This window comes from Aulonocara sp. 'chitande type north' Nkhata Bay, linkage group LG22 (genome assembly GCF_057382095.1).
Source record: "Aulonocara sp. 'chitande type north' Nkhata Bay isolate Kocher_YH1m ecotype deep benthic linkage group LG22, A_spYH_male_GT1.1, whole genome shotgun sequence".
NCBI lineage: Eukaryota > Metazoa > Chordata > Actinopteri > Cichliformes > Cichlidae > Aulonocara > Aulonocara sp. 'chitande type north' Nkhata Bay.
This window is the reverse complement of record NC_141364.1, coordinates 11,131,530-11,249,471: the sequence shown is the minus strand read 5'-3', so window position 1 is coordinate 11,249,471 and position 117,942 is coordinate 11,131,530. Positions and strand designations below refer to the sequence as shown.

Sequence of the window (117,942 nt, the reverse complement as noted above, 5' to 3'; positions counted from 1 at the left end):
ATGCGTTACCTCTTATAAAGCACATACATTGTCCCTGTGCTCATCTGGTGGGAGGTAGAGGAGCACAGGCTGGTTTTTTTTCTTTGTTTCTTCCTCAAATTTAGGATTTATTGTGCCTCGTGCAAATTTTTGCCTACTGCAGCTTTAGGTGTTGGATGCAGTCCTTGCTATGACATTTCTGTTGGAACTTTGCCCATGGGGATCAATAAAAATAAAAGGCACAGAGATTTACAATCAAGGCAAATAAAAGCAGTGGCCAGTACCATTCAGCTGCACCTCAAGGTGCTGTTGTTGTTTTTTTTATACTGTATCAAAAACGAGAAACTCCACCACTCAGTTCTTAATTCTTTAATAATATATTACATTTATGCTGTAATACAATAATAATAACAACAGTAATAACATTAATAATAAACATACACAGAAAGTACAAAATGATTTGTGTTATTTTCTTAAGTTACCAACACTCAGTACTTCAAAATAAAAGAAAACAAATCTTCTTTAGCTGCCTCTCGTGCCTTCCTTCACCCTTGCTGCTAGAGAATCCAGAGAACTCGATTTCCCATGACCACCCACCATGAAGGACTACAAATGGAAGCTGGGTTTGTCCAATCGGATGGATCAAAAAGGCTTCCAAAGTTCCAGAGAGGGGCAAAGAGCAGGTTTTTGTCTCGGATATGGCTTATGGCGCTTCCCAGATGAGTTCAGTTAAAACTTTCTTTGTGTGTGTGTGTGTGTGTGTGTGTGTGTGTGTGTGTGTGTGTGTGTGTGTGTGATGACAGCGGGGGCTTCTAACACACACATAATAGTGGCATGTTTACCAAAGTAAATAAAAGGCAGGGGGAAATAACCAAAAGCATACTGCCATAAGTGAAAACTCATCCTGAAAAGACGCCATCGTGACACCAACCAGCTACTGAGAAGAGAGGTCCATGCGTCATTTTGAGCGAGGTGGCTGTGGACACACATTACAGTACAGATATCATCATAAGCCCCGCCTCCTCAGTGAGAGGGGAGGGGCTATAGAGGTTTCGAGGAGGTAAAAGTCTCAGTTTGTATCCTGAGGGCAAAGGTAAAGATGCAGAGGGTGTCAGTCAAGTCTTTTCTCCCTCTTTTCTCTTCCCTTCTGCCTCTCATCCATCCATCCATGCATTCATCCACACATGTGTTCCCCTCCCTCTATTTGCGGTGCTTCATCTCCTTGTCGTGGTGGCTCTTCCCTCCACCCTCTCCTTTGTCCAGCAATTTGATCGCCTCCATCAGGTAGCTCTGGAAGGCGGAGAGCGCCGCGCAGATGGCGGGTGTACCGAAGCCATGGGTGAGCAGGCTGAAGTGGGTGAGGCTTCCCTGGACGCCCGGCTCCAGGCAGGGGGTGGGTCGACTGGCACCTAGCGGGGAGCGGTCCTGGGACATGAGGTCCACAAACTCTTTACAGATTTCCCTGAGAAGAAACAAGATCAGCCTTTTAGAAGCATTCAACCGTGATCTGTTAGACCTTCATACCTAACAGGAGTTCTCTTTAAATGGCAACTATAATGATCTCATCATTCTTCTTGCAGTCCACAAACAACACACAAACTAACTTTTTAAATCTTCATGTCTGACCACTTCTGAGAAACAGAATGGCGCTGGTTTTTGTTAGTTGAAAGCAAGAAGAAACGCTGAATATCACCAGCCTCATGCTTTAAAAGCTATTTCATGCAAGATTAATTCAAGAGTGAAATGAGCAGAAGAGACCAGCCACTCACTTGGTGGCGAGCAGCATGCTGCGTCGCGTTGGGAGCTGGTCCGGCTCGCTCTGCCTGCACAGATACTCGGCCGTGGCTCTGGCTGGGAACTCTGTTTCACACACGTAACCGAAATCGCGTGCCAGATGGACGGCCTCACCTGAACGAGGAGAAGAGGGAGTTTGGATTAAAAAGAAGCTCGAGCTGAAATTTGCACATGGATTTATGGGTTGTTTTTTTTTTCACGTTCAGGGCTTCAGTTTAGTTTAAATCAAGTAATTATTCAGATAAAGACTTTTAAATATACACAACTGACTGTTCGGGTCAGGTCAAGATAAACTCACTAACCACTTCGCTCACTTTCACCACTCAAACAGTTCACTGCTCTCTGGCTACAGCTGCAGTTTTTTAAAGGACACCCTCCATGTCTGTGTGTGTGTGTGTGTGTGTGTGTGTGTGTGTGTGTGTGTGTGTGCGTGCACTTGTGCGCACGCATGCAGCCATCCATGCTGTGGCTGTTTATTCATGTGTGCTCACGCAGGGATTTTGCTGTGTGAATATGTGTCTCTATCTGTCAGGATGTATGCAGGTCACTGTATATGTGTACGTGCCTCTGTGTATATATGTGTGCGTGTGTGTTTGCATGTGTGTTTTTCCTACCCTCCACTAGAGATGTTAGCAGAGTGACGTTGGCTGCCTTGCGTCGCCCGGCGGGCAGGTTGAGGCCAATCTTCTCCAGACGCTCTCTCAGACAGCGGCCACCATTCTTTGACTTCGCCCTGAGGGGGGGACAGGGAAACAGAGGGAGCAGTTTTAGGAGATGCTTCTTGTGTATTTGTGTGTGTGCGTGCGTGCGAGTGTGTTTGTCTTTATGACTTTTGTTGTGGTGTGCTTCTTTGTGTCCCTCTGTACGTGTGTGTGTGCACGAAGCTAAACTCTCCCTATGTTCCCTGTCAGCTCTGATGCTATCCAGTATTCTTCTCAATGTTTTTCTGCTTTGCCTCTTTATATTCAAGTAAAATTTAAAGCCAATGAATCCTGCTCATTGTTGATTTACTAAAGCTCTTCAGACCTCAACACATAATTCATATAGACTTTATGTTTGGAGACACATACGATTTTCTTTGCAATAACCTTTAAATTTAAGGTAGATGATGGGCAGTAATATATGAAATAAGTAATTCTACAGTGTAAAAAGATATTTTGCATTAAAAATACTACTTTAGAAGAAGCATAATAAGGCAGTGTTATCAAAAAATCCCTTAAATATTTCTACATTTCATATTAATATGAAATAGGGACTGATTTATGCATCATATGCGAGTTTAAGCCACTTTACAAACTGTAATGTTTTACACGTTAAAATATTCATTTCTCATAAATTCATTTATTCATAAAAATGAACCAAATCATAACAAACATACAGAATAAAACAAATATCTTCAAAATCTGCAACATTGCACCAATTTCCAAAGTAACCAGGTACCAAATAATTGGAATAGGGTTCATTTCTTAATCTGCAAAAGCATAAAGTGGATTAAGCAGCGGTACCTCAAAGTGATAGGCAGCGATGTATTGTTATCACTGGGGTATCTGTATCTCTCTGCAGGGGAGGCACTGGGTTTTTACGGCCCTTTAGATCTTTTAATTATGTCCTCTCAAAGTATTTCAGCCTGCAACTCAAATCACGAAGTTGTTCTCTCGCCCCGAGGCCGTAGTTCATTAAACCGCATTGCTTCTCTTGTGATTTAGTCTCATGACCTATTTTGGGTCCTCGGCGCTGGTCCTGTAGTTAGACTAAAATCAATCTTATTCTGAAAAGCTGAAAGCAGAAACGTCCTAATGTATGGCGTGTATTGTAAAGAGTGAGACCGTTACAATAACTAACGCGACATGATTAATGTGGCCAAAAAGAATTCACAATAGAGATATTAATGAAGTGCAGAAGAGAGAACTGAAATGACAGCTGTGTGATTCATAATTCATAATATCATAATATTAAACATTATTAGACTCTGTTTATTATTGCCATTATATAAATATTTCATTTTTAAATATCATGGTCATTGTTGGTCCTCGTTTATTATTTCTCCTCTATTTGATGATAAAAGAGCCTGACTGGAGTGGTAACTTGATCCCACGCTCAAAGGTCAAAAATACGGAAAATGTAGTTCCTGTGTCGTTTTCTTGTGCTGTTGTGTTTCTAGACTACATTTCCCATAAATCCTGGTTATTGTTTGGTTTTTTATACCTCTCTGAAGAAGATAAACAAGTCACATGTGCATTTTCCTGCTTTGTGTTGTGTCATAAAGCAGCACCTAGAAGGTAAAGCGTATTATATAGCAGGGGTACCAAACATAAGGCCCAGGGGCGAGAATGGGTCCAGCAAAGACTTCAATCCGGCACAAAGGGCGGCCCATGAAAATTTAGAGAAGAGCAAATATTTTGGACTTTAAACTGTATTTTGTATCATGTTTTAGAGCTTTTTCCTACAGATGAAGATCTCCTCCATGGACACTCATACTATACCAAAGAAATTTATTAATTATAAACATTTAAATGACAGAATAGTTCTTGTTTTTTCACCGTCAAATGCAGAAATTTATTATTATATACAGATTTTTTATTTTTATTTTTTTACATTTTCTGTGAATTAACAAAAACTTTCTGTTTTATAATTACCTAACAGTCTTGGACTTGAAAGCTACCAAAATCTTTTCTGTAATTTTACATATTAATTTCTTACAAATTAAGTCCAAAGAGTCGGGCTGTCGGAGCTTCTTCTTATCTCTGGGATTAAATGTGTAGTTGAACTTCTTTACACTGACAGAAAGAAGAGTTTCACTGGCCTGACGCCTTACTTAAGATCAAACTAGGTTTCATGTAGCCCATGATGTAAAATTAGTGTGACATCCCTGTTACAGAAGATCAAATTCAACCAGTTCAACCAGTAACAGATGCTCCTGCTGGGGACTGCTCCGTTTTACCGCATTTTTGGGTCCTAATGAGGTAAAGTTAGCATTTTTCCATTCATTAAAAAAAGAAAAGGTTTGTATTTTTCTTGTGCTTTAATCTTTAAAGCCCAACTAAATAAAAACATCTTTACATCTAAGTCGCACCCTCTCGTTCCCCGTCTGCTTCTCACCTGCGGAGGACTCCTCCCAGCAGAGAAGCGTTGAGGCACTCAGGTGGGGAGAGGCGTCTCTGCACCTCCCCAACTGTCACCTTGTACTTGGAGGTGGAGCTGAGCAGCGACAGGCGACCCGGGACTGAACAGAAGACCTCTGCCGGGTTGGAGACGCACCCCACTCCGAGACCCTCCTTACCGATGGACAAGGCGGACAGGGACGAGCCGTTCAGCTTGGACGGGATGGGAACTGTGGGGCAAAAGGGGGATGAAAGGTGATTATTAAAGCAACAAAGACTGGATGAGGAGGGATAAAAGGATACAGATCATCAATCTTAACATATGTCATGTGTGGCGACGATTGTGTTGTGTGAATGACTGTGTGACAGCGTGCTCCTCCCCTCCTGATTAATCTATTCAGTGCAATGTTCTCCCCTGCGTCGACAGCTCTAATTCTGGAGCGCTGCTTGTTGATTCTGTTCCTTAAGCTGCAGGTGGTTGCATTTTAACTGCGCATTCTTAAATAGCTTCACTTCGCACCTCGAAGAGCTCAATTTGCACTTAACTATTTTAAATCGAGCTAAGAAGTTACACAGAGAAACCTTCAGGTGACTGGCCAGAGTCAGCAATCGAAGGCTACTCGGGTGTAACACTCAGTGTACCTGTTGCTACCTGAGCAGCAGGGGCAGGGGCAGATTTTGTTTTCTCCAATGTTTATGTTGGGCGATGATGAAATTACTTTCTATTTGAGCAGAAATCCTCTGAATTGAGAAGAGTGAAGGAAGTCAGACGATTTGCTTTAAGACTGCATTTCCTTGGAAGGATACAAAGAGTCCTTAGATCTGCTCCTCGTCTGTTTAATGTGTTCTCATTGTGCTTTAATCTTTAGTGTTTTCAGATTTATATGTCTATAATTTTCGCCTCCTGCCACAGATTCAGTTTTCTCCGTATTCACACACTGTGGCCAAATGACTTTTAAAACATCAGCATGCTCCTTTAGAAACGATTTATGTGCACAGTAATAAAAACTGCTAACTATATGTCATCCAGAGTTATGAAGAGACTGTCTTTGGTGAATTATTTTGCTTTTAAATTTGAATATAAGCAGCACAGACATATTTCCATCCTCCTTCACTGCAATGTTGTGCGTGCAAAATCAATAATAAACTCAAACTGTTGGGATTTAGTGAAGCGATGTGAGAGAGATAGACATGTTTATATAGAGTTAACGGTAGAGAGAGGACAGGAAATGAAGACAGAGAGAGCGAAATGAGGGCTGACAGGCTATAAAGGTCCCTGGATAGTCTCAAAATGGGGATTATGTGGTTTGTGATGAGCGCTTTAAGTGACCAAAGAACATGGAAATATGTTGTTTTATTTTATTTATTTTAATTTAGGAGATCCAGTCCTTTAAGGTGAGATACACACAGTTAAATCTCTAGTCTGAGTATCACCGATGACGATGATGATGACGAGAAACTTTAAATCCTAAGCCAATATTTTTGTGGAGGGGAGCATAAATAGATTTTGATGCTCATCATTTTGAGTCTTATAATTATTAATAATTATTCAAAAATCTCATATTCAGATACCAAGGACATGCAGAGGGTTGGTGTGACAGAGGATGAGATGGATGCAAATCAGTCAAGCAGGCAATCCCTGAAGGGAACATCCGAAGGAGGAGAAGAAGAAGGCATACTGCGATAACACACAGTGTTAGGCTTAGCTGTCCTCAATGATCAGGACTCAAAATTTTGAAGGTTAAGGAATAAAATGACGCAATCAAAGATCTTAGAAATCCAAAAGAATCTCTGGTTAAAGAAACCTTGAATCAATCTGCACGTATGTCTCTTTCATGTGAAAGAATCAGATCTTTTAGTTGAAGGTTGAAGTTGAGGACTTATTTAACTCATGTAATAATAATTCCCTCAGCCTCACTTCCTGTGGTCGTTCCATGCCTCATGGCTCTGCAATCTATCTTCTCCTTTCAGTCTTTTGAAAGAAACATTGTCTGTAAAACTGTACTAACGCTGGCGTGCCAGCTCCCTCGTTGCACTGAGAGGGTGCTCAACGGCGGGTGGCCTCTTTGCAACTCCCTGCTGTGCAGCGCAGATTCCCCCAAACTGCACACAATCTCTAAAATCGCCTCATTCACAACGAGCCGATTAGCCAGGCGACGAGGCCGCAGAGTTTTTCTCCAAAGCTCCCCTCCTTTGTCATCTCCCTGCCCCTCCCTCTCTTTCTCTTATCATCTTTCACTCTCTTGCTTGACTCTTTCGTGTGCCTCCCACTTGTCGTACCCCCCCCCCCCCCTTCTCCCTCCTTGCTTGTCTTCTTCCCCCCTTATACTCTATCTCATTTTTTTCTCCCCCATGGATTTTCTTATTCAAGAGGGCTCTAGGTTTGCTCTGCTATCTGCTGCGAGTGCTCGCCGTGGAGAGTCTCGCTGCGGTAATTGATCAATTCTAAGCGTTTGGCAAACAAGTGGAATCACTGTCACTTCATCAGATGACTGCAGCAGAGAGCTTCAGGCAGTCTGAATGAAACCAGAAATGTGCAAAGCCGCTCCCAGGGCTTGATTTGGAGAATTACACCAAATCAAGCAGCAGTTTCGGGGGAAACTTTAAGGTGTGGACGGCCAGACCAGTTAGGATTTTTAAGGTTTTGTGCAGTAAAAGAAGCACAGAATGTTTTTGTTTTGTTTTTTTATTGTGCATGCATGTTTAAATTTGAAGTTTTTCTCGTTCTAAAGAAATACAACAAAGAACCAATGTTGCTTAGTGTTATTTCTCTTATTCTGTCAGTCATTTCATAACACAGTGGGTGCCATCTTTAGCCTGTTTTTGTGCAAAACCTCCCTTTTTTTAAAAATGCACCTGAGCAGGGCGTCTATCTGTTTTCAAAGCATCGCGCTCGACACCAGCTACAAATCCAACATGAATTTTCTAATCGCGCCCCTGTGTCTTCTGCCACTCGGAGTCGGTAATATTAGTGTGATCGTACTCTGCAAATTTCTCCACAACTCCTCTTTTATCATGTTCCCCTCCCTTTTCTTCCTTGCCCCACTTCTCTCTGCTCCTCACTCTAAGCCTAACACACACACACTCACAGACACACACGTACACACTCTCATATGACCATGAACAGTTCATTAAGAATGTGTGCCTTTGGGGTGAAGTCTGCAGCTGAGTATTAGAGGACTTCTTGACTTCAAATGAAATAGCAAAACAGAATTATTTATAGTGTGTGAGAGAGTGTGTGTTCATGTGCGTGTGTGTGTGTGTGTGTGTAAGAGAGAGAGAGAGTACAAGAGAGTGAGAGAGGCTGGTGTTGGAGTGCCCCTAAACACAAAATCCCCTTCAGCGTGTATGGCACAATTATATAGGTGCACACTTAGACACAAATGCACACATACACAATTGATCTTTTCTCTCTTGCTCTCTGACACACACACACACGCACACGTGCACACACAGACGCACACGCAGCTCTTCTACCTCTTACCTTTTTTAATGACAGAGTGGTCGAGGATGCCCAAGGCTGATCCTTCCTCCATTCCCTGTGTCAGACAGACAGACAGTCACTATCATTTATCCACCGGCCTCAGAGCCACCACACACTCACACACAGAGACACACACAGAGATATACAGCTTGTCTCTCTCAGGCCAAAGCAAGATGGAAGGTCCAACATTTACTTTCCCCTCACAGCACATATGAGCACCATCAATATCGAAGTAAATAATAAAAGCAAATTTGATTTAGTGCAAGTTGTTTTGTGCAACAGAGAAAGTAAATGAGTTGAAGTTGTGACGCACAAAGCAGTTTACATTTCTGTTTAATCAAAAAGAAGACATGTCACTTCATTTCAATTCTTTTAAGCCTAAAGCAATAAAACGTTTGGAACAAAGGCTATTTTTTGGACAGAAAAAGCAACATAAAGCAACATAAAAATCATTAATACATCTGCATAATATGTGTTAGGTAAAAATAAATAAATATATCTTTTTAAATCTTAAGAAAATGCGATTTACTGATAAGTGAAGTGTGGCTCAGCGATTCAAAGACTAAATTAGAAACATTTGGAGTTTTCTCTGATTGAAAGTAAAATCATGTTGCAGGGCCCGAGTCTCATGTTGCCTCCTTTGTGCTGACACTATGAGAGGGTTCAAACGCGGAGGATATAATCCATTAATCAAATAAAAGTCCCTGTCAAGTGGGAGCGTTTAACAGCAACATGCCCGGGTTGACTCCTCGCCCGGCGCTCCTCTCAGACGTTTCTTTTCTATTAATGACCGTGCAGATCAATTGGTCTCGGTGTGTGTGTGTGTGTCTGTGTGTGTGTTTTTTTTTCTTCTGCGAGGAGGCAACAAACAGCGTCTGCAGCTGCACCTGCTGCAGGGAAGCTGACTGCTCAATAAACCATAGAAACTATTCTTCTCCCCCTAAAAACCTGCAGAAGGCAAAAAGGCTGCAGAATCACTTTGTGTCTGCGCGAGACGGAGGATAATGCTGGAGTGGATAATAAAATGGAGTGAGGCCAAATTGCTATCATTCATTTAACGAATGCAGTTTTTTATATTCATATTTTAGGGTATCGTTTTTATTGTGGATAATCCATTAAAAAAAGCTTAGAAAAAAAACGTATATACAAAAAGATTTCAAGTAATAAAACTGAAACATTAACTGATATAAAAACCATCTAAGACATGTCGTTATTGATCATGTCCAGCACAAACGGATAAAGCAGGAAAACAGACAACTGTAAGATGTAGAGATTTAGAAATTTAAAGAATATTTTTCTCTTGTCTTGAGAAATCAGCGTGCTGCTGTTTCCTTTGCTGTTTCTGTGTCAGACGCTAAAATTAAAGTATCAATTTTTAGGGAAAAATATAAAACTGCAGCTCTGAAGGTGTTTTAAAAAATAAAAAAACAAATAAATAACATAAAAAATACTTTTAAATTAATTACCAGAGTTGTAAATTACACGTTTCGCTTTTTATGTAGATGTTTTAGTGTGGCCTGCATCTTTATAAACTCTTATTTGGAATTAAAGATAAATTGCCCTGAGGCCTTTTCGCCGCACTGCGCGTTTTCTAGTATTTAGTAGAATTTAGTAGTATTTATTTACATAAGCTAATTTTAAAATATTTCATTGTCGTAAAGGATAATTATTGAAGCACAACAAATACGAGCGTTTTAAGAAAAAATGCGTGCGTCTTTATCGTGTGCCGATTGACTTTTACGCACGGACTTCTGGAGCAGCAGTGCCAACGCAACACAAGCGGAAAAACAAAAAAAGTCACCTGAAGATCATCCAGGCCGTGATGTCCCAGGTGCATCCCGAGAGGACCGTCTCCGAGAGCTGCAGCCCCTTCCCCGAGACCGTGCAGCAGCCGCGGGACAGCTGGATACTCCCGACGGGGGTCCAGGCTCAAAGCCCGGTGAGACTGTGATAGTAGCCCCCCTTCCTCGGAGCGCGACCTCTGCGAGTGCCACGCTGCTTGCTGGTGCTGATGGATGGAGTTGATGGAGGGGTAGGGGTCTGACAGGTGGGAATAAGCAGAGTCCTGGCTCTGAGAGTATGGCAGTGAAGACTGTGGATAGGGGGGTGGAAAGTAGGGAGGCTGGAAGTCTGAGGCCGGAGTGTGGCAGAGCGGGGGAGCCGAGGAGTAGGCGGCCTGGTTCAGGGAGGACAGCTGGGAAAGGCGCCCGCTCGGCGAAGAGCCGCTTAGTCCGTCTGCGCGGTCCTGCAGAGAATCAGAAAGTTTGTTTCATATCAGGAGCTCAACGTGCTCAGAGTTTCAGGGTTAAAAACATTGAGCTCAGAGAAAAAATATTTTAAACCAAAGCGTTATTTCCATAAAGGAATCGAGATTTTAAAAAGGAAAAATAAAAGAAACAAATAAGTCACAAAAACGCAAAATTAAAATATGAAAAAAAGTTTTAATGTGTCCAAAATAAAAGTCGTGAATCCATAAATAAATATTTCCATTTCATTAGGGAGGGATGGAAATAGCAGCTGCGCTTGAAGTGATGCGCCGTGGCAGAAGACGCCCTTGGCATCGCTGTTGAAAAGTGTCAGAAAGGTCACTGCCACCAAGGAACTGCACAAAGGACAGGTAACGCACAGCAACAATAACAACAGCAGCACGTCGCTCCGGGAGGAGGCTCCATCTGTAAATAATCAGGGACTGCGTCAACAAACACAAACTGACCCCACGAGTGAAAATTAAAGCAAAAGAGGGGTTCATTCAGGCTGGCAAGGCGCGCGAAACCAAACGATAATTCAATGTGACTTCACAAGTTTGACCTCTCTTATTAAAAGAGATGCCAGTATGTTCACGCTGTGTGTGTGTGTGTGTGTGTGTGTGTGTGTGTGTGTGTGTGTGTGTGTGTGTGTGTGTGTGTGTGTGCAAACATGTAGTCCCCTAGCCTACATTTGGGCTCACACACACACGCATCCCGGTGAAATTTGATTTTTTTCTCAAAGCTGGGTCAACCTGATCGATGCTGTTGTGGTGGAAACAATGTCCATTATCTCCCTGCCAAAAATGCCGCCTTAAAAGCAGATATCGGTCAGCCCGGCACAGCTTTATTCGTGCACCGCCTTTCACCCACAGATGAATGAAAAAGTGCATTTCGGGCAACAAGGAAAGAATGGGCAAAACAATTAACAGACAAACAGATATTTGCAAAAGTTTTATAACAACAAACAGCAAAATGTTTTTTTAATTAAAAAATACACTGTAAATATCGAAAATGTCAACAAACGAGAGTCATAAATAATAAAGAAAAAATAAAGAAAGAGAAGAAAGGTAAGATTATAAGGTAACTGATGGGCCACAAATGAGAAGACACCTTAAGTAAAAGTGAAAATAATTATGTCTTCGGGTTTCTTCTTCTTCTTTCTTTTTCTTTTTTTTAAATCTCCACTGAGGTGCAGTCCACCATTCCCTGAGGCAGACTGTTCCTGAGACTGGGACCACAGTGGCTCAGGGATGGTTCCCCATGCGTTTTTATTAAGATCCTTGGGAGAACCCGGAGGCCGGCTGCACAGAATGTAAGCCGGGATCCGCTTTGGTACATAACTATAAAACATGTCAGAGAGACTGACTGCTGCCAGGCCATTAAAACCCACTCAAATCATCTCTCAAAGAAATGCAACCTAATAACTTTAAATTAATATTATTATGGGCTTTCATATTTGTGATCAAGGTCGATATTCAGTACTACAATTACTCATACTGATTGTGCGTACTTGTGCATTTCAAATTTTATTCCCCAAATTCTCTCTATATAAAAAAAACTGCAAAACACAGAAAAAGATGAGCATCTTTCCACCGTGTGGACTCCTCATGGTCACTGTCTCAGCTGCTGTGACCGTGTGCAGACAGACAAAGAGCATCTCTGGGACAGATGCGCGGCGCAGTGTCAGTAAAGTCAAATTTTTTGAAGTATCTGTGATTCTTTGGAACCACTTCTACAGGAAACCGAATTAACAGCAACGGTTGAACCACAAATCTTATATGATTTAGAAAACAATAAACATGAATTACTATTACTCTGTAAGCTGACAGCTGCTGTAAAGAATTCAACGCACTGTTTAAGTCTTTTTCTGTATCTTAATATACTCCAATTTTGTTAATTTGTTTTACCGCCAGCTGCAATTGTTTTACGCCCGTTCTATAAGGTTTACTGACATTTCTAATGCAAAAAACAAAATCCTTGTAAATTTGTGTTACAGTAACGACTAACAGACACCAGCAGCCCTGAAAATACTAAAAAAACAAACAAAAAAAAACAACAACCCAGAACGACTCTGTCTAACTTACCATAGCTGAATAGGTGTGGATTAACATCTGGACCAGTCTGGACAGATCCCCAAAATTTAAAATTCAACGGGAGTCGAAGGCTTCCCACGGCTCATAAGGTGTCACAAAAAATGTTCCCAGATGTAATCCAGGCCTTTATTAAAGGTCCATTCAATTCAGAGGTGCTGATATTTACTTTTCCTTATCTCTCTGTCTGCCGGAGCTCTTTACGCGCAGATGAAAAGCAGCTGGCAGATACGAACACGCGCGTACAACACAACACAGAGTCCTGCAGCCTCTCCATGAGCGCACTACTTATAGGTTTTGCGCGCACCCGGCAGAATAAGGGGAGGGGTCGAGAGGAGCCACTTCTCTTAAAGAGATATATTCCTTCGCTTGCTTGTTTTGCCCCACGCTGATTGTACCGTTAGCTTTATTGTTGCCTTTTAAAATAGCATCATGCAGGCTTTGCGCACGAAGTAAGACCCCAGATGGGTTTTATTAGTAGTAAATATCCCTCAAAAATTCACATTTTCAACAAGGAAATCATCTCCCGTGATTCTTTTAACGTCTACGTTAAAAAGTTTGTCTTTTTACGCACGAAATTTTAGAGGGATGGTTTAAAAATCTAAATTATTTTAATTGTTTCAACTTTTTTAATACACCTTGAGTATTTCACGGTTTGAACCGACTTAAATTATCTTCTGACATAAAAAAAATAAATACATTTTAAAAAGACGTGTGCACCTTTTTACGCGCTTCTATATAAAACATAACGGACTCACAGAGCCCACCAATGAAAATAAAACTTTACCTGCGCGTTGTCAGTTTTAGTTCGGGATTTCCAGAGCATGATGGCGCTCGGGCTGTACGTCAAGCTGCAGCTGAGGGGTTAGAGATGGATGGAGAGAAGAGAGGAGACAGGCTGAAGGTGCAGAGGGGAGTGAGTTACTTTGAGAGACGATGCAGTAGTTTGTATGGATGAGTCAGAGAATAGAGCCGGGTGTGAGGAGGGGGGGTGTTAGAAAAAACACAAAAGAGGGCGGTAGGTGACACGAGTCGAGGAGGGGGGCAACTGAAAACTTTTGTCACGGTTGGTGTGAGGACCATAGGATCAGCGGTGGAGGGGTTAAACATAGCTGATTGGTGATAATGGCCTGACAAATTATCAACCTAATCAAAAATTCACTTTAATACTTAGAAATATTCCAGAACTCAAATAAAAATAAAATTTTCCCCGCATTTCTGAGTAAGTCTAACATCCGCTACAGCATTTAATTCTTGTTGCTAGATGACTGATATGCGCCAATTTAAGATTTTCAGCGTCCAGTAAAACGATGTCATAACTAAACACTTTGTTCTCTGTGCTGAGGTTTTTTTTCCACCACATATTGTTTTATTAATAGCTTCACTATAATTTAATTACCAGCCTAATAATTGAAACAACTAAAACTCTGGAAATGTGGATAACGGAAGAAGTTTGCCAGTAAACAAGAACTTCACCACACATTAAGTGTCATTGCGCCATCTAGTGGAAACCGACTGAATGCCTGTTCAGTGATATAAGGAAAATGTGCTTGGTATAAATGTACACCAGCCCAGTTCGCATTACACTGAACGTTTGACATAATACTTAAATTACAAGATTCTAATCAAATGATTTAAATTTAGCATTATTTTAAGTTCATGTAATGGCCAATGCAATAATATGACCTTTGAACAGGAAATTTAAATGTTCACATCCAACCTCATAATGCAGACCTGCATCATATTTAATTTATGATGCAATTACAGCACAAAACTGTCCTCAAAGCAGCAGCTAGTAACAGACAAAGCTGTAAAAACAAAAAAGCAAACCCAAAACACAGCGTTCTCTAACAAAAATAGTTCTTTATTAAAGGCATTTACATTTTCAACAGTTGCATTTAAGAAACAGCTTGTGTGCATTTTCAGCTCCTTGTGACAGGTATAGCCGTCTCTGTAAGGATTTACCTGCAGAGCTCTCAGATGTTTTCAATGATTTATGATGAAAACAATAAAGTAGGTCAGTCAAACGGGGCACATTCAGAGAAATGTGCACAGAAATGCATGATCCTCCTCATTCCTATTAAAACTAGACATTTCGGCAGACATCCCCAATTTATTAATAAAAAAAAAAAAAAAAAAAACCATCAAAGCAAACACATTTATAATACGAGTTTGGTTTCAGCAGTTTCCCTGGTTTATTGGTTTCATTGTGCGGTTTCACTAAAAGTTAAAAGTACTCGATTAGAGAGTACACCATTTCTCCAGAGCAGCTGGTTTTACTTCACTCCCACCGACTTCTTCAGCTTCTTCATACTGCTCAAAGCTCCTTCGCTGGATCTCGTCATCATGTCTCCGATTTCTTGTTTGCACACCGGGCACCGCTCTGCCAGGGCACACAGAGCCTCCTGCAGCGCATCCTGGGTCAGCTGGTCAGGCAGAGCGCTACACTGATGAAGCATGGCGAGCATGTGTCTGAGCCAACCCTCCTCTCTGATCAGGGTGGTGATTGAGGGTTGGGCACGGGCACAGCCTCCCAGGGCCTGCAAACTCAACCTCCAGAGCTCTGCAGCGTCGTCCCAACTGTCCTCCCAGCTCAGGCTCACCTTCGCTGGACCTGGACTAGAGCTCGAGTCCAGGGCGCTGCGAAGGAACCGGAGAGCTGAAGAAAGGAAACGCCGCTGGCCCGCTTCCACTGAGCCTGCAGAGAAGAGCTTTGTTGAAAACTATTTAACAAATAACTAAACCATTAATTTATTTGTTCATATCTAAATGGGTCACATTCGTCATGTTTCACATCATAGACCAACATTGTGCAAGGCTTAGGAATCTTGCAGGACCACTACGAGAAAGACTGCAGCTAGATTCTTGCAAGTTTTCCTTCTTGTAAATTTCCAGCAGAACTGCTGAGCAGAAGCAGAAGGAGCTTTGGGCCACATCTGCCTGTGTGTGCAAGAGTTTGTTCTGTGGGTGGTGGTTCAAAACAAAGAAAACTGCACAATGTCAACAACTCAAGGTTACTTAAGTTTGTGATCACCTTATCGCAAAGGATTGAGATGGGAACATTTGTTGGCTAGCTTGCTAGCATTATGGTGACACAGCTTTGCCAGTCAGTGCAGGGTAATCTCTATAAACTGGTTCTGTGTATAAATAAATACAAACTGTAGGGAAGGGAAAATTTACCATCTTTAGCCTTTTAAATACATTTACACTTGTAAACTATGAGCAGTTTGAGCCAACACTAAGTGGAGGAAAACCGAGGTCATGGCATAGATTCCCGTGGTTACACTGGAAAGCCCTGAAAAACTAGCTGTTGTTCCAGTAGCTAATAGCTTTAAGCAGTGTGCAGATATGTCAATGGAGAATCTCTATACAGAGCGTTTCTAGATTAAATGACTTGAAGGTTATGCAAAAATAAATTACACCCCCCCCCCAAACCTAAGAGTATAAAGAACCAAAAACCACTTTCACCTCCTTCCTTTAATCTGCCAATCATGAGTCCCAGAGTGCAGCAATTTGCTGTTAGGACCAGGAGGCGGGGCTTATTCACCAAGAGGGGGAGTGCTTCACTCAGAAGGACCTCAAGGCTTCTGAAACACGAGTCCTTTCTAGAAGACAATAAATTTACAGGTTTGCATTTTTAAACACAGATTGTGTGATAAGTACTGCTCATAAACATTTGGCAGACACTCAGAAACAGACGGTTTGCTTGTCACATTGATGATTATGATGATAAACCAGCTACCTGACTCTCTCTGGCTCTGTAACAGTGAAGTTGAGCAAAGCAGAGCAGGCTGTCTCCATGCTGGGATCCCTTGTGGATGCGACACTGGTTTTTCCCCTGAGGAAAGTCCAGCTCTGAGACAGGAAGTCCACCAGCAGGGCCGGGGTGTCGACATCGAGCAACACCTTCCTGGGAACTTCCTCTGCTGACAGGTGGCACAGAGCTGGGAGGAGATACCTAGGGAGGAGGGAAAAGGAAAAGAGGCAGTGCAACATAAAACCAGCAGATTTTCTCTAAATGTTACCAATCTCCTCTCAGACTTCATCTTTACCTGAGAGCCTCTCTGCCCGTCCACGCGCCCCTGTCCTCACCAATAGACATCTTGACCATCCAGTCAGCGAGGCTATGCTCTAAGATCCCACCCTGCAGGTGGCTTCGGGTGTAGTTTATCAGAAATGGCAGGAGTTTAGTCACTTCCTCCTTAAGACAGGAAGTCTCCTCAGCCAACCACGAGCACAGAGAGCGGAATGTGGCGAAAACGAAAGGGTCGCCATAGCGGCTCGGCTCCACCTTTAATATCATGAATAAACGAGTCATTTATTCACATTTAAATTTTCTCTTTACTCCTAGGCTCTACACGTCAGCACAACAGAAATAATTTTGTGCACAATAAATGATCATATTTCTAGTATCACCAACAGATAGCTTGTTATGTTAGTTTTCTCATCATCTCTTTACCTGCTGCAAGAAGTACATCAAGCCAGAGAAGGCCTCCTCCAGGACCCCGAGGACCTGCCTGCTCTGCTGCAGACTGAGGGTAGCAATTGAGCTCTGAGAAGGTGCAGCAGCCTGCAGGACTCCCGGACTGCAGGCCTGCTCTATGGCCGCCTCCATGATTCGGTAACAGCCTACGAGGAGCACAGTTCAGATTAAATGACTGAGGTGGTTAACTTTGATTAGATCTCAATACCTAGAAAATGACTTAAGGAGTCAGATGATGCCTGTTTATTTAATTAAACTTCAATTGTACTTGCTCCCAACAAGAAACACTGTTACATGACAACCAAAACATGCAAATGAGGACACCAAGATGACTACTTTAAATCAGCTGAGTGAACAGTTACATGCAAATCATACAGCAGAAATGAGATTCCAAGTCAACTTCAGCTCTAAGATTAAACTGAAGTAAGAAAGCTTTACAGCAAGATTTAATCAACCTTTTTCCTTTTTTATGAAGTGTCATCCTGGAAAATAATAAACTTAAAGTTCCAATCAACATACTATTATGAGTAAGTACACTACCTGTTATTGTGTGTTGCACCTCAGGGGTCAAATCATTACCAGGCAGTTCTTCCAAACCCATTCTGACCTCCACGCAGGCCCGGTTCACCAGTAAGCAACAGAACTTTGGAGGTCCCGCCATCTCCCAGCCATATAAATCCAGCAGGCAAGCACTGAGGACCAGGATTGATCCGATATGTCTCGGTGTCAATTTAGCCTGCACCATAGGTCTCAGTATCTCCCATAAACTGCCCACGACTGCCTTCAGCTCCTCACTCTCCACTGCCACGCCGGCTGGGGGCAGAAACTGCGCCAACTGACCACACATGCCTAACCTGGTTTCGTCTGTGGACTCGCAGAAATCTTTGGAGAGTCTGACCAGCAGCGAGAGGAGCTCTGGAGTGTGTTTGCTCCATGCTTTGTCCTTGTTTTTACCAGAGAGGAGCGAGCCCAGCAAGGTGAGCCCTTTCTCGTGGCTCAGAGTCTGGTTCAGTTCCACCGCTTGGCACAAAGCCGAGATGGCGCCCCTGCTCAGGAGCTGCTCCGGGCCTCTGGGTAAGGCACACACAACTGTCAAAACCAGGTAGCAGTCAGCAGCCAAGGCCGCATCAAGGCTAGACGAGGGAGGGTTCTCCTGAGACGTTGACACTCTGTTTGCTTCACTGCCATCATCGCCTTTTTTCCTGCTGCTCTCAGTCTCTTCTGCAGATTGTGCCACACTGGCAGGATTACAGTCTGGGTTTGAAATGATTGCTGACTGGACTTCACCGTCTGGACTCTGCCCTACTTGGTGCTGCTCCCGGTCTTCCCGTTTCTGCTGGTTAAATACAGGACCATTTGCTAAGATGCCCAGCAGGAGGGGGATGGTGGTGAGGAGCTGGGGACTGGAGGCCATGTCTGGCTCTGTGCTCAGGGCAGCCAGCAAAGCCGTGCCCAGCGAAAGGAGCTCATCTGGGGGTAAGCCAGAGTTCTCGTCCCCTCTGACTGCTGTGACCAGAAGCCGAGCTGGAAGATTGAGGCCCACCGCCTCAAAGATGCGCCTCAACGTGGGTTTGTCCAGTTCACTGGCTGGGCACAAGCGACTTATCTGAGGATGTGAAGATAGAGTAGAATTAGTCTTTGTTGAGGCACAATTTAAAATATAACATCAGTAAAATCTGTCTACTTAAAAAAAACAACAAATAAAACAGTGTTATAGCGCGCAATTTTTAATGATACTTTGATCTGTTTGCAATTCCTTGTTGTCCATTCATCCATCTGGCATGCCAGCTGTTCCAGTGCAACCTAAAGGTGTTTGATGGTGAAGGCTTTGTTCCAACCAGTCAAGTTCTTGCCCACCAAACTAATCCAACCATGCCTTTATGAGACCTTGCTTTCTGCACTGGGGCAGACATGCTTGAACAGAGGAACCTCGATGCTAACTAGTCCCACAAAGCTAGAAGCGTAGTTGTCCAAACCTTCTTGGTGAGCTTAACCATGAAGATCTCATTCACTGGAACCAAATACTCCAAAGCAACAGCCGTCCAAACTTTACAGTTAGCACAATGCAGTCAGGCAAGTAACTGCTGTGGCATTTGCAAACCTAGACCCGTCCATTAGATTACTCACCACTTCTCCAGAGCAAGATTCCTGATTTCCTTGGAGTAACAACAAATATAAATGTCTTGTTTCTGTTCAGTTCTATAAAATAATATCTAGACATCCAGCAGTTAATCTCATCAGTGCAGCTCAGTGTGTGAACAGGGGCTAGATTAGAGGGAAAAGATAAGTACAACTGTGTACCATCTGTATAAGAATGAAAGGTATTATAATTCTTTATGACAGTACCAAACAGAAGCTTTAAATTCAATCCAAGAAAAGACCCTTGAGAAAACACTGTTTCAGCTTTTAAATTGGCTGGTTCCTTGATTTTACACACCTGTGACGATGAGACTGAAAACCCCAAAATTCAAAGATTAAGAGGTGTGATCCAATACTTCTGCCCATTCCTCTGCTGCAGAGGTAGTTTTAAGGGAAAAAAACAACAAAAAAAAACCCCACAATGTTTGCAAATAACCATTAGTTTGGTAAACGCAACTGTATTTATAAAAATAAATAAATTAAAAAAAAAAAAAAAAAAAAAAAAAAGGGAACATGCAAAAAGCTCCCATAATTTCTTAGTTTTATTTTGGGGAAGCTTAACCCCCAAATAGTTGAAAATCAATTTTAAAACAGTTTTATATGAACTCCTTTAACAATATTTTTGTTTTTATCTCGATTCTTAAATTAAACGAATACTTACCAGAAGAAGAGCAGCCAACGTTTGACTGTCGTTTTTAGCGTGCTTCAGCGCATGCACACACTTCTCCAAGACGCCTCTTTGGGCATCAGTCAATCCGTCTTTTACATCCCCTTCTGAGCCTCCTCCACCTTCACCTCCTCCCTGCTCCTCTTTAGCAGGAGACTGGCTGTTCACGGTAGGTGTAAAGGCAGCACTGTCAGCCATTATGAGCCCGGTAACTATGCGACCGAGAGAGATGTAAAGAGGAGAAAAACTTTTTCAATGAATTTCCAATCAGTCTTTCGAGCACTGATTGCAAGAAACAGCGCCACATCGCTGGGCCAACTTACCAATTTACTGGCTGTCAGCTGTCCCGCTAACGGCTGACAAAAATGTATATGTATATCAATTTAACATTTGAACAGGTGAACGTTAACAATGGAACTTACTTTGTTGACAACCCTCTTGCACGCCGCAACTGCTCGTGCTCACTCCCCCCGGAAACACACTGTCAAGCTAAAGATGTCACGAGCCAATAAAAAGGCTCGAAGAAAATCAGGCAACCAATCATCAGGCGGATTGTTGGAAGGCGACACCGCCATTTTAGCCCGTGTCATAACGTCAGATAAACGAGGTTATCCAGATTTATCGTTTTAATTTTATTTTTTAAAAATGTTATTATTTTTTTAATATAAAAGAGAAAAAGTTTATTAGCACTCGTTGAGTTGAGCATTTACCTTTTTAAACGGCTCCTCGTTAGGGGGCGTAAACCGGAACTAGCTGGATGAACGTTGAACGTTTTCAGCTTAAGACAACAAATTAATTTAATTTGTATTGTGTTTTCATTATGTACCAAAAATCCACGTGTAAATAAATAAATAGATTAAAAAATAGAAAATGATAAAGAAATGCCAACTGGTTAAAAAAGAAAAATTAAGAATAACCTGTATCGCAAGAAATAAAATGAGCTCATATCCAGGTTATTAAAACTATATAGCTATTTAGTTAGGACTTTCGGTTTTACTTACAGATGTACCACGTAACTGCTCTAGCTAACCATCGCATAACTGCTGTTTTCACTGCCTACTTTGTTTTGAAAATCTCATCACCGGAACCTTGCGTAAAACGTATTGCATTGACAGTCAAGCACTCACTCACGGCATATCAGCTGTATCAGCGAGAGGAGTACTGACCTAATTTGGAGAGCAGGGGACAACAAGAGACAAGGCTACACATCGGAACGAGCAGCTGAAGAGAAACTCTACCATTTTTTGTTTGTGTAAGTCCGTGCACGCATTCTCTCTCTTGTGTTACTGGGGGCAGTTGCCGTTAAAACGCATTGTGTAGGGTCCGATGAGAGATGTCAGCAGCTGTTAGCCTCAAGGTGCCTTGGATGCGAGTGATCCCGGGATTAAACAGGTGAAATACCTTACGGTGCACTACTTCAACCTTCCCGTGTCAGTGCTTGGACGTCGACATGCCTTGTAAAAACATAACATCTGCTAAATGCGCGCAAGTGGCACTTGGGTTTATACATCAACCCCCCACACAGTTGTTTATAATATTATGACAGTGCAGCAGACTGTGCTGTGGGCAGATACCGGCCTGTATTGAATTATCTGACAGCTGAACACGTCTTGTCCCGTCTTGAGTAAATCTGAGTGATTTGTCAGTTTCGCAAGATACATAATGCACGAGCCCACCATTTTGTCTTAGTAGTGTGAGGGTTTTTTTTTTGTTTCTTTGTTTTTGTTTTTTTCAGTGCGTTTACTCACGCGTCTCATTTGACTTGACAGACTTTCATTCATATAGTCAAACATGCACCAATTTGCGCTTTAAGCAGTCCATTACGCGCTGCACGGGAATAAGAAGAGACAAGAGTGGAGCTTAGTCAGCAAATCAGGGTTATTTTGTTTGTTTTATCAGTCATTTAGTTGACAAAATAAAATAGGCCAGCAGAGGCTGAAGTAATGTTCTTTATTTAGTCCCTCTACGTTTCATCTCTGATATGAAGCTGGCAGTTACTGAACGTCTTTTATTCAGTGAGGCAAATACTTGGTGTTATGAAATTACTAAGAATGACTTTTAGTTGTTGTTGTTGTTGTTGTTGTTGTTGTTATCATATGATTAAAATGTGTACACATGTCAATAAAAAACCTAGAACAGGCAAAATAGACCATAAACAAAATAACTGAAAGCAGATAAACGGACAGTAAAAAGATATCACTGATGACAAGACATAAAAGGCCAATTTAAAAGTATGAAAAGGACTTTTTAAGGAGATTAGCAAGCATTCTCTCCTCAGGCTGGTCACTCCAAAGCCAAGGGGACTTGATGGCAAAACCATTAGATTTAAATCTAAGGAGCAACCAAGAGCTCAAACGGGGGTCAACATTTCTGCTATGTAACTTGAGACCCAGACCCAGATGTACTTTAGAAGTGAATCCAGTTTCAGTTGCTTCGTTTAAAATACATGATAATTTCACGGAAATCATATGAGTGCTTGCAAATGGCACACGTTTGTTACCCAAGATTAACTTGAACTAGAATGATGTGAAGAGAAAATTATGGAATATGATCCAAAGCATACATTATCTGTCTAACATGATAGAGGCAGTGTTGTGGCATTGGTGTGTATGGCTGTGGAACAAAGTCACTAGTGTTACCTGAAGATGTGACTGCTGATAGAAGTAGCACCCTAACTTGATCTAAACCCAACAGAGTGCGCTTTTTCCATTGTCAAACACAAACAAGCAGCAAGTGAAGGTGGCTATAATAGAGATCTGATGGAGTAACTCAAGCAAGGAAACTCAACATTTGGTGTTGCCCACGGGTTTAGACCTCAGGTGAAGTTTTTCTTTTCATAAAGGTATTAAAAAGAGTGTTTAAATTTATGTTCATTAATTTTGAATCTCAGAATTTGGGGGACTGTGTATAGCAATCGCTGTAATTCTTAAAAAGTGCATGTAAAATTGTTATAAAGCTCCTTGAATTAAAGCTGAACGTCAGCACTTCAGTCACATATTGATTGATTTGCAATCCGCTGTGATTGGGGCAGAACTACAAACTGTCTTTGTCCCAAACATTATGGAAGGCGCTGTATATGCAATAAGTGAGAAAACCCTAAAGCCAAGATCTTGGAAAAGAGTAAAGTTTAAAGTGAGTTAAAGACTAATGTGATGTACTCGTACTTTCTGTTGGGTCTTTGATTTGTAATCTTATTTTAGGATTAGTGTAGTTATTGCTCTAAGGATATTTGTAGAGTTGTCACAACAAAATAAGCAGTTTGTCATGATTATTCATTTTATTAAATGTTTTCCTGGGTATGCTGCCTGAAAGAGACATAAAAACTTGATTTTCCTTCCCTGTGGCAGCCGGAGGAAGCTGTGCGTGGGACAGAGAAAAGCTACATCAGCCTGTCTGCGGAGAAGCCGATGCAGAGCTGACTGCTCCTGCTGAGAGAGGAGGAGGAAGAAACAAGTCAAAGGGAGAGAATTTGCCAGATGTAAGAGGAGGAAAGAGAGAGAAGGTGGGCGAGGGTTTCGGTGACAGAGATCATTGTTCTGCAACAAACCCCTCATGGGTGAACTGGCCATTAAAAAGTCAGTAATGGCCAAGCTGTCATCAGCCCAGGTGACCGTGTGCACCTGAGCGTTACTGCTGCAGCACAGTGAAAGTCACCACGTGCCTCGGGGCAGCTGCTGCATGGTTAAAAAAAAAATCCAGGCTGCCGGATCCTAACTGATTCCTGCACGTTTTCTGCACTGGATCATTTTCACCTGGAGCTTTTTCCCCTTTTGGGAGTTCACTAGGGAGAGAAAAATAAGCAAAAGCGGGATACGGAGCAGTTTGGATATTTGGACAGACTGAGCCAGTGACTACAGCAGAGAAAGAGACTGCTCGGTGCTCCAGTGTCACGTGCAGGAATGCAGATTTGAATAAGGAATCGGACCAGCAATCCAGGTTTGATACTACCACGTTTTCCTTTTAAAAAATACAGTAAGTAACATAGTTGTAGGTTTGTCTCAAGAAAACAGTGCTGCTTAAGCTTTTAATGCTTGCCTTTGTTTAAATAAGATCATTATCAGTTTAGTAAAAGCATCAGGACATTTGTAACAGTGCCTTACACAAACATGACTTCTTTCTCTCAAACTATATTTTCTGTTTATTCAATTTTTGCAGAGGCTGGCACCGATGGCACAGGGTAATTACTAATGTGGAAGATTAGGGATGTGCTTCCAGCCATATGGATACAGCATCTAGCTAACCTCTTTAGAGTGTGATCATAACAGATAGATATGAAAGCTTGATTTATTACTATATTGCCCCACAGTAGTTTCCTGGTGAGGCCATGTTGAGAAGAGGCCTGGCCGTGCCTTAAACATTGTGTTTCAGGAGCTTTGGTATTTATTTGACAGGGACCATGCACAAAAACACTGACCTCACAAAACAAAGCATGCTTCATACCTAATTTCCATATACAGTCCCCAGAGGATGGCAAACACAATATTAACTAATCCAGCAGTTGAGGTGGGCTCGAGTCCAACTTGGAAGGGACCTTAGGGCACACCCAGGACACACTGGAGTGATTATATCTCGGCTGGCATGCAAACTGTTATCTGGGTATCTCTGCTTAGACTTTTGCCAGCCGTTTCCTGCTGCTTATCCAGCAGAAGGAAGTAGGTGGATGTTTGTATACATGGACAGACTTATCCAACTTAACAGTGAGGATGAACCTAGCCGAGCCGTCACAAGGCAAGAGACGTGGTACAGCCTGTCTCCTAGAACGTTGAATTAAACTAAAGAATGCTCAGGACCGGCCAGGAGGTTTAAACTTCTAACCTTCTTCCTGTGGGACACCAGATACAACTTAAAAATGTATATACATACGTACCTCCAGCCCACTCCCACTCCCACACACAAACACATACACACTGTAAAACCTTCCTATATACACCCCCCTCATTCAATATTCAGGATGTTCCATCAGTGTATATAAACCTATCATAAAATGAGGGTATTATAAGGAAATCTTAGCTTCACCGGTTACCTACAAGCTTTTTTTGGATCATGAGAAAACATACAAATCTGCACCAAACTGTAAGGGAGCGTTTCCCATTGATTTCTTAAATGAAAACCATTTTTCCATAGCAGAACGTCTTTTAGGAACTTCACGTCCACGTTTCCCTTGAAGCTCTGCTCATCTGTAATCATCTGATATGCACACAGAGGTCTTTGCAGTGGTGGAGGTGCATTCATTTTTATATATTTTGCAGACAAGAACATCAGAGTACAAGATTAGGCTTTCGTAACTGAACATTTTGTACCTACTCAGGATATCACAGTGGTGATAATGCTGTGGTTTCCTTGTAGAAATGTTAAGGAAATTAGTTTTAAAGTTGTCACACCTTCTTGACACTAGCAATAGACACAATAGTGTCAAGACTATTGACACTAGTCTATTGACACTATGTTCCCAACATATCTGAAGATAACTGTTTAGTGTTTCAGTGTGCTACCACTCATGCTTAACCCTACTTTTATGATTTCTGCTGCAATAACCTAAAGGGAACCATGTGTACCAACACAGCGGTTAAATATTGCGCATTCTCAGATTTTTATCTTTGCATCAGACGAAAACCACAGAAGCTGAACAACATGAGGATTACACCTTCCCTTCAAGCAGCACAGTAATCTGAGTCTTGCCTCTTTTTTGGTGACTCATTTAGTCATTATTCTGGAGGTAAACATGAAACTAAAGGCTTCCTCCTCACACTTCCTGCACAACGGGATATTAAAGATGAGGAAGTTACTCGGGGTCCTGAAGGCCTGTGACTAAGGGTATTTGTAGCTTGAATTTTGGGTCATGGTTTTGTTCTTTTTACAACAGAAGGGCGTACTATGAAGCAAGATTATTGGGTTAGCAAGCTCCGTCAAGTTTAAAGTCAGAGTTGTCTCTCTCCTTTTACCTGGTTAAATCACCATGGTAACTTATGCTGAACACATGACCTAGCCAGAAGCAGGTTATGCTTTGACTTTCACTTTAGAATCCGGTTGAAGTGCCACATTTATGCTTTTATTTGCAGCATGTTGTAAAAGCAGTACAGATTCTCTGCTGGGGCGAATGTGTTTTATATGTGCACCCTTTTAAGATGTACCTTACTAACACCACTGAATCAAACTCATATTGTCACAGGAAGGTGCATGTATTAAATGTTTTCATTCTCGATTCTAATCTGCCGTTAAGTCTCTGTTACACTTCTGTAACCGCAGTTACTAGAACAACAGCACACACACCAAGAATACCTATCCAGTCAGTAACATTAATTTGAATTAATGTTCAATGAATTTCTTTGCTCCACCAACAAAACAAAGCAATTTCCACATCTCCTTCCTTATGCTGTGGGACAGGAACACATAATGTTTATCTCTAACCAGTTTAAAGCAAAGCAGAGAGAGCACTCAGTGATCAAATAATTAACTTGAATTAAAATGTTGAGTTTACTACTCTAATATTAGTGATTTTCTGCAGCATTAAGCTATTGCCGTCAATGCAACTTTGTTGCTTAATCTTTAATGTTCTTTATAGAGTTTAATCCCCCTTTTATCACTATCTTCATCTGAGAAATTGTCTGAATGGAGTAGGTGGCACTCAGGGATCTCATTTTGTGTGGAAGAAGAATCCAGAATCTTACATCATTATTGGAAATAAATAAATAATGTGCTTAGTACCAGTTTAGTCAGAACCTGAAGGATTTTTAAATATTACAACTTCCACTAGACTGGCAGAATTTAGCCAGGCTTTGGGAGCGCTACATGACGTCACAGTACGAGATGATGCAACAGCAATTTGTCTCTCTTTAAAGAATTGTTTTAGCCCTTACGTGTTTCTGTGTCCCAATCATAGATTACCATACGATACATTGTTTTTATATATCTGGTGTTAATACCTTTTAATATATTGTACTGATGAAATTGTCTCTCAGAAAAGGTCAATGTGATTTCTGCAAGTTGTTCGTTTAGACGGGTCCTAAATGAAGAAAGGACAGAAAACAAAAAATGTCTGTTGTTCCCAATAACAAAACCTTTTATCACTTAGAATCCTCTTTGGTTAACAAACTGGATTCTTTGAGTTTTTTCTTCAAAAAGTATAAATAAGAATCTGTATAGTTCAGCATGATTCAGGCCTCTGTAGCCTCCCTGGAATTGAGCAACCTTTTCTTGGCCTGAGCTGAAAAACAAATGAACAGTGAGAGGGTCAGTGAAGACTCTAGTCATGTACTAAACTTTTCCCCCCTTTTGGCATGTAGAAATTCTCTAGTTATTGCCAGATATTAACCAGTGTCTACTTTCATGTTCACATAGGCTAAAGATTTGCATAACTCATAATGTTATCAAGTTTGCCTTTAGGCATACAGAAGGAGTAAAGAACTGTTGTATAACTTCAGAAATTTGCTTATGATTAATTTTCCTGTTTCAGTTCTGCATAGTTACCAGGACATAGCCCAAAACTGTGTGAATCATTTTACACCTCCTTAGGTGTTGCTGTCAACAGGATATTGACAGAATTGCTGTGTTAGTTACACCCTCAAACCGATGACAGATTATAGAGGCAGACAGAAAATTCCTAGTAAGTGAAATCTGCTGTGTATTTATGGTAATAGAATTTGTGGCTTGTTTGTTCTCTTTTGCAGAAAAGGCCAAAAACAATGAAAAGTCCCTACAGTTTCAGTGAAGGTGCCTTTTCTTTAGTTTCTCAGCACAGTATCTCCTGGTAAAGAGTCTCATTTTCATTAGCTTTTCTTATCAGATTTAGAAATTACAGACTTAAAATTCTTCTCCTCTAAAAAGCTGAGGCAGCGTTGGACATAAGCAATCAAAGAAGAGAAGGCACAAGACCTGAATAATTTAGAATACAGATGAAATTTCAGAATATATAATCGTGTATGTCCACATCCATGTGATGTGAATGATATTGAATGATCAACAGCTGAATTCATTTCTCTCTCTAGCTTAGTGTTGGAGCAGCTGAGCCTGTGAAGGCCCCTGAGGCGGCCATGTTGGATCTCTTCGTCAGAGTGCTGGTGTTGGCCCGTCTTCACCTGTCACCTCACAGCACCTTCCTGCCAACCTAACTCCTCACTCCTTTCTTCCTTCACCTTTCTTCCACTGCTGGATTAGGGGAAAGGTAAATCTGACAGTTTTTGGTTTCTTTTGTTTTTTTTTGTTTTTTTTGTAGCTATACTTTTTTTGTTTGTTTGCTGTTTTGTTTTTTGTTTTTCTCAGATAATAGTTGACTATATCTGTGATTCTGGTTCTGTATTGATTTGGGTAAACATAGTGAGTCAGACATCAGCTCTTGTCTAAAGATAAGAAACAAGAAACTTGGGAAATTACTGTGCTACAGTAGCAAATTAAATAGAAAACACCAAAAATGTGGAGTCCAGTGAATCAAAATCTTTGTAGGTGTATTGTCAGCAGAGCTGAAACAGATGTTGGAGTAAGCATTCAGCTGCATGTGCAGTTAGTGGCACAGAGGGCAGTCTGAATCCATTAAATAGCTGATGCAGAGGTCATCCAAATGACCTCTGCTTAGAAGAAGCCAAACAGTGAGTTGCACTTAATTGATAATTATACAATGATTAATTCTCTTGTCAAATAAAACAGATGCATAGTAACAACTGTTTGCAGTTCAGTATTTAGGCCACAGAACTTTAGACAAATGTGCAGGATTATACCACAAACAAGTATTTCACCTTTGCAATATCACAAAGAACAAGAACAAAATCAATGTGATAAGGTGATAAAGTCATTTAAAATAGCAACAGCATCAGCATTGGATTTGGGAAGTAAAAAAGTTGGGGTATATCCAATGGATACACTGAAAAGGCTATAATCTACCTTTTTAAAATAAAAGAGTGGTTTTATTTATCCCACACTGTCTGACAAATCCAGTTTACTCTTTCAACGTAAACCATAGACATTTGACCAAAATTCAGTGTTTTGTGGGAGTCAACCATGTTAGCGTATGCAATGACTGAGCTGCATTTAATTCTTCCTCTGTCTGCTTCCCAGGTCCTTGTACAAAATGTCCTATGCACACCACAAGCTGCTCACCTGGTGCTTACCTCACCTCCTCCTCCTACCGCTGACCTACCTCTGGCTCCTGGCTCTTCCCACAGGTAAAGTAAACCAAACATCACCCTGGACTCAAAATACACATGGCGTGAAACTGATAAAGAAAAACATGTGTGCGTGTTTTGCTTCCAGCACTCATCTTTACACGCCTTTGATTACTCAGGGTGGGTCTACATCCTTCTTAGTGTTATTATGATGCTAGGGTACTTTTAGCTTGGTTGGTGTTTACTGTCCCTGTAATCTTAGGCTGAGAGATGGACGACTGTTGGCATCCCTGCTGTGTGAGTTCTTTCTGATGCCACTCTGCTCAGTGGGTTACAGTGTGAAAGAGGACAATAAAGGCTCTGTGAGTAGACATAGTGTGTGTGTGTGTTGAGTGGTGGGAGACAGAAGAAAAGAGGACAAGGGGTAGGATGACTAAACAGAGGCCAAAGGGGGGTCCTTCCTTTCTCAGACAAACCACAGAGCCTTTGTGTGTTGTCATATGAGGTAAAATCCGTTTTTTCCAGACTTGAGTTACACTGATGCACCACAAAGTCACCCTTGCCTCTCGTGTTGCTATGGTAGCAGTAGTTGCCGGTTGCTGTAGCAGGGTCTAATATGATCTGATGAACTGTGTTTTTGTTTGGTTTTGCTTTTGATGCTACCGTAATATATTAATAGATATGCCAAGCTTTCACTCAGTCAGTGCACACTCAGCTGAATGTTATCTTATAAACATCTAGAAACATTGTTTTTCCTGTTTTTGCACAACACCGGATTTTAGAAAAGGGTACTATTATACTTCTGATCATTTTATGAATGTGCTTTATTTTTTTCATGAAAGGTCCTGTTACCTTTAGGTATTTTGCATTCTTTAATTACCTCTATATATTACACTTTTTATTGTAAGTGGTGGAGTAAAAAAAATGGCATCTAACTCAAATGATCAAACAGTGTTATTTGCACATAGTGGGCATTCTTGGCAAAGAACCAAATTTAAATTGTCTCAACAATATATCACTTTGTTACTAGATAATTAAATGGATACTTTGATCCCACAAAGGGAAATGTTTTGTTACAGCAGCATGATAAAGAGTAAAAATAGTACAGTCTACTGTAAACTGTGAATAATAAAGATAAAATAGTGCCACTAGCACCTGGTAAGGACCTTATAATATGAGATAATACAAATACAACAGTGATTAAAAACAAAAAATATATAGTATAAATGAAGTTAGTTAAAATAGAAAAAGTAAGACTGACATTGTGTAAGAGAGAAGTGGAAATTGCATTAATAAATAATATGCAGCCTGATGCAACAACACTTAATTTTTTGCCCATTTCTTCAGTTGAACCTATGAAATTCTACAAACCTATAATAATTCTACAAACTGACAGGCATTAAAATTGTGTTTTTACCTCAACAAGGTGATTCCCAAAAACTATTAGGTGATAACTTGGCACATGTCGACATGATGTGCAGTGTGTTCTACAAAGTTTGAGGAAACTGGAGAAGCAGAGAACAAAAGAAGAATCGGCAGACCTAAAGATCTATCTACAACAGATTACCAGTATTTGAAAGTCATGTACTTAAGAAATACTACTGTTTCTTAAGTACTGTAAGAGTGGCTGTCAAAAAAACATTCTTCAGTAATGGAAACTGTGGAAAAAAGGGCCAAGGCATGCCAAATGACACAAAAACTAAACTGTAAATCAGTGGCAACAAGTCTCATGGAGTGATAAATCCAAATTTGACTTCTTTGGTTCAAATTGCCATCAGGATTTACAACATGGGTCAAGAGAGAGGTACAACAGCCATCTGTGGAACACAAGGGTGTGTTATGATTTGTGGCTGCATTTCTGCCAGTGGTGCTGGGGATCTAGATTTTGTTCTGACATACAGTACCATCTGGAATGCATCTGATTGACAACTGCTTCATTTTTCAGCATGACAAGGATCGTAAACACACTGCTAATGTTGTCAAATGCATAGACCGGCCTACCCAATGCAATTTAACAACAGGCAGCCAAAATAAGACAAGTTAAAGACATTACGAGAAAACCTGCCTAACAGAGTTCATGCTGTGTTGAAGAATAAATGTGGGCATTCTAAATATTGACTTTCAAGCTCAAAAGAATTGTACAAACTGTTTTTGCCTCATATACTTCATTTTCATACTTTTGCACAATACTGTAGATTCTCTGCTGAAAGAATCCATTAAGGTGTAGCATACTAACACCACCGATGGAAGCCTGGTCATCACAAACTGTATGTGTTGCATTTTTCCACTGGAAATTGCAGTTAGTAATGGAGATTGCATATCCACATGCTTTTATTCTTGGCCCTAATCAACCATTTGAAAATTGGTCAGTCTATTTGAAAGCTGATTACCAGGAATATTCAATCACTAAAAATGATTTCACTTTAATCTGGCTGCAAACTAAAGTGATTTCCATGTCTTCGTCATTGGGCTGTGGGACTGTGCAAGTCCTGAGCACACAGCATAATCTGTAATACTTAAAAAATGATCTAGTTTAAATTTTCAGACCTCTAATGTGCACCTGGCTGTCACGTTAGAAGTACATGGCAGCATCTTTTACGTAAGCACACACAGCCTGAAGCGGAAATACTGGCTTAACAAAGAAAGTTGATTAGCTTAAGCCATCCACTGCAAAGAGAGCCTGACTGTGTTGAACTTGCAGCTTAGTGCACTGCTCAGAAACCAAATCTTGTAGACCGTAACTTTCAAAATGCTAGCTGGTGTGAACATGAGCCTTAAAAGCATCAGAGAAGATAGCATTAAACACAGCGTTTAACAAAAGTGAATTTAATGATATGGACATTCACATTAAGTGTGCGCAGTTGGCCTCAGTAAATAGGAGCATGTTTGAGTTATGTCTGTGAGTGGTGTGCCTCGGAATATTTCTTGTATATCACAAATATATTTTGGCATGGCACGGACCTGCTCACGAGCGTTTACTGAATAAGATCAGTAACAGAAAAATATTTAGTTGTCTCTTCATCGTGTGTTGTACTCTGCAGGCGGAGGCTTATAAACAGAGGCCACTAAGCATAGTACAGTAACCAGTTCTTGTGCTGTATTCATTAACAAACCTTTGCAGAGGAATGCTGTGGGTTTCAGATAAATTACACTGGCGTGTATGTGTGTGTTTGATCTGCTGCAGCAGTGAAGAACTTACAAGACAAGATTTAAAAAGCATTTTTATTATGTTGTAATGCCGCTTAGTTCACAGTGACTTGGCTGTACCATTTTCGTTGCTCGTTTGGCCTCTTTGTGCTGGTGACATATAAATTCCCTTCGCTCCCTCTCTTACTTTAACAGTCTGTGGTATTTTAAGGGTTGTGCCCTTTTACTGTACCTGGCTGCAGAGTAAATCGCTTGTCAACAATAATGGATGGATTGACCTGAACCCATTTGAGACTATAAAAGGTGTAGGACAGTAATGTAATGTAACACACACACACACACACACAGGGCAGCTAATCAGCTCACTGCGTTGCTGATATTAGTCTGATAATGTCTGGCTCAGAGGGCAGACTTTAGTTTGTACTGAACACTGTGCTTTGGTTTTTAATCAGCGTCCTGTTTTCTCAGGGAAAAGCTGCACTTCCTCTCTCCGCTGTAGCCTTGGTTGGCTCCTCAAACTGCTGCCTGTCGACTTTTCTAAGAAATGTTCAGTCAAAGCTGAATCTGAAAGTCTCAGTAGCTGTGGCTGGAAGCCACTACCCTTTTCCCTTTTTTAACAATGTTGTTGTAGTCATAAACATGTGAAATGGTGAAAAGAGTAGAGGTAGCCCTATGATGTCACCTTCGATGCCGTTGATTTATTTAATAAATTTTTTTAATGAAACAATCCATCAAGGACTAGATGTCCATGAAGGTTGTTTTTTCCAGGCTAAATTCAGTCAGCTAGGCATGGCCTTTATTAGCCCCAAACTACTTTTCCTGATCTCTTAGCAACTTTTAAAGGTGAGAAGTCGGCTTTTCTTGTTCTTTAAGAGATGCTGTTGTTCACCTATATTGTACTGAAAGGTGAAGTGATTTCATCATTTCTGCTGTCCCTGTTGGTTGTATAATAATGTTTGGGCTTAAACAAAGCTTTCTTCAGCCTTCATTTCTGTCTTTCAAGAAATCGGGTTCAGATTTACATATTCGGTTTCTCTGTGGTATTTTCGATTGGCATAGTGGTGTAATGATTAGCACAGTTGCTTCAGAGAGGTCTTTTTCCCTGAAGCTTGCAGAAAGGTATGGACACGTTGAATGATTTCTGTCTCTCCAGGTTAAAACTGTGATATATCAATCCAGGTTCAATCGGGACAGGATAAGTGGTGAAGAAAATTAGGGACGTCCTTTCAATTTGCTGTCCAATATAGATGTAAGAGAGAGGTGTTGTTTTTCTATGTTACGAGAGGTTGTCTTATTACCTTTCCTTTTTAAACCAAATGTCATCTTCTTTTCTGCTAAGTCCTTTCCAGAATGTATCTGCAGTGAAACCTTCAGTTGGTATTTCAGAAGAATTTATCTTCTTTCCTCAGTCTGATTTTGAACATGGATACAGTCCATCATAGATCTTGACTTCCTTCTGTCCTGGTCCAGGTGTGTCAGCAAATCACTGCCGGGTCACCGGTGGAGTTCTGGGCATCCATTGGAGCAGCATCATAAGCCTGGGTTGGTACCCTCTAGCAGATGGGAGAGCCGGAGCGAGGTGTTGGGAGTTCTGCTGCCTGGAGCCAAAGTGCAATGCTGTTTGGAGTCTCGGCGGTCGCTGTGTGTTTCTTAGCTGCTCGCGTGAAGGAGGCTGCCCCATCTCCATCCTGCCTCAGCCCCACGAGGAGTCCCTCGGTCTCCTACAGCTGCTCTCCAAGGTATGGTTGTAAAAGAAGAGATTGTCTGTTCTAAGAAAACAGCATCTGTCTGCCTTTTTTGGATGATACAGTCATTGATTGTGATACTGCTATCAGATGAGAATTTTTTTATTTTATTTATTTATTTATTTTAAAGACAGATTAGGGAACTTTTGTCTAAATGCCACTGTTTTTGTAACTTCACTTTAAGGTCCCTGTCAGTGTGAGGCGGAGAGCGATTCGCCGTGCACCACCTACAGGAAGCCACAGAATACACAAAAGACCCCATATCCGCTCGGTAACGTGACAGAAAACTGTTGTGAAACTCATGTTAAAAAGTTTTCATATGACTCAATGCAGTTCTGTACAGCTGCATTTTCTGATTTCAGTAGAACATTTTCAAATTTCATAATACATTTGGAGATGCTTTTCCTATTCTGTGATAGCATTTAGTATGTCCTACTCGTAAACTGTATAAGTTATTTGTACACAGGTACAATTTCAATGAGACAAAATGTTAAAATAAAGTACGTAGTTTTTTTTTTTCCTCCATTAAAATTACTAGCTAATGCACTCTCAGTTTTATAAAGCAGGCCATTCCTCCTACTCTTTTTGACTTGTCACATTTCTACCCTCTTCCCTGCAGTCACACTTATTGGTTAATTTGAATGATACATACATATCTGCAGATATGAACCCATACATTTCTGATGTGATTCCTCAAATCTCCCCAATTCCAGACACAGATCTGCTCTGATTTCTGACTTTATAGCCTGAGGTTTTTACTTTCTGCCTACAGGGAAGCTCCAACACAGAGGCAGCTCAGCCAACATCAGCAGCACCCAGCACCATCGCTCTCATCCAACTCTCCCAAAAGAACATAAGCCAAATAACGAATGGGAGTTCAGGCACGCCTCCTGCTCCATCGCCGCAGAACTCAACGATCAACGTCGCCCTTGATGCTGCTGCGTCGTCTTCCAATGACAGCGATGTCAGCACGCCCACAGCAGCTTCTTCGACCATCAACACAACCCCGACACAGGCCGGTAAGTGAGGAATCTGTGGGTAGCAGTGGGTGTCACGTCCCCTGACAGCCATCGCCTATTTTTGGCTTGTTCAGTAATATGTCTTCATGTATTAACTATGAATTAATTAATAATGTAACAGTACTGAACTGGTGTGAAGTCAGACGAAAATTCCTCTTCTAAATTTGGTTTAAGCTTTCAGCTTGTATATTTCAGGCTCACATACTCATAATGTACAGAAGACGCTTCACCGTCCCGTTTGAAATAGTTTAACAGAATGCAACTGTTTACTTTGCCCACACATTTTATGGTAGACTGCTCACATGTTATTTTTCCCAGATGAAATCAGTGTGCTCTGTGGGTGTGTAGCTGAATGAGAGTAAGCTGGAGGAATGTGTTTTGAGAGAAAGCGGCTGGGCTTCTACAGACAGGACTAACTTGTATGATCAGTCTGTCCTCACTTACAGAACCGTCTCTGTAGAGAAACTGGAAAAAGAGCAACAAACCAATCTCTGCATGTCCACACTGAAAAAGCCTTTTGACTTTAACAATAGAATTGCTACACTTTAAATGCGGCTTGTGGTTTTATAGCCACAGTCAGTTTATTTGAAATTCATAGTAGTTACACTTTTACACAGTCAGTGTATTATTCCTGGAGAAAACTAGCAAAACATTTTTGAAAATTGATATTATAAACTCTCCAGTTTCCCTGGAGGAGCTTTAAAACATCTGAAGAAATCATCTTGATGATGCCACCAGAGTTTTAAAAAAAATAGTGTTTTAAATACAAAGCCTGTTGTGTAAACTGGGCCGGTGGATTGAAGGGCAGAGGTGTTTACCAGGCAGGGAACATCTAGCACTAGGGTTCGTAATGCTTGGCCTGGGGGCAAATGGCAGCTTTTGGTAAATTTTTGTGTGCCCCGCGGGCATAACAAGGAAACATTTCACTGCTGATCATTAATTAGGGTTTCTCCTGGTGTCTTATTTCCTTGTATTTTAAATAGGGCATAAAAAATATGACTAATTCATTTACTCAAAATTGACCCTGATTCTTCAGAAAAGATTCTCTGTGCAAATGTTGTGTATCCATATAGTGAGTGTGCCACAAAGAAATTACAGTTTTTCTCAAATGCTAAAACACATGTCACAAACGTTACCACCAGGTCCCCCAATGTCCAAACACAACACCCTTCTCTAAAGCTACATAAACACAACCACACCTTCCCACTGCAAAACTCAAACTCCCACACCAAGAGAGCAGCTCGAAGCTGTCAAAACTGTAAACACTATACACAGCATTACACACTACAGCAAAACAATTGAAAACACAATGCTCAATTTGTGAGAAGGTTCTTTGGTTCATAACTGCCAATGCATATTTTTATAAACTGTACAGTAACAGATCGTCATAGAACCCTGCAGAGGATTAGGCATTTAGATTTGTGAGTTTCACATGAAGACTATAAATCTATAAAAACATCCTGCATATACGTACACTACTGTAACACAACTCAATGCAAAAACAGAATCTATCGCACACAACAGTACTCTCGGAAACATGATCAGGGTGTGAAGTCTTTTTTATTGTCTACACGGTCTTTTTACAGTATTACACACAGTCACTGTGCGGCATCATGTCGCCGAGCTGCATTGGGCCACATCACCTCATCCACATCACAGGCTATATTGTCCCTTGCTAGGCACCGCGGGAAAAACGCCCTGGAATGGCGAATCCATCCCTGGAAGGCCTCCACTGGGATGTCAGCACAGGCCAGCTCCATTGCCCGTACGAGGTTCTCTCTTGTGTATGGCTGTCTGTCATACACCTTCCATCTCCATGATGAGAAGAACTCCTCTATAGGGTTCAGGAAAGGGGAGTAGGGTGGCAGACAGACGTTTAAAAAGTGGTCACTGTTGGTGGTGAACCACTCTCTGATTTGGTGTGTTTTGTGGAAGCGGACGTTGTCCCAAATGATCACATACATGTGATGTGCTAGCCTAGGATGGTGTTGTTGACGGTCCAGGAGGATGTCTTTTAGCTCCTCTAGGAAGGTGAGGAGACGTTGGGTGTTGTAAGACCCAAGGACAGCATGCCGGTGGACAAGCCCCTCCGTACCCATAGCTGCACAAAGAGTAATATTACCCCCCCGTTGGCCAGGAACCTCAGTGATGGCTCTTTGGCCAATGATGTTACGGCCTCTTCGCCTTCGTTTCTGGAGGTTGAAGCCAGCCTCATCCAGGAAGAGGTACTCATGGGGTCTGGCCATCGCGTCCAACTGCATTATCCTCTGTGAACATGGAAAAGCGTACAGGTGTTCAGAACGGTCAATCAGGTAGCACAGTATTGTCCAGAAGTAATGTAGGCCACTAAGCAACACAGTATGTCCACTAACTGTACTGTGGACATGGATGTATATGTACTTGCACATACTCGTAACGTTGTTCTATGTGTCGCGCAGAGTTGCGCTCAAAGGGAACCCTGTAGACCTGTTTCATCCTCATCTGTTGGCGCCGGAGAACTCGGTCTATTGTGGACACGCTGACAGCATCAATGTTCTCAAAGTTTACATTATCTGCAAATGACTTTGTCTCTGATCTCTCGGAGTCTAATGCAGTTGTTCTCACGGACCATATCCGCAATGAGGATTTCTTGTGCCGCTGTGAATATGGCAACCCTCCCACCTCTATGTGGCATTCTTTCAGCTCTAAAGAAAGAAACATGTGTTGTCAATTGACTGATTTATATGTAAAACTACATGTAAAGTAACAGACCACTTTCACAGGCCTGTAAAACTGTAGTGTGACAAAGAAAGCAATAGCGTACTATACCTGTTGTGTTGTCTAAATGCCTTGATAATGGTGGCCACGGTGAACCTACTCAGGTTTGGATGTACTCTTCGTCCCGCTTCAGCCATTGTCATGCCATGGACAATGACATGATCAATTACTGTTGCTCGCATATCATCTGTTATGATGGTGCGAGGTTGTCTTCTTCTCCCACCTGGACCTTCTCCTCTCTCTTGTTGGCCTCCTTCTCTTCCTCCTCTACTCCGAACTCCTCTTCTTCTTAGGCCTTCACCTCTTCCTCCTCTGATCTCAACCCCTCTTCCTCTTTGGCCTGCAGCTCTTCTCCTTCCGCACGCTCGAATGCCTTCATCCATTGTGATTGTTTGGCATCTTCACCAAACTATGCTTTTATAGGTGGGGTCACATCATTAGCAACAGGTGTCTTCAATTTTGTGTGTAGTGACTGACGCCAGGTGTGTTCCCTGTGTTCAAAGATTGGTGACTGTGGCAAGCATTTTGCATCACATGGGCTTTCATTTGAGAATATGAGCAGAGTTGTTTTGCAACATGTGTTTTAGCAAGGAAAAATGTGTTTAGATTTATGAGTACAGAGGGTTGTGTTTTGTGAATTGTGTCTTCATGTGACATGTGTTTATGGTACTGGAATATGGTGGCTACATTTAGTAAATGTGTTTAGACTACTGGTCATTTGGGTTACAGGATTGGCTTTTGTGTTTTAACATTTGAGAAAAACTGTAAGCAGGTTTTTTGGGGGGAAAAGGGCAAATTTGCAAGAACAGAACTCTAAAAAAAAGAGTCCAGGAGCAATATATTTGAACATCTTCTATCAGAAAACCAAAATCACCCATTTTTACGTACATCACTATGACAGGAACAAACTACAGGCTTGATTTCATTGAAATGAGTCATCCTCAGGGTGTGCAGGAACTGTCAGCATTTCACAAAGTTGGACCTTTTTTCCTTTACTCGTTAGATTAACAGCTTTTAGCTCATCTGGTTAAAGGATCGATGAGCTTGTGGAATGGTGATGCATCTTCCACAGTTCACAAAATCTGTCCACAGTTCACAAAAATTGCAGGCCTAAAACCTAATGGGTCTTCACACAGATGTGTGTGACTCAGGGTCAATAGATGTTCATTCGTTTGTGCCTTAAAACTAACCACTGTTTTATGCCACTGTATCAGACTAAATGCAGCATACAATAATTAATTTTCTTCGGGAAAGAAAGTTTCAGAGTCAGTTTTTAGTCTTTAGAGTCAACAGATGTAACAAACTGACAGTTGTTGAGTTAAAATGGCAAACAGTTGCCGACATGCACATTAAGTTCAAATATTACAACTGATTTTGAATCTAATGTTTCTATTTGTCATGCTTAACTCCAATATTCACCCTCCTTTTAGTTCTTTATGTGGTCTCCATCTGCTCTCGGGGAAATCTTTGTATCTTAAACTGCTAAATGCTCCAGTCTGTTCAGCAGCGAGTTAATCGGCTCGTTAATCTTTGTGCACTTGGTGTTTTGTGTACAGTTTGTGTACACAGTTTTTGTCTCTGCCTGCTGCTTCTGCAGCAGTTACTGCTGTCAGCATTAAGAGCAAATCGAAATGAAGACAAAGACACTGAAATGATTAATAAAGCTGTCAGAAGCTGCGCAGTCTGTGTATCGCTGTGAGTTGTGCCTGTCACATCTGTTTATTGCCTTCATTGTAGATATCTGATTACTGATAATAACAGTTTTAACCATTGCAAACAGTAGATAACACTCGTTTATGTCGTCTATGGTACATGTGTAAACTCATATATATTCATCTCTTCCTTGAAGTGACTGAGTGCTGTCCAAATCACTCAGAAAGGAACAAAGGAGGGAAGTTCATCTATATTTGATCTATATTTTGGTGTTAAAATGTCTAATATATGGCCACGTTACAGTACTCTGTACCCTGTTTGAGCTGTTAGCAAATTTATTTAGTTAATCACATTGAGAATATTTTAATGTATTTGTTTTTTTAGGGGGGGTTAATGTAAAAATGTATTATTTTAAAAAAAAAAAGAAAAAAAAAAAAGAAGGTAATTTTACCCCATTGCCAGGTGGTTTCAAGGCAATGTGATGAAAACTTGTCATGCGCAGTTTTTTGTGTGGATTTTGTGAATATAAATATGATTCTGTTGTCGGGAAATAAAAATGATCCTGTCCTTTTTATCAAGTGTTACAGGCACATCATGTCATAATATCTGTTACATATAAGAACCTCCAGGGTTCTACGGTGTGCCCGAGTGCCAGTTCAGGTTGCTTAACCACTGGTTAGAGGGGTTCACAGTCAAAGAAACAAACCAACACATACACAAAGTTTGTTTTGCAAGAAAGAACAGATAAGGATTGTGTAAACAAAGGCAGTGTTGTTTACACAATTTATTTTTTTAACTCCTTTTTGCATGAAAAAATGTTTGGAAACCATAATTAATGACGTTATAACATTATTAGAATATTTGTTACAACACAGAAAGAGCCAATGGAAAAAAACGTTCCTGTGTAAGATAAAACTGACCCTACTTGGGCATTTCTGTCACCAGTACTGGTTGGTTGCTTGAGGGTTAATTCTATCCATTTCAGTATTCATTTTCTAATTAAATATAAGGTTTTCGATTAAGTGACTGTTTTTTGGGGGGGGTTTTTTAATGTTAAATGTTCTGTTTTTTATCACAGTGAGGGAGCTGGTGGTATCAGCAGGAAAGAGTGTGGAGGTAACGCTGCCCCTCAACGAGGTCAAACTTTACGCCTATGTGGTCCCAAATGGTGAGACCAATGGAACGCTGTATGAAATAATGCAGTCTTTTCATCAGTTTCCTGACACCTGAGGAAAAATGAGTGTGTAGGAGGAGCTAATTATGCATGGAGTGGATTTTTCTATGTGTACCAGTTACTAATTATTATTAAACTGTGCGTTATTTGTGCTGTTCAGTAATGCATGGACTAAACTGCGCTTGACATGAGTCTTAATCATTTTGTACGTCATGCTGAACGCTTGTCAGAGAATTTCAAATCTATGCTGAAAAAGATTATAGAGTTCAGAAGAGTAACACACATCATGAGTCTGTTAATCCCTTGAGCCCTCCTTAACATGCTGCAGTGTAAAAACATTGTATCTAGTAGATTTTATTTGAATGCGTACATTTTTATTACACTTGGGTATTTATTTTTATGTATTTTTCTCTACAGGGACAAACTATGCATTTGACTGGCGTCTAAAAACTCATCCCAAAGATTACAGCGGGGAGATGGAGGGGAAGCACAGCAAGACTCTGAAACTCAGCAAGGTGCAGATCACAGTTTCATATTCATGTTTGCTATAAATAAAATCATGCAGGTGGCACTCTGTTGACCATGTAACCAAAAAGGATCACTTCTTCTTTCTGGTTGACTCGATTCCTTCTCTTTGGGTCTCCTCAGCTGACTGTGGGCCTGTACGAGTTTGAGGTGACAGTGGACGGGGAGGGCGCCCACGGAGAAGGTTACGTTAATGTTACAGTCAAACCAGGTATGAAAACTCTTTAGTTCCTGTCATGGCTCCTGATTTAGCTTCTTTTTACACTTGTTCTCAGTGGAATATTTATGATTTACATTTTTTTCCCTCAATAATATGATTTTGTAAGACTTTTGGGGTCTCTTCCTCCAGTTTATGAAGTGACTGTTTGTCTGTGAAGGTTCTCAGTCATCCAGGTCATCGTAGTCAAAGGAGCTTGCAAAGAAAAGCGTCTGGACTTCTTTAAAAAGAAGTCCAGACGCTTTTCTTTGCAAGCTCCTTTGACTACGAAGTGACTGTTTATTCTACTTTTGAAACCACCTTATAAAATCAAGGTCACGTGAGGACTGTAGCCAACTGTCACAGAGTAAAAGGCAGGGTGAATGTAGTGTTCACACCCACGGGCAGGTCAGATTTACCAGTTAAGCTAACGAGCATGTCGCAGACACTGGAAGAACGTGGCACCGCCACGCCGGCTCATCACTGTGCAGCTGCTGTAAATCACAAATGAGAAACGGTGTCAAATAAAGCTACACAGGAGAGAGATGTTTTAATGCTGAAGCTTTTATATATTAGTTGCAAAATTATGTAGTACTGTTAAAGGGTGTGGAAAATTAACTCTCTTCTGTAGCACCAAAACATCTCAAAACAGCTCTAAGCAAGTGATAATTCACAGCAGGCGCGTTCTCACTCCTGTAAATTAATCCTTTGTGTGTGGTGCTGCGTAGCTGCAGAGCAGTCAGTGTGGGGTTTGGGTGGGCGAGTGTGACTACACCAATCAGGACAATTCACTTTTACCTGTGCTACCCCCACACATCATCAGCAGGTTAATGTTACTGTTAATGTAATTGTTTATTGTGTCAGACGCATGCTCACGGGCACCTCCATGTGGTGACGTGTAGAAAGTTCGTGGTGTGAAACCCATAGACCGTATACAAAGTTGAGCAGTTAGAAGCAGGAAAAAATGGAAAGCGTAATAATTTGAGAGAGTTTGACAAGGATCAGAGCATCTCCAAAATGGCAGCACTTCCTGGGTCTTCCCGGTCTGCAGTGGTCAATATCTATATGGTTCTGATAGAAAGGTGTCAGAAAAACCTGTGCAAAGCAGATTTATGGGCCTGCATAGCTTCAGACCAGTCAGGGTTCCTATGCAGACCCCTGTCAATCGCAGAAAGCCCAAAAAATATGAGACATTTGCGCATTAGAACTGGACTTTAAACAATGGAAGGAGGTGGTTTAGTCTGATGGACCATGTCTTGATGTGGATGGCCAGGGTGTGTGCACTGATTACTTGTGCCACAGCACATGTTTGGGTCTAGTGGGTCCAATGGAGCTTTTGCACATCTGCATTCGCTTAATTTTGCAAAAGTGGACATCAGGACTTGGTGGAAAAACACTGGCGTGAGAGATGTAAATGACTGTTCGTGTGTGTAGTAAGATTATAATGTTGATGCTGCTTTACATAGCCATATTTGATTTGCAAATTACATGTGCTTTTGAATTATGCCAGGACTATTTTAATGTAACCTGTTTAGTTTATTTTAATTCATATCCATAAATCTTCATTGTGTTTGTTTCTTTTATAAAGATTTGCAGTTGTAATGATCTGCATGTTGCATCTAATGAAGCTAAGCAGTCATGTAAGGTGGTTAATCTTCTGCAGTGTTTTGAATGTACTGGTCCCCCCCCCCCCCCCCCCCCCCCCCCCCCCTTGAATTAATACAATTGCCCGCTAAAAAGCACTCATTAACCACTTATAAGGAAAAAAAACCCTTATTGCTGGAAGACAGCCCGGCTTTTCTCCCACACATGGTTGTATTTCTGTATTTGCCAGGGTATCCTCTAACCTGTTCTTACTGCCTCAGTCACTAATGCCTAATGTGCAGCTCAGTAAGCGAGTTAATTCCTTATTTTCCACCTGACAGAGCCACGGGTAAACAAGCCTCCTGTTGCCGTAGTTTCCCCAAAGTTCCAGGAGATCTCCTTGCCAACCAGCTCTACGGTGATAGACGGCAGCCGTGAGTCTCCCACATGGTACACACACAGTCATTTAGCACCAGTTAAAGAAAGGAAAACCAAATCCTTGTCTTCCCTTTACAGAGAGCACTGATGATGACAAGGTGGTGGCGTGGCACTGGGAAGAGGTCAAAGGTCCTCTGAGGGAGGAGAAGGTCTCTGCTGACACCCCTGTACTCACCCTCACCAGCCTTGTGCCTGGGAACTACACATTTAGGTAAACAGAAATCACACTTATCTCAATGAGATTAGTTGTGAAGTCTGAAAACGCACACCTGTTTTGTTGAAGTGTTGGCCTGCAGACAAATGCAGCTGAGTAAAACTGACTTTACAGATGTTACAGAGGTGTTGGGAAGCTGGAGGAAGTAATTATGCACAACCCGTGTAAGTGAACAGGAAAATCCGTAGTTTGATGTGAAAACATTTGGATACTGTAGCACATCTCTAAATACACTGGGCAACTAAAGGAAATCCTTTTTGTGATGTTCTTTTATTTAGCATGGACATAAAAAAGAAAAAGAAAATTCTCTCCTTGTTAAATAAATAACAGAAAAAGCAGTCCCTTTTGAAAATATCTGATTGATTCTTTGGTACTCAGCTTAACAAGTGCATTTTAGTTTCTCTAATATGGCCTCATTATGTGGGCAAGTGCGTGTCTTCATGACCTACTCGTATTTTTGAAGTGCCTCCATCTGGATCATTTTCAGAGAGAGATTTATGATTTACTTGACAAAGTGTTCTTCTTTTGATATGCTGGCAGCAGCAAATAATAACAGTGAGCTTTCTTTAAAACAAATTAAGAAATATAGACCCGGAGCACAGCTTTTAAGTTATGGAAGTCCGCTAGAAACCTCTGTGTCTTCTAAATTTATACAGTGGGAAGGTTAAATGTGATGCGACCAGTAAGTATAACCTCAGAGATCAGTTTTGTTAAATTGCTATTTATTTGGGTTTATATTTGAGTAGCATATTACAAATTGTGATATTTTTTTAAAATATAGTTCAAAAAGCAAAGAATAAATACTAAATACTTGTTGTGTAATTGACCTAAAAGCTAAAACAAAAAAAACAACAACCCCAAAATAGTGATGCGCTGGTTCTGAGTTAATGTCCATCATTTCACTGCTTGGCTTATCTGGGTTGACATCATAAATTTGTAGGTTTATATTTGTGCTATTTCAAATAAGGCTTGAATAAGGGCTGAAAGTCTTCAAACAACGTTGTTATTTATTTATGGTAAATAATGTTTTCCTGGCAGAAAAGTCGAGATGAATCAGAAAAGAAATGCAAAACTAAGCATCTTCTATGAAATTTTGGCAAAAAGATTTTAATTTCTGCAGCACACATGTCTATGGTTGTCCCATAACTGCATCTCCATCTTCCTTTTGTATCAGTTTGACAGTAACTGACTCGGACGGAGCTACAAACTCGACACAGGCCACTCTCTCCGTTAACAAAGCCAAGGACTATCGACCTGTGGCCAACGCCGGCCCAAACCAGGTTTGTCCTCTCTGTTGTATGATGCCCCAACCTGCAGGTGCTGCTATCACATGAAAATAAAGTAAGTTATTTACGCCAAACTGCGGCAATCCTAATAACTTTTCTCTTGCCTCTTCCAGGTCATCCAGTTACCACGCAACTCCATCACTCTGTATGGCAACCAAAGCACCGACGACCACGGTTCTCTGTCCTATGAGTGGTCCCTCAGCCCAGAGAGCAAAGACAAAGTGGTGGAGATGCAGGTACAATACTCCACACAGCTGAATTCACGTGTTTTGGGTTATTTTTCTGTGGATAAGATCATCGTAGCTAACAGTGGCGTATACTGTGCTTTTCAGGGTGTACGGACTCCCATCCTACAGTTGTCAGCAATGCAAGAGGGAGACTACACCTTCCAGCTGACTGTGACGGACTCAGCTGGACAGCAGGACACTTCTCAGGTCACCGTCATCGTGCAGCCAGGTAAACAGCTGGAGAGTTCATGCCACCTCAGCAGATATCACTTCCCAGCCATCACAGATGTCACACATTAGCTCAGGATTTTTCAGTGTTTGTTCAACTCTGAGCTATTGTTCACCATATGGAGCGAATAAATCTCTTTAACTTGACATTTAAGAGATGCCGTATCTGAACACAGTGTACCCTGTGTGGCTTCTTGCTCGCCCCTTGTCTCTTCCAAATTTACACATCAAAGAGCAAATTGAGCCAGTGTGTAAGTCGCCATTAATTTGTGACCTTTCATGACGTGTGAGGAGAATGTCGGCACTTAAACTGCTCCTGTTTAGCAAACAGTGACGGGTAATCATATGAGGGAGCAGAGTGCACTCAAGGTGATAAGCACTTTGTAGACTGGAAATGTACTGTTTTATGTTGGACCTCGAATGCGAACACACAACAAGGTCAAGGTCTGCTAGGTTTAAACCGAGGCTATCTTGTGAGTCATCGCACCTGAAAGATATGACGATGTTATTAGTCAGAATCTAATTCCAGGTACTTCAGAACATAACTGCTGTGCTTTAGTTACTGTCAGAAAGACACTGGTCCTTTATATCATAGAAGGGTTTTCATTACAGTGATGTTATTAGCTGTGTTATACAAATATTGGGTTTTCTTTCGTCTCAAGCTAGCTCGGCTTGAAATACTGGTCAGTCTCTCCAAATCACTGAATATTTTAATATTGACCCCCCTGAACGCCCAGAGCTTCCTAGTTTGAGGAGGCCTGCTCCCCAATCCAGGTTTTTCGGACAGTAATTGTAGCTCTGTGCTTTAGTAGTTTTCTCATAGTCTCATTATATACAACTGGACTTCTTTTTGTAACCAATGGAACCGGACTCTTCTGGTCATTAGAGAGATTGCAGATACAAAGCACTTTGTAATGCCTTCAGTTTTCTGATTTGGATTTCCATCTTCTACAACCTCAATTCGGAAAGAGTCGGAAGTCTGTGCAAAATGTAAATAAAAACAGAATTGAATCATTTGCAAATCTCATAAAACCAGACTGTTGTCACAATAGAACATAGAAAACACATAAAATGTTTTAACTGAGAAAATGAAATTTGATTTAGGTAAAACATCTAAAAACGAAATTGTGTCTTTGTTTAAATGTATTGCCTCTCTTCTATTAAGAGTCGGTGAACATTTGGGGACTTTCAGCATATCTTGATGGTGCCTTCCCAGATGTGCAAGCTACCAATTCGATTGGTACCGATACACCTCCGTACCACCAGACTTTTGAAAAGAGGGTTGATAATTTTCCTCTTTCGTCCAGAGGATGCAGTGTTTGTGTTTCCCAAAAAGAATTTCAAATTTGGATTTATCTGACCACAGAATAGTTTTCCACTTTGCCTCAGTCCATTTTAAATGAGCTTTGGTCTAGAGATGACAGCAGCATTTCTGGCTCATGCTCACACGTGGCATTACAGACCTTTAATCTGCAACCTTTGACCTGGCACACGATGATTTCTCCAAGTCTTCCTAAGTCCATGCAGTGATTTCATGACATAATCATGTCTGTTTTTGATGCAGCACTGAAGGCTCAAAGATCACAGAATTATAGATATATAGATAGAGCCTACACTTTTGATCATATTTTGTAATACATTAGATATTTTGCAGTCTTTGCAAATTTATGTTGAGAAAGATTATTGAAGTTTCACAGTTTGTAGATGTACCTTTTTGCCAGTTAACCTAATGAGCTGCAAAATGTTCCCCCAACTCTTACTTTTCAAATTCAAAACAAACTAAAAATTTTCATATAACACTACTGGTTTAAATAAATTCGCTTTGGGGATCTGCTGATACCAAGAGCAGATCCAATGTTAAGTCAACAAACTAAACAATTCACACATTTGCAAAATAACCAAAGCACTGCTACAGATGCATTGTAAACGTGGAACAACATAGATTTAAATAGAATGGTTTGACCCGTTGAGGCCTTGCCCAGTCAAGCTGATCCAAACACTAATATTGAATCTGTCCTTCTATACTGTAATTTAGTGTGGTCCAAATAATGGAGTTGTGTGTGTCATTTTCACATTTCATTCAGAAAATAATAAACCACCAGTAGCAGATGCAGGACCTGAGAAAGAGCTGACGCTGCCCATGGATCACACCACACTGTATGGCAATAAGAGCCACGATGACCAGAAGATAGCCACCTATCAATGGACAAAGAACAGGTCAGATGAATATGGATTAATGCAGTTTGTATTTTTTGTTGTTAAAGTCTAGAATAATAGTTTACATGATACCTCAATCATAGTTACTGAGAGGTTTATAATATAAAACACTTGAATTCACAGGTTTCAGTCGCTGTCACTAACATTTCCACATCCTCTTTAATTCCCCTTGTCCCTCCCTTCATGTTTCGATCTTTTTTTGGTCCGTCTGTTCCTCTACCAGTGGTCCCGATGGTGTGAAGATTGAAAATGCAGACAGCGCCGTTGCCACGGTGACAGGTCTCAAGGTCGGCACATATGAGTTTACCCTGACAGTAACTGATGAGAGGAAGCTGGAGAGCAGCGACACTGTCACAGTCATCGTTAAGGAAGGTACGGAGTTGTGTGTTTGTGTGGGTGTGGAATAAGACTTTCCCTTTAAGCAAAATAGCTGCTTTATGTCAAAGTCAGACAGCTGAGTATTACGGATGTTTTGAAATTTACATGTTAATTACAGAAGCAAGAGCTCAGTTATTATCTGGAATAACATAAACACACTTGGATATGTAGACAAACGTATGGTTTAATGCATGCACATACACACAGAGATCGATATAAATATAAACTAATTCACTCTAGTGCGGTATTTAAAGTATTTGTGCTAATACATGCCTTATTGCATCAAATGCCTTAGCTTTATCATTATATTGAATTTTAAATTTTAAGCACTTGGTAACAGCAGAAAGGAAGAACTCCCTTTTAACAGGAAGAGACCTTCTGTAGGGCCAATCGGTTACCCAATATGGGATAAATATGATCTCTCTCTTTCTAGTCCCTATCCAGCTCTCAGTGTAGCCTTTTGGATCTGCTGAAGGCTTTCTGTTTAGAACAGCCTGATTAAAATGGAATTACAAGAATGATTGTCCAATATTACTAAAATTAGGAGCAATCTGTTTATAAGCATTATCTTAGAATGCTTATTGGTCCTTCAAACGTAGGAGTGTTGTCCAACTATTACCTTAGGTGCCATTCAGAGGCCTGTTCTCTGTACATTTTTTTAAAAATAATCCCAGTAATCTGGATTTTGTTCAGATCTTTGAACCCATAAGAGAATTTGATTAGGAAAGCTGGAGATTATTGTGCACTCCCATTATCGGTGACCAGAGTATAAATATCAGTACTGGAAACCATAATCGGGTGGAGTAATGAGTGGAGGAAGCAACAAAGAGGGGGGAGTATATTCAGATGAAAGGTTAAAAGCAGCACAAATGTGACACACTCATTCATTCATTGCTTGGAGAACAATAGTAGGAAACTAAATGATGAGTTACTTTTGTCAGTTACTCCCTCTTGACTTATGCGCTAACTCTAATAATGACTCACAATATTCAGCAGTTTTTCCTGTCACCTGTGCACAAAATGGAACTGGTCCCCACCCTTCCTCCAACCTTGGTTGCGCAATATTTGCACAACCAAGGTTGGGCTGATTTCCGTTAAACAATTCTGGTAATTCTTGATCTTGTTTACAATGAACAGACCTGAGACAAGCAGGTTTGACCTCATGGATGTGTTGCAGTAAAATCCAATCCTATAGCTGAAGAACTGAAATATTCCACATCAAACCAAATCATCAGCAGTTTAAACCAAATAATGTGCCGATCTATGCGCTAGAACAATGAGAACAAGCCCTCTGTGAGCTCATCCTGTTATATTGTATAAACAAAAGACTGTGCTATTAATGGGAAACAGTCCAGAGGGAGTGACAGCTGCACAACAATCATAAACATGTGAAAATGGTCTGGCTGGAAACGTGCAGTGAAGTGGTGTAGTTGCATATAAGCTTTTGATTCTCTGAGTATTTAGAGGGAGAAGATATAAGGTCTCCTGTAGATCTGAGTGATCTGAATGTGCCTCAGTTTGAATGAGAAAAAGCATGATTGTGTTACTGAGATGCTGTTTTTGTTTGTGTGGTGCTTTCAGACAAACTGTAGGGGTTACAAAAAAGATGTATCCTGTGTCTTTGAAAGTGTGGGATTCTCTCTAAAATACTGTAGCACATGTACCAGTGACCAGCAGGGGGCTCTAACAGAGACACATTGTAAAGAAGTTTATGAAATTTTAATGTTTTTTCTCCAGAAAAGGACCAACCGCCAGTAGCTCGTGTTGTGTCGAGTCCACCCATCTCTTTGCCTGTCAGGACCGCCACTTTGGATGGATCTCAGTCCACTGATGACAAAGGTGGACTCAGCTACCTGTGGACCAGAGAAGACACCAGTCCTGCTGCTGGGGTGAGACGGACCTTTATAATCAGGCCTTTAACTGATGTTAGTTCTGGTTTAGTTTATTGCAGGGACCATGAGATTTATAAATAAATAAAAATGTATTGTTTTTTGTTTTGTTTTGTTCTGTTTAATAGGATGTGCTGAACAGCTCCGACCACCAGGCAGTGCTGTTTCTTGGAAACCTGGTGGAGGGCAAATACAGCTTCATCCTGACTGTAACTGACAGCAAAGGACAAAGCAGCAAGGGGAGGGGCACAGTGGAGGTCAAACCAGGTAAGCAGACCTACAAAAACATGCATATGAACACATCCCCAAGATATACTCATTATTTTTAACAATACGTTTCTTTATTTCATATAAAAATTACTCCTTATGTTCAACTAAAGAGAACACACATTCTCAAAAACAGTTCAGAAAACACATCGACATTCAAAAACGTCTCAAAATGGGCTCAGGTGTGACTACATGTCATTGGTCCACATATAGTTGAGTCAAGAAGCCTGTGCTAACTGAATAAACAGAAGGCTGCTGGATAGATGGACGGGCAGTCAGTCCATTTTAGACTTTAATAAGTTAAACAGCCAACTGTTAAAATATTCACACAGTGATGGTGATTTTTTTTCCCTATGATGAAAGGAAAAAATTATATCAAAATTGATATGAAAATGGATTCATATCAACCAAAAACACCACTTCTTTCTTATCCAGTCTGTATCATTTGGTTTACTTTTTTTTTATCCAAAAACAATCCTATAAGCTACTTGTGTAGAAAAAAAAAAAAGAAAAAAAAAAAAAAAAGAGGTTCATCAGTGTTTTATCACAACTTTGACCTTCCGGATCCAAACCAAGTAGAAAATGCTTTGAATGAAGTGAAATTTCTTTTGAAATAATCTTCTTATATGCCATTCTGACCCCTTCCTAAAACGTTTTAATCTTTTTCCACTAACTAAGCAACCTATGCATTTGTCTCTCGACATACAATTTGTCTGGTTTATTTCATACTGATTTAACTGTTTTACCAGGAGTGGATATCTAGGTATTAACCATTTATAGTGTTAGAGTGAAGGATGTTGAAGTGTAAAAGCTTAAACATTTAAAATATTTTAAAACTTCCCGGTTTGGGGAAAAACTATATATTTATTTGTATAGTGTAGCAACGTAACTTGATACTGATGCACTTAAAACCTAATAAAACTGCTGATTATTTTCCAGTGATCAGTTTTTTTGTGGTGCAGTGTCCCAATAAAAGACCTGTGGTTTCTATTCAGGCTTTTATTTTGTAGCCAGATAAAGATTCAAACGAGGGGAAAATAAATTCTTGTGATCGTTAAAAGACATTGTAGAAAAATATACTGAAACACAACTGCTGCATGGTTTATTTTTTCTTCAAACGACTCTGTGCATGCAAATGCTTTCCACACAGCAGGAGCCTCAACAACCAGCAGCAGAAGGTTGAGCAGGTCAGCACAGCATACGGTGCACAGACACACACTCGGCCAGAAACTAATCCGTCACTTGGCGCTCTGGACTCTCTCCCAGATTTCAGGGAGTCAGATGGATCCTGCAATCTGCCCGTTTTCCTCATGTCACTTTTTCCGTCTCACTGTCACCTCATGTGTCTTCCCTCTTCCCTATTTTTCCCATCTATCCATCAGACGTGCGGGAGCGGGACCTGGTGGAACTGGTGTTAGAGGTCTCCGTATCGCAGGTGTCCCAACGTCAGCGCGACATGCTGCTGCGACAGGTTGGGGTTTTACTGGGTGTGCTCGACAGCGACATCATTGTGCGAGAGATCAGTGCGTTTAATGAGCACAGGTGACTTTGTCTCCAGATTTTAGACAAGTGTGCAAACCTGATGATGAAAGTCATGAAACCAACTGTGAACAGAGCTGGAATTATCCTTTGACAGTTTGTTTGTTTGTTTTCCACCCTCTTCCTCCATTCTCAGTACTCGTTTGGTCTTCCTGGTGTCCGGAGGCCCAGGGCGCCCTCCGCTGTCGGGCCGTAACGTTGCACTCGGCCTGCGCAACAAACTGCGTAAACAGAAGAATGACTTCCTCATCTTCAAGGCCCGACGAGTGGATACAGTCAGTGAGTACCACATAAACGTTACGAAATGGAACAAGGAAAGGGGGAAAAGAGGTTTGATGCTTCTGTGTTACAGCAGACTCTAAAAGCCTTGGTTTTTGGACATTCAAGGTCACAGTTGCATTGATTAATTTCTGATAAGCTCTTGAAATCATCAAGACAGTGTCTCCCAGTTTTGTTTTGTTTTTGCAAAAATGTAAAAATTTGTCCTATTATTAGATTCCTCCTAAAAATTCCTGGATCCATATTTTGATCTGCATTGACTCCTAAAATGAATCACTGCTAAGATGGGCCAGACCTCACTTCGGCTAAAAACTCCTCCTATGCCTGAATAGCTCTACAGCTTTGTCGCCAAATTGTAGCTGTGGGGAGGTTTCTCTCTTTAAGTTGATGAATTTTCTTTCATTAGCTGTCAACTGACTAAACCAATCAGTCGTTGCATGCTGTTTTTATGATGTAGATAAAGCATAGGTTTAATGCAGAAGAATAAATCTCACCGGATTCATCTTTGAAGACTAGATGTAACCCTGACCCATAATCTTATGTTTTGGGGGGTCGTTATTAGAAAAAGTATTTTGATGGGAGTCAGTTACAATGTCTATTCTTAAAATATCTATTCTTGTCTTTGATTTCCAATCTTTTGTCTTTTTTTTCAAAAGCCTAAAATCACAAATTTTGTCAGCAAAAGGTTAAAATAAGGCTTCATATCAGATCAATTTGATTTATCTCAAAAGTATGGAAATTACTTTTACAGCAGCTAAAATAATAAACACAGTCTGTAAAAAAACTAATGTAGCTCAATAAAACAGAATATAACAAAAAAGCTCAGTTTGATCAAACGGAAAGATTAAAGAGCTCCATTAAACAGAATTGAAACCAAAAATTCAAATAAGATTGATCAAAAAGTAAATAATTGAATACAAAATAACAAAATGGCTCTATAAGGTAAAACAAATGCACTAACACAAATAAAATAAAATAAATTAGAATGAAAATAAACTTACTAAATGTAGCAAAAATAACAACAGTAAAAATTTTCCTTGACATTAAAGTGTACACAGAGTGTAAAACATGGTGTATTGATCACAGAAAATGACTCAGTCCTCACAGGGTTATGTTTTTGAGTAATCCCACCTACAGACAAACTGAACTTATCACAGACACACTGTTTAATGCATAAACCATAAAAATCAGACTGCTATTATTCAGTCATGCTCGTGCAGTCTGCAGTCTTTGGCTCGGTTAATGATGCAAGGTCAAAGTTTTAGATTTCTTAGCTATTTCTAAGTCATATAAGTATTTCTTTAGCACTTTAAATCTGCTGTTTACCAAGTTTTAAAGCTCTGACGGTTTATTGAACATTGCTGTCGCTCTCCCTCCTCAGTCTGCCAGCTCAACTGCTCCGGCCACGGCGAGTGCGACTCATTCACGCGGCGCTGCGTCTGTCACCCTTTCTGGATGGAGAATTTTATCAGAGCTCAGTTCGGAGACGCAGAGAGCAACTGCGGTAAGAAGGGAGGCATTACAGTAAAATATAGAGTCGATAAACAAAAGTCAATAAATAATCAATTTTATTGTTGTGAAAATCTGACCCAGCAGATTATTATTTTAATTCTGTTTATAAGAATCAGAATAATCTCTGTCGCTGTATTCAGGGACGCACGGCGAGTCTTTTGTGAATTTGTTGTCGAAGCTGCATTACTTTAGAGCTGTTTTAATATTACACACTTTTTACCACATCATTTTTTCTGTTTTCAGAGTGGAGCGTGCTCTATGTGACGATAGCATCCTTTATGATTGTGGTTGCTGCGGCAACATTTGTATGGGGGATAGTTTGTTGCTGCAACAGGTGAGTTTTTTACCTAAATTCTTTTTTAATATTCTGTCAGGGTTATTGTTAAATAACTTTATGGGGGTAATGGTCATTGATTCCCTGTGTGTTTATTTTCCTGTAAGGCGTAAGAGCAAAGTGCGCAGGAGTAAAAGTCGATACAAAATGCTAGAAGCTGACGATCAGGACTGTTTGGAGCTGCAACTGCCAAGAGCTGGTAAGATGGACGAGTTCACGTAAACTCGCACCACCGCCTGCATTTAGCCTGTTAACACTCACAGAAACAGGCAGACAGTAAATTCTGCTGCGTCTGTATTTTGACTGGAACTTGAACATCTTGAATCAAATTTTATAGAGATAACAACGATACCAGTACTTCCTTACTTTGTAATATGATTGCATGCACAGCTACGGTTTTTCTTTTGTGTATTTTTCTAAGATTATTTGTTTGGGACATTTTTTTTTTCCTTTATTAGATTAGATTAGGAAAGTATATAGACATGAAAGCGAGGGAATATGCAGAGCAAAGGCCTGCAAGTTGACCCGAGTCGATGCTTTTGGCCTTTGTGGCACATTGCAGCATGAGCTAAACACCGTTTTCCAACTTTAGCAAAACTTTTTTTTTTTTTTTTGTAAATGATGAGTGTGAATGTTGTTAGGTTAGTCATATTTACAGTTAATTTACCCAATGCCATTCAAAAATAACTGCCCAAATAAACACTGAAGGTGTTAACAAATGGTAAGACTCGACTTTTTTCTTGTGAAGATTTCTTTTGATAATTAACACTGATGTAAATGTTTAGCCAATGTTTCTATTTTAGCCACAATACAAAAAACTTGATGTTTCAAAGACGTTTCAAAGATGTTTTAAATTTTCTGCCTAGTCGATGTTTAGGACAGCTCCATCACACTGTTTCTTTCGCTTCTGTTCTCCTCTTTCTCGTTCAGCACGCCTGAAGCCTGTTCCTGCTCCCACTTCCTCTGCCCTCATGCACTCGGACTCTGACCTGGACAGTGACGAAGGGCAGGGCGGGATCCCGTGGACGGATCAGGAGCGCGGGCAGCTCCTGAGGCCTCAGAATGGCTCCCTGAGGAATGGCCAGGGGCCGGTGAGGGCCAAGAAGCAGAGAGAAGAGCAGCTATAGCAAGAGAGGAGGGGGGAGCTCACAGCTGCCCTCACACAGCTCTTCCCCTTCACGCCTCCTCTTTCCCCTTCGTTGGTCTTCAACACAAAAACCTCACACTTCTCCTCTGTGAAGACAGACTGGGAGATACCTGAGTTAGGAAGAGGGAGAGAGAAGGAGATGTTGGGACCGTGTTGTCCCACTGTCACAGAAAAAACACCACGATACTGAAGCTTCCCTGCACCCACACTGAGCCAGAACGACGTGAAAAAGAAACTGCCATTACACTGAGAACCAGGGGTGAGCACTGTGTTTTGAATGATATAAAATATTAATTAGACCCCTATTATTTAACACAGAGACATAAAGAATGTAGTGCTGCCCCTCTCCTGCTGCTGGCTTACAAAGGTTGGGAGACTGTGTGAGAGGAAGTAGCTCGAGTGACTTTTTAAGATGAGGAAAAACAAAACTGCTTCAATGACACGAAAACCAGCCACCTGGCACGCTAACACCTTGCCTCTTGTAGACACGCATGTACAAACACGTTGTATTCACGCCGTTTCAGGTCGACCTGATGCTACCAAACACTGCCATTTTTAAATTAATGGTTAACTTTGCTCTGATTGTTTCTGTTCATCTGAAGCATGACGGAGAGGAAAAGAAAAAAAAAGACAACCAACCAACAACCAAAACTGATCTGAGCTGCCAACGGCTCGGAGAAACCACCTCAGAAAATATTTTAAATAATTTATGTGCATGAAGAGCGACAGATTGCAGCTCTGGTACAACCTGATACGATCGGCTGCATGTTTGTATGTCAGCTGTATGTGTGGATTTCTGTGGCTGCTGTGCCAAAAGATGTTTCCTCAGAGCAGTTTGTATGCTTCTTTTTTGTTTTTTGCTTTTTTTTATGTTTTTATGAACCCACAGAAGAGTCACAGTGTTGTAAGGTTTTATTCTCAAGGCTTCTCTGTGGATTAAATAACTGGAGTACACAACTGTAACAAAAGTGGTCTCAGTGAGGAAGGCAGTTGGGAGAAAGATGAAGAACAGGAGATTGAAGGACAGACCGCTGCTTCCTCATCACCTTTGGTAATGTGATGACTGCTTCAACCTTGAAGACCACAGAGTTTTTGTTACTGTTTTTACAAACAACCTTTTGGCTGTGATTAGACGTGGATGCACTTTGATTTTAATGTCTGCTGTCTCACTTTGTCTCTTGTTGGTTTAAAAAAAGGGAGAGGTTCGTATGTGACGGTTGGAAGTTGGGAGGTTCAGCCATAAACGCAGGACTTTGCGGTACTGAATATGTAGGAAGAATGTCCATCAGTAATGTAATTCTCATGCTTTACACTCATCTCCATGATGCAAGCAGCTCTAAATTTTGCAGACTCGCAGCACACTTGGACAAGCATGCTCATTTTTTAACAAACTGAATGTTTAAATCCATCAAAAAGCCAAGTCACAATATCATTTTTCTGGATTTAATGGTATTCATCCTCTTCAGTCTGACCATTAAAAGATCTTCTTTTAAAGTGATTTTGATGTTATGGAGTTGGAGTAAAAATCCACAGGCCCTGTGCTGTGCAAAAACATAGAAACACAGTGGGGTTTTTTTTTAGCAAGGTTAAAACAGTTAAATCAGTTTATTTCTTCCAGAGTTTTAATTTTTTAATTATAGTCAACTCTGTGTTTTTTGAACAGTGTCATTATTAGGTATACAGAAACATTAAGAGTTTGTACTCTAATGGTTGTAAAATTAAGATATCTTAAAGTTGATGGAGTGTTAAAGTTGGCCGGGAGATGCAGATTTCAAGCTGGCTCGGATGTGAGGAAAATCTTTGAAAAGGTAAAATATGTTTTCTATTTTCTAATGCAAACTTACTTTAAGTATACGAGTGAGCTGCGCATCCGATCGGAGATAAAACTGTACTAAATCCCGAAAACAAATTATTTCTTCCCACGGACAGGACATAAGCAGGAGGTTAATCTGAAGGATGTTTGCGTACGCTTTGAGCAGATTACCAGAAATAAACCACGAACGGGGCCCAGCAGGAAGGCTTTGTTTGTTCATCAGCAGTAATCTGAGGTGTTTCTTGGCTGGACCGTACCGACAGACAAACTTTAGCAGAACGACTCTCCCCGACGTATCATCTCACAGTGTGATTGCTTTGCATGCAGAATGTGAAACAGACACATGTAAGTCCTCATCTGGAGGCACACTTTTCTATGTTCGTTGTTGAATGTTAAAAGGGTACATCATTGATTCAGTTCAGCTTGTACTCTGTGCGAAATAAGCTGGGGTTTGTTTTTGGGTTGTTTTTTTTCTCAAATTACTGCAAAAAGTCATCTCATGCCGATGTTGGATCTGCTGCACTAAATGTGTTTTATTCGCACCTGCTGAATTTATCGGGCCATCTTTTTTTGACCTCCTGTGGGAGGCAAATTAAAATCAAGCACACCCAGGTGCCAGCAACGTCAAACCACTGAAAAAAATCTGTTGTCTTGTCTTGTTTTGGTTTTCGTTTTTTGGGGGTTTTTTTTTTTTTGGAATAACAGCCAAATTGTTCTGATGGACTCATCTTTTTTTTTTTTTTTTTTTTTTTTTTGTCTCCAAAGCTCCTTTTACAGTTAAAAGGAGGACACAAAAATGTTGCGTTGTCTGCTGTTACGTTTGGGATTTGTTTAGATGCAAGTGAACTGACCTTGAGTCCACTGTGAAGGCAGAGATAAATGAGGAGAAACTGTTAAATGAAAGGGGTGTAATTGTTTTTGTTTTTAATATTTTATTATTAATAAAGTTTTAGTGAAGGATGACCCCTTCTTTTGTTCTGTGATCCTGCTGATGCAACTGGATAATGTGTAAATTAAAGTTAAAAAACAAAAAAACAGTGTTGGCTTGTTCTTGCTTTGTGTAATCTGAACAAAATTACCTCTGATTAAGGTAAAAAAAAAAACAACTTTTATTCTTTTTTTTTTTCTCTGTGCTTTCTCTGTGTCTTTGTATTAGTTGTTTTTCTCCACAGCCTGCACAATTCAAAGGAAACTCCTTTGTGTGATCTGAGAAAACTTTGTGGGAAAAAGTTTTGCCTGGATAAAACTTTTGAGGAGTTTGTTTTACTCTGAAATGGAGATGAGTCATTTTTTTATATTACACAAAAATTCTGCTTCATCACCTGGTTGGGAAAAAAAATCTAATTTCTTTGTTGCGCGTTCATTACATATTATAGGGTTGGTATAACATTTACTTTTCTGATTACAGGGGATCCAAACACCCGTGTATCGGACTGATCCTCTGGTTGGTCTTTTCATTTACTTTTATAAGCCTGCTGCCCTCGATGGTTTGTCCTTTGCACATTTTGGGAGATAATGGAGTCCTTAAAAGATTATAATCGAGATCTCCCTTCTCTGTCCTGTTATTCCTCCTCACTGTGGATCGATGCCTGTTTATAACACTTCCTATCACTGGATGGATATTTATTTTTAAGACTAGACAAGTGACATGTAAGATAAATACAAATGTGCTTTTAGGTGATCTCTGTGAAAATGGGACTTCTTTTTTGAAATCTTTATTTCGGCCAAAAAAAATAAGGTAAATAAGAAGACAGGATAAATATTTGCATGTTTTCAACGTCTCTGCAGTCAAAGTTTTGCTTCTTTTCTCAACTATTCGCAAATACAGTGTCTTAAACATGAAATGGGACAAATCATGAATGTGCAGCTGACAAATCTGTGTGATGCTATCATGTCGATATGGACCAAGATCTCTCAGGAATGTTTCCAGCACCTCCAATTTCACATGAATACAGTGTCTTAAACATGGGACTATAGAGAATTTATATTTATGTTATCATAATGTTTGTTTGTTTGTTTGTTTTTTCACTTCAATTTGAGTTAATTCGCAGAAGTATGATAGTGACTCCACCAGCTTTCTTCAGTGAGTGAATGAGTGTGTGGTGCTGATGATCCACAGCCACACTCCAGGATGGGGGCCTCTCAGGAAACCTGGGAAAGACTCAAAGAGGCTCCAGCTCCAGCAACACTTGTAGTGTAAAGAACAGCTTTATCACTTGACCAAGTAATAATTAATACTTGGCACGACAAGTGTTGCTGGAGCTGGGCCTTTTCAGATTCTCCATTCACACTGGAAGCAGGTGAAGTGCTAAAAGCATCTTTAGTGACTCCACACAGACCATATATAAATATATTTGTTTGTTTGAATATTTGTGGGAATAACTAAGGGGGGTTATTATATCCCGTTCTGTATAAAACAAACGCTAGATTGTTTGGTTATAACAATAAGAACCCTTAGTTGTCGCCCTTATTTGAATCAGTGAAGTCACTTCATTGCTTTTGTGCACATTTACACAGTTGTGTCCATGTTTTCTGTATGTGTGACAGCTTTTTTCCAGTCTGTAAAGTGGGGCAAACATGCCCAGACAAGAAAAAACGCACCACATGAAATACACAACTCTGCGTGTTTTTCCTGCAAATGTTCGGAGGAACATCTCCTTTAGAGGCGCTGCCTCTTCTGTTATTTTTATGATGTCATATCTCACTGCCTGCAGATATGTTGTTACGAGGGGAAGAAAAGTACTTAGTTCTTCTATGTTTTCCCCTCTGCCTCTCTTCGTATATTGCTGCCCTCTGCCTCTCGCACTCCTTATATGGGAAAGGAATTAGTTGCGCGAACAAGGGCGGAAACGTGGCGCGGTGAGCGCTGGGTAAATTCAGCGACATACAGGAAGAAAGAGACGAAGCCCAGTCTGCTTACTGCACACTCCCACAGCAGCGACAACATAAAGGACCGAATCACTGCTCGACCAGTTTAGCAGGTAAGCAGCCGGTGTGCTGTCCTTTTTGGTATTTGCACTGCGGGGTTTGTGACTCGATTTACAGCTTTCTGCAGAAGCGGAAAATCAAATCTGAGACGAGAGAGAGAGAGAGAGAGCGCACAGCCGCTTCCTCCTTCACCGAGAATCATTCAGAAATTACATCTTGAGTTCGGTGTGATGCTAACGCAGCCGGCTAGCCGAGGTTAGCCGCAAAAGCTGACGCTGGTCTGACTTAAATCGTTAACATGTCTGCAGCCCTGTAGTCAGCCTTTACTTCGTCTTGCTGTGCTCTCTTATTAAAAGTGGAAACTTCTCTTTTTAGTCTTTTTTTCTTCCCTTTCCTCCTCTGCAGAGTAGTGCAGCATTAGCTGACACAGGGAGGGGTGTGTGTGTGTGTCTCAGAGGAGAGAGAGAGAGAGGAAAAAAATCCAGGAAATAGTCAAACTGACAGCAGACGCTCAACGGCAGGGAGGGGACGTATAAAAACACCACCCCAGCTTTTTTAAATATGTGTCGACTTTGAATAAGGTGGTGTAATTAAAAAAAAAAAAGAGGTTTATCTGGGGTTACGTTAGCTAGCTCTGGTTGTCGGCGTTGGTGTTGTGGCACATTTTGTACCCCCTTTAAATAATTTCTAAGCGGTGTAACGGCTCTTCAGGACGGCTTAACGCTATTTCCTAATCTGTAACTCTTCAGGACACTATAACGTTACTTGAGAAAGGTGTTTCTTAACCTCAAGAGCCACGAGTACACAATAAAACTGTTTAACTGAGGTTTGAGTGGTGGGGCTAAAGTTGTAACGGCTAGCTTTAGCCGGTGATCGCATTATCAGCAGCGGCTTGAGCGCGATTTGTTTGAGCTTTGAGCCCACCGAAGTAGGTCTGGAAGGGCGCCCTGCTTTCCATGTCTGCCACGGTTACAAACAGTGTTTCCCTATGCAAATAGATTTGGAAGAAAAGCTAAGGTTGCAAATGCAGGAGTGGACGCTCGCTCCTTTATGTCTGGACGTCTTGCCCCCAGGCAGACACACAAACCCTCACACAGGCCTAACTAACCTACTTCACTGCCCCTGCGTGCTGATGGGAGCTCTGTGCACAACATTTCTTCCATATAGACAACAAATGAGGTCGATGAGATCAGTTTGATAGGGTTATAGGCAGATTTCAGATTTTTAGTTACAAAGGTATTATTCATTAGTACAATACACTAGAGGACTAATGAGAGACTGCCACTCCTCATCTAAAGACTACTTGGAATTTGTAGTCAGACGTTAAGATTTTGCATAGACTGGGGTCACTATTTGCAAGGAGACAGGTAGATTCATTTTAAGCTAATTTCCCATAGTGCACTGCGTGGAAATGTACAAAAAGCTAAAGTTGCTTAAGGCAGGCTTTTGGCCACACCTGCTCTTGTTTGTGCAGTGGTTTGTTCTGAAAAACCATCCCAAAAGGGAATAAAAAGGGGAGTAAATGCACCTGTTGGTTGTTGATAGTACTAATGTGTTTGAGTTTTAATATTTGCATAAGTTGAGACAAAAAAAAAAGAAATGCAATATGTAAACTACGTGAGGAAGACCATGCTGATTGAGCTTTATGATCACTTTACACCAAATGATTGAGATAAGAGCATGCAACAACTTTACAAAACTCCCAGTTTTATTGCAGCATCAGTCATTTGTTTGCACTGTTTGAAAGTGTGCCTTCATACTCCTGGTATGAACTACAAGCTTCTATAATTGTACATGCTACAGATTTAGCTTTAATCTAAGGAAAACAACTGAAGGAATGACTCCCTGGCTGCCGTCACATCTCTGGTTTTGTCTTCGTCTGTAGCGTTTCCTTGGTGGTCAGCACTTGGCCCGAGCCTACGCCGCCACTTTGCTTTGGTGCACATAAAAATAAGCATTTGAAGTGAAGTAACTGGGCATAAAGTAAACTCAAATGTGCTTTGCTCTGGGATTTGCAATTTGCTAGATATGGATAAAGTTTGTTAGTGTTGGTGTAAACAACAGTTAGCCATCTACAGGGCTGGGTTTGTGTTGTTGTTGTTTTTTTCCAGCTGTTACACCATTTAGGGGCCGCTCCCTCCCTGTGCTGCAGGTGAGTCATGTCTCATGAGACCAGGAAGTGCTGGACTCTGGTATATGCAGGTATAAATGCTCACTGCCGTGGTGCTAAACAGAATGTGGGTCAAGGGTAGAGAGGGCTTTTGTTTCCTGCTGTGATCTAATTCATCTCAGAGTCTGCTGCACAAATTAATGCGTAACTCTGTGAAAGACAGAGGAAAAGGGGAAGTTTAGGTATTGTGTGCTTCTTATTCAGTCTGCTGTAAAAGGAAGAAATAGTGCAGTCTTTTAAAAATAACTTCATGTAATGTCTTGCCACCTCACCTGCTGATAACTCTATTGAATGGATTCACCTAACAGCCTCAGGGTTGATATAATGCATAACTGCCTCTCCTATTTAATGATCAGAAATCAAGTCGAAAGGCTGATTTTTAGTGATGCAGTATTTTACCTTTATTTAACCAGGAAGTCTGACTGAGGTAGGAGTCATGCAGACTCAAAGCATTATTAAAACTGCAACAAATGCAACATAAAATATCAGATCCACACATGATACACACCCACATACACAATAAGTTGGTTCTTAAGGAAAAAGATCCATGCATCTTGTTCACCATGTTCCTTATGATGGTTTTAAACTTAAACAAGCTTTTGCATTTTTTTTTTTTTTTAAGTTTAAGATGTGGGGTAAGAAAATGCTGTTGTCATCAGATCTGTCTAAAACCTCAGCAGATGAACAATCAGCTGTTTGGAAGGGAAAAAAGAAGTATACAAAGTTAAACTAAATGGCTGCTTGAGTGACCATAACTCAAATCTCAAAATAGTTACTGATTATTTTGCTGCTGATAAACCGATGAGTGACTGTGGCTAATTGGAACAGTATTGAACACCCATTGATATGACTTCAGAGCATCTTCAGAGTGCCGCTTCTCAACATGAAGGATTTTTATAAGCTGGTCACAGCCAAAAATTTAACATCTCGGTCATTTGATATGTAAAGATTTCACTGAGGAGTGAAAGTGAGATGTTGGCTGCAGCATTATCTTGCTCATTAGTGAGAGTGGTCTGTGTGGATCCATTCAGCGACAGCCAGGTATAAGGACCCGAGACTGGAGGGGCTCTCAGTGGCCCAGGTAAGGGCAGTGTCAGCTTTCAGCTGCCTCATGTAATGTTAGCCTTTCTCTTCAGGTGTGCGTCTGGATCTGTGAGTACTCCTTTATGTGTTAGACTTGGATTGGAGTCAGTTACGGTAATCATGTCTTTTGAATAGTTAAATCAGGAGTGTGCATGTTTTTTTGCTTCAAAGGTGCTGCTGACCTTAAGTTGTTTTCTTGTGCGATGTACCTGGATGTTTAAAACTCATAGCTGGGATCTCTCTGTAGTAACTCGCAACGATCTACATAGCTTTACGCAGCAAGTTCTGGCCTGCTCTTCCTCTTTTGTTACTCAACCTCAACACTAATAGGTGGATTTTTCTGTGACTTCCTTAAAGCTTGCAAATGAGCATATTTACATCTTTTGGCTCAATTTATTCAAACAGTCGAGGGTTCTGTCCTTGTGGCCGATTCGGCACAAAACCTTCATTATGTCTGTGCAGACGGTTTGATTCCCAGCTGAAATTCACTCTGTGCTGTTTCTTAATGGGAGGATTTTATCATCTCATGACATCATTGTTAGTAAAGTAGTCATTACTGTTATACTCCAAAGGTGGAAATGTGGGTGTAGGGTTGTCCAGAAAAAATGTGCCAAAATCACATTTGATTGTGTGATGCCTAAGCATCAGGCAGTGTTTTGTTTTTTTTAATTAAATATTTAAATAGCGCTCCGTTTCGGAGGAAGTAAGACAAATTAAAACAGACAAAACTTAAGAGTTTACCTGAAGTTGTTGAGCTACATGTCATCACTAATGAAAGCGCCTAACCTTTCAGAGTCCTTTCTCGTTGCCAAAGAAAGAGGCGACAATGTAACCCTTGTCATAAAAATGCTGGACAATCGGAAGCTATCTGGTGGTTGCCAGGTAGTGACTGACTGGTCTTCAGACCTGACTGAAGCTTCAGTATATGTGCAGGTGATCTATGTGAGCCAAAAAAATTCAGGCTTTAGAGTACTCTAAATACTCAGTTTTTCCTAATATTGGCTCTTGGTGACATCATTGGCTTCATAGTGTAGTTAACACATTCACCTTACGCACAAATGGTCCTGGGTTTGACATCCAGATTTTAAAGTCACAACCATAAAAAAAGGAGAGGAATAAAATGTTAAAAGTTTAACAGTGTATAGGTGTTGCTTTAGCAGCTGGTGCATTTTGGAGCAGTGACTCCGTGGATGTCCCCACAGAGCCTTGGGCTCAGGACTGATGGAATTTACACCACATCAACGCAAGCAGACAGTCGTGTACTCATGGAAACTTTAACCTGTGGTTAAAGTAACCTAGGGGTTAAGAGTAGAGGCTAATCTCTTTATCTAGTACTCCTGTGAAGCTAGTACTGTCTGGTTTGTAGCAAGACAGAAAATTCATGATTACAATTTAAATCTGTTGTTGTGGTCATTGATTAATAGTGGTGTGGAGGGTACATTATATTGAGGATGAGGTCTAATTAACTTGAGGGATTTATTTATTAAATGAATAAATAAATGTCAGCACTATGTCAGATGGGGGAAGGATCCAACTGTTTGCCGTATGTGGTTGAAATGTTAGTTGTGACCTGTAGGAGGTTGTTATGCACGCAAAATGTTGTTAAAGCTTTTAAAGTTTCTGCAAAAGCACCTGTTGGAGACCTGTTGGATTAAGCAATAAATGCTTTGTTTAGTTTTAGGAGAAAAAGAAAAGCTTCAAATGATCCGCCACTGATTTTATCCTATATTATAATTATTAATATTGATAATCAGAAACATCAGTTTTTTTGGACTGTTTTCCCCACACAGTTTCTGGACAATATTGCTATGAAGGAGTTTAAGAGCAGCAATAGAAGAGCCCTTCTATTCTATTGCTGATATTCTATTGCAACATGATCTAAACCTGAAATATGGGACTTGTTGAAGTAAATGCACACATGTAAACTTGTTTCTGGTACAAAAGACAAATATGGGCAGCATTCAGAGCACTGTTGCTGTTTTTAATTTTTTTTAAAAATTGCATTGTAGTTTTAACACAACAAAAACAGGTTCTGGGATCGCAATACTGAATAAAGTTGTTTTTTCGAATCGAAACTGATGAAGGATAAACTGAATGGCAGTTAGTGATTCAGTTTAATGTAGTTCTGCACTACAGAATTTCCCAGAGGAACCCACCCGAGGGATTAATAAAGTTCCATCTAATCTACTTCACTAATGTAGGTTCAGATTGATGCAAGCACTTCTAAAGAAATGCATCCTCCTGTCTATGTTACTGTTGACTGTATATAAATAGGACGGATCAATGATCATTTTCTATCATGATTTCTTTCTTCCTGTGTTTTAGTCCCTGGGACTTCTCTCCCAATAGTGGTAGCCAGCGTGACACAGCTAACCTTTTTATCAAACACAAAAATGTCCTCTCTTTCTGACAGGTATGGCAGAGTTGGCGAGTCTGGTGCAGCGGTTGGAGGTGGCGGTGGGCCGCCTGGAGGCCATGTCAGGCCCTGGAGGCAGCGCTGGAGGTTCAGATGGAGGAGGTATTACTGTTAAAGAATACACTGAATAATATGTGTAGAGATCAGTGAGTGAAGTTTGCATTAATACATGAAAATGTATCACTGCGCTGAAGTCAGCTTCTGGCAGTGTGGACAGCGAAACCGGAGCCTTTTTGAAAACGATGACAGATTTTAGTCATGTGATGCAGTCATGTGACCAATTAAACTAAGATAGCGGAGGGCATTATATAGCTGTTGTTTTGTTTGCGCTCAATTTTGACAGCCCTATTAAAGATTAATATCAGTTTGTAAATGCTCCAGATAGCTTTTCTTCAAATTCTTTAATTCTCACTCACTTTTGCAACTTTGTACTTTTGTGTTACTCACAGCAACAACTCCACCTCATTGTTAGTCCATTTAAAAAACTGTGCTGAAGTCAGCTTCTGAGCTCACAAAAGCCACTAGATTATTTGACTGAGTGGGGTCATTTATCACTAAAATGTTCTGATGTTGATAATTATGGCTTTCAGTCAGTTACTGTTGGCGTTTGCAGCTAGGCTTCTGCAGCGGTAGATTTAGCTGCTCTTGGTGTGTTAGCCATGGTTCACTGCAATGTGTTGCTGTGCTGAGCGTTACTTGGGGAATTTCATGCAGATTAGACCCAAGTAGTTGTTAGTAAAGATATCAGTTCCACATTAATGTAATGTAAATGGTAAATGCACTATAGCGCTTTACTTAGTTCCTAAGGACCCCAAAGCTTTATACTACATTCATCCACCCATTCACACTGGGGATGGCAAGCTACATTGTAGCCACAGCTGCCCTGGGGCGCACTGACAGAGGCGAGGCTGCCGGACACTGGCGCCACCGGGCCCTCTGACCACCACCAGTAGGCAACGGGTGAAGTGTCTTGCCCAAGGACACAACAACCGAAACTGTCCAAGCCGGGGCTTTAATCTTTACATGTATTTCTTTTTAATCCCCGTGGTCTTCTTTATCTTTGCAGCTGTATCTGTGCACGTCGAGGGCTTCGATGAGATCATCAAGGGTCCTCTGGCGGAGTACCTCTCCCTCAGCCAGAAGATAGGGGGCGACGTCCAGAAACATGTAGGTCACAAGTTCAGACATTACACATTTACATGAGGCATTGGTCACCAGTCCTACTGGAGCTGAGTTTAATTCTTTCCTAGGAAAGATGATTCCTGAAAGGTTACTTTAACTGCAGCAGCCATTGTAGAAATATTTACTGTCTACAAGTAAACGTTTCTTCTTTCCTGATGAGCACATTGCAGTGTATCTTGGTTTTTTGCCTCCACCTGCAGATCAGAAGAGCAGGTGCAGCCTGTGGAAGGACTAACGCAGCCTTTTGTTTGTGCTTCATGCAAAACTCTGCAGGGAATCTCGTAATTGCAGTTGACGCTGCTGATTTAATCGCTTCTTTTATACAGCATTGTTTTACATTTACAGTGATATTCCTCATTTTCCAAGTCCATGATTTATTTTTTTTTTTCCCCTGCTGGCAAGACTTGAATATTTCTAAATATGAAGCCCCTTGAAAGCAGTTTCTGTTAAGTGTTCGTGAAAGATGATTAAAAAATGGCACAATGATAAATTAATGTAACATTTCTTTCCCTCTTTTAGGCAGAAATGATGAAGCAGGGGTTCACCACTGAGAGACAGCTTCTCATCACAGCCTCCACTTCCCAGAAGCCCTCTGATGTGAGTTAAACACACTCCGTAAAACTTTAAGTTGAGCAAGCACCGCATTGATTGATCAATTTCAACTTTGTGCATTATTTATTGTGTTCGTCTGCAGTTTAAATGGACGAACCCTTCTTTCTTTTTCCCCTCTCTGTACAGGTTCTGTGTTGTGATATTTCTGCCTCATTTTATTTCGATTTAAAAATCTGCTGTAAAGATTAAATATTCAAGCTCGGCTTAGTTGTGATGGAGAAAGCTTAGTGGGATTATTGGCCTTGTTAATTTGCTTCAGAAGTTGGAGAATTTGAAGAGGGTTTTTTTTCTTTCTTCTTCTTCCTTTTTCTTTTTTCCTCGAGTTGTGACTCAATTCTATACAAATTCTTAAGTTTCAGGTATCTGCTGATATCGAGTGCTAAACTTTTGTCCTTTTTCGACTCTTCAGGCAGTTTTGACGACTCTCCTGCAGCCCGTGTCCAGCGTGATCCAGCAGGTGCAGGCGTTTCGGGAGCAGAACCGCAGCTCGCCGTTGTTCAACCACCTCTCCGCTGTCAGCGAGAGTGTGCCTGCCCTTGGATGGGTTGCCATGGTGAGTCCAGGGGCTGAGAGAGGTTAACGGGTAGGAAAAGAGCCGTTTTGGCACCACTCTGTGTATGTGGATAAATGAGTGTATAATGGGCGGAAACAGGCCTCTCTTTGATTCTGTCAACAGTCTCTGATGAGCGACGGTTTCTTGGCTGACGTTAAAGCACCAACAACAGAGCTTTGCTGTTACAGTAAATGATTCATTCATTGTTTGCTGTTGTGTTTTTTGAGACTTATGAATAATGGATCAGATTTTCAGATACACATGATGAATGTCTTCATTCTCTGTCCGCCTACCTCTGTATCCTTAAACTTCTCATTTGTTTTGCAAAACATTTGTGACAGCAGTACATATTTCAGAAGAACAGTCATTCTTTTTTCTTTATTGCTAATGAGAGCTAGACAAGGAAGCTGATTAACTGATTAATACGTCTTTATCTTATTTATTTTTTTAGTCATGTTGAGACTGATTTTTTTTTTTACCTTTGGACAAAGCCTCTTTTTGCAAAGATTGTGGGTGTAGCTTTATAGCAGTAGGATGGATTAGTCTTTAATAGCTAGGTTTCATTTGACGTAGACGTGACGTCGACGTAAAGCGCGAAATTTGACTGGCGGTCGGAAGTGAAAAAGATAAGCGCAAAATCACAGACAGACAGTACGCAAAATGCCTATGTCCTGTTGTGTTTACGGATGCTCCAGTAGGTCGACCAGAGAAACTGATAAACGGTATTTTAGGGTACCAAAAATAGCCCAACGAAGAGGAGAAAAATGGAAAATTCTAACCGAAAAACGTAGGAAAAAATGGATTTTAAATTTACGTTTACAGTCGGGAGGAGCAGAGTCTGCCAATGCCCGTGTCTGCAGCGACCACTTCGTCAGAGGTAATGTTATGTTTGCAAACGAACTTATTAGCATTAGGTTGTCGTTAAATTCTCGTTTACTTAGTGCTTTTAAGTTAGTAGTCTAATATTGACTTGATTGGGACTATAGGCTGCCCAAGTGCTTTGGATGACGAAGAGTCGGAGGACTGGGCTCCGACGGTCAATCTCGGCTACGAACGAAAACCCAGATCGGAATCAGTTCTCAAACGAGAGAAAAGAATGAAGCTTAAGGCAGAACAGCATCGATGTGCAGAGGCGATTTTGGATATGCAACAGACGGCTGAGAGCCCGGATTTGAGCCTAGTGACAGTGGAGAACAGGCTACTAACCCTGCCATACAATTGCAATGAGCTGCAATCACTTCTCCATCCTCCTTTGCAATTACCCAAGTCTTCAGAGGTGTCTCGTTAGACCGCTGAGAATGGTTTACCTTGAAACAAACAACTGTCACTCTAACGAAGTCCTAAGGATGTGGCATGTTTGTTGACGTTAAAGCCGCTACCGCTAACTGTTAGCGTGTTTAAGATAAAGCAATATAAGAACAAACACTCACCCTTGCAAACACCAAACTGTATCCATCACGGAGACGTTTTGTTCCAAGGTTGTGGACCCACCCGCTGACAAAAAAATTGTACGCCTCCAGACTCTTGAAAGCTTTCATTTGCTGCCTAGTGTAGTAAGAAGTCTGGAGGACCAAGTAGTTGGTGATATCCACAGCCTCGATAGTAGGCAAATCCTTTACTTCTGTGGTGTATTCGGACATTTTCAAAGAATACGGATCACGTCCGATATATTTTTTAACTATCTGTTTATATCTCTCCCGAGAAACGGGGTCTAAAGTTGCACAATAGCTGCTCTCCTGACTCTCCACAGTGTCCTCCATGTTTACTTCCGCCCTCCACTCAAAAATCGCGCTGCCTCCGCACGTCATCAGAACCACGTGACCGCAACCCAACTATTAAAGGCTTCACTTGTGGGGAAGCAAAGATTTTAAGTTCTCAAAATGTTGAGCTTTAGTTTTATACTTCCCCTTTCTTTAAACATACCTGACTCCTCTGCATCCATTTAATCCGACTCTAAAAGACAGACAGGAAAAACCTGGCCCACAGAGTCCTAAAGGAAAACAAAACATTAAGGGGCAGGAGGCATGTCAAAGCAAATGACTGCAGTGATTCTCCACTGCTGTTTAAGTTGATTTTAATACTGTTTATTTCATCAAGTGACCTCTTTAGTGGTACATGTCAGGTAGGGATCTACCAGCAATCTAAATGCTGACATGGTGCTTGTGCTTTTAAATTGTTAGCTACAGGTTACAATTAAAATCTTACTAAGTTCAAACTTAGTTATCCAGTGTTTGGGGTTTTTGTTTGTTTGTTTTTTGTTTTAACGTTCTCTGTGGACATTTGGACTAAGTGGTTTCCCACCCATGATATACGAGATAAGACTGGCTCTATTTATCCCAAAATTTGGGGAAGTTCCTGTGTTACCGCAGCCAAGAACACTAAGTACAACCTAGATCAAAATGCTTAAACAAAGTGGACTGGACTGCTCAATATAATAAAAGCAATATGACAAAACAAACTGGCTCAGTTAGGCAAAAACTACACACAGGGTATGTTTTACGAAATGAATCTAAACCTTTTTACTTCGTGTCAGGCTCCCAAACCAGGCCCGTACGTTAAGGAGATGCAGGACGCCGCCACGTTCTACACCAACCGTGTGCTGAAGGACTACAAGGACAAGTCAGTAAAACCTCCACTATTAAAGCCTGTTTCCCTCATTGTCCGCAGCAGATGGGCCGTCCAAATTTAATTTGTATACAAAGCTGCTGGGATTTCTTCCAGTTTGTTCTTATCATTTTAAACTGTATCATATGTTTTTATTTTTTATGTTGAATCTAATAAACAAAAGGGTCAAAAGAACTTTTAAATGCAGCCAAACAGTTTGCTCGACCCATCTGTCTTCCATCCTTTCTTTTCCTTTTTCAAGTTATGGTGCCCCATGGTTTTACTGAGTCAGCACTGCCACATGATACACTGAAGCATGTCGGTGGCAGACTTCCTGGGTTTAAACTTGTAATAAAAGCCTGAAAGTGAGGCAGACTGTTTGTGCTCTCAGCTCGTGTTCACATGTCATACAGCAGGCAGGCAAATTGCACAATGAGAAAATCTGAAATAAAAAATAAAGTTGTGTTGAGTTCTAAGTAAAGGAAGAAAAACTGCTAGAGCTAAAAAACGATGCCATAAAATCATATGTCGTCTTCACAGGGACAAGGTGCATGTGGACTGGGTGAAAGCCTACATCTCCATCTGGACTGCGTTGCAGCATTACATCAAAGAGCAACACACCACCGGACTGACCTGGAGCAAGACTGTGAGTTTCCAAAGGAAGGAGGAGGAGGAGGAGGAGAGAAAAAAAATAAAAAAAGGAAATTACTGCAACTTGAAACATAAAAAGCAGCTCTCAAATGATCAAATGCAACCTGACTCATGAATTAACACATTTACCTTAGGGCCAGTTTTACTAATACTTTGTGCCAGAGCAAACTGGTCTTTGGCATTAGAGAAAATTGTACTGTCTGTACTTAGAGTTATAAGGTTGCATGATTTCTGCAGCTTGCCCTGTTGCATATGTATTTCTGGGACTTCCTTTCTTGTGGTGCACAATGAAGGAAAAGCAGGAGCTTTTAGGGTACAAAACAATCCTGAAACTGAACTTGAGCTCTGTTTTTGCTAAACTAAATTTAGCCCTTCAGAATAAACTTTATTTTTGTTTACACACAAAGTTGAGGCAAACACAGGGAGAAGTGGTGTAACTGCCCCTGATATGCAAACAGTCCTGTTTTAAATTATAGAGGGGAGAATTACTCCAGAGTTTGTCTCGTGAGTGTGCTCTCCTTTGTCTGCTTTAAAGGCTAAAAGTGTGTCCTTCATGACCTCATTCACCCTGTTAACCGTTTTCTTCTCTTCTTCCTCAGGGTGCAGTAGCTTCAGCCGGTGCTGCTCCACGCAGCGCTCCTGCTGGCGGTCCTCCCCCACCTCCCCCTGGACCCCCTCCTCCCGCTGACCTGAGCGGACCCACTGGCGGCGCTGGGGACGCCGGTGCTGATAATCGGAACGCCCTGTTCGCCTCCATCAACAAGGGGTCTGACATCACCCGGGGTGGGTAGCTACAGCTCCAACCAACAGTGATGAGAGGAGCTGATACTTTTTTTTTTTTTTTTTTCTGGCCTCAATTTTGAGGATTTGAGTGCAGCAGTAGTCATGTAGCAGAGCTACATGAATCAATACAAAAAGGCTTTGTTGATGTAAATCATATAAAGGAGTCTCTGGTCCTTCTTTCCTTTTGTTAATCATTACTCTATGTGAGGAGTAGTAATCAGTATTGATGAACCTCTCTGGACAAATAAGTTGATGGGAGAACGTGGTATGAAGGGCAGACAGTGTATTAAGACGGACCTTTTTATTTCAGTTATAATCTTTTATGCTCATTTACACTTACTAATATATGGGTTCCATTCCTTTTATTTATTTATTTTTGTTATCACATAAATTAGATGTGCTTTGGATTAAGTAACGCTCCCTCTCTCTCAGACTAACAGTGCATGTTTCATCTCTCCCTGACCCCTGCAGGACTAAAACATGTGTCCGATAACCAGAAGACCCACAAGAACCCCAACCTGAGGAGTCAGGGCGCTCCAGTGCGCTCTGGACCAAAACCCTTCGCTTCAAGCGCCGCCAGACCTGCTGCATCCGCCACACCAACCCGTACGCTCCCCCCTGTGCTGGAGCTGGAAGGAAAGAAGTGGAAAGTGGTACGCTGAAGGGGCCAAAATGACCAGAATAGATTTTTAAACTTGCTTCTGGCTCAGACAAACAGACCTTCTTTTTTTTTTTTTTTTTTCTTTCTTAATTCTTTTTCTCTGTTTTCTTAACTTGCTTTCTGCAGGAGAACCAGGAGGATGCTCAGAACCTGGTGATCAGCGACACTGAGCTGAAGCAAGTGGTTTATGCTTTCAAGTGTAACAAGAGCACCCTGCAGGTCAAGGGCAAAATCAACTCCATCACTTTAGGTAAGAAAGGAAACTCACTCCTCAGAAACACACACGTCGAGGGCTCTCGTATTGCCCCTGATATAATGCCCAAACATTTATTTATATTTGCCGACACAGCCGCCATAAGTGAATAAAAGGCAGAAGAATGAGCTCGGTGCTTAGAGTCTCTTAAATATACTTATTTATTTTTCTCTGACAGACAACTGTAAGAAAATGGGCCTGGTGTTTGATGATGTTGTGGGCATCGTGGAGATGATTAACTGCAAGGATGTCAAGATCCAGGTGTGATTATTTTATTTTATTTTATTTTTTTTTGTTTCTTTTCACTGTTTGTTGCATTTCATGAGATCACTGAATGATTTTTGCTGCCCCGTCATTCTTCGGCTCTTTGTAGTTTCTCTGCTGAGGATTTATACATTTTTCATGAGCTCTGTTTATTATTCATGTAGTTAAATATTGGAAACTACAAGCTGCTCAGTTTTTGGCAGCTTCACTGTCAGCTGGGTGCAGTGTTGGGCTTGAGGAGATTTGTAGAAGCTGATTGTAGATCGGCATTGTGTATCATCTACCTGATAAAGTTACTGGCTTTTAGCCAAAGGGTCTACTGTTTATTTTTTCCTTTTGTTTCCAGGTTATGGGGAAGGTCCCAACTATCTCCATCAACAAGACAGATGGCTGCCACATTTATCTGAGCAAGGACTCTCTGAAGTGTGAGATCATCAGCGCCAAGAGCTCAGAGATGAACGTGCTGGTACCCAACAAAGATGGAGAGTTTGTGAGTATCTCTGATTTCATTTGTTTAGCAGAGGAAGTTTAACGTGACACAAACAGGACCTCACCTGACTGTGATAACAAACCTTACTGCTTCTGTAAACCTTATGGGGTATTTTTGGCTTTGTAAATGCTGTCATCACTAAGTTTTCAGTGCTGCTGCTTTTATTTAATCCTTATTTCAACCAGAAAGTCAATTGAGATTAACATCTGTTTCTCAGGGAAGACCTGGACAAGTAGGCACATACCTCAAGTTAAAAATCAAATATACTATGAAAATAAAGTGAAAGAAGTCAATCGAATAATACAAATAGGAGCAGTAAGTCTTTATGAGAGCTTTGAGCTCTCCTGGGTAGACAAACACGTTCAGCCTCGTTAGGTACTTGTTAGTGTCTGTGAGGCAATCGTCACATCAATTATGAATTTCTCTATAAAAGGTCTTGGATAAAAGTCCAGCCTTGCAGAAGTTTGAAGTCAAAGTCGTTAACATGCAAACGGTCACATTGGTCCAGCGAGTAGTGTGCATTTGATCTTTTGAGCTGCTTTCAGCTTCGCATGCGCGGCATGTTTAATTAGACCATGAAGTGTTCCTTGAACTGTGCATCTTTGAGCAGGTTTGTGGTGTAGTTGCTTTTAGGATTTTTGTTAAATAATGAGAACATGAGGTTAAGAGCAAGGGGGCAAAGCTCTCCCATCCTCGTTTTAGTGCTGCTAGGAACCTTTGACCAGAACAGCCCGTTTATCGAGTCTTCATCCTGAGCCGAGCTGATCAGCTGCTGACTATAAACGACAAGAATTCAAAGCTGGTCTGAAAAAGCTTGTTGATCTGACAAAAAACCCCGTGTGTCTCTCCCTTTCAGACGGAGATCCCTGTACCCGAGCAGTTCAAGACAGTCTGGGACGGCAGTAAGCTCGTCACCACAGCAACAGAGATCGCCGGATAAACTGGGGCAGCATATTAAAACGGCCGCCCCTCCTCAACGCCATCCCCACTCGTCTATTTTAATTTTTTTTTTTTTTTTGCAGAGTCCTGTCTGACTGATCGACAACCCCACCAGCTAACTCTCACACTGTACACTGAGATTCAGACCTTTCCCCTTCTTCCTTATCAGCCAATCACAGTTTAAACTGTTCCTTCTGTAAGCCAATTAGAGGGCTGCTTGCCTTATCTGGAGCAGATCCTCCAGCCAATCAGCAGGGAGCAGCTTGTCATTCAAATTAGGGTTTCCCTGCAAGCACTTGAAAAGAGTTTTGCCAACAGCTGGGAAGCTCTGTATGCTTTTTTTTTTTTAATTTATCTGGATGATGCTGAGCAAATTTTAGAATAGGCAATGTTGATTCCTCTGCAGCCAATCAGGCTCATTTCTTTCCCTTCTTCCTGGTCAGCTGGGGGGCTGGCGTGTTTAAGTTGTGGCCTCAAGGTTTCTCTTCCATTATATGCAATTCACTGGTGAAGCACTCGTCAAAAAGAGCCCTCTTTAAAGAGGATAAAGGCATCCATATCATCTCCACTGATGACTGCAACCATGAGACTCATAGTGGATAATGGTGTAAAACAAGTTCTCTGAGCACATAAAACCAGAGTAAAAGCAAGCTGTGCAAAAACATTCTCTCTTAAATCATTTTTAAAGCATAAATCCATCTAGATGATGTTTGAACGGTTTAAAGTACGTTTTCACTTAAATCTACACAGGACATTCCTGAATGAAAGGAAAAAAAAAACATTCCATGTTAGGAGGCATTTAAGAAAAGTGTGATAAAGAGCAAAGATGTTGGAAGTCGGTGGAAGTGAATTTTAAAAAGTAAAGGAAAACAGACTGGAGTAAGTGATTGGAAACACCTGCTGTAATCACCTGTACAGCTATGAATAGTCTTTGAATATCAGCCTGACCATCAGCATCCTGCTCCTTCTCATGTCTGCAGCTCGCGTAGCTGTGGAGCTCTTCGCTGAATTTTCTTTTGTCTCTTGTTTTTGTTTACCACTTTAATTTCTCTTTTTTGGGGGGGTCCAAACTCAAATCTGCTCATTAGTACTGGAGACATCATTAAAAATGTTGCAATAAATCCAAGTATATGGGTGTCTTTATTTTGATGTTTTATTTGTACAGAAGCATTATTTCACAGTTAAAAGATCCAAATGAGGCAAAACGAAAGTGGCTTAAACCCCCCCCCCCCCCCCGTAAAACCTGCCAACAATGATGAATAGTGTTTGACCTCATCAGTAAACTGCACCTGTGACTGCTAAAATTATGATGGCATCACAAGACACAGATTAAAAGCCAACACGCTGGAAATGATCAGTGCAAAAAGAGTAAATGATGCTTTCTGCTAAGCTTGAGCGTCCTGTTAAACTGGCGTTATATTGCTCTTGATTTCAACTGCAGCTACAGCAATCTGAGACTATCAGTATGGAGCTGCTTTAGTGTAAATAAGGCAGCAGGTTGGCTTTGAACCACTCTTCTTTGAACTGGAGGTGGTCGCCTTCGGTGGCCAGAAAAACCAGCTTCCCTGCTTTGTCCATCGCCGCCAGACCCAAACGATCCTACACACACACACACACACACGGGGTCTGTTTTACAACCGGCATGTGCAACAAAGTTTGATTAATAAACATTTGCTGATGGAAAACCGAACTAAGATATGTCCTACTACATGCAGAACCATCGTAAGGTGGTTAAGGCAAAAAAAAAAAAAGAAAATCTTCTGAATTTTTGGAAAAGCATAAAAAGGCGAAATAAAAGCAGAGATCTATACTTATCAAGGTAATCCTAAGTGTTACAAAGGTGGTTCTTTTCCATTGCCATGGTAACTTGTGCTGCAGCTAACCTGCTCCAGGCCTTCCGTGTACTACAAACCAAATTGACCAAACCCAGTTAGGCTCAGTGCTCGCCTCAACTCGATAAGTCAACCCAAGGTCCATAATCTAGCTATAAGTACGTTCATAAAAAACATTTAGCTTTAGTTGTTGTTCTTGAGTTAATTGTAATTTTGCAGCATTTTAGTCACTATCTGTTGAGTTTCTACGAGTCATAAATAAATTGACTTGACAAACAGTCTGATACCAAATAATGAATAAAAACAGGGTTAGTCTGTGCGCAGACTTGCAGTATAAATATGTCCTGTTCTGGATTCTCACATTAATGCCTACAGAACAATAAAAGTGTAAAATTGCAACCAACGAGGGAAAAAAAAAAAAAAAAAAAAAAAAAAAGTTGCTCCTTTAAAAAAAGAAAAAAAGTCTATATTGTTGTAAATGCACACATATCTTCCGTGTGTCTAATTGGCAGATGCTGCACACCAGCAAACAAATATACTCAAATACAGACTGAGACCACGTTTTGACAAATAAATCTGATTACCACCTTCTTGTGACTGCTTAGCCTTCACATTCACAGGAAACACTGGATAATAAAGTGTGTACTGCTCACACCGTCAGCTCTCTTCCCTCATCAGAGAACCTGCAGTGATTACCTCCTTGTAGAGAACGCTCTCCTGTAGAGTCTCGGTCTCTTTGGCTTGGCCAGTTTTCAGGAAGCCGAACCACTGCGAGAAGAATCGGGACAAGACTGTGACTGGTCTTTAATCAGCACCTTTTTTTAATAAAAGTATTTTTTGAAACTGACTTGTGCAGAATTTTGCTAAAACTTTGGCCATCAGGGGACAGAATTTTACCAGTGTGTATGCTGGGATGATTTCAGTTAAGTGCTACTGCTCTTTCCTTACAAGGTGTTTCACCAGACCACTGGTATTGTACTTAATGGTAAAATAAAGGTTGCACTGACTCACTGCACCATCTTGTGGTGTAAACTGGTATTACATGAATGTACAGGCTGGCTCCAGTTCATTCAACTTAAACTTACATCTCTTCAACACATTACACAGACACTTTCAATAAGAAGTCGCTGAAGTTTTTTCTTCACATTGTGTTTTTAGTTCTGTTCATTTTTAAAATAACTACGTGCATTATGTTTGGTACCTCAGTATCGACAGGATCCACCACAGAGTCCTGCAGGAACTTGACCATGACGAACTTCTCTAGCTGCTGAAGATTCTTCTTGTAAGTCTCGTTCACCGCCTTTAGTAGAAAACAAAAACATTTTTCAACAAACAGAAAAAGAACTTTGCAGATGTGCACGAAGAGTTAAAAAAAAAAAAATAAAAAAAATAAAAAAAAAAAATAAAAATCAGATTCAGGAATTATATAAATACAATTAAATGTCTCCATGTGTCTTGTGTGGCTTTCTCTACCTCAAACAATCCCAGGCTTCTTCTTTAAAATGAATTAGCACCATGCTCTAATAAAGAACCCTTAAAGAGTTTAAAGGACATAATTAATGTGAACAAATCATTCTCTTCTGCGTCGTAGCTCAGTATGAAGAGAACCAAATTGTGAAATAGCTCTTTGACTGGTTTTTATTAAGCGATTATTCAGAAGTTGATTGATTTATGGATCGGCAGAGATAACCCTGCAGGTCAGTTTGTAGCCACACAGTCTAATCCGATCCTGTCTATTAATGAAAGGTTAAGCTCTCGATCTAAACAGCAGTTTACGTCAGTGGGCAAACTTCAGTTTGATGGCACGACACAGACTTTCTTCTTTCTGGAAATGTTGACCCTGGAGCAGACTGTTAAGCACTAATAGGGTGTAATCTCATTGTCTTTTAATTAATACCTTTCACTGGACTTAAGTATCTTATACAGTAGCAGCAGCCGTCTTCCTTCTGTGTTGCCTTCTGTTTTTTCACTTGTTTATAGTTTTAATGGAGAATAAAGAAATCTAAACGTGTATAAAGGTGTGTTGTACACCGAGAACATTGCATGGTTATAACTCATCTTTGAGACGACAATAAATCATTTATTAACGATTAACTAAACTCCTTAGGCACCAAAGTCCACTTCTATAGTTATTCATAGCTGCATCTCTTTGTCTCCGTCAGCAGATGGCAGAGACAGAGTAGATTCAGTCCTCCAGCTGCCGATAAACACCGAAATGCTGAAAAAAACCCCACAATCTCCCTTTTGTTTTCCTAACGCAGTCACTGTTTACACTTCTGCGACCTCGTTGTACTGACTACAGGGCTGTTCTGGCTCTACCGACCCGCTCTTGATTGATGTCGGCCAGGAAGCGGCTGTACTTCTTGTAGAGATCATCGTTCAAAGGGTCATGCCAGTACTGGGCCTGCACCAGGCTGATAACCACAAACACAGAAACGATTCGTCACAAGATGCTTGACATGACTTAACAGGAACAACAGGCTGATGCAAGACGGAAAACTTACTGCTTTTGAAACCAGCCCAAGTAAGCTTCCTTATTCAGAGCTTCACGAATCATGTCACAGATTTTAGAGCTCTCCCCAGGACACCTGGGCAGCCCGTACACACCTGAGGATTCGAAAAACACACGGGGTTAGGTGCCAGCTTGTTTGGAAGCTGTCAGGAATTAGTAGGCAGCATAGAAAACTGTCAGGAAATAACCTGGACCATTCACTCCCATAGCTCCCTGGTCTGGCTCACAGAGCACTTGAGGCTCTTAATAAGTCTCCAGTGGGAGACTGAGCTGTTTACATCTTTACATAGAGGCTTGAATGTGTTTAATTTGAGGAGAGGAGTTCTGTTTTCAAAGATCACCTGTGATGTGTAAATAGAGCAGAACAGAATAACAAGTCTGACGTCAAAGAGAAGGACCTACAGAGTCAGGTTAAACTTTTATGTGCAGCTGATTTAATGACAATAGACTGAGTTTTATTTTACAAGTTAACTACATCATAAAAGAGCTTTTAGTTTTGTTTTCAGTTTAACTTTCTTTGCAACTACTGAGTTCAGCTCTGAAAGCGAGGCCCTTCAGCCTCCTGGTAGATGCACTTATCGAATAAGTTTGAACATAGTAGGTAAGTTCCTTCGTTAGCTGATGTCCGACCTTGACATTTATATTAGGGTCACTGAGATTTAAAGCTGATACACCTGTGGTATCAATTTGAAAATCCTACGTCAACCTGTTCTCTAGTTATCATGTTCACGGCGCCAGGGTGATGGCAAAACCTCAGCCTTTTTTGGCTGAAGGGTAAAAAAACAAAAACAAAAAAAAACCAAAAAAAAAAAAAAACCCTAAACACTACTTTTACATCAGAATATGTGAGCTCTGCTCACAGGGAAGTGAGCTAAAGTTATCATTATAGTATCACCTTGGTGCTGACCGCCAACAGAGATCAGGTTTTTCATTGGTGGAGAGGCACAGCGCTGAGCCACAGCCCTCCTGCGAACAGAGGAACCGGGTCAAAGAGTCAGAGCGAGCTTCCTCATTTCAGTCAGGAGACAAAAACTACGAGCGGGAAACATGCCGAGGCCCGAGAGTTGGTTTTTTTTCAAACACACAAAGCTTCCAATTTCTCTTGCATAACAAGTAAGAAAACCAGAGTCCAGAACAGGAGTTACATACAGAAATTGCGCCCCCTGGGAGAAGCCCATCGCATTGTATCCTCCCTTCAACTTGGGGTCCAGAGCCAGCTGATTGCACACCATGGACACCTGCTCATTCACATCTGAGAAAAACCCATTTTCTGTGTCCTGCAGGAGGAAAAACATGAAAAGTTCAAATCACAAGTGACAGATTAAAAGAAGAAAATGAGCAGAGAGATAACGTTACGGCGTCACCACGGATCAAAGCCGTACCCGTGCAGGTTTGGTATAAATATTAACACAGAGGAGTCACACAGTGAAGCTGCAAAGGAGCCATTTTTCTGATGTAACTTATGTCACTACTACTGCAAATACCACAGAATAGGAGCCATCACACATGTGAAAAGCTGCTGTGGGACTGTTATAGAAAGAAAAAAAAAAGGCGTTCTTTATTAAACATGTCATATTCACTTTTACTGTGTGTTTCTGTGAGAAGACGAGTGGCCGTGAGTCATCTTCTGAAGGTAGTGAAGCAATGCTACGTCTTAATAGGATGACAGCGATTTTTTTTTAGCTGCGAAATAGCATTACAGGAAGTTTTATCTATGCGTCCAGTCTGTACAACAGCTTCAGCGTCTTAAAAAGGTACAGGAAGTATGTAATCTTTTGAAGTTTTTTAATTTAAAAAAATAAAAATAAAATAATAATAATAATAATAATAATAATAATAATAATAATAATAATCCATTATCATTCATTTAGAATGAATATCAAAAATACACAGGAGTGGGCGCTTGTTTGTGGAAGCTGCCGTGTTGCCTCACCTTGTAGAGACTGACATATAATACAGAGGGCGAGATGAACATCCGCCAATATTTCACAATTACTTATCGTCACCAGATTAAACATGTAACCCTCCCATTGCTGGACAAATGAGCCAGCTAAACAACAAGAGCTGGTTTTAAGCTAACGTTACGCCAGCTAACGTTAAGCTAGAGTGTCCTTAAAAAATTTAATTGTTTTTTTAAAGTTATCGCATTTTCCCTCTGATAAAAAAAAACTTGACATTGTCACATCATACGAGTGTCTGACACAATAAAAACATTAGATACATTTCAAAGAGTTTAACTAATGCCAGCTAATGGCAGCAAATGCCAGGTAACAGCACTTAACAAAGGCTAACAGCAGCTAATAGCAGCAAAAACAGCAGCACTTACTGACAGAAAAGTTCAGCATATCCTCAACAACTCATCTCGGTATCGCTGTCAGTGGACAGAAGTGGGCTTCACTGACTCGTTTCGGACTCCTTTTACTAATTTTTACAGAATCATCCAATAGTAAATCGTAAATACATATGGACATCCAGTATATTTCTAAGGTAAAGTAAAGACTAACAGCCTGCAGTCACTGTGAATCATGCACTTTAATAGGGAAGGTTAAGAAAGCTGAATTCTACAGTCTGCAATCTATTAAATCTAGTGGTGAGATTTCACACACTCTACCTTTAATGCCATTTAAATTTTTACTTTCATACTATTAATATTCCACTAATTACAGAGATGAGGGGAAAATTTTGCTTTTTAAAAATTGCACTTTTCAAAAAAGTGTGAGTCTTCATAACTTCTTAAGTACAGAGCAGAAAAACAGAAAACACATTCAAGCTCTGTTAAAATCTCTCTACCACTGCCACAATCTAAAGCTAAGTTATTGTTTGTTGTTTTTTTTAAATCAAAAAGAAATATTCTTTAATGAGCTCTGAGCATTAATATAATGAGAAATATCATTTTTTCAGGCACAAAGCTGCAAAATTTAATGTTTATGATGTAGAATTAAAAAAGCAACGATCGGTATTTCGTCTGTTTCCTGATGATTCACAGGAGAAAACTTCATGGGGTGTTTTTGGGTTGCATGCTCATATTAAATTAAAGCTTCCAACAATGAAATCAGATATTTCATTGTTTCTCTTCGTGACTCTGTAATACGGTCATCTCTGTCCAGAAACCTTCTGTTTATGAGGGGCAGCCAATCAGAAGAAAGTTGTCCTTATATAGGGAGGAGCTAAACTATCTTATTTCAAAGAGATGCATCGAGGTAAAAATAAGGATTATTTTGAACAGCGCAAACGTAGAGCCCAAAAATACAAATTCATACCTGAAAATTCCTTGAACTGTTCTAACATTACCATGTGACTAATGCAAAGACCATTTTATTCACAGAAAATATTTTCACTTTCATAAATGTCTTTACAGCGTGAGGTTACCTCCACTATGTTTTTCCCAATCATCACTGAGAACACGTAAACTCCTGGGATCTCCTGCTCAATCATTTTCTTTATATAGCCCATGCTCAAAGGGTTGCAACACGAGTCACCTGATGAAGAAAATACAAATAAACACAAGCCTTATCGTCCAACTTTATTGAAGGGAATCAGGCATATCCACAGTATTTTTATGGCTTATTTTAAATACATATAAATCAGGTAGAGGCTCAGTGCAGAGCACAGTCTTCTTTGGTTTAAGCTCTAAAATCTTCTGCACTCTGAGTTAGAGGTAGTGTCTTTTTTTGCCTGAGGAAGAAGAGAAAGTGTTTTTCTTTTCACTTCCTCAGGTGGGATTTCTCCATCTAGTATAGGATTTAATGAGCAGCCTATCAGTTTTAAGCACAATCCTCATCTCTCACATTACAGCTCAGGTTTTTATCTCACTGCAGTGTTGCTGTAAACATGTGGCTTTCACTTTCGTCAGCAGGAAGTGACGTGAATCGATGAATCACATGTTACCAAGGTAAGTTATTCAAATGTGTACTGAACAGTGGGGGCAAAGGCATCACAGTTAACTTTTTTTGTACTATTCTAGATTATTTTGTGTAAAACACAACACAATCCCAATAACTACACATCTGTGGATGCATCTTTTAAAACAAACAAACAAACCAAAAAACAGGATTAATTACCACACATGAGATTTTAAAGATCCTTTTCATGGCAGGTTTACATAAAAACATGCAAATTATTCAGTTCTATTTACATATTGTGGAAAAATGAGCTGAAGATTAAATGTGCATCTCAGTTTAAACATAATAGAGAAACTATGTACAGTTGGGTGAGTTTTTTCAATCTTAAAGCTTCTTAAGCCAAAATAAAAGAGGAACACCGGATGTTTCATGGTTTCATAAATCAATCTGGTTGTGATTTTGTCCACAATAAAATTAATTTTCGTTCATAGTTTTGATTAAACAACTTGCAGTACTTGAATTGAAAAACTGAATTAGAAAACAAATGACACAATTGCATGGGCCTCTACATATCAGACCTTTAACAGTCAGCAACCCCTTATATATGTCTCTGGAACTTAAAACACTCTGCATCAGCTCATAAGCTGGTGTACTGTGTTTTTATGGTTATTATGAATACTGGTTTGTAGTGTGGTTTCAGAAAGGTGGCTTATGCTTAATTTTTTTTTCTGTGAAGACTATAAAGGTGCCATTTTTAAGATTTTTTCCAATATATCCCTACAGTAACAGAGAACAGAGTCACTTACCCATCCCATGCCAGAGCACTAGTGGTACAGTCCCATTGTCGGAGTCATGAATTGGGCTGGAGGTAACAAGCAGCACTGGCGCAGCCAGGAGAAAACACAAAAGGACAGCTGCCATTCTGAGTCCTGACACATGGAAACAAAATGAACTAGTTTTTCCTATTTTATCAACATCCAAGAAATAACAGACCCCTGGAATCTCTCGGCAATATGAATTTATTAATGCCATCTCTATATAAGCAATATTTGCTGTTATTCAGTTAAATGCTGTATGCTTTTATTTATTACAAATCCCCTTTGTCATTTAACCTTTTTTCTAAACCCCTGTATGTCATGGTTGCTAATTGCACTGGTCCATGTTTGTCAAAAGATATCTGCTGTATGTTTGTATACAGTCAGTGGTCCTTGCATGTGAATGAATATCAAATAAATGGGAAAGTACAATAAAATGTTCGACAGGAAATCATCCCTGTGCTTCCTAGTATCCCCAGAGCTTCCAGTTTATTAGAGCTGGTCATCCCGGGTATATTTATATCTGTATTAGAAACTCAGCTCACTATAAGTGCGTCTATGAATTATCCTCATGTCACTTCGAACAAGCTAACTACAAACGAAAGAGCACATGATTTACATCAAACGCATACTTATTACGTACATTTTGGAATATGCAGTAGCGCATTGGTGCTGTACCAAAGGTTTAAATCTACGCAACGTATTCTTTAAAATATGTATGTAAATATAGTTAGATTAAATTAAATAAAAGATGTCCAAAATTCCCCCAAAACACTACTCACCGCTTCCGTATCCTTACTGTTTGTCTGTTGGACTGCTTGTCACATGATAATGTTTGGAGCGTGTAACCAATCACGTGAAAGGGGAGGGGTTAAAAGCTAAAGGGGGCGGAATCTCCAAGTTACGTTAAAGTTAGCCTTTTTTTGTCATTTCTTATCCATTTAGTTTGATTTAACCAACTTTACGCCTGTATTAGGATTGCTGAAGATTATGTCCACTTGTGTAGCAAGCTTCACATGGATACTCTAACATCTGGCCTCTTATTTTGAGACCTAAATACCGCACTCCAGCTACCTGCTAACGCTTAGCTTGCCATGCTAGCTCGTTGTGAAATTCCTGGACAACAGCATTCCTGCTCGGATTATTCAGCGAGTTTTCTGGAGGCTTGAGGCGGAATTGAAGAAGAACGAGCAAGTGAGATAATAAAGGACAGGATGAATATTCAGTACGAGGATACGACATTACCGGGGAGCTACGGCGTCGTGGGGTCGTTCCCCAAAAGTTTTGGTTATGGAGTGGAAGTGTCAGACCTTGAGGAGAGCCCGACATCAGCTGATAAACCCAGGATCCTGCTGATGGGGCTGCGGCGCAGCGGCAAGTCCTCTATACAGAAGGTATGGTCATTTATCTGTCCCCGAACACCATCCAGATCACCACAGGACAAGAAAATTCTGAGTTCATAGTAAACAAAAAGCGAACAAAGGAAACAGTTTGGTTACATGTACACCTAAAGGAGATATCACCGTGGGTCAACACACCTGAATGAAATGATTAGTTCATTACCAGGCTTCTGGAGAGCTTCAAGACATGTTGAGGAGGTAATTTAGCCATTTAAATCAGCTGTGCTGGATCAAGGACACATCTAAAACCTGCAGGATACCGGCCCTCGAGGCCCGGAGTTCGACACCTGTGATTTAAAAGATGGAGAATGAGACCTGCAATGCTGTATGATTTAGAGTGGCAGGCATGTGCAGAGGAGGGCTGGAAAAGGGTGTTGAAGGTGGAGCTGCCAGGCAGGAGGAAAGCTTCATGGATGTAGTGGAGGAGGACGCGTTGGTGTGACAGACGAGAAGGTTAGGGATAGGCTGAGATGGAGGCCGATGATCCACGGTGGCGACCCCAAAGTTAGCTTTGAGAGGTGGATAAACCTTTAGATCCAGGGTAGTGGTGAGAAATGACTCTTAATAAGTCACATGAAAATTTTGATTGTCAGCTTCATTTGTTATGGATTTAGTCAACTCAATTCAACAAGACATATGCAGAAGTTTAATGTTTTAAGTATTTCAGCTTCTTTCTGATCTCTAGGCAGTGTAAAGCTGCAACAAAAAAAGGGAGCCTTTAACTCATGAAACTAAAGAGCATAATCAGCTGAGCCTTGTTGCCTTTGATCAAGAACAACACAGCCTGCTCTGGATCAGTCTAACAGAATCCATTATGTAATGGATTTGTATTATTATAGCGCTTTTCCAGTATTAGTGACCACTCAAAGTGCTTTAGACTACAAGTCACATTTTAACCATAGATACATATATCTGTTATAAGTCCAAACAGGCAAACTCGACACAGAAAGGCCCGAGCTGGGGTTCCAACCAACAGCTTTATTGCTGTGAGGGGTCAGTGCTGACCACTCATAATAAGGATGTTGATAACTGATAATTCAGGATGTTGGAATGCTGTTCCACGTCATTCTTCCCACTTTAACCTTTCTCTGAACTCCATCTTCCTCCAGTTTCACAGTCATTAAAAGTTTCAGTCTTTGTTGTTGCTGCATTTCCGTTTATTTGTGAAAGATTTCATCACAGGCCTCAAAAATCAGCATAGCATGTGACTTTGTGGTGACTTGGAGTTTTTCACCCAGGATTTAGCGGACGACATGTTAGAAAAGTTTGTGACTTCTGAGAACTAAAGCCAGTCGAAATGTGGGAGTTTGTTTCAATATGACATATATATATATATTTACAGCGAATAAAACAAGTATTGAACACATCATCAATTTTCTAAATATATAGATATTTCTAAATGCCATTATGTCAGTAACAACCCATCCAATTCAGACATGTAAAGACATGAAACCATAGATGTTCATCAATTATGTGTAATAATGAGAAATGACCCCAGAAAAGATTATTGAACACGCTTACTGAAAATGATTTAGTGTTTCGTACAAAAGCCTTTATCTGTGACAGTTTAGGCGCCTCCTGTGTGGAGAAACCAGTCACATGAATGAGCCAGAATCACGCCTGAGCAAACAGTCTTCAAATCCCGTGGGCCCCTTCTATGACCTCTGACCTTTAGTTCTTTCCATAGATTTTCACTTGGATTCAGGTCAGGTGTTAGGCTGGGCCATTCTAGCAGCTTTATTTTCTTTCTCTGAAACCACCTGAGAGTTTCCTTGCTGTGTGTTTGGGATCATCGCCTTGCTGAAACGTCCACCCTTGTTTCTTTTTTATCAAGAATGTCTCAGTACATTTTTCCAACTTTGATTATATGAAGCATGCCAGAACACCATGGTGTTTCCACCACCAAACTTTACTGTTGATATGGTGTATTTGGGGTGATATGCAGTGGCGTTTGACAAACATGGTGTGTATTATGGCATCCAGAGAGTTCAGTTTGCCTCTCATCTGAGCGGACTATATTCTCCCAGTATTTCATAGGCTTGTCTAAACGTTGTTCAGCAAACTTCAAACGCGCTTCAGCATGCTTTTTCTTCAGCTGTGTGGTGAGTGTGCGTACAGTTCATGGTGGTTGAGTGCATTACTTGTCGTTTCCCAAAAAGTTGAATCTGTTCATCTGAATGTAGCAAATTGGTGATGTTTAAATTTCTGAGAGCAACTGTAATCTTTGTGCATCACTACTCAGGTTGTTTTCCACAAGATGTCACCCAACGAGACTTTATTCCTCGAAAGCACCAACAAAATCTACAAAGATGACATCTCCGGCAGTTCCTTTGTCAACTTCCAGATCTGGGACTTCCCCGGCCAGGTGGATTTCTTCGACCCCACATTTGACAGTGAGATGATCTTCAAGGGAGCTGGTGCTTTGATCTTTGTCATCGACGCTCAGGTACGGTGACTTAAGTGTGACTTGGTGCTTTGGGTGGTGAATTAAATCATGTGTTAACTAAATCAGCACATCCTGTCTTCTGTTACCAGGATGACTACATGGAGGCTCTCAGCCGGTTACATCTAACTGTATCCAGAGCCTACAAAGTGAATCCAGACATCAACTTTGAGGTGTTCATCCACAAAGTAGACGGTCTGTCAGACGACCACAAAATCGAAACGCAGAGAGATATTCACCAGAGGGCCAACGATGACCTGACAGATGCCAGCCTGGAGAAGGTTCACCTCAGGTGAGAGTCTGACGTGTCTACACAGGTGAAATACTACAGAGCTTCTTGTCATGGTTAAGGTGTAGTTTAGCATTCATACTAGTAAGTCAGACAGCTAAGACTGATCCCATTCAGTGATAGACTGTCCAGTTAGTCCCCTAACACAGTCATTCCTAAAGTGTGGGTCCCCCTGGTGGATTGTAAAAGGTACTGCAGGTGGGCTGAAGTAATAACACAAATTCAGTTTTAAAGTGCTCACATGTATGAACAGTTACATGTTTATATAAATGTGTTTATTTATATAAAAAAATGAATTAAAAGTGGTAACAGGAGGTGGTTAGTTTGTAATATTATTCACTACTCTGACCTAAATTTACTGCTTTTGTATTTTATTAAAGTTTGTGTCCCAGTGACAGGTCGGTCACACATTGGCTGCAACACTTTACATATGACTGGGTAGCATTAGCTGTTTATGGCCAAAAGCTGGTGATCATGTTTCTGTTTTCTGTTTGTTGTTGTTGTTGTTGTTGTTTAAATAAAATTTTCAACTAAATGAATCACTTTCAGTTGTATTTTCAATAGAGTGAACATTTAAGATTGGACAAGTACAAATACAGATACAGTATTTGAGATTTCTCAAGTTATTAGTCAGAGCCATCGTGCAAATATTCAACTATTTTAGGGGTAGGTATTCAGTTTTCAATTTTGGGATTCTCTGTTGTTGAAAGTACAGCACAGCCAATCTTTTAACTGTGAGGTCTACCAAACCTGACCCTCATCTCAAACCTGACCCTAGTCCTTTCTTTCTAAATAGTTCTTTTGTAACCTGATTGCCCAGTCCTGGGAGAACATTTTAAAAAGAACAGATGTTATATATTCTGATGCTTAGAGTTACAGTCATCTGTGGTGATAATTAGGCCTCAAAGGTTTTAAGACACCCTTGGAAAGCAGACGTGCTCAGAAGCTAAAATTAAAGCTTCTATCTCAGTTTTGGTAACTGTCTCGTCGTCTTTATTTTGTGTCCTCAGCTTCTACCTGACCAGCATCTATGACCACTCCATATTCGAGGCCTTCAGTAAAGTCGTCCAGAAGCTTATTCCTCAGTTGCCAACACTGGAGAACCTTTTGAACATTTTCATATCTGTATGTTTCATTTATGTTATTTGAACCACAATAAGAAGCCTCATTGTATTTTCTTTTTCGTATAATAAACATCCCTCCTGCTTTGCAGCACTCCGGGATTGAAAAGGCCTTCCTATTCGATGTCAGTAGCAAGATTTACATAGCCACAGACAGCGCCCCCGTGGACATGCAGTCCTACGAACTCTGCTGCGACATGATCGACGTGGTCCTCGACATCTCCAGCATTTACGGGTGAGAAAAGCTATCAGATTTGTTTTGAGCTTTGGCGAAGAGCAGCGTTTAGAGGTGCTTTTGTCTTTGCCTGCCAGGCTGGAGGACGGCAGCGGCTCTGCCTATGATGAAGAGTCTTTGGCGATCATCAAGCTCAATAACACCACAGTGCTTTATTTGAAAGAGGTCACGAAGTTCCTCGCGCTCGTCTGCATCCTCAGAGAGGAGAGCTTTGAGAGGAAAGGTGTGTACTTTTATTTTTTGTAATTGCTAGTGTTGGCTTTATCAGGAAAATCTTCCTACGTAAATGTGTAAAAACCTGAAGAAATTCACATAATAAACACACAAACACTATACACAATTGTAAACATGCTCACTAATTTTCTTTGCAGGTTTGATAGAGTACAATTTTCACTGTTTCCGAAAAGCCATTCACGAAGTGTTTGAAGTCGGCAGTTCGAACGACGGTGCCGCCTGGAGACCAGCGAGCTCGTCCAGCAACAGCCAACCAAGCCTTAAATATGCTTCTCTGAATGGAAGTGATGTTTAGAGGGGCCGTAACTCTGCGGTTTACATGAAGTCCAGTGAGGCTGATGAACGATGACTCTTACGTTTCACAGAGTCTTATCTATACGTGGTTCCTCCATCAAACGCGAGAGTTTTTCTGTTGTACCAGCAAGATTGTGAAAAAACTACTCGGCTGAATGTCACGAAATTTGGTGGAGAGGCCGAACGAGGGCAAAGGATGTAGAGGATTTACTTTGAATCTGAATAATTTTCTGGAAAACTGTGAGAGAACGCATTGGCCATGATTGAGAATGCGCTCTGCCCAGTGCGGGAAATACTGTCGCGTACGAATCGTATTTTTTTCTCTGCCATCCTGCAGAAATGTTCAAATTTTCAGTCAACTGTGTTTACCTTCTCGGCCAGTACTCTGGAACGTAGAAACACTTGTGGCCCAGTTTAAGTAGAAATGCTCTAAAGCCATCTGAATGTGTATTTCCTCCACATCCCGCAGGAGCACACACTCCTTCCTTGTTCCTCCTCGCTTTGCTGTGAAATCTTGAATTCTTTAAGTAATCCTTAAGTTTAGGGGGGGGGATACTCCTGTGCCTGTGGAGCACCATGTTCATTCTTCTGTGTGTTTCCTTGATAATGACATGTAATGGATCTCCTCCAATCAAAACTGTGCCAGTTACACCATCGCAGCCTTGGGTGATTAACAGAGAGGGTGATGGTGTTTTGGTCTTAATGGAGTCTGGGACTAACTTACGATGGTTTCACTCGGACAGCCTGCCAAACCTTTGGACTTTTGTAGCTTGATGAGTGTGTAGGCCAAACTGTTTGTAGCAGATGTTGAGGTTTTCTGTGTGAGCGCTGAGTGGGACCTGAATGATGTTTCAGAAGCCATGCAGATGTGTTTTCATTACTGTACATAAATCTTTAATAAAATATGTTTTCATACTTTGCTCAGTCACTGTTATCTTTGTGTAAGAGATGCCACTTCACACAAGACATTTAATTATAATGGGGAAACTTAAGCTTTATTATTATAATGTAAACAGACTCATAAGCTACTGGGCTGCACTTGTGTTTAATCCTCTACTAGCAGCTGCTTCCTTTAATGTCGCCACCACAGATCATCTCACTCTATCCCTACATCCTATTGCATGACCTCCTTCACTGTGTATCTCCTATACCTCCTCATCATGCATGTCCAAATCATCTCAGCCATGCCTCTCTGACATGCTACTCTGAGCACTCTCCACACTCCTCAGCCTAAGCTGCAGTTTTCCACCTCCTGTGTGCTAACATGCCTCACTGAGTGAGCCTTCCACTTAACTCTTGCTGTCTCCACCCAGCCTGCACTTTCTTCTTCACCTCTCTTGCTTTGGATGGTTGACTCCAGGTGTTTAAACTCCCCTACCTTCACTATCTCTGCTCTTCATAGCTTCACTTTTCCACCTGTCTACTGACTTCTCTACAGAGCATACCTCCACCTCTCCAGGCTCTCTTTCACCTACTTTCTACTCTCACGACCGATCGAAATGTTATCTCTAAACATCATAATGCGCAGAGTCTCCTGCCTGACCTCATCTGTCAGCCTGTCGGCCTCCACTGCAGACAAGAAGGGACTCTGACCCGATCTGCATGAACCTGTCTGTCTGTCGGTCCTTTTGCATATCCTGCACAACCCTCACATACTTCTCTGCCACTCCTAATTTCCTCTCTTGGCACGCTGTCATGTGCCTTCCCTAGATCGACAAAGACTCGGGCAGCTCTTTCTGACTTTCGTTATACTTTTCCATCAACTCTCTCAAAGCAAACATCACATCTGTATTGCTCTTTTTTACCACAAACAATTCATCGTCACACTATAACATGACGTCCTATTCTTATGATGGCACATGTGGATGAAGGAGCTGGACTACAGGTACCATGTTGTGATACCAGTAGCAGCAGAAATAGGAAAAAAATCAAGCAGGAGCGGCAAGGAGAGAGCAATGGTCTGTGGACACCACCTGCAAAATCTACTTGGGGGCTTGTCTTGTTGCCTCTCTGGTATACCAAAGCAGGTGGTGGGGAAAAAAAACACACGAATTTAATTTATTTCTCATGTGTTTTTAATTTAAATGGCAGTATTACGCTTCCAGAGACTTGAAGTTAAGAAATATTAGGTGAAGACAGGTTTACAGGTATATTTTCCAGGCTTTTAACTTAATTTATTTTAAATTTAATGTCACTTCTCCTGAAATGCTGTAACTATGAAGCCTGAACAGCAGATGGCATCATATTTGCATCTAAGAGTTTCATCCTAATTTATCTCGGTCAGTTCAAATTAAATGAATGATAAAAAGCCAAAATGTCTGAGGCACAGAAATCTATCAACAGGTCCAGTAAATAAGTAAAAGCTTTCATCATACCATGCTGTGTACATCCTGATGTAATGGGTAATGGCAGGATGGAGCCACAGCTGAACCCTCTAATCGTCCCCAGACCTCCTGCTCACCACTGTGGAAAGTGAAGGTCAGTGAGAGGGAAAATGATATCATGCTGTCCAGGATTTTCCTCTGTCTTTTATTCCAGGACCCTGCAGTTTGCTTCTAACCACAAATTAAAAAAAATGCATCAAACCGAGAAAACTCAGAAGAAACCGAATACTGTAAGGTGAAAGATAGCGCAGAGAGAAAGAGTGTGTGTGTGTGTGTGTGTGTGTGTGTGTGTGTGTGTGTGTGTGTGTGTGCAGGCTTTAAAGCTGATCTCAGCTCCTCATTTGTGTTTGATGGATGAAAAGTGTGCAGAGAGAGGACAGCTGTGGGGGTGATGCTCAGCTTGTCGGTAAGAGAAAATCACTTCCAGAGTTGAGATTAAGCCCCAACTCTGACTTCTACTGTGGTATTAAATCCAATAAAAGTCACAATAAAGCGTTCCTGCTGGAAAATTTATATTTAGATAGTATTTTATATGATCAGCAGGGCAAGGGAGTGTCCAAAGGCAGGCACAGGGTGGCACTGCCCCTTAGTGTATTATATTGATTTATTGATTTTAGATAGCAGTGTATAAAGAAATAAAACACCCCCAACTACGCTGAAGTGACAAATAAACACTAAGTAATGAATAATTATGATCCAAAGGGGTACTTTTACTTTGGGTCTTGTAATTAAAAGTTAAAGTTTTTTTATTATTAAACAGGACTGTAGTTTTTACGTAAGTCTAAACGCGTTTCGTCACTTTTTTATATACATAACCCTGAAACTCTTGTGCAGTATCACTTTTCATGTAGTAGACCTGTTTGAGGACACATGGGGCTGCTGCACATGAGCCTGAAAATCGTGCCCAGTTTTCTCCACAGTATTTATTTCCCCGCTTTTTGCCATCCCAAACAATCCCGGAAACGCCCCTGCACTAGCCCGAGGATCCCTTAAAGTCTACCATGTATTTAAAATATTCAGTTACGTCCAGAAAACACATGGAGTCTACCGTCTTTCAGCTCCCCGCAAAGTGAAATAAAGAGGGAGTGTAAGGACAGAGAGGTGGGTGGGGGAAAGGGGCGGGGTTTTGGAGGAATCGCTTTGGTTTTACGCACCAGAGACGGCGCAGATGCTTCTGTCAGTGGAAAGCCGTCAGCTTTCAGCTCGCTGGAGTCCACGGTGGATTTAACTATCTGTCATCTCAGCAGAGCAGAGCAGAGCGGCTGGCTGAGGCTGCAGGTCCTGCAGAGGCTGTAGAGTCTCCTGTGAGCATCTCCAAAAACTGCTGGTGCGCCGAGAGCGGTACGTGTACATTTACTGACAGCTTCACAGCATAAGGAGGGGGGTAAAGGAGCAGCTTTAGGTAGCTTTACTGTGTGAAAAATGAATGTTTTTGTGAGGTCTAATTTTATCCGCGGAGGCATAAACACCTGTCTTCGCCTGCTGCAAAACTAGTTACTGACATGTTTTAGTCATCGTTAAATATCTGCGTGGATTGAGGCTTTAAAATGAAAGGTTCCACTCTTTATGAAGACTCTCTTCATGACCCACTCATGGCTTTACTAATAGTTAGTAATTGATCAATTAAATGAGAAGCTTGCAGGTTGCCAGGTTGTAATAACTCACTCTAGTAATTAGGTTTAAAAGTGAATAACTGCTTAGTTGAATTAAAATGTGATAATTCAATGTACTCTAAAGCTGCACTGTTATCTTTAAAATGTGCCTTATTAGAAAGTGGACTCTAAAGTTATGTGGGACCGATATAAACCAAATCTTTGAAGCCAAAGGAAGTTCTTTTAGTGTGAGGAAATAATGATGCTATTTGGGGGTTTGGGAGCCTGAACATGGTCCAAATGAGTAACTGATACTGTGAATAAGTGCTTTTGAAGTCAGATTTATGAGAAAAAGAACAAGGAGACCCTTGAGGAAACACTTCCCCCCTCAAGAGCTGAACTGGCTCAGATGCCGGAGGCACACAAAGTAATATCTGGCCAATAAAATCCCACACAAACAAACATGTTTTGCACTCTAGTCTGTTTCGTGTTAACGAGGCCCTTCGGTCCTGTTCTGTTGGAGTGATGTCATGTCTCCATCAGATTACAGATTTTGTTCTGGAGACTCAGCAAACAGCTGCCCCCCCTGCCTCCGGCACTCATAGTTTCCATCACCGCACACCATCCCCATGTTCCAATCCATTAGGTCAAATTAATACATTCATTGAAACAATCATCTCCGATTGCGCTCTCACCCTGAAGAAAAGTGTTTTTGTTTCCTGCTGAATGGAATTCCTGACCTTTGTCTTTTTTTTAGAAAACAGAGGGCAGAAGAAGAAAAATGCCTTTTTGTTTTCTTTTCTTTCCCCTTCCCTTCATGGTGGAACCACACAGTGTTGCCACGTTTTGACCACAGTCACATTCCTCTGAAATTCTTGTGTTGGGTGAAGGTTGGTTGGCTCCAGCTCAGTGGAGATAAACCCCAGACTTAGAAAATAAAGGGAAAACTGTCAGAGAGGAGATGATTTTTACGACTGTCTGCCACACGTTCAGACCGTCAGTGTCATCGTGAGTCAGTCTCACACACATGCCTGTCTTTTCCATTTCCTAGTCCTGTTGTGCAGCTTGTGATGAGTTTGTTGGAATTTCAGGAAATTCTTCTTGCATAGCTCTCCTAAAAAAAAGGTTAAGCCAAGAGGCAGCTATCACTGTCATAATAATAAAAAACATTTAAAGTGTTTCACATAGATACATTAAAGAAGTGGACAAATCTCTCCATAAAAAAACACATTTAAGTACATGTTCATACATAAATTCATAGAAACAAGAAAGTGTGTGAAGAAGAGCCAAAAGTAAATGGTCTGGTTCTTATATAGCGCTTTTCTACTCTATTTGAGAACTCAAAGCACTTTATATAACTAACTCATTCACACAAGCACTTTTTCTAATCTGTTAGTGCGTATCTAACATTCATACACATTCACACTCCGATTGATGCATCAGAGAGCAACATGGCCAAGGATAGTTGACATGCAGACTGGGGGGAAGCCAGAAATTGAACCACCAACCTTCCGATCAGTGGATGACCGCCTGAGCTCCAGCCGCCCCAAGTAAAGCGTGAATTATTTGGAAAATATTTGGTTCACCTGGACGCAGCGTTTTCAGCAGGAGGAACATTTCCTCACCCATCCACGTGACTTTTTCAGTCTCATCTAACTGCAGGCTTCACCAAACATAACTAGATCAAAACCAGCACCGTCACATACAACGTGAGCGATGAGATCAGTTTCACATTTGCTGATCAATGGCCAAGAACTGGAGGATGGATTAGCTCAATCGTTCTAAGATGGTGAAAGATACACTTTCCCTTGGTTCACTCCCATTTCTATGGCTTCACTCACTGCTGAAACCAGTGTTTGTCCACGATGTGTACAACCCCATCACTGACAGAGTGGCCCCTTGGCTGTAGGTGTAAATAGATATCTGGGGAGTCCTGACACAATCAGGCATCTTTTCAGTGTTGTCCCATTTGTTTAGCACAGAGGTGTCAAACTCATACAGCCCACTTTCACCAGACCAGTGAAGCTCCCTTGACTGTCAATGTAAAAGAGTTTTTAACTTTTTCGTTAAGTTGCTGAAGAAGAGAAAGAAGTCCAGTTTTAACATTACGTCTCAATGTTGCTGTATTAAAGAAAGAAATCTGTGAGCACATCTCTTTTGGGCTTAAATTATAAGAAACCGTTGTGTACAATAAAGCAAAAAGTATCTGTTAATTCACAGAAAATGGCCTTTTTTTAAAAATCATTTTGAAACTAAAAAAATAAATAATTTATATGGAAGATAGTAGAAAATAAAAAAAAGATTTTTACTGTCATTTAATTGTTTGTCTATTACTCTGATGCAGTATGGCCATGGGTGAGGCTTTGACAGGTGGATTCTGGTCCCTAGACCTTATGTTTGACACCCCTGCTGAGGCCTGCAGAGTCTGAGATGTAGATCTGACCGGCTGCTACTTATCTTCTTAATTCCTGTGGAAACAGTGAAAGTATACTGAGTTTATACTGTCCTGGCTGTATTTAGTTAAGTGATGCGTATGACATGCACTTATGCATCAATGCTGCAAACAGCTAGCTTTGAGGCTGTGAGACAGAAAAAATACTTTTGACTATAACTGTCTCTACTTATTTACTCCGCAACACAAAGATGGAGCCCTGAACAAATAAATCCAATCCGTTTTCTTTTAACTGCTCATCCATCTCAGAGTTGCAGGCGTGGCTGGAGCTTATCCCAGCTGTCAGAGGGCACAAGGAAAAGCTAGACCGTGGACCGGCTGCCAGTCCATCGGGACAAATAAATCAAACAGTAAATATGAAACAGAGACAGCAGCTTCGGCACTCTGTCAGAAAACAGTTGTTACATTAACACCCAGGACTTGAACTCGATGTCCTCTGCTCGCTGACAGCTGATGGGAAAGTGTTTACTCGTGTATTTGTGTTGGATTATAGTCTTCTGTAGACTATTTAAGATCAAGCTTACTGTTTATTTTTTTTTCAGTCTTTTTCCAAGTTAAACAACCGCGTTGCCAAAACAAACCTAGTTTTAAGAGACTCCACAGGTCCACTTGATTGTAATCTTTGTTTTGAATCCTTCTTTCTACTTTCTTTCCTTTCATCTTTATTTCAGTGTAATATTTAAATGTTTTAAGTCGATTTTGGGCCGTACTGCTCAGCTCGGGGGTTTGCAGTTTCAGTACAGACACTGATGTTTCCTGAGGGATGAATTATAATGTCTCTTTGATGATCTCCTGACTGCTGTACAGTCAGTTTTAGTTAAATATCTCACAAACTGTTCAATTAATTGTCAAGACATTTGGTACGAACATTCATTTCCTCTCAGGATGAAGATTCCTCAGCTTTCTTCCAACTCATCATTCATTGTTTTAACCGTGTACTGAATATCAGAGGTTCACAGGTACTACATCAGGAACAGGTTTTGATACAGGTGAGACTGCAAGTCCTCAACAAAATGATGCGGCAATGGGAAAGGAATGTAAGCTGCACCTTTAGCAGGTGGTGCGCAGGTGGGTTGATGTAACTGGGATTGGTGAAGCCGTTTGTGGGCATTTGGTGGTGGATGAATGGGGCTGTTGAAACATCCATCCATCCATTCTCTTCTGCTTATCCTTGTCAGGGTCATGGGGAGGCTGGAGCCTATCCTAGACCCTGGACAGCTGCCAGCCTGTCACACGGCTAAACAACCATTTGCACTCAGTTTCACACCTATGGGCAATTTAGAATGACCAGTTAACCTAACCCCACTAACTGCATATCTTTGGACTGTGGGAAGAAGCCAGAGTACCTGGAGAGAATATGAAAACTCCACACAGAAAGGGCCCAGCCAGGTGGTGGAACTCAGGACCTTCTTGCTGTGAGGCAGCAGCGCTAATCACTGCACCACTGTGCTCCCCACACCATAAATGTACAGTTATTTAATCGCAGAGTCATTTAGTCCATGTGGATCCCCAGTGATCTGGAGCCTGTAGCCACTGGGTCATAAAAATAATTTGGAATAACTCATAAAAATTGTTTAATTTTATTAAATAGTGCAAAAGTCTTGCACCATCCCTAATTTCTTTATATTTTTCTTCCAATTACTTTCTTGTATTTTTGAAAGTGTTGTTGAGAAATATGTCTCTTTCTGAAGTCTTTAACACTTTTTCTTTAGACGCTGGCTGTTTTAAGTCCAGGCCGTGTATCTGACCGCTGATCCCTGACAGATGAATTATTCAAACAGAAAAAGGCACCTAACACAAGGGATGAACCAGTGTGTCTGCAGTTTTAAATGATATCTTTAGGCACTTTGTTAATAGCGGCCTGATGCAAAACAACAACAACACATGTTCCCATTTCTTTAGCTTCTGTAAAAACAAAAATGTCAAAGTTAACCCATTTAGACAGGAATGAAAGAGTAATTTTGGACAGCTTGACACGATTGTGACACATCACATCATTCTGTTGTCAAATCCTTCTCAGGGTGGAAAAAAGCTTTCTTGCTGTGTAGCAGTAAAGCTCTGAGTCAATCGACAGAGACGATGATGCTAACACTTAATTGGTGTTAAGCTTTTGAGGGGGACCTTATAAGGGATCCCTGGCCACAAAAACTTTGAGAACCCTTGATTTAGTCTGGCCAGCTGTAAAATCTCCAGAGACACCAGCAGAAGGCTAAAAACAAACTGATGAATTGAACTTAAACTGCATTTTTCCACTGTTCAGCAACATTTCCAGAGTCTTGTCAGTGGTTAAAGTTTGCTTGCGTGAACTTAAAGGAACGGAGTGGAAAATGTGGCTAATTTAATTTTTTGAGTAAAATTTAATCAACAGTGCTCATAAAATAAAGCACTTTAAAGGTTAAACTGGTTAAAATCATGCAATATTTAGCTAAATAATTACAAAAGGTTTGATACAAATATATGTAATATATATAAGTATGTGTATCAAACACCTCTTAAGGAGTGCAATCCCTGGAAGCACTCGTGTGGCCGTCACAGACCAAACAGAGTCACTAAAATCTGAAGAATTAAAGCAAAGAGAGGTAAAGTAATCTTTATGAACAAGTGATTTTATGTGACTGTGAATGGCAGCATAACACTGAGTGGGCTATGACAGAGTGGGAAATATAGAGCCAGAGCCTGCACCGTCCTGCGTACGTGGACAGGACCGCTCCTTTGTGTGCGAGTCCTTCAGGTCCGAGGGTGAAACACGTTTGCAGTAGTGACTCTTTCAATTGTTTGACTGTGAAATGTTTGTCAGCTGAGTCGACAGTAGCAGCTGCGGCCCACATTGTTTCCACAGATAAACAAACAGCCAGCTGGAGACTGAAAACTAAGCTACACACATCTTTAAAAGAACTTTATTTCCTCGTGTTTTTGGATTTAATGACGCAGGCTGGGTGGCATTAATATCTAATGATGCCTAATTAAATCACAGGTTTGAATCAAACGAACCAGACAAAGTTTACCTCACAGGAAATGTAGCTCTTCAGAGTTTAGCTGGAACTAAATGTATGATCTGCAGAAAGACAGACATTTATCATCCATACCAATCGTGTCGTTTTAATGGAGTTTAACCGATTACCAAAGACACAGTCACAGTTTGTTTATAATCCCCTTGAGTCGCTGATATTGAATCTGACCTTTCAAGGATTTCACAACTGAAACTGCAGCTTTTTTCCCTTCTTCTTCTTCTTCTTCTTCTTCTTCTTCTTTTTTTTCCATGTGCAAGTAACCAAAATACTGTAACCGATCTGCCAGCTCAGTGTCTCAAAATAACATCAGTGTTTACAGCAGCAAGGAGCAATTCATCCTGATGAGCTCTTTAATCAGAGCCAACACAAACGACAATGTGTGTTCATGTTGATTTGTGTGCCTGCAGCCGAAATTGGCCATGTGATCTGCAGGAAGCCACGCCACATTGAGCGTCTTTGTACTGGAGATGAAAGGAAGCAAAGTCATCTGACGGCCTTGAGAGACCGGCCTTGTTCTTTTTCATTTTACTTTCTATCGGGCTATAGTTGAAACCAAAAGGGTGTCGCTTTGTTTCCGTGCTGCAGGGCTCTATTGTGGGTGCTGTCAATATTCTCATTCACCTCAGACAAATCCAGGTTGTGTAATGCAGCAGTCGCACAATATGAGGACTGTTTGGAGCTTTGCAGGCCGTTAAAGCGCCCTAATCCATTTCGGGGGGGAATAAACACTGAAGTGGGGTGAGGTAATTGAAAACCAACTTTGTCACACACTTTCTTATAGTCTGTGGATTTTTAAAGGGTGTTACTATACAGAAGAAAGAGGCTATTGTATTGTTAAGTTTATAAGAGGAAAAAAGGCAAACCTGATATATTTAGTGAACTTTCTTTAGGATTATGAGACAGGACTATATACACTATATTCACATGGTTAGTTGCTGGTGAGACACAAGTGTTCACAGTTAAACCACTTGTGAAACTGATGAATGTGGGGTAGGAGATCACAAAGGCGGGAAAGAGAGAAAAGCAGGAAGTAAGACCCATGAGAAAACTAAAAGGAAGTAGCCAAAAGAAAAATAAGTAAATAACACCGAGTCATAAAGAGTACAAGTGTACTCACACTTGGGCTACCTGAGCGTGTTTAACCTCTAAAATCTAAATATGGTTAAATTATCTGTTCCGTTAGGATGGCTGTGGCTCAGGAGGTACAACGAATCATCCATATTGGAAGGTTGGTAGATGTATTCCCTGGCTACTACAGTCTGCATGTCAACGTACCCTTAGGCAAGACACTGAACCCCAAGTTCCCCCAGTGCATCCATGTGAGTGTTTCTGCGACTGACAGACAAAATGCTTGGGGATAGAAAAAAGGCTCGCATTAATGTGTGTGTGTGACTGAGTGAATGAGGCTTGTAGCTTTTGAGCGCTATGTAAGAATACCAGCCCATTTACCATTTACCACTCCATTGCCTGCTTCAATAACTGGACACGAGCATTGTTCAGCTGGACTTGGGCACAGTCTGCAGGACGTAGCATGATCGCTCCAACTCTTCCTCAACTCTGGCTGCCTCTAAAAAGTTTGTCCCCACTTATCCAATCAAGTGACAGCGTGCATAAAAGCATCATAGCATAATCTTTTATATTCAGCAAAACGACTTTTCAATGTTAAGATTCTGCGGTGAGCGGAAGTGTTTTTGGGTTGTTGCAGTGCAGCTGGGTGAGGCAGTCGAGTGTGAGTACAGCCTAGCACTAAACATTATAACTCAGATAGGAAAGAAAAGATACACAAATATAACAGGGACCATGGCAGGGTCAGTTTGTTGAATTGTCCAGCAGACAAACACTGTCACCCTAATGTTAAACCAAACTCAAAGGTCAACATTATTTTGGTGCTAGAGGAAAAGGCACCCGGGTCATACTCTTTAGCTTTTTTTTAAAGACCTTTTGTCTGTTTGGCACAGCCTAAAGAGGTTTATGTATGAGCCTTGATTTGAAGGGAAATATTCTTCCAGTTTCTGAAACTGTGCTTGTTTAGTGTGCGACTAAAACAGAACCTAAACGCTGGCAAACTGTTGGCTATTAAAAGGTTAAAAATTTTATGCGCATTTTAGTCTGGAACAGTTTCTCGACCATCATCGTCATCTCTGGAGCCACTAATTTAAAAAAAAAATTGCCTGTTTTCTTAGCTGCTTACCAGTTTGAACTGTTGAAAGAGGCTCTGTTTTCAAATGTGGAGAAAGCGGCGACTGTAATTTAAAATAAAACACATTAAAAACATCCTTCTTTAGACACACTGGAGGGTGTGCCGGTGAGTTTCAGGTGGCTGAGGGGAAAAATACCCAAAAAAGGCTCTGAGCCTCTTTTATATGGCATGACTTAATAGTTTTGTGCCTGTGACAGATTTAACACGTTCCTCATATATGCTTTGCTTGATTTTATTGCATGTGACAGTGGTTTTCATCATGGAATAATCTGGTTTGAGAACCCCAGACATAAGTCTAAATTCCTCCGCAGGGAAAGTAAACACTAACAACCAGACGAGCAGATTTCCTGGCTCCTGTCGCAAGAAACCGTCACATTGCTGAGGAGTAAAACGACAGAAGCAAGCCATGAAGGGACTTTAGACAGGAGGCTGATCCTCTACAAAGTGCCGCGAGCCGCGAGCCCGGTAAATCTCTCTCCAGGGCAGACGGCGTATCAGCGAAAAATTCAACATGTGCAATCACCGAGGTGAATTGTGGGTTTAAATGGTTTAAGCAGATGTGCTACTTGAGTGTGAGTTAGAGTACTCAGACAGGATGGATGACTGTTTGGTTTAATGTGTCATGAAGAGAACAGCGTGACATGAATTCCCGGGTGCGGTTGCAGAGGACACCTGTAAATTGATTACCTCTTAAACAAGGTAATTACTACGAAGTCAGTTGGTGTTTCAGACAGCTGAGTGTGTCAGCCTGTCTGGATGGTATGCAGATAAAGTCATTCTTGTCTGATTGGTTATTGCTACATAAGCATGGCGTTTCTGGAGGCGTTCAGAGGAATCTTGTCTCACACCTCATTCAAAATGGTTTGACATCACTCCTTATGAGATATCTACCTGCTTTCATTTTATATAGTTAATTTGTCATTTTGTGTCAATTTTGTGTCAATTTTGTGTTCAGTAAACGAGGTAGAAAAAAAGAAAGAAAGATAAAGTATGTGTATATCTGTGCAAAGGCAAGAGACAAGTCTCTGCAGTTCACAAAAGAAGGGAAAGGTCTGCGCGCCCACAGCTTCCGTTTGATGACGTTGAATCCCTTTTTAAAAAGCCTTGTGAAGGCGGCATTCCAGTTCATGGGCTCTCCTTCAGGCATGGAAAATGTTATCTGTGTAAATCAAAATCCGCCTCTTAAGAAATCAAAAGTTACACAGAAAAAAAACCCTCCAGGTTTTACTTTGTGGGTTTACTTTTCTTTACTTGGCTTCTCGTTCTATTTATATATGACATATAAGGTGTACTTAATATACACTTATTTGCATTAGACTAGTGATTTGGTCACTTGGTATGGTGGTCAGCTCTGGTGCCTCATAGCAGGAAGGTCCAGGCTGGAGCCTTTCTGTGTGGTGTTTAGATCGGTTCTCTCCGGGTACTCCAGCTTCCTGCCATGGAAACCAAGACATGCAGGTTAATTCTAAATTGGCTGCAGGTCTGAATGTGAGCGTGAATGCTTCTCTATCTCTAGAGTGGCGACCTGTCCAGGGTGTACTCCGCCTCTTGCCTTATGACCACTGGGATGGGCTCCATCCCACTTTGAATTGGGTAAGTGGGAAAAAATGGATGGGTGAATGGACTAAAACGATAAGAAGTCCAAATCTCAAAGCACTGACTCTGTAATGTTGCTGATAATGGCGCTACTCAGCTCTTCAGCTCTGCAGCGTTATTGGAGACTGAAATTAAAGAAAATTAAACTTGGTGGTGTTGCTTTGCATTTATGCCTGATGCAAAATGCACTCGAACACTGAATTCAGTCTTGGTTTGCAGTTATAATCCTCTGCATTTTTCTTTGCTTTTGCTGAGATGATGGTACCAGCCATCTTTTGCATTTTGTAAAAACTTATTCCCATTATCTGCTGTTTTTATTTCACTGGTTTTTGCTTCTTTTCTGGACACATAAATATAATGGAGTGCATTTATATAGCGCTTTTCGGGGCCCTCATAGCGCTGTACAATTCCACTATTCATTCACTCTCACACACTGGTGGAGGCAGCTACAGTTGTAGCCACAGCTGCCCTGGGGCAGACTGACAGAAGCGAGGCTGCCATATCGCGCCATTGGCCCCTCTGGCCATCACCAGTAGGCGGTAGGTGAAGTGTCTTGCCCAAGGACACAACGACCGAGACTGTCCAAGCCAGGGCTCGAACCGGCAACCTTCCGATTACAAGACAAACTGCCAACTCTTTGAGCCACTATCACCCTAAATATGTATGCAGCCATGATGATGAGCATCTCCTGTAGTTGCTAAAAATCTTGCATTTCTATAGAAGTCTATACCCTCTGCCCCTTTGATCTGTGACCTCAGTGAACACCTTCATAATGACTTTACAGGCTCAGTTTCTAGTTTCAGGACACATTGCAAAATTAATTTTATATCTTATCATCATTAGAGTGGCACCCCATGTGACTGACAAGACTGTGAGTTTCCAGTCAGGTCTGCCTCTGGCTCATCACATCTGGCCTTATGATACCAAGGCGGCGATGGTGATGGTGAAAACATTCAGGTTGAGGCTTCACTGTGGGTCCCTCCAGTCACTCCAAATTATTCTGTGCCACTCTCATGTTTGTGTGTGGATCTGGAACAGAAAGATAATACATTCACTAAAGAGACCGGTTGTGATACCCCGGCAACCACTAGTTGCTAGGGAAAGATGAGTAGTTCCACACTGACCACGTAATGCATGAAAATGTGAATTTGAGTCACTTAGCAGTTACTGGACGTCTCTAAGCCTGTGTGAGTGAGGCTTTAAATATTGTGAAATGGAAGCAAGGCAAAACATGTTTGTCTCATTCTGTATTCATAGCTTGTTTAATCCACGTTTGATGGTGTTTGACATTTCTCTTAGTAAGGAGATATGCCCTAACAGGTTAGCTTTAGGCATGTTCTAAACTTTATTTGCACATGCTCCCACTAAGCTGAACTAATCCTGCTGGTCCCACGTGCATTCACAGCCTGTCTCACCCTGTTTTCTATTGTATAGATGACAATACAGCTTGAGAGTTGTACTGTCCTACAGGAGCCATGAAATCTTGTTTCAGCAGTGATGCATTTGAACACCGGTCCCATTAGAATTCCCGACTGGAAGCCTACAGGAGAATTTGATGAAAGACAACAGCTGGAGACTACAAATGTGTTCACAGATGTTGTGGTCCAGGAAGAGAAACATGAAGCGCTAAAATGCGGAGACTATGTCCGGAAGGAAAGCTATTGTTCTATCACTGCATTCAGCGCAGACACGAACGGACGAGAATAGAAACTAAAGCCTCTTTAGACGATTTAGGAGGGAAGTTGAGCTGATTTCTCCATCCAGACAGAAATGTGACAGAAGCCAGACGTTGGGATGTAATGGTTTTTTTTTTTTATCAGTTTGCTTTTCCTCCATGTTTTGTTGACCCGGCTTGGTGGCCTTTAAGAGGAAGCGGCGCTGTTATCTGCGAGGAGGGAGGGGGTCCTCCACGTTCCCCTCCTGGAGAAAATGTCCTGGAGGAGCGGGAGTTTCTGCTTCTGGCATCTTTGCCGACCATGACCGAGAGCAGACAGTGTTTATTCTTTTCATGTTTATCTGAAATTACTGCATCGCTGGTTATTTGAAACAAAATGTTTGATAGCGCTGGACACGAGGAATGTAAACTGCACTTCCACCATCACTCCTTAACAGACCAGATGCAAATACTTGGAGGTTACAGAGCGTGAAGCAAAAAGCTTCAGAACAACACTTAGTTCATGCCAGCCGAACACTAAAAACACTTGCGAGCGGCCTTCTTTAGTTCGCGTGAGCTCTGGGTCTTCTCATCGTTACGTCCGAGTCGGTGATGAAGAGAGGAAGAGGGGGGCTTGGCTCATTCCTTGATCCCTCGGGGAGATTTGAAAGTCTCTCAGCTGCACTGTGTTGAACCTTTCCGACTTTACAGAAACATGTCAAAGCCACTCTTCGCCCAAAATAGGTTAGGCCTCTTTAAGTGTTTTTTTTTTTACGTGCAGTGATCCTGAACACGACCATATCCCCAAACTGGAGACCTTTTCTTATCTGTGATCCTCATTCACACCGCATATATCTTTTCAAGCCCACGTCTGTCCTGTCTTAAATGTTTTCAAGAGGATATTTAAGCCTCCCGCACTTCATTTCCTCACTCATTTCCTTTTGCTGCTGCAGAAAATAAGGGTCACATGCCCTCCTAATGCCTGTCTGTGTGCTCAGTAATGACAGCGGGATGTCTGTGTGCCCGGCCTTATTTCCACCTGTTCTTCCTCTGCACTACGACCTGCCACTCTAGTCATTTGTAGATTCAGCAAACGGTGAATGTAAGTTCATCATTTAGGGACTGATGCAGAGCTCAGAAAAGCCGGCTGAGCACAGCTTTAAAGTTGGAGTTGAAGTTAGAGGCTCATTCCACACAAAATCCATCTAATCTGAACAAAAATCCTGAACTGAGCCCTCCGAATAAGCCAGTTTTTTCAAAATTACAACAATTTTGGTCTATTAGATAAAGCCAGGTAGGACCTTACCTTCATACTGTGAGCATTTATCATGTTACAGACCCTCAAATTTAACTTTGGAAACTTTGAAAGCTTCATGCGGCTCCTGTGCTTATGAAGTTAGGAGGGCTCAAATGTAACACAAACTAAAAACGGTAAAATTTCAACCTCTTCAAAGGCTTGCAACTGAGGAATATTCACGCTGAATGCAAAGTTTTGCACGACTTTATTAAATATACTAAAGTTCTTGCTGATTTATAGAAGTGCCAGGTATATTTTTAACATGAGACGTGTCACATTTTCCAATGATGATTAAAGCTTGTAAAAAGATCAGATTTATTGCAGGAGTGCTGCAAACCCCACAGTTTTCATGGTTCACTAAAGAGCCAAACATAGAGCTTTGCAGTTTGCCAGTGTCTTGTCACTCATTCTTTTCTGCCTTGTGTGTATTTTCCTAGTTTCTTGCGATAGATGTTGCGTGTCCGAGTCTGCAGAAAAACAGTGTTCATGAGGAAGCTGTTGACAGAAGAAACAGACCGGACAAATGAGCTGTGTGGCCCTTGACACACAGTTCAAACGCAGATTAAAAAAAAAAGGGCTTGAGAGCCTTTGAAACTGAGAATGTCGTGTCAGTTCGCCTCCCAACAATTAATATTGTTTAGTCCCTCTTTTGTCAACGCCAAAAACGCCACAGGGGGTTTCATGCAGGAGCGAGTTGGGAGTGAGCTTTTACTCTCTGTGAGTAATGATGAAACGGGAGAAGCTTGTATATCATTATGGCAGTGAGTTACAGTATATCAACATTAACTGTGTGCTTATTCAGCCCATTCTGTGCTTATAGCAGCTGAAGCACGGAGAGGTTCCTGAGTAATGTTTAACCTCAGACTGCAGTCTAACATTTTTCAGTAGATTAGCTCTCTCCTGTTGGCCTTTATTTCCTCACTGTATATAAAAAAATGAAAACCTTCTTCCTGCTTTCTCTCTGTGGCTTCCTAATCTCACTTCTCCTCCTCCTTCCTGTGCTGCATTCTTGCTGATATTGAATCCTAAACTGCGTCTGTGAATCATCTGTTTTTTGTTTCGTTTTTTTGCAGGAGGTCGGCTTAAGGAAGAGGCATCATCATGAGTGATCGGTTCGACTGTAAAAACTGCAACGAGTCCTTGTATGGACGCAAGTACATCCTGGCGGAGGACAATCCCCACTGCATCCCCTGCTACGACCGCCTGTACGCCAACACCTGCCAGGAATGCAAAGAAATAATTGGACACAATGCAAAGGTGAGCTCGCATTATACACTGTTGAAAGATTTAAGTATATCTGCTCAACCTTGTACTGTTATTTTAACTGCAAGTTACCATCAGACATAATTTAGAAGGACTTTTATACTGCCTGACTTTACTTAGATGGAGCATTAGGCTTTTAAATGGAAAATATGAGAGTATTTTAAAAGGCAGAGCTGCAGCTAACTAAATGGATTGGTTATTTAGTCTGTTAAACTCCCATCACAGTTTCTTGGAGTCCTGGAGGAAGACTATCTGAAGAAAAAAGAAACAGGAGTTATAGCTGTGCATCTTTGTCCAAACTTTATTGGATCTATGTCACACGGTGTGGATTGGAAAGAATTTATAAGTCTGCTGAAATTGCAGAGTTTCAGGGTCTATGCACATACTCATAGAACCGAAGTTACATCCAGTAACAACTATGTTTCTTGCTGAGCTTTTGTTAGGTATATTTTCTTTTGTTAGGAATATTTTTTCCCCGTTACACTACTTCAGGTAGGCTGTGACATCATTTAAAGGCCAATGCCCATTCCATCTGATGGTTGCTTCCTGAAGTTCAAATCACCTGAAACTGATTCCATGAACATGAAAATGAATTTACCAGAGTTCACCAGATCTCAATCCAATAGAGCACCTTGGGGATGTGAACAAGAGATTCACATCAAAAGTTAAGAAAAGCAACTCAACCTGCTCTGTATGCTCCCAGTTTGGTCTATCCCTCCATCACTCCCTGCTGTTTCAACCCCCTCACCACCCCCACCATCCACCCCTAGGCTCCATCACTCATCACTCCCCAATTTACAGTGTAACATACTTGTGGGAAATGATAAGCAAACATCTCCCTGGAGCCGGCAGGCAGACGTTTGGGTGGTGGAGGAGTCATAACTCCTCAGTTTACTGTGCATCAGGTTTGTGGGAAGTGATGGAGTCTAGATGGTAAACTATAACGATGTAATGTCGCTCTAATAAATCAAGCATTTGATCTACTATTTTCAATCTGCTCTGTCATAATTAAGATGCACATAAAACCTGAATATGTACGTAAATAAAACAATTTATATATGTGAAAAAACTGTCATACTATCCAGTAAAAGTAGTTTTTACACTGTAGCGTTGCTGCTTTTACTTAAGCAAATGTTTCTTCGTCCAATAAAAATTGTGCAAGTCGGAGTCCTTTACAATAATTTTTCCAGCTGCTGTGCCTGGAAAACATAACTCTAGTTACAGACCACCAAATTGTCAGTAATCCCCTTTAAATTGTCCAAAAGCTTTAGCTGAGTGAAAATTAAAAACACTGTCCTGAAGGAAACACCCACAGACGCCACCAGGCCACCAGTGTCCTGTGAGTTATGGACTCCCTGTGAGGGAGCGCAGTAAATTACAGTCCTGCTTGCTTTGGCTGCACAACACGTAACAGCACGCATCGCTCATCCCGTTCCCTGCTGTGAAACCCCATGCCTCAAAAATACGTTTTTCACCCACCGTTCAATGGAGCCATTTATCACAGAGCTCGCGTGAACTGCATGTGAACTGGAACACAAGCAGCTGTTACGGAGAGAAAATACAAAGTGAGTTATTCTGATTTTTAAGAAAATAATGATGAAGAAAGGGGGAACGCCTCTGTTAACTCTTCTGTTTGGAGACAGCGGGGCGCTGTGGGCACATGATCTCTTGTCTTTTTATAAGAAACAAAAACAAATCAAGTCTAAACTTGTAGCCTACATTGTTTTAGTTCCCTGCTTTTGAATCAAACAGTGAAGCGGGACTACTGTATGTCCAGACAGGCTCAAGAAGTACAATTATTTTCAACTTAGCTGCTGCTGCACACTTACATCTATAAAAGAGTGCAGAAATACACTGTGTCACTTGCATTAAACAGTAAATAGTTTAGCACAGATAGTTGTAACCAAGACAAAATGACTCATACCTCCATAAAAGTATGTTTTGAGCTCTCTTGGCTATAGTGAGGCATCTTTCATCTGTCCATCCACAGTTTAAAAGAATAATTACTCCTCAGCATTTAATCAAATATGCATGCAATGATAACATAATGCAGAGGTGTCAAACGTAAGGCCTGGGGACCAGAATCGGCTCGGCAAAGGCTCCAATCGGGCCTCACTTCACAGCTGTGGAAAACGTGAAGAAAAGAGCAAATTTGAGACTTTTAACAGTATTTTCATAAGTTTTAGAGCTTTACACATTTATTTCTTACAATTTAAGAGTCAGAGTGACAGATTTCTTTTGATAACTACCACAGCATTTTGTTATGGTGTAGAAACACTGAGATGTACTGTTAAAATTGAACTTCTTTTCCTTATACAGTGGAACCCTGGCTTATGAAGACCCCATTTAACGAAAAATTCAAGTTACGAAGGCACTTAACGGCAATATTTCTGCCCATGGTACGGCAAAATGCCCGCGTAACGAAATAGATAAAATAGAAAATTAAAAAAAATTTAATTCCATAATGTTATGTACATATACACATACATATGTATGCATGCATACGTATGCTTTCTTCAACCTCCGCCACCTCCTCCTCCACCAAGAACTTTGTCTTCAGCCAGCATTGCCTCACTCAAAAGGCGATGGAAAAAGGTGCTTCGACTTACGAAAATTTTGACTTACAAATTAATTTCGGAACGAATTAATTTCGTAAGTCGGGGTTCCACTGTATTGACAAATATCAAGGATTAAATGTATAAATAACACTTCTGTACTCTGATAAAAGGGGAGTTTTGTTGGTCTTTCCAATTCAGGATCAAAGTGGGATGCATCTGGCCCATGACGTAAAGTTGTGATCGAGATCAAGTAACATTTTTAAGAATCATCCACCCCTGTCCACACGTTCCTCACTGTAGATATCCAGACAAAAGTGTTGTTAAGAATCTCAAGTTGAAAAATCTCTTTTTTTCTTTCAAGACAGACCTGACCAACAGGGCTGGACAGTAAATATAACACAATATAACACATTTACAGTATCATATGCAGTATTGTGTGCAGTAACAAGAGCAAGATCAAAAGCAGTCACATTAATGAAGAGAAGTGTTTTCTCACTCCTTGAAAATGGGCTCAAACTCCCTCGTCGAGGCCAGTTCTCACAGTTCCAGCTCCTTCTGTAGAATATTCCTGGGAGAAAAAGCGGAATATTTAAAAGTCTTTTTTCCTAATTCTGTTCTGACTCTGCAGACAAACATTTACAACATATTGCAAGACCGTAGGTAGTACTGGATGTGGTTTTTACACTTACAGGCACACAAATAAGCAGGAAACAACCCAAGCAGAGATTTAAATGCAAAAACCAACCAATAGGAAAGAGAGAACAGGGATGTTCATGGTTTTTACAGCCAGTAATAAAAGATAAAGCAACATGGTAAACAATATCCAGCCTCTATAGGTACTGGCCATGTTCATTCACAAAGAGCAGGTCCCTGTAATCCAATAAAGGTAAAAACACTGCAGACATGCTTCTCACAGCACCTAATTTGAGCTTTTGGGACATCCATGTGCCAGGAAATAAAAGTGGAAGCTCATTTCATGCCCAGATGCATTTCTTGCCACAATAAAAGCAACAATTTTCCCTTTGGAAGAATTCATACTGTTTATTGTGTGCAGTTCAACAAGCAAGTGAAGCTTTCTGCAGAAAGCTAAGGGCCATATCATGCATAAGAAATGATCACTGAAACTCTTTTTTTGGTATCCACTTATTTGAACTTTTCACCATCATGTTTTAAGTAGAAATGTTCATCCATCCACCTCTGTTTATCCAACTCAGCCTATCCCAGCTACCATAGGGTGAGGCGAAGAGCAGGTTTAAACCCAGTTCATCATCTTCATCAGGTTTCATTTTAGCTTCTTATTGTGTGCCTTTTTAAGCAGATAACCAGCAGATGTGTGTGTGCCACAAGAGCAGAACAGAAGAGAACAAAACTGCATTTTCGATACCCCGAGCTTCTTTAACCAATGACACGCTTTAATCTGAAGCTTCACATCTCTCGTCTTCCCTCAGGAGCTCTTCTATGAGAACAGACATTACCACGAGCATTGCTTTCGCTGCTTCCGCTGCGACCGCTCTCTGGCAGACGAGCCCTTCACCAGCCAGGATGACGCTCTGGTGTGCAGCGACTGTTACCGCAATGAATTTTCCTCCAAGTGTGTGGCCTGCGACAAGACAGTCATGCCAGGTAGAGACAATGTAGACAGGCTGTATCACTTTTTTTCCTTTCCACTGAACCATGTTCATAAGCCGCCTCCTCTGCAACAAATCGCTCAAACTCGAACGTTCACTGCCTTTCAGAGCCGATACCGGAAAGTTCACACCCTCTCTTTGCAGTAGTTATCAGGGAGGGTGACAGCTTAGATGTGACAGCGTGATTGTTTCCTCGCTCTGCTGAAATCCTCCCAGCAGAGTTCCTGCCGCTGTGAAGAAAACACGCAAAGTATCGGTGTCAGATGACTGAAAATTACACGGGCTTGTGGGTTGTGGATGTTACACCAGTTCTCTTCTTTAGTTTCTGATCAGACTGGTGTGCCTGCCCTCTTACCCCATTTCTTACATGTGCAGCCAAGTTCATGTTCAAAACACCGTCATGCTTTTGGGCTGCCTTTCAGGTCCCAAAAGTTGTAAAACAAGCTCAGTGATTAAAGGATCTGATGTCCAGTTTCATAAGCATAAGCATGACTGGCTGCCAGCTTCTCTAAACCTCAGTGGTGAGTGATTCTGAACTAAAGGGCGCTTACAAAATGGGTAAAACTGTGCTAGAAGGCCGGGGACATGTACGCAGCGGCTACGTTACTGCTTATCACGCTGTTTTGATGCACTGGAGCTGCAGCAATTTACCAGTGCCAAAAGAGGTTCAGCCATCACACCGAATCACCACTTTTGGTTTTCACAGACTTCGTATGAATGTTATCAGATTTCATTCCAGTTTGTATTTACAGCAGAGATCAAAGAGGAGCCAAGAGTTACACATGGAAAAACAACAACAAACGATCAAAAGTTTTTTGCTTTTGGCGTTGATTTTTTTTTTTCTCTCTTACAGGATCGAGGATGCTGGAGTACGACGGCTCCACGTGGCACGAGGACTGTTTCGCGTGTCACGGCTGTGAGAAGCCCATCGGTACAGAGGCCTTCATCCCAGACAAAAACAACTACTACTGCGTGCCCTGCTACGAGGGAAGGTTTGCTCCTCAGTGCAGCCACTGCAAAAAGGTGCAAAAATAATCTTATCGTTAAAACTTTCCTTTGGAAAATACCAGAATACACCAAAATATATCACTACAGAGTCCAAAATTACATTTTTTTCTCTCTTCCTGACAATTTAAACTCCTAAAATGTATAATCTACCACAAAAAATCTAGATGATCCAGCTTCCTGAGTAATCAACGCTACACAACCACTACACAACGTGTTTACAGAGCACCTGATGTCAAAAGGTTATCTGGAATGAACCCAAAGAAGGTGGATCATACAAAATAAACAACATAAGGGAAAGCACGAGACAGCAGGAAGCACACAGTACAACACAACAAGTAAACACAGGCAGCCTTAAGCTACTTAATCACACACGGTAATGTGGGAAGTGGAGTCAGCTGGGACAAACTAACACAGGTGTAGGTGTTTGCAGAAACGAGATGAAGACGGGTAAAAGTAACACAAGGAAACAAACAAACGACCATCAAAATAAAGCAGGAAGTGAAACGTGATAACGGAAACACAGACAGAAATGAACCTAATACAGGGGTACTGACAAATTAGGATGAAACTAAACTCTAAAACAGAGAATGAGACTGAAAAGGAAAAAATACACGAAGAAAACAAAAACTATAACCAGGAACTAAGAAAAAGGGAAAGTAAGACGCATAGTTTAAAAGGCTGTATGTAGCGCTGTACAGCAGATCTATCAATAGAGATCAGAGGTCAAATATATGATAGTTTAAATCTTTATGCAGTCCTTTCTATATTTTCACTTTATACAGCACACTCGTAAGAATCACAGTTTCTATGCAATGCTTTTTTTGTTGACCAATAAATCATTAAGTTGACCTTGAAGACCTCAGTGAATGTCTGTCAGATTTTAATGGATTGTTAACAGGATCCCACTCTACACCTCTACAAAGTTTTATGAGAATTCATTCAAAGCTTTTTCTGCTATTGTGCTTATAGACAGAATGCATGCATGCAAACAAAGGAACATAAGAAAATATTCAAATAGACAAAACTAGAAAGTCATAACTCAAAAATACGTTGTCAGCAACACACGACGCGACCATGAAAGCGCAAAGAAGTGATTGCTTATCCTGAAAAATGTATGTAGTGTGAACAAGTTTGTTAAACAAGTTCGCTTAGATTGAATTGAACAGATAAATGCACATATGTGTACACAATACAGCTAATCTAAATCTAGCTTGTTACAGTGAAGTCAGTGGTTTACATCCACCCATCGTGGGCATGAATATCATGGTAATTTTGGGCTTTTGAATTATTTCTTTGAACTGATCTTTTTCCAGGATGGAATGATTGTACAGCTTTAATGACTTTAAAAAACAAGAATCGGTACACAAGTTTGATTTATTTTGGATTTTCTCTAAATGTTTCTCCAGGCCATACAGTTTCTCACAACTGTGTGGCCTGAGGGCCACAATCGGTCTGGCAAAGAGTCCAAACCCGGCCACTGGACGATTTTGCAGAGTATAAAAAGAAGGAAGCCAAAATTTTTGGACTTTTTATTGTATTTTGCGTCACACAGTTGGAAGTTAAGAAGGAATAACATCTTGATCTGTTCTTAAGTGGTGGTCCAGACTCATTTGTTCCCAATCAGAGGTCTTAATTACGCTAAATTTTACAGCCCATTTACCGACAAAGACATTACCTCTGACGTGCCATAATACAACAGCACCCAGTGATGCATGCTGATGGGTTTCTTTAATTTACTGTAGAAGCATTTCTTTGTAATAACATTAAATGGGCTGAATGTGGAAAAACTGAGATGTATTGTTGAAATTCCACCTGTATGTAATCTTAAAAGAAGCATAAACCCAATTAAAAACAAAGCCCACAGAAAAAGTCCTGAGCTATGTGCCAAATGTGTGGCAGGATCAGGAGCTTTAGAAGCAGGATTTTAATGTGTTACATGTCTTACTGACCCAGTTTGTGTCTCTCAGGCTCTGACTAAAGGAGGGGTGACCTACAAGGACGAGGTGTGGCATAAAGAGTGCTTTTTGTGCACGGGCTGCAAAACGCCGCTAGCTGGCCAACCCTTCACCTCGCAGGGGGAGAGTCCGTACTGCATCAAGTGTTTCAGTAACCTGTATGCTAAAAAGTGCGCCGGCTGCAACACGGCCATCACAGGTTAGTAATAAGTGCATTCCCCCAGAGCTTACACAACGAGTTGGGGACTTGCGAAACGATGTGCATGCAGTGCTCCTGGTTTCATTTCTTTCAGGTCGGAGATACCGTGCGCCTCTCCTTTATCTGTTTTTCGTGTGTCTTCATGATCTTCTGTCAATAAAGGCCTAAACAGTTATCTTTAGCAAACAGGTTTCAGCAGGTCTGGTGACTCAGGGCTTAAATTCTGAGCCTCTCTGTGTCCTCTGTGTGGATTCTCCCTGTTATTCAAACAAATTAATTCACAGTGAATGCTTTTAATGTCAGACAGCAGCAGAAAAAAAGTCCAGTTTCCATTAGAAATGATTTAAACACATTGGATATAGCTGTGGATTGGAGAGTGAACCTTCAGCAGAGATGCTGATCTAAGGCTGGATGCTCCACTGGAACGGGAATGCTGCCATTACGGAGTAAACTAAATGCTGTAAACACTTGTGATGGATATAAATGATAAAATTGTACTATAAACACCAGTAAAAACATGATTTTATTTACTTTAATCTTCAGAAACTGATTTTCTTGGCCAGTTCCACCAAGATTTGATCACATAGCATTCTTATGATGCTCATTTTGAGCTCCATGTGTTTATTCTTGGACTCTACTGGAGTAGCTTTGCATGATTGATCTTCTAAAGTAGTCCTCGTTTATTCTGTGCTGAGGCCTTTTGGCCTCTGTCTAGCAAAAGCTTTTTAACTCCTCTCCCTTTCATCCAGTGTGTAACCTGTGTGCCTAAAATCACCACATTAGTAGCATCCTCTCTCTGTGACATCATACAGAGCCAAGAGTAGATAAACTGTGCAAAACTTGGCGCTTAGAGCAGTCTGAAGCCTGAACGTTTGGCTCACAGGGATTACATTCACATAAACTGAGCCATAATCACTCAGGCCTAAAGAGCAGCCCGCTCTCAGCCACAGGTGACCATGAAAAACAGTGATTGGCAAGTAGTTGCTGGAAGTTGCTAGCAGGTGAAAGTGGACATAAAGAGAATGCTGCAACAAAAATTTCTTTGGGATTTCTTTGGTCACTGGAAATATGGAGCAATCATTTTCTTAGTAAAAGCTGCACCTTCTGACATGAATTGGTTTCACTTGTAAATCACACCAGTTAATGTGAAGGTAAAAAGCTTGCATCACACTCAGCGAGTACATGGCACATTCATTTTTCCTCTAGCAACAAGAGGTTGCCAGATGATCCCATTATTTGAAACTTTGACCATCTATAATATGGGCTTCCACCACTGGAACTGTATATAAAGAAGAAATAAAGAAAAGTGTCCAGACAGTTAGCAAACACTAAAGAGCATCACACACACATCTGATTTATTTTGTTTTCTCATGATTAATGTAAACAGTCATTTCCTTTAGCTCTGCTTTTGGCCACTACTAATTCATAAGGGAAATATTTCTCAGTTAATTGCAGCATTATGTTTTCTAGCTAGGCCAGCTCATGCTTTGCTCCATGTGTGCAGGAGTCTGTATATACTAAACACATAAATGCCTATTTCTTCAAACACCATCTCCACCAATGATGCCAAAATTTTCCAGAATTCCTGTGCTGTCCGAGCACATTGGTTGAGATCAAAATGCAAAAAATTATGACACAAAATTTAATGAGTCTTTGAGTTGTCTATAAAATTATGGCCAGAAAGCAAAATATTAACTGAAACTTATCATAAAGCTTGGTAAATCTAATTAAAAAGCTGCAGATTTAGGTGCTAGTTCTCTGCAGTATGAGTCAACTCATTGACTGTATTTAAGAGATGTAGCAAAGCTGTTGTGACGTCACCCACTGGTTTGAGATGTGGTATTTTGAAGCCTTACATTAGTAAATGAAGCTGTATTCAAAAGGCCTCACATTGACCTAAAGGCTCGTTTGTGACCCCCTAGCAACCTTGGGTTGTTAGGGAAAATATATATTTCCCAACCTTTTTGTGAGTGGTTGGTTGCTAGGTTAAATCAATGAAAAGAGAGTGATGGAAAAACTGCCATCACCAGTAGCTTGCATGGTAGATGCTGACTTGTCTGCAGATACTTTCAAACTAAAATGGAAATGGAGACTTTCCACCTTCAAACTAAAAGTTGAAGATGAAAAGTCGCTAGGTTGTTGTGGTTGCTAAGGGAGGTCACTGACTGGTCTCTTGGCACAGGGGAGTCTGTGAGGACTGACTCACTTTAGGAGTCAGCCCCAAGTGGCCACTAGGGGAACTGCATGTTTTTTTGGCCTCGGCTTAATTTTTCCAGCTCGGGAGCTTGCCTCTTAATTTAACCTTGGTTATGGATAATGTACACAAGCAATCCAAAAACAAGCTACTGACTGAAGCGTCTTCATTTTCTCAAAACACACATTTAAAAATAATTTTAGAGACAACCACAAAGCTAAAAAAAACAAAACAAAAGATCTACACATGGTGGAAACAAAGTACAAGAAGACTCATTATGAACTTTATCTTTTTCCATCATTAACTAAGATGCCAGAGATAAATGAGGATTTCAATTAAATGCTCTTGACCGCAGCTATGAGCTGCAATACTTGAGGGCACACAGAGCTGGCAGTGCTTTCCTTGTAGCTGCCAGCTGCTGATGTTATCACGAATTCACGAACGTTATTTCCGCAGTTTTACGAGGCTGTTATGAAAGCCTGCTTTCCACCCCGAATGAAAGAAAAAAAATCCTTTCATTGGTTGCTCATGTGCTGCGTGTTTGTATTTGCAGGGTTTGGAGATGGGAAGTACGTTTCTTTTCAGGAGCGGCAGTGGCACCAGCCGTGCTTCAAGTGCTCGCGTTGCTCCGTGTCGCTGGTGGGCTCTGGCTTTTTCCCAGACCGAGATCTGATTCTGTGCACAGACTGCAACAACGAAGACTGACCCTGCAAGGCCACGGCGAAATATCAAAGTCTGCAGCCGCCAGCAGAAGAAAACTTCTAACCCTCAGCTTTGCACATGCAGTTTCAACCATCACTCAGCCTAAAGCTGGACCAAAGCTCAGTTTTTACAACTGAAACCAGCTCTTAGCACACGGATGTGTATGTTTAGATGCAGAAAGTCTCGTGTATTACTTACTGTTTTTTTCTAAATGTTTCTGTTTTGCACATTAAAGAATTGAAAATATGCAAAAGATCTATGTAAACATCTAAATTAATGTCCCGTGCTTGGCAAAATTGTTCCTACTTTTTTACTGATTCTTTTTTAAGCAGTCAGTCTCTCACTATGTTAACACCTTTTCTTTTCAGCTTATAAAAAAGTTTTACTGCTGTACATGCAATAAGATGTCATTAAATAAACAGTGGATTGTAATTGGTCGAGTCATCTGCATGAATACACAGATAGCTTCAGACTGTAGAAAATGAAGGGCATCCTCATTCCTGCAGCTGTTTTATTCTGATCTGAACTGGCTAGTGGATAACAGGGGAAATTGTAGTAATATTTGTACTTTTCCAGGCAATTTTATTCATTTTAGGGTCCGTTGTTACAGTTTGTGTATTCTGCACGTCTGTGGTACTCTACTGCATTCCCAGAATATAAAGCATACCTATCTATGGGAAGGCATTTAGCTCTGACATGCAGCTGGTCGGTGGGTCAGACTGTAAATGAACCGTTCTGGAGTTTATTTTGAACCACACTGACACCACCTCCTCTAAAGGGTCTCAGTGCTGCTGTTTTAGACAGGAGGTGGCAGTGGCAGAGCTGAAGATGATGACATTTTCATTGGACGTCAGCAGAATAGTCAGGATGAGAAAAGAGTGTATCAGAGAGATGGGTCAGGCCAAGTTTGGATATCTGCAGAGGAGTAAAAATGGACATATTGGATAAAGGATGCTGAATATGGATCTGCATGGGCAGGAGGAAAAGATGAAGACCA

At 41.0% G+C, this 117,942-nt stretch overlaps 8 protein-coding genes across 20 annotated transcripts; 4 read left to right on the top strand and 4 right to left on the bottom strand.

Moving 5' to 3' along the window:
* Nucleotides 1-333: 333 nt before the first annotated feature.
* On the bottom strand, nt 334-13,599 carry tfap2e (transcription factor AP-2 epsilon). 2 transcript variants are annotated; one of them, XM_086280223.1, is made up of 7 exons: nt 13,482-13,599; nt 10,160-10,603; nt 8,359-8,413; nt 4,873-5,104; nt 2,388-2,506; nt 1,749-1,887; nt 334-1,441 (listed from the first exon to the last, which is right to left on the bottom strand). In XM_086280223.1, exons 1-7 carry the CDS (start codon nt 13,518-13,520, stop codon nt 1,180-1,182), a joined length of 1,290 nt encoding a protein of 429 aa, XP_086136349.1. In that variant the 5' UTR covers nt 13,521-13,599; the 3' UTR covers nt 334-1,179. The 2 variants fall into 2 exon arrangements, with proteins under 2 accessions (XP_086136349.1, XP_086136350.1); XM_086280224.1 differs by lacking the exon at nt 13,482-13,599 and adding an exon at nt 12,689-12,973.
* Nucleotides 13,600-14,537: 938 nt separating this feature from the next.
* On the bottom strand, nt 14,538-21,286 carry ncdn (neurochondrin). 4 transcript variants are annotated; one of them, XM_086279073.1, is made up of 8 exons: nt 21,150-21,286; nt 19,978-20,195; nt 17,718-18,783; nt 17,154-17,323; nt 16,747-16,985; nt 16,437-16,652; nt 16,163-16,299; nt 14,538-15,392 (listed from the first exon to the last, which is right to left on the bottom strand). In XM_086279073.1, exons 1-8 carry the CDS (start codon nt 21,190-21,192, stop codon nt 14,971-14,973), a joined length of 2,511 nt encoding a protein of 836 aa, XP_086135199.1. In that variant the 5' UTR covers nt 21,193-21,286; the 3' UTR covers nt 14,538-14,970. The 4 variants fall into 4 exon arrangements, with proteins under 4 accessions (XP_086135199.1, XP_086135202.1, XP_086135201.1 ...); XM_086279076.1 differs by lacking the exon at nt 21,150-21,286 and adding an exon at nt 20,694-20,804; XM_086279075.1 differs by lacking the exon at nt 21,150-21,286 and adding an exon at nt 20,406-20,553.
* Nucleotides 20,570-57,697, top strand: kiaa0319l (KIAA0319-like ortholog). 5 transcript variants are annotated; one of them, XM_086279069.1, is made up of 26 exons: nt 20,570-20,590; nt 21,099-21,235; nt 23,331-23,919; nt 27,969-28,144; nt 29,032-29,138; nt 33,696-33,964; nt 34,155-34,241; nt 34,743-34,989; nt 40,478-40,567; nt 40,991-41,088; nt 41,222-41,309; nt 43,220-43,312; nt 43,395-43,527; nt 44,705-44,810; nt 44,930-45,052; nt 45,149-45,272; nt 47,356-47,488; nt 47,712-47,860; nt 49,604-49,755; nt 49,884-50,022; nt 51,405-51,564; nt 51,698-51,840; nt 53,222-53,344; nt 53,596-53,686; nt 53,794-53,885; nt 54,617-57,697. In XM_086279069.1, exons 5-26 carry the CDS (start codon nt 29,045-29,047, stop codon nt 54,811-54,813), a joined length of 2,931 nt encoding a protein of 976 aa, XP_086135195.1. In that variant the 5' UTR covers nt 20,570-20,590; nt 21,099-21,235; nt 23,331-23,919; nt 27,969-28,144; nt 29,032-29,044; the 3' UTR covers nt 54,814-57,697. The 5 variants fall into 5 exon arrangements, with proteins under 5 accessions (XP_086135195.1, XP_086135197.1, XP_086135196.1 ...); XM_086279071.1 differs by lacking the exon at nt 20,570-20,590 and having other exon boundaries at nt 20,771-21,235; nt 23,331-23,461; XM_086279070.1 differs by lacking the exon at nt 20,570-20,590 and having other exon boundaries at nt 20,771-21,235; nt 23,331-23,485.
* Nucleotides 36,540-37,673, bottom strand: LOC147303589 (uncharacterized). Its single transcript, XM_086279077.1, has 2 exons — nt 37,390-37,673; nt 36,540-37,256 (listed from the first exon to the last, which is right to left on the bottom strand). Exons 1-2 carry the CDS (start codon nt 37,468-37,470, stop codon nt 36,588-36,590), a joined length of 750 nt encoding a protein of 249 aa, XP_086135203.1. The 5' UTR covers nt 37,471-37,673; the 3' UTR covers nt 36,540-36,587.
* Nucleotides 57,698-59,470: 1,773 nt separating the features above from the next.
* cap1 (CAP, adenylate cyclase-associated protein 1 (yeast)) lies at nt 59,471-75,356 on the top strand. Of its 2 annotated transcripts, none has more exons than XM_086280587.1 (13): nt 59,471-59,627; nt 65,241-65,345; nt 66,310-66,410; nt 66,945-67,022; nt 67,447-67,590; nt 70,124-70,209; nt 70,735-70,840; nt 71,445-71,628; nt 72,100-72,281; nt 72,416-72,539; nt 72,721-72,803; nt 73,153-73,296; nt 74,153-75,356. In XM_086280587.1, the coding sequence occupies exons 2-13, from the start codon at nt 65,243-65,245 to the stop codon at nt 74,234-74,236; spliced, it is 1,419 nt and encodes a 472-aa protein (XP_086136713.1). In that variant the 5' UTR covers nt 59,471-59,627; nt 65,241-65,242; the 3' UTR covers nt 74,237-75,356. The 2 variants fall into 2 exon arrangements, with proteins under 2 accessions (XP_086136713.1, XP_086136712.1); XM_086280586.1 differs by lacking the exon at nt 59,471-59,627 and adding an exon at nt 59,808-59,829.
* ppt1 (palmitoyl-protein thioesterase 1 (ceroid-lipofuscinosis, neuronal 1, infantile)) lies at nt 72,810-84,953 on the bottom strand. Of its 3 annotated transcripts, XM_086280590.1 has the most exons (11): nt 84,800-84,953; nt 84,547-84,687; nt 83,228-83,350; nt 81,949-82,058; nt 79,729-79,856; nt 79,475-79,545; nt 78,572-78,674; nt 78,391-78,481; nt 77,269-77,367; nt 76,764-76,835; nt 72,810-75,834 (listed from the first exon to the last, which is right to left on the bottom strand). In XM_086280590.1, the coding sequence occupies exons 2-11, from the start codon at nt 84,563-84,565 to the stop codon at nt 75,712-75,714; spliced, it is 939 nt and encodes a 312-aa protein (XP_086136716.1). In that variant the 5' UTR covers nt 84,566-84,687; nt 84,800-84,953; the 3' UTR covers nt 72,810-75,711. The 3 variants fall into 3 exon arrangements, with proteins under 3 accessions (XP_086136716.1, XP_086136718.1, XP_086136717.1); XM_086280592.1 differs by lacking the exon at nt 84,800-84,953 and having other exon boundaries at nt 84,482-84,760; XM_086280591.1 differs by lacking the exons at nt 84,547-84,687; nt 84,800-84,953 and adding an exon at nt 84,019-84,218.
* Nucleotides 84,106-90,172, top strand: rragcb (Ras-related GTP binding Cb). Its single transcript, XM_086280589.1, has 7 exons — nt 84,106-84,630; nt 86,879-87,082; nt 87,172-87,371; nt 88,379-88,493; nt 88,582-88,724; nt 88,802-88,947; nt 89,096-90,172. Exons 1-7 carry the CDS (start codon nt 84,451-84,453, stop codon nt 89,251-89,253), a joined length of 1,146 nt encoding a protein of 381 aa, XP_086136715.1. The 5' UTR covers nt 84,106-84,450; the 3' UTR covers nt 89,254-90,172.
* Nucleotides 90,173-92,796: 2,624 nt separating this feature from the next.
* On the top strand, nt 92,797-117,377 carry fhl3b (four and a half LIM domains 3b). Of its 2 annotated transcripts, XM_086280594.1 has the most exons (7): nt 92,797-92,977; nt 99,875-100,010; nt 106,512-106,695; nt 110,708-110,882; nt 111,741-111,910; nt 113,863-114,049; nt 116,797-117,377. In XM_086280594.1, the coding sequence occupies exons 3-7, from the start codon at nt 106,540-106,542 to the stop codon at nt 116,946-116,948; spliced, it is 840 nt and encodes a 279-aa protein (XP_086136720.1). In that variant the 5' UTR covers nt 92,797-92,977; nt 99,875-100,010; nt 106,512-106,539; the 3' UTR covers nt 116,949-117,377. The 2 variants fall into 2 exon arrangements, with proteins under 2 accessions (XP_086136720.1, XP_086136719.1); XM_086280593.1 differs by lacking the exon at nt 99,875-100,010.
* Nucleotides 117,378-117,942: the final 565 nt, after the last annotated feature.

Excerpts from the sequence above, each read along its gene's own strand:
- tfap2e (XM_086280223.1), bottom strand. The coding sequence starts at position 13,520 with ATGCTCTGGAAATCCCGAACTAAAACTGACAACGCGCAG. Across the intron at positions 5,105-8,358 it reads CCACTCTGTCATTAAAAAAG|TTCCCATCCCGTCCAAGCTG; the intron begins GTAAGAGGTAGA and ends TTTGCCCCACAG. Across the intron at positions 2,507-4,872 it reads CTGGGAGGAGTCCTCCGCAG|GGCGAAGTCAAAGAATGGTG; the intron begins GTGAGAAGCAGA and ends TCCCCCCCTCAG.
- ncdn (XM_086279073.1), bottom strand. The coding sequence starts at position 21,192 with ATGTGTAGCCTTGTCTCTTGTTGTCCCCTGCTCTCCAAATTAG. Across the intron at positions 18,784-19,977 it reads CGTTGGCTGCTCTTCTTCTG|ATAAGTCGCTTGTGCCCAGC; the intron begins GTAAGTATTCGT and ends TCACATCCTCAG. Across the intron at positions 15,393-16,162 it reads TGGCAGATTAAAGGAAGGAG|GCTCAGTGGAAGCGGGCCAG; the intron begins GTGAAAGTGGTT and ends TCTTCTCTGCAG.
- kiaa0319l (XM_086279069.1), top strand. The coding sequence starts at position 29,045 with ATGTCCTATGCACACCACAAGCTGCTCACCTGGTGCTTACCTCACCTC. Across the intron at positions 41,089-41,221 it reads AGACTCTGAAACTCAGCAAG|CTGACTGTGGGCCTGTACGA; the intron begins GTGCAGATCACA and ends GGGTCTCCTCAG. Across the intron at positions 49,756-49,883 it reads ACACCAGTCCTGCTGCTGGG|GATGTGCTGAACAGCTCCGA; the intron begins GTGAGACGGACC and ends TCTGTTTAATAG.
- LOC147303589 (XM_086279077.1), bottom strand. The coding sequence starts at position 37,470 with ATGAGGATGAAACAGGTCTACAGGGTTCCCTTTGAGCGCAACTCTGCG. Across the intron at positions 37,257-37,389 it reads AACGTTACGAGTATGTGCAA|AGGATAATGCAGTTGGACGC; the intron begins GTACATATACAT and ends CCATGTTCACAG.
- cap1 (XM_086280587.1), top strand. The coding sequence starts at position 65,243 with ATGGCAGAGTTGGCGAGTCTGGTGCAGCGGTTGGAGGTGGCGGTGGGC. Across the intron at positions 67,023-67,446 it reads CTTCCCAGAAGCCCTCTGAT|GCAGTTTTGACGACTCTCCT; the intron begins GTGAGTTAAACA and ends TCGACTCTTCAG. Across the intron at positions 72,804-73,152 it reads GCAAGGATGTCAAGATCCAG|GTTATGGGGAAGGTCCCAAC; the intron begins GTGTGATTATTT and ends TTTTGTTTCCAG.
- rragcb (XM_086280589.1), top strand. The coding sequence starts at position 84,451 with ATGAATATTCAGTACGAGGATACGACATTACCGGGGAGCTACGGCGTC. Across the intron at positions 87,083-87,171 it reads TCTTTGTCATCGACGCTCAG|GATGACTACATGGAGGCTCT; the intron begins GTACGGTGACTT and ends TTCTGTTACCAG. Across the intron at positions 88,948-89,095 it reads GGAGAGCTTTGAGAGGAAAG|GTTTGATAGAGTACAATTTT; the intron begins GTGTGTACTTTT and ends TTTTCTTTGCAG.
- ppt1 (XM_086280590.1), bottom strand. Across the intron at positions 78,482-78,571 it reads TTGGGCTGGTTTCAAAAGCA|CCTGGTGCAGGCCCAGTACT; the intron begins GTAAGTTTTCCG and ends TGTGGTTATCAG. Across the intron at positions 77,368-78,390 it reads CCGACATCAATCAAGAGCGG|GCGGTGAACGAGACTTACAA; the intron begins GTCGGTAGAGCC and ends TTTCTACTAAAG.
- fhl3b (XM_086280593.1), top strand. The coding sequence starts at position 106,540 with ATGAGTGATCGGTTCGACTGTAAAAACTGCAACGAGTCCTTGTATGGA. Across the intron at positions 106,696-110,707 it reads TAATTGGACACAATGCAAAG|GAGCTCTTCTATGAGAACAG; the intron begins GTGAGCTCGCAT and ends GTCTTCCCTCAG. Across the intron at positions 111,911-113,862 it reads AGTGCAGCCACTGCAAAAAG|GCTCTGACTAAAGGAGGGGT; the intron begins GTGCAAAAATAA and ends TGTGTCTCTCAG.